The sequence below is a fragment of the Nothobranchius furzeri genome, chromosome 18 (genome assembly GCF_043380555.1).
Source record: "Nothobranchius furzeri strain GRZ-AD chromosome 18, NfurGRZ-RIMD1, whole genome shotgun sequence".
Taxonomy (NCBI): domain Eukaryota; kingdom Metazoa; phylum Chordata; class Actinopteri; order Cyprinodontiformes; family Nothobranchiidae; genus Nothobranchius; species Nothobranchius furzeri.
The window spans coordinates 30645132-30789310 of record NC_091758.1 but is presented as its reverse complement, the minus strand read 5'-3'; the positions used below and the strand labels follow the sequence as shown (position 1 = coordinate 30789310).

The 144179-nt window shown below is 41.5% G+C and overlaps 3 protein-coding genes across 3 annotated transcripts; 2 read left to right on the top strand and 1 right to left on the bottom strand.

The window, feature by feature from the left end:
* Positions 1-43528: 43528 nt before the first annotated feature.
* Positions 43529-109904, top strand: ltk (leukocyte receptor tyrosine kinase). Its single transcript, XM_015969994.3, has 29 exons — positions 43529-43805; positions 65975-66064; positions 66759-66908; positions 67056-67272; positions 69237-69376; positions 69510-69653; positions 72070-72219; positions 72467-72567; positions 74572-74732; positions 76301-76395; positions 77158-77226; positions 77296-77470; positions 78143-78293; positions 78379-78507; positions 78623-78779; positions 82326-82511; positions 83163-83261; positions 94775-94936; positions 95024-95134; positions 99113-99299; positions 99407-99497; positions 99875-99939; positions 101949-102078; positions 102168-102265; positions 102599-102691; positions 102880-102981; positions 103208-103342; positions 103556-103646; positions 105256-109904. Exons 1-29 carry the CDS (start codon positions 43757-43759, stop codon positions 106231-106233), a joined length of 4506 nt encoding a protein of 1501 aa, XP_015825480.3. The 5' UTR covers positions 43529-43756; the 3' UTR covers positions 106234-109904.
* Positions 109905-113313: 3409 nt separating this feature from the next.
* itpka (inositol-trisphosphate 3-kinase A) lies at positions 113314-128774 on the bottom strand. Its single transcript, XM_015969993.3, has 7 exons — positions 128138-128774; positions 124236-124326; positions 122092-122305; positions 120566-120770; positions 115797-115898; positions 115316-115387; positions 113314-113565 (listed from the first exon to the last, which is right to left on the bottom strand). Exons 1-7 carry the CDS (start codon positions 128498-128500, stop codon positions 113314-113316), a joined length of 1299 nt encoding a protein of 432 aa, XP_015825479.1. The 5' UTR covers positions 128501-128774.
* A 1253-nt stretch (positions 128775-130027) lies between these two features.
* ivd (isovaleryl-CoA dehydrogenase) lies at positions 130028-139028 on the top strand. Its single transcript, XM_015969992.3, has 12 exons — positions 130028-130278; positions 133364-133453; positions 133578-133629; positions 133735-133904; positions 133992-134085; positions 136643-136773; positions 136854-136950; positions 137024-137117; positions 137788-137869; positions 137986-138090; positions 138212-138284; positions 138417-139028. The coding sequence occupies exons 1-12, from the start codon at positions 130147-130149 to the stop codon at positions 138548-138550; spliced, it is 1254 nt and encodes a 417-aa protein (XP_015825478.3). The 5' UTR covers positions 130028-130146; the 3' UTR covers positions 138551-139028.
* The last annotated feature ends 5151 nt before the right edge of the window (positions 139029-144179 follow it).

Genomic DNA, 144179 nt, shown 5'->3' with positions numbered 1-144179 from the left:
CATGTTACCAGGCAACCAGAGGAAACTCCAGGGAGTCCTGCCTCAAAATAGTTTCTGGGCATTTGTCCTCACCGGTGTGTCACGTTAAACTGTCCCAGATCAATATTTGTCTCATTAAAAAAAACAACTTTAATCTAAGTAACCAAACTAATATTCCCACATTGAAATGAAAGTACTGGGTAACCAGCTTGATCAATAACACATTCCTGCGAACACGTCATCCTCTGATTCAATCAAACTTCAGATCATGAAGATCACTTCCTCCTGCCTGATTAAAAAATGAAATTGTGCAGTAAATTGCTTCTGTGGGCTGATGCAAACGAGGTGTGTGTGATGTGGTAATCTCGGGGGTTTTGAGAGACTCATCAACAGGCTGTCATCATTTTGTTGCAGACACCTCCTCCCACTTTAGTGTTCACTTCATCACAGAGGGAGTAAATCCCAGGGAACGTGTGTGTGTGTGTGTGTGTGTGTAGTAGCTGATTGATCTGACAGGATCAAACATGCAAAACAAAGTATAAGGAAACTCATGTCTGAAAGATGATTTTTGTCCAAACGAAACAAAAAGAAATCTCCTTATTGGCTTAAAAACGCGGCATGTTAAGAGAGTCTTTGTCTTTATTTGTGGCTCTGATAGTAAATCTGCAGCTGGTGATTTGATGGCTGGAGCAGCTCCCCTCCACTGGGGATCATTTTCTCTGAGAAGACGAATGAAATCTTTCTTTTTGGCTAAACCAATCTGAGAACGGTGAAATGTGATACGTAGATATTATCGCTGAGAAAAGTCGAGGTTTTGGACATCATTTTGAAGGTTGTCACCTGTTCATTTGTAAGCTGTTCAGTATCTAATCACATCCTGAGATGACCTCTGTAATAATAAACGTTTCCCATTTGGACAACAAATCTCTAATACTAAAATATACGAGTTGTCTTTTTCTCAACAAAGAGAATGAGCAGAACAGAAACCTAAATCTAATCCATGTCTGTTGCTATCTTCAAATATCCTTCAAGTCTTCCATTTGTACAGAACCTCACCAGGGCTGGTTCCAAACATCTGGAAGAACTAACCACAGCTGGATAGTTCTGGCTCAGATCCGTTTCTCGCTTCATGTAATCTCAGAGACACTCGTTGAGGTCAGACCTCCATGCAAGCTAAGCCATCACTTCCAGAACTTGTATTTTTATTTCATTTTTCTTATTCTGAAGATGGCTGTTAGAGAGATTCAGGCAGAAAAACCACTGGATTACACTTATGAATGAATCTGATTCTGTTAAACATTTTTGACTTTCCTGACTCGATCTCAAATTCTTGACAGTAAAACGATATTTATTTTTTTCTAAGCGCTGAACAAACACAGCTGAGAATAGCTATCGTTACTGTGGGCTGTTTCCTTTTTCAACGCTTATTTTCAGTGGGAGCAGGAGTGTTTTTCACAAAGCAATGATCAAAAACCTAGCAAAGGCAGTAATTTTCATTTCATTTCATTTATTTATAAAGCCCCTTCTGCGACCAATGCAGACACCCAAGGTGCTGAACACAACACAATAAAAACATAAAACCATCAGAATAAAATATAACAATCGTAAAACCAGCATAAAATCAATTAAAAGAGGAGAGTTAAAGCAAAAACTAAAATCCAGAAAAAGATTAAGAGGCCGGGGCATCGTAACCGGGTAAAATTTGCTAAACCTGAAAAGCCTTGACAAAAAAATGGGTCTTCAGGCGAGTCTTAAAAACCCCCAATGAGGGTGACTGACGCACCACCAAAGGCAACTGGTTCCAAAGTGCAGGTGCCAACACAGAGAATGCACGGTCCCCCCGTGACCTGCACTTAGTGCGTGGAACGATCAATAGCTCCCTGCCGGCTGAGCGAAGTGCCCGCGAGGGGGCATCCTATGCAAAAGGTTTCCATGATATGCTGGAGCAGTTCCGTGTAAGGCCCTGTATGCCAGTACCAAGACCTTGAATTTTGCCCTGTATTGTACAGGCAGCCAATGAAGGGATGCCAACACAGGGGTGATATGCTCCCTGCGCCTAGTGCCTGTCACGAACCTAGCGGCTGAGTTTTCAACTAACTGCAAGCGTGCTACCGCACCCTGACTAAGGCCGGCATACAGTGCATTGCAGTAGTCGAGCCTTGAAAGAACAAAAGCGTGTGTGACAGTCTCTAAATGTACTCTGGACAGCAGGGGCTTATTCTGGTTAGTCGGCGTAGGTTAAAAAAACACGATCGCACAACCTGGTTGATTTTCGCCTCGAATTTTAGGTCTGAGTCCAGTTGCACTCCCAAATTTCTGATGGTGGTCTTCATGTTGGATGCAAAAGGGCCCAGATTCACAGCATCGCATGGGCGTGTAGACATGCCAGGGCTAAGTACAATTACTTCAGTCTTAGCGTCATTCAAATGTAAAAAGTTTGTAGCCATCCAGGAGCGCACAGTTTTAGAATGTTATGCAAAGATAATCATTGTTTTGTGTGTATTTGCATGTACAAGAAAACTCCACACATTGAATAGAATGCTGATCGGTATTATTGAAACAATGTTTGGTTTGAATCTTTGACCCAATGAAATAATCTTTACTCCTGGTGACATCGGGGTGGTTAAGATGCCGGTGACATGAAAATTCTGCTTGTACTGGTCACACACGTTACTGCTGTTCTCCAGTGTGGATCCTCTGGTGACATTTCAGATCCCGTGACCGAGTAAAACGTTTCCCACAGTGGTCACAGGAAAATGTTTTTTCTCTGGTGTGGATCCTCTTCTGAATATTTAAAGCTGATGAAGAAACAAAGCTCTTGTCACGTGAGTCACAGGGATGCAGCTTCTTCGCTTTCTTGGTAGGTCCAGCCAACGGTCCGACACTCGGTTCCTCCTCCACTTTCTCCTCGTCTTTGCCGGTCGGATTCTTTCAAATAAAGAAAAGGAAAACAAAAGAACTATTAATCCAATTATTTCCAGAAACGTTCTCTCAGAAACATGTTTACATTTGGAAAAATATAAGCAGATTAACTAAGTTCGATCATTGACATAAGGGTTTCATAACTGTAACGGAGAAATTTATTCTTCTATTCATTTTTGCAAAACTATTTTACAGTGAGACCATTTGTGGGCCCAGAGAAGTTAGATTTTATAGCAGTCATTAATGTTTTTCTGTTCAGCTACAGTTTGCACAGACACCATACTTATAAGTAGGACATTGTATGACAGATTGGGATTTTTTCAAATACACCAGATGTTACCTAGCAACCAGATTTTATGTTTCTGCATTTGGTAAACTCATTTATCCAAACTTTTGACCCAAATCTCAAATCCACAAGATAAAATAACCAACGTCTTCTAGTGACGACATTCTCTGTCCTTTCTCCAGGATTCACCTCTGGAATATTCTAAAGAACACAACACATCTGAGGAAATGTTGTAGAAAATAGCAATTAAAATATGTAGCCACGTCTAACTAAATCTGGTAAAGATAAGATGGGTAGCTATGCACACAGTACAATCTTACCAAAAGGTGCAGAAAGCATTATTTTTCTTACCGTCTGTGAAAATGTTGATCTATCCTCTGCAGGTTGAAAGTGTCTCCTCATAAGTGATTGGTTCTTGGTTGTCATCCAAGAACAAATACCAAAGATATGCATGACTGTCTTTGCTGGTTAATGGTTAAGCAAAGACTATCTGCTAATATTTTATTGTTTTTTTAAAGGATTATTGATACATGAACACCAATAAGTTTTTATAACCACATAATTTTTCATTCTAATGTGCATTCCATATTTACTAGAGGGGCAAAGAACCAACGGATTAATTTGCCACAACCGAAGACTAATTATATGAAGAGAACTGTTCTGTTTGGAGCAATTTCACTGTGGAATAATCTTCCACTTGAGGGTAGTAAAAGTAAGGATAAGTACAATTTCAAAAAGAGACTAAGATCGTACCTGTCTGCATAACTGTAACAATATCCTGATAAGTTAATTGAGGGGTTGTGTCATAATATAAGCGTGCAGTCTTACTTGCTGTTTGTTTTATGTTTATACGATTTATTTTATTTTTTGTTTTAATATTTGACAAAGTTTTTGTAACATAATGTGTGTAAGTGTTTTAAATGTGTTATTTGGACCCCATGAAGACTAGCTGTCGAGTAGTTGTCAGCTAATGGGGATCTTTTATGAATGAATGAATGAATGAGTAAATAAATAAATCACAGAATCAGAATGGTTTTAAAAGTGCAACATCATTTTCATGGTAGCCAATGGTAGCACCAGATGAACAATTCCAGAACACAATAAACAAATCAATAATGCAATTAGAAATTTTCAGTTTGGGTTTGCTTCAGAAAAAATAAAATAAAAATGACATGTTGGAGTTGTTGTGTTTTTGTAAACACCCAGAAAGATAATAGTGATTGGAAAACACCGAAGTGCCCATTAACAGTTTGAAATCGTGTCTCTCATTGTTAACAAAGTTAACTAATCAGTATAATTATTTGCTACACATAAAAAAGTTACAAATAGCACATTGTGATATGTTTTTAACTAATAAACCATAAAATATGTTTATTATTGTATTCAATATTTACTCAATGTGTGTGTGTGTGTGTGTGTGTGTGTGTGTGTGTGTGTGTGTGTGTAATTTTTATACTGTTCAGCTTATCCTGATCACTCTTTTTGCTTGTTTGGTCATCCAGAGAGCATCAGCCTCTCTAATATTAACTTTTATACGATTACTATCCCAGCTTTTGTCGACTCTCTCCATGTAATCACCTACATAACAGCACTCACTTTGTTTGTAGCACAACTTATCTCAAAGTTTTATTCATAAAAAAACATCCAGAAAATCAAATCTGTGTTCTTCAACTCAGCCATTGTTATGGAGTACAATTTACCAAAAAAAAAAAAAAAAAAAAAATATATATATATATATATATATATAACATTTTTTAGACATTTGTCTGTCTTTGTGGCCTATTTTCTTCTCTGTGAGAAGTCCCGATTTAGTTTTCCAGCTTAAAAACAATCATGGATGCTTTTTATCAGAGTTTGAATGTATTTATGAAACTTTGCACGATGAAATCTTCAGCTTTTCTGAAGAAGCCTTAATGGTCAAGCTGTGGCTAAAAAGTAGCACAAATGTTCGTAACTCCAAAGGCATAAACTTTAGGCTGAGTGTGACATTAAAACTTGGATTAAACTCATGTATTGCTGGATAGTGGGAAGGGGTGGGATTAAATAAGAGGAAGTTTCTCACTACTCCTTTTGAACATGTATTCAAATAACTTTTATGATTGAATATTACTAGTGGTGTTATTATTTCTATTATTGTTATAATGAGAAAGATTGGTGCTATTACTTTTTTATATGTTGGGCTAGCGTTAGCAGTAGCTTGGGCCAGCCTTGTTCTGCAGTTAGCATTGTCGCCACCAACGTTTATATATTGCTGACATTAAAGGGTAAGTCACTTCCTGGATGGAGACTTACTTCACCCACACTTCCTGTTAGAAAAGTGTGCCTAAAGGAGGCTTCACCTGGCAGATGAGAGGGCGGCACTGAGGCAGTGATTGATAGCACCCCACCTAAACCCACCCTGTGCCCTCTCGTATTTTCTCAGTCAAAAATATGAGTTGTTAACAAGCGCGTACACACAGCAGACACACCACTCAGTAGAACCAACTTGAAGAAGAAATGGTGGAGGATGTTTTTTAAGGAGGTGATTGACTCGGAGCTGAATCATTTCATATCAGCTCGTGAGCTGGAGTTGCAGCTGAGATGCAGCTGGAAAATATCACAGACAATATCATGTTATAGGGCTTAGCCGTCAGCTGCGGCTGATTCTAAATCAACGTAGAACAGAGTTTAAACCTGAGGAGGGAGAAATAATTACGTTTTTTGGATGAATTTTTCAATTATTTATTTATTTTTATTTATATAGCGCCAAATCATGGCAAGAGTCATCTCAAGGCACTTCACATAATAAACATTCCAATTCAGGTCAGTTCATTAAGCCAATCAGAAAAAATGTTTCCTATACTGTATAAGAAATGATAAATGATAAATGACCCGCACTTGTATAGTGCCTCTCAGAGTAAGGACTCCAAAGCGCTTTACACTACAGTGTATCATTCATCCATTCACACACACATTCACACACTGATGGTGATGAGCTACGATGTAGCCACAGCTGCCCTGGGGCGCACTGACAGAGGTGAGGCTGCTGAGCACAGGCGCCACCGGTCCCTCCGACCACCACCAGCGGGCAAGGTGGGTTAAGTGTCTTGCCCAAGGACACAACAGCAGAATTCTCTGTCCGGAGCCGGGATCGAACCTGCAACCTTCCGATTACTGGACAACCCGCTCAACCTGTTGAGCGACTGCGTGCAAACTCAAATGGTTCCCTAAAAGCTAGGTGGAACAACAGAAAATGTGTGTTTTAGCGTGGTTTTGTGCTACAATAACTCAGAGGTATCCTAGTACAGAGAAATTAAATCCGTTTTAGCAAGCCACAAACACCAAACAGCTACACGTAGTGCAACACTGAAAACAGGAAACAGGAAACGCCTTACCGCCAGGCACTGAAATGCCAAAATAACGATTACACATGTCTATTAGACACTAGTTTATCAGCTCTTTAAAGTGAGTTTCTAGGAACCTTTAAAATCTTACACCCATCTGCTTATCCTGGAACCCTAAAATGTTCCCTGGCCAGTCTTGCTTTTGGTCTTCCTCCGGTTGGACGTGCCTGGAAAACCTCACCCGGGAAGCGTCCAGGAGACATCCTAACCAGATGCCTGAGCCACCTCAACTAGCTTGTGTCAATGTGGAGTAGCAGCGGATCTACTCTGAGTCCCTCCCAGATGACCGAGCTTCTCACCCTATCTCTAAGGGAGAGCCCAGACACCCTGCGGAGAAAATTTATTTAGGCCGCTTGTATCAGCGATCTCGTTCTTTCGGTCACTACCCAAAGCTCGTGACCATATAGGTGGGGGTTGGAACGTAGATCGACCGGGAAATCGAGACCTTTGCCTTCCGCCTCAGCTCTCTCTTCACCATGACAGATTGGTACAACACCCCATCACTGCAGACGTACCAATCCGTCCATCAAACTCACGCTCCAGCTTTCCCTCACGCCAGAACAAGACCCCGAGATACTTAAACTCTTCCACTTGGGGCAGGACCTCATCCCTGACCTGGAGAAGGCATTCTACCCTTTTCCGAATCAAGACCATGATCTCCGATTTAGAAAATCTTACAATATAACAAAAAGAATGTAGCTCTCAAGTTCCAACTGATTTTGATGGACATGAGCCGCTTTTTTTCTGGGAAACCTGCGAACCCTGGGTAAGGACGGGAATCTCAAGGGGATCTGCACAAATGGAATTTCAAAATAGCTCTATGAACGAACACACACACACACACACACACACACACACACACACACACACACACACACACACACACACACACACACACACACACACACACACACACACACACACACTAACACACACACACACGTCACCAGAACAAATGTGGCTTAACCTGCCAGCTGGATGTGAACAAGTACAATGGGAGGCAGAGCAACAGCAGCAGGAGATATCCCACCGCTGTTCCTTCTGTCTCCAACATCCAGGAGTCTGGAATACTGCACAACTGTCAAAGTGATCCCGAGTGAAACCACAATGAATTCTTAAGAGGGACCACTTTAATCCTCATGAGTAGCTGGATCAGGGAGGAACGAAGCTGCATTCCAGGTTCCTCTGCGGTCTAAGCTGGTTCAAGGACAAAGTGTTCTGAGTAAAATTTACTGTCATTCTCACAGAGAAGAGATGCTTAGAAGCACAACATAAACCACATAAATGCTGCATTGATTCCACTATAAACACAAGTTCTGTTCATTCAACTGATTATTCTCAAGCTTGCTAAACCTTCACCCCCCAAAAATAAAAACATAGCATATGATTTTTATCAGTTTTATGATTAGCAGAGCACATTCTTGCAGCATGTTGGCTTGCCATCATTTAATTGTTTAATTGCATTTTTTTATTTATTATTTAAGAATTGACAGCAGGCTTTTAATTTTATTTAGATGACTCCTAAAAACATCTTACCTCTAGTGAAGCTAGGCCAGGAGTTTACAGTAGGCAGCATAAATCCTAAACTTGTCGCAGACGCAGAGATTATAAATTTATCTTGACAGAATTCTGATCAATCAAAACCTTGTGTGGAAAACTTATTTCAATGAGAAATAAATTATCTGTTTCTTGAAAGGTTGACTGGGAGATTTTATTCCAGGTGACACATGAGTGGAATATTTTGCAGTTAAAGGAGCCTTGATTGCAGGACGATGCTAGATCTGAAGGGTGGAAAGTTGAGAAATGATGCATTTGTAACTGTTTTGGTCACATCTTGAAAATGCACACTCGAGCAAAATCTCTCAGATTCTTACTCTCAGCTATAGCTCATCAGTTTTTTGTGAAAGGCACTAATTTATACCAATTTTTATGTTTTCAATCGATTTTTTGGGCCATTTTGAATCACATTGATTCCAGAGTGAATCATTTATAAATTAATCAAACTCATCTAGTAGTTCTTGAGACTCAGATGGAAGCCACTCGCGCCAGACCTGTGTGTGTTTCAGGTTGTCCAATCACAGCAGGACTTTGGGAAACACTGATCATTCAGAACACATCCTAAAATACACTGGTCCCATCCTTCCATCCTTAAGGGTAAAAACGTGTCCGAGTCTGACTGAGTGACATTAAAATCAACATCCCGTCTCGCTGCCGGCTAGACGCACAGATAAAAACAAATGGAGAGTGACTGCAAAGCCTCTGTGTTTAATCAAGTCCCAGACTTGGAGATGATTGTTGGTAATGACTTGGCGGCTGTCCCCTGAGTCATGCATGAGCGTAAAGGTCCACCTGAACACCCAGACAAGCTGCAACGGGAAAACAGCCACATTCTTTGACTACACTGTAGGGCTGGTTGAGTTTTAGACATTAAAACATCTCAAAGTTGTCTGATTCAGTTTTCATGTTGTGACAAAAGTCTGGAGAAAATGGCTTTTCCAACTAAAATTCAACTTTTTATCCACTTATTATTTAAATCTTCTATTTTACATCCAGCCTTTTCAAAATAAAAGATTTTGACACAAAGAATAACAGATAAACAAGTCTTATTGAGGTAAAACTATCAAAAACAACAAAACCTAATGTAATAATAAAATATAGTTTTTTTCGTAAAAATTGTTTTACTTTAATAAAAGAATTTAAAGAAAATCTCATGAAACTCTACAGTCATCTGTCAGATGGCTCCAGTCCAGCTGGGATGTGACTACTCAATAAATCCAAAGTGTGTGTTCATCGCTTTGGGCTTAAAAATGAGTGTTAACAGCCCTCTGTTAATTGAATGTGTCACACACACACACACACACACACACACACACACACTGAACAGGACAAATGTTTATTGACAGTGTGTGTGGGCGCAGCATTTATCGGACAGTCTTTCTTTAGCAGATGACCCATATAATGATCCCGCCATGCCATAGATGTGTGTGTGTGTGTGTGTGTGTGTGTGTCTGTCTGTGTGTGTGTGTGTGTGTGTGTGTGTGTGTGTGTATGCATGAGATAATGATGAATATAAAGCTGCTGTTCCTATGGGATCACTTCGGTATTGATGTTTTAATGGGTTTATAAGGAGTACACACACACACACACACACACACACACACACACACACACACACACACGCACAGCAGTCTAATTAAGTGTGTGTAGTGACTCATTCCATCCAACCTCCTGTTTTACACAGATATTCCATCCTCATTGAAGGTTAATGGCTGTAATGGAAAGCTTAATTCCGTTTAGGTGGAGGCTGATGTGTTTCAGCTCTCTAACGAGGTTCACTGTCTGGATGTTTGACACCCAAACTCAAAGTTTTCTTGTTTAAAACAATCAAAGCGAGTCCCAGAGAGTTTTTTTCATCAGTGACACAGATAAGTATCACAAAAGTTATTATCAGTCTAACGAGCTGAGACTGATCAAAACACATTTTGATTTCTTGAACTAATATTTGATTAAAAATAAACTAAGCAGCTGAAAAACGTATTTAAATCTGTCTAGATTTTACCTGCTTGAAAAGCGTTTGTTTCCTTCTTTTATTGTTTTTCCACATTTCGATTTCCTAAAAAAATACTAATGAAATGTCATGATTTGATCAAACTGTAGAAACAATGGTAACACTTCACAATAATGGTCCCTTCATTAACATTACTTAAACTATTAAAAAAGGGATTCACTGCTTAATAAAACATTAATAAAGAAATCCTTTGTTTATTAAAGCTTAATAACGCCATAAGGTTATTAAAGGGACCTTTATTGCAAAGTGTTACAGAAAAAATGTTCATCTCACTGGATTTGGAACAAAATCCTTTGATTTTTTTAAACAAACTTTTAACAAAGACATCACCCAACAACCAGAGCCAGTTTGTTCACATATTTAAATGCTGATGTTATAAACTTTTACTAATAGAGTAATATTGACCCATATTAGCTCTTATATGGCGTTAGCGTCCATTATTGCTTTGAATGAGCAAGTATTGACAAATGACAACTTCTAACTTCCAAATTCTGGTGGGAAAAATTGACAAAAAATATGGATTTTCATTCTTTAACGGGATGCATTGCAACTTTTTCATGTTTAAATAATTTTCTTGAGCCAGTTTGTGCTCAAATGACCCTTTACATGGTTAGCGAAAGGCCACTCAGACCCCTACCGCCCTCTGTGGCCAGAATATCGCATTTGCAATTTCTGAGTGCCAAGCCGGCACCTGAGGACTTGAGCTGACATACCTGGCACTGTAGTCTGGTTGCAGCATGTTTCCTGATTTGTTTGATTTAGTGATGCACCGCTCCTGTAGTAAAAACGAATGAAGACTGAGGAGACATTTCAGCTTTTAGATGAAGTTATTAAAAAGACAGTAAGTTTCACTTTTGCTTTGACCACAGTTAAAAAAAAGAGTGGGTGCTAAAAGCAAGCAAAACAGTATCTCTTTAACAAAAAGCGATGGATGCCACATAAACTACTACGTGGGTAGTACGTCACTTATATTTTTTACTTAATAAACATATACACAATTAAGGCTTGTTATATATTCATATTAACTAATACGTATAAAATATAACTTTATCTCCCGTGTCACGTGACGTTACGTGACCTCCGTGGAAGCCGAGGTCACGTGATGCAAGTCTGTTCCATTAAACCGTTTTCTTTGACCAAGGATGGACAGTGTCCTCGTAAGCAAGGTGCCTGGTCCCGCAAGACATCGCCTCGCAAGGCCAGGCGCCTTGACATTGAGAAACACCCCTACTTTCTCCTCCAGCAGACTTCTCCGTGATGATACAGACGCTTCTGGGCTTTCTTTCCCCCGAGTACGACTTACAAGGCATTGATTCCTATTAGAGACCACTGCAAATGTAGTGATTAGACAAGTGTTCAACACCCCTAAGACAAATGAAGGTTCAAATGCGAGGCTCCACTTCACCGACTGATGTCTTCATCTGCATTCTTAAAGCTTCGGAGCCGTGTAAAAATCACAGCACAGAAAATGAACTAATTAGAAATTTCAACTGTGATTTTTACCTTTGAGTATCTGGATCTGAAGGGAATTTTCAAACGAGCTGAGGAACCATAAGAAAAGTAAAAACTAAAACTGTAAATATGACCCATCTGTAGTTGACTAAAGCTGGTATAGAACAAAAAATCATTAAATGTTTATGAAGTTTGGTGAAAACAAATGCTTTAGAGTTTGCCTGGTTTTTATTACAGGTTCAGTTTCCATATTTTTGTGAAAGTTATTTTTCTGTTGTGTTACTGACCAATGGGTCCTGCCAGCAGCTGTTTCTGAGTAGAGCTTAGTGCTTTCAAAATTAGAATAAAGCAAAACATCCTGCGGTTAGAAAAGTCACCGAAAGTCGTACATCATTGTAAAAAGGGTAACTGTCAGGTCATCTGAGCTTCTCTTTGAGAAAAATGAAAACAGAAGGAAAAATTCTGCTGAAATCAAAACTAACAAGGGACATCCACAGTCTGAGCTGCAGGAAACCGATGGCGATGCATGAATTTTGCAGCATTTTTCTGTCTCGCTTGGTAGTACTATTGCAGTAATTGTCTTATAAACGGAGATTGTGCCTTGGTGCAACAGAGGGAGGTGTCATGATCGCATGGGGAGTTAATGCTGAGCTCCTGCTGGCAACTGTATTGAAAATGAAAGTAAAACCAGGCTTTAAGTTTTGCTTTTGTAAACAGAATCAGCTGAGATGGTAATCTGGAGCGATGCAGCCCTCCTGAAGCTTCTCTCTGTTAGAGATGAAGCTCAGACCACCAGAGATGGCACGGGGACTGTGGAGGACAGACACCTTTAGGAGCAGCTTGTTAAAAAAAACTTAATGAGCACAGCTTTGATCGCGATAAAAAGCAAGTTATGTACAAGGTAAACAGCAAGGAGACTGCCCCCATAACCCCTTTATGCCGCCATCACATAATCTTTTGTGAACAGGACCACTTATAAACGACCTATGACTCCCTGATGCCGCTTCAGCAATGACAGCATTAATTTTATAAATGCCTTTTGCCACTTAAGAAGAAGAAGTAGAAGAAGAAAAGATCTTTTCTATAGCGCCTCTCAAGATAAAAATCATGAGGCGCTTCACAAAAACAAAAAATGTAAAAATATAAAAAAGAATTTAGAAAAAGGTTAAAATATATTTAAAATAAGCAAAAAATAGACAGTTCTGATTAAAAATGTAAATAAAGAGAGAGAGAGAGTGAATAGGAAAGAGGGAAATCAGTGGATCCTGAGGAAGGTGGAATAGGTAGGGAGAGCAGAACAAGGAGAGGGTGATGAAGGTCACACAAAAGCCAGCTTGAACAAGTGAATTTTCAGCTGCTTTTTAAAGGAGACTGCTGAGTCCTTTGGTCTTTAGCCTGGTGCGCTGCACAACCAGTAGGCTTTGATCACTGGACCTCAGGGACCTGCTGGGGGTGTAGGGACTAAGAAGATCACCAATGTAAGATGGTGCTTGTCCATGCAAGGCCCTATAGACCAGAACCAGGATTTTGAAATGAACCCTGAAGTTGACTGGCAGTGAGTGAAGCTGGAGGAGAAGCGGGGTGATGTGGGTGTGTTTGGAGGACTTGGTCAGAAGCCGAGCACAGGCATTCTGAACCTCCTGTAGAGGGTTCAGGGAGTTTCTGCTCAGACACGTGAAAAGAGAGTTACAGTAGTCTACGCGTGAGGAGATGAAGGTGTGGAGAACAGTCTCAAGTTCAGAGTGAGACAGAATGGGACTCAGTTTAGCAATGTTCCTGAGATGGAAGAAGGAAGAGCGAACAAGAGAACTGACATGAGAGTCCAGGGTGAGAGCTGGGCCAAAGGTCACACCAAGATTCCTGATGGAAGGTTTGGTGTGAGAAGCAAGCTGACCAAGAGAGTCTCTGACTTTGGGAACCAGCTTGTCTGGGGCACAGATGAGGATTTCAGTCTTATCTTCATTCAGCTGTAGAAAGCTCCCAGCCATCCAGGTTTTGATAGTCTAAGCAGGAGTGTAACAGCTGCAGCTTAGACATCTCATGGGGCTTAAAGTAGATGTACAGTTGGATGTCATCTGTGTAAAAATGGTAGGAGATTCCTTTGAAGGAGCTCAGGATGTGCTGAAGAGGAAGCAGATAGAGGAGGAAGAGCAGAGGCCCCAGCACAGAACCTTGTGGGACACCATGGGTAAGAGAGGTGGTGGAGGACATTCATGGACTCACCCATCTTGACTCACGACGGGGATAGCTGTTTTTCCTCAGCATCCAGAAAACAGCAGAGAAAGTCTCGGCTAGCAGAATCTAACCGTTAGCATTAGCAACTCCGCAACACAGCAGAACTACTTCAGGCTTGTGTTATTTGTTTTCCAAACATCAGTAATTAAGAGTCCAAATCCTGTCGTCAGAAGGTCTGATCTGGTTCCTCAAACAGGCGCACCGGAGCTTTTTCCCCCCTGAGTACAACTTACAAGGCATTCATTCCTACTAGAGACCACTGAAAATGTATTAATTGCCACTTTCACCTAATATTCAGGACAGACATTAAAGTGTCTATATTTTCTTTATTTCTAAAAATTTAACAATTTGGGAAAAGTAATTTTTAATACATTTTGTTAGTGTGGACTTGATTCAGACCAAGGAAAAAAATCATATTCTATTCATAACAGACAACTTGGAAAGATTCACATTTAAATAATAGCTGTAGGGCATTTTGGAACTAGTAAATAATACATTTATTCAGCTTGTTCCCATTAGATTTGCTGAATCGATGTAAAACATTAAAGATAACAGACTGACAGATGGGATTTCTTCTGAAACCTTGTAATATGACCCTATCTTTCTTATTTTCCACCCTTTTTTTCCTTACATTATTTTCCATTACTGCTAATTTGAAGAAAATATGGTTTTTTGGGTTGGTGTTTTTGTGAACAGGGATGTGACGTCATGTGAGATGAGTATGTCGTTGTCTTCTATTGTAATCTCCTTTAGTTCTTTTGCCAGTTCTATGCTATTTTTGCAGTGTTGATCTGTGTTTCCTAATAACGGGCTGATGATTTTGCTGATATCTCTTGCCATGTTGTATGTTGGTTCATCTATGCTGTCAACTATTGGTCTAAGTGGGGTGTTTGTGTATTTTTGGCGTTCCATATATTCTTGGTGTTATGTTTGCTGTAGGAATCCAGTGTTTGTACATTTTTTATGTTATTTTGCCTTTTTCTTTTAGTGGCTTCAGTAATTTTTTCATGTTTTTCTTAATGGTTTCTGTTGGGTCTTTTTAAAGTATTTTGTATGTATTTTTGTCTTCTAACATCTGTTTCATCTGTTGTTTATATTTTTCTCTTTCCATAAGTACTGTAGTTCTTCCTTTGTCTGCCGGCAGAATAATTATCTGTTCATTTTTGGATAAAGCTGTCATGGCTGGTTGTTCTCCTTTTGTATATCCTCTGCTGCCCGTGGATAAACGGAGAAGGAAGTGACGCCACTATCAGCCTGAGGAAGTTCGCAGCCGCAAACGAAACATAGCAGGAAAACAGGTAACAAAACTGTTTTGTGTTTTAAAAAAGAACTACAGCATGGAATTAGAAATATGACACAGCAAGAACACACCTAAGAAGATCTAACAATACTAACACTGTGAACTCCCCGTTGTCTGCAGCCATCATGATGTCACTGGAAACTTTAAGCAAAGCTGTTTCTGTTGAATGCTTTTTACGAAGACCAGACTGGAATTTATCAAAACTGTTGCGTAGTTCCAGAAAAGTAATCAGTTGATCTGCCACCACCTTTTCCAATATTTTACAGATAAAGGGTGTAACGATGGGTAGTTTACATCTTACTTATAAACCATAAAAGGTGAGATTCCATAGAAATTTTAAATATCAATCTGATGGATCTTTGAATATTTTAACCAGAAGATCAGAACCTTTTATTGCAGGGATTACTTGACACTTCGTATTAACCCCGAAGAAAGTGAAAGAGTCGGGTTTATAATAGTTAAGAAATTTATTTCTACACAATTTAAACAAGACTAACTTTAAACACTCTGTGCACTGATGAACTAGATGAAATGAGACGTGAGATGAATGACGTATATGTGTGTAATGTTGCTATCAGAACCTCGTATCCGGAGAAGCATTTAGTTCTGAGTAGGAGTGAATGTTTCGCTCTAAACTTTAGTTGGAGATTTATAACACACACGAAACGCCATCTGTTGGTCTACGTACCCAGGGGAAGCCTCTGTTTAGATCCAGAATGTCGAGGTCCGTGGACCCTCCTTGGTACCGAAGCCGGTACAAACAGCAGCGGTGCCGACCAGTCTAGTCTCGGAATGCTCCCAGGTCACAACAGGTTATTATTGGCATCAGCAAGACCCTGAAGGGGTCGTGAGGTTCAGCTTTTATTCTGAAGGAACCGTTGCGGTCAGGTATAACGTGCAACAGATTTTATCCAGCTTGTCAAGCAAGGTTCTTTTGGCTGAAGAGGTGTTCGGATGGCCTGTCCGAACTTCTCTAGAACGCTTTGAACTGAACTAAAGGTGGCATGGAATAGTTTTTATAATTGTCATATTTTGGTTTACTGACGAATCAGAATTTGACATGCAAAAGAGGGCTTACATAATTACCACAGAAAACCACGCCTCGTATCAGAAACGAAGGTTCTGATTGGATCAGACAAAAGGAAATGTGTCATGTGACTTTAGCATTACTCTGTGTCATCACGTGTCTAGTGCAGCTGTCCAACATTATAATTACTTGTGAAATACTACTGATCACAGAATTACAATATCAAGTAATAACATTGTCATTTCCCAGGTTGCTTGAACATTGGGCTCACATTATAATTGGCAATAACAAACGTTGTTTGATTATGTATTTATCAAGAGAGTTCTCCGTCTTGTCTTGAGCTGTAAAGAGGTGAAGCAGTTCAGATGAGCAGAGGCATGAAAGGCCTTGGCCAGTATCTCATGTAAAGCATGAGATACTGGCCAAGGCCTTTCCAGAGAAAGGCCTTTAGGTCAAAAACAGGACGCTACAAGGGTAATTTAGAAATGGGTCTGTAATTTTTAGGCTGAGATGAGTCCAAACTTGGTTTTTTAAGGATAGGTTCAATAACTGCATGCTTGAAAACAGATGGTACAGAGCCAGATTGTAGGGATAAATTAATAAAATCTACAATGCATGGGCCAATTTGGTCAAACATCCTGATGAACAAGGTGGTAGGAATGAAATCAGCAGGGCATGAGGTTGGTTTCATGTGTCTCTGAATGAGGCAAATGTCCTGGAAATCTACAGGAGTAAAGACAGACCATGATTGAGAGGGAGGGGGTTAGATGGGGAGGTAGGAAGTAGATGGGGGTGAAAAACTTGCCCTGATATTTCTGATTTTATTCTCAAAGAATGCTAGAAAGTTGTTACAGTTAGATCTTGAGTAAACTGGCATAAGAGGGGCGTGAGGTGAAACAATCTGGTTTATTGTGTCAAACAGGACTTAAACAAAGTGCTGCTGCATTTAGCAGTACAAGCTCTAACCCAGAACGAAGAATGATTTATGATTTTCGTCCATGTCGGGCCACTTTTGTGGAAAAATGTCAAATATGCTCAAGTCATCATCAAGTCACCATATGTTAGTCGATTCAAGTCGCAAGTCGTTGGCGTTCAAATCCGAGTCAAGTCGTAAGTCTATATATATTTTATCAAGTTAAGTCAGAAGTCATTAAAATAATGACTCGAGTCCAAGTCATGTGACTCGAGTCCACACCTCTGGAATTTAGTTGTTGGTTTTTCTGCTTCTGTCTAGATATTTGAGCTTAATTCTCAACTTCCAGCAACACAAAGACGGGCATGCAGTTGTTTCACATGTAAATGAGGTATTCAATTAAATCCAATTCAATTCAAAATACTTTATTAATCCCAGAGGGAAGTTGATTGCTGTAGTAGCTCAGAATAATAATAATCAAGTGATCAAAGAGTTGTATATTACAATGGCTGTTGGCAGGAAGGATCTCCAGTAGCGGTCAGTGTTGCAGCGAAACTGAAGAAGCCTCTGACTGAAGACACTCTTCTGCTGTGGGACAGTCTTGTGAAGAGAATGCTCAGGGTTGTCCATAATTCTCTTGATTCTCTGGAGAATCCTTCTTTGCATTATCTCCTCTAGTGGTTCCACAGTCGTCCCCAGAACAGAACCAGCCTTTTTTATTAGGCTATTGAGCCTTTTCAGGTCCCTGCTTCTGATGCTACTATCCCAACAGACGATGGCTGAAGAGATTACACTCTCAACAACAGACTTGTAGAAGATCTGCAGCATCTTGCTACAGACATTGAAGGACCTAAGCGTCCTCAAGAAGTGCAGTCTGCTGTGCCCCTTCTTGTAAACGGCTTCGCTGTTCTTTCTCCAGTCCAGTCTGTTGTCCAGGTGAACTCCAAGGTATTTGTACTCCTCAACCACCTCCACTTCTTCTCCCATGATAGAAACAGTGTTTGACTTCACCCTGTTTCTTCTGAAGTCTAAAATCATCTCCTTTGTTTTGTTCACATTCAAGGTCAGATGATTGTTTCCACACCATGTCACAATGCTCTCTACCAGCTCTCTGTAGTCAGCTTCCTGTCCATCTCTGATACACCCGACAACTGCAGAGTCATCTGAGTATTTCTGTAGATGACAGGTCTCTGATTTCTACTGGAAGTCTGAGGTGTACAGGGTGAAACGGAATAGTGAGAGTACAGTCCCCTGTGGTGCTCCAATGTTACAGATCGCCTGGTTTGATGTGCAGTTCTTCAGCCTCACAAACTGTGGTCTGTTTGTCAGGTAGTCTTTAATCCAGGCGATAGTTGAGGCCCCCACCTGTGTCTTCTGGAGTTTCTGGCAAAGTACATCAGGCTGAATTGTGTTAAATGCACTGGAGAAATCAAAGAACATGACCCTGACAGTGCTGCCTGCTTTGTCCAGATGACAGTGGATTGGTTGAAGCAGCTGGATGATGGCATCTTCAACTCCAACTCCGTGGCGATAAGCTAACTGCAGCGGGTCCTGATATGTTCTAGTTTGCTTATTCAGGTGGACCAACAGGAGTCTCTCCAGGACCTTCATGATGTGGGATGTCAGGGCAACCGGTCTGTAGTCGTCATTGACTGATGGGCAAGTTTTCTTTGGAACTGGAACAAGGCAGGATGTCTTCCACAGGACGGGAACCTTCTCCTGGGCCAGGCTGAGGTTGAAGAGGTGCTGCAGAATCCCACAGAGCTGCTCTGCACAGGCCTTCAGTACCCTGGGGCTGACACCATCTGGACCTGCAGCCTTGTTCCTGTTCAGTCTCTCCAGCTGCCTCTTCACCTGACTTCTAGAGACAGATAGGTGGGAGGGGGAGGTAAATGGGGCAGCAGCATCTCCTGACTTGGTTGAAGACAGATTTATAGAACCAGAAGAGTCCATGACTGCATTAGAGGACAAAAGAGCTGGCGTGTGACAGGAAAATGTTGGATCAGAGGAGGATGGGATGTCTGATTGGCTGGGGACAGGCAAGGAGGATGCTAGGTTTGTTCCTGAACTGAACCTATTGAAGAACTTGTTCAGTTCATTGGCTGTGTCCAGGCTGCCTTCTGTGCAATCCTTCCTCTGCTTGAAGTCTGTGATCTTCTTCATCCCTGACCAGACATCTCTGATATTGTTCCTCTGTAGTTTGTTCTCCAGCTTCTTCCTGTATGCCTCCTTGCTGTCTCTTAACCTTGATCTTCAGTTGCTTCTGTATACTCCTTAATAATTCCCTGTCTCCCTCCTTGAAGGCTCTTTTTTTCTCATTTAGCAGATTCTTCAGTTCACTGGTGATCCAGGGTTTGTTATAAACGAAGCATCTCACTGTTCTGGTGGGTATGATATTGTCCACACAGAAGTTTATATAGTCAGTGACACATCCAGTCATGACATTGATGTCCTCTTCATATCCTTGGCAGAGAGTCATCCAATCTGTGGTCTCAAAACAACTCTGCAGGGCTTCTTCAGCATCCTGTGACCATTTTCTCACAGTTCTTCTTGTCACAGGTTGCCTCTGAACAAGTGGTTTGTATTCTGAGCATAGAAAAACAAGATTGTGATCTGATTGTCCTAGAGGAGGTCTTGTTTTGGAAATGTATGCATTCTTTACATTTGCATAACACAAATCCAATGTCTTGTTTTCTCTGGTGGAGCAGCTGACAAACTGTTGAAATGTTGGAAGTGTAGCAGAGAGCGAGGCATGGTTAAAATCAGCAGATATAGCCACAAATGCATTGGGGTGCTGGGTTTGTAGCCATTGGGGGGCTGGGTTTGTAGCATAGTGACAACGGAACTGATGGCATCACATGCATTTTCAGCAATGGCTGAAGGTGAAATATAAACGGTTGCCAAGACAACACTGGTGAACTCTCTTGGCAAATAATATGGGCGACAACTTACTGCCAAGAGTTCAACATCTGGGCTGCAGAGATGACATTTCACTGAAACATGACCTGGATGGCATCATCTGTTGTTGACAAACACGGCCACTCCACCTCCTTTTCTTTTCCCGCTCCTCTTCAGATCTCTGTCTGCTCGTACAGTCAGGGATCCTGGCAGAGAGACGCTGGAATCGGGGACATGGTCCTGCAGCCACGTCTCACTGAAACACATAACACTACACTGCCGATACTCTGGCTGAGTCCTTGAAAGGGCTTGGAGTTCATCCATCTTGTTGGCTAGTGATCTCACATTGCCCATTATGATCGATGGAAGAGATGGTTTGAATTTCCTCTTTCTCTGGCTCCGTTTTGCTCCCGCTCTGCACCCACGCTTCTTGCGTTTTAGCTCATTTGGGATTTGTGGCTTCAGTTGAGGTATCATTTCAGCCTTCCCAATGTTATTATATTATCAGTACATTTAAAGGCATATTCACATATGTTTATGTACTCTAATCAACTGATGAGTTGCACCACCGCTCTCACACATACATTTCTGCTGTGGCTAAAATGTCTGATTTAGAAATAGCTGTGATGTTTACAACATGCACTCAGCATGAAATGTCTTTATTTTTTCAGAAAAGAGATGGAGCAGCAGCTTCTGCTGGACCGATAAAGAAACTTCTTTAGTCGTATTCCTCTTTAGCATCTGCTGCTAGAGTAACTGTGATCAGACATCAAAGTTACCTTCTGGTGGGGCAAATTTCTCAAACTGGGTGAACTTAATAGGCATGTTTGCTACAACATATAATTTGTGCTTTTGAATCTGAACAGGAACAACTAGCAGGAGCAAATAAGGTGCAGCTAGAAGATGCACGTTGCTTGTGCATCTTCCTTTGTGTAGACAGGCTTCTGTTAGCAAAGCACCTAAAATACAAAGATGTAGACATGACACTGATTCCTTTATTAAATGGAGAGTCCTTTCTGCCTGAAGAATTCATAAATCAGACATCAAGACATGGTTTGACACTTCTGAACAAAAATTAATTATTTTCTCACTGCAACACACACACACACACACACACACACACACACACACACATCTCTTAGGAGACTGTGTTGACTCCGGAGGATCTGCAGCAGAATCTCCTTTGATCACTTAAGTGAGATTTCTGCTGATTCGCTGTTCAAATCCTGGATGAGATCCTGGAGATGAGTGAGAGGTTGATGAGGTGAAGGACAGTCAGGTTCCTTCTGCAGCCTGCATGCTTTCATTACTATTCCCATCACTCTGCCGGATAAACAGACATGTTGCTCTGCTGCACTTCCTGTTGCTGAGAACTGGTGTCCAGTAGAGCAGCTCATTAGCTTGCAAACACATTTCAAATGAGCATAACATTTTTGTTTTATGAGCTTGTTATGAGATTTTTTGCTGCAAAGCCAGAGCCCTAAAACACATGCCGACTTCTCCATCGACATTTAAACAATACATTTTTGATTAAGCGTCCCGACCCCCAAAGCTTTCTGACCCCTTTTCATTATCTAACCTTCCATAAAAAACATAATATAGTTCACATTTGTTAACAGAAATATGCACTACGGGAATTGAAAATGTGTGTATCCAATCTTGCATCAATAAAGACCATTGGAGTGACAATCATCACCATTCATAAAGTAGTTTCTGTAAATATGTTCTCTGGAGGGTTACATAATGTGTTTAATGAAAGCGTATCTGTAGCAGAATTGTATTAAATTACATAGCCTGAGCCTCACTGCTGTGCTTGAATGGACCCACTGTGAAGTGCCTCCGTGGAGTCCGATTGACATATTAATGGAGCTGTTTGTTGTTTAATGCATGGGCTCAAGCAGGTCAGGGGGTTGATTTGACCTGCTTTTAATTAGAGCAATTATGTCTGTGCTAAAGCGGCTGCTGCACTGACCAGGAGGTGAGTTGTTGATGATAAACAAGTCTGCAGCCAATCAGAGGGCAGCAAAGAAAACCCTGAAAAACAACTTTTTATTTTTAAATCTGTCTTTGAGTTCACATATGTGTAATGATGTTATGTCACTGATCTATTCAGCTGTAATGTCTTGTGTGTTCAGACATGAAACCTTGTCATTATGTTCCTGACACACACACACACCCCAGCGAGCATTGATCTGTGTGATTTAGAGGACACACGGCGTCTACATGTGCTACTGCTCTATAAAAGGAAACCTCACACTGGTTTATGATGAATGAAACGTCCAGTTAAATGCCTGAAATGAATGGCTTGATTTTATTTTTAACCTAGATTTAAGGGAAGAAGAAAATATTCACAGCAGATAAACGATTAATATCTTGAGGGAAGTTAGCTTAAAAAACCAAAACATATTCCAATTTATTACATTTTGACTTGAAAATTACAATAATTCATTGCTTGAGGCGTTTGGGATTTTCCTTTTTTCTTCTTCTTATAAATAAAGAGATGACTCAGTGATGCTGTGAGCAAAGAGTTCTTTCCTGTCTCACACTCCACTGGAATTTTTTTTTTAAATCTACTTAAGACTGAGATGATGACAGATTTGATGTGAGAGAAAAATAGGATAAAACCTAAAAACTTTTAACACGGGGTCCGTAAATGTGCATAATTAGTAGCATACTTTTATTGATAAAGTGCACATTAGCTCGGTGAGCACATTAATTACAAAAAGCTAGATTTTATGTGGAATAATACATGTTTATAAAGTGTTCTTTGTAAAATAAAACACCGTAGTAAAACCAAATACGCATAAAATGAATAAACTGATGATTAAACATTAGCTTTTAGGCTTTTTAGATGTAATTTATTCAGGTATAAAGCTATTTTCTTTTTTGTTTTGTCCTTTATCTTTTTCGTGTATTAATATTCTGTGTGTTTGATTGAAGAACTGAATTTCTCATAATCGCATTAAATATATAAATGGTAAGTTACATTTGTAAAGGTGTGATAGAGTACTGATAATTACAGAAATGTTATTCTGCCCTGAAACACACCAATTAACTTATGTTTAAATCAAAAAGACCAAAATAAGCAAAGGATTTAGCAAAGCTCTTAAATTGTTGCACGTCAAAACTCACATGTTTACTACTGTTTTGGAGCTGCTCTTCGATCTAGCTGTGACTGAATCAACGTTTACTGGTTTATCTGAGGATATTGCCAACATTCAAGAGACTCTCCGTTGGGCCCTTCAGCGAGTATTAACAGAATCCTCAAGTTCCGCCTTCGTCATCCCGTCTCTTATTATTTTTTACAACCTGTTGCCTGATGTCTGCCAGGCCACTTTGAGTGTCGTTGTTGTGAAGAGGCAACAGCCTTAAAGAGGAAACTTGGTCTGAGATCAGAAAAGCTGGTGGTTTAGGCTGCGGAGAGTCCCTGCCAAGGACCCTCAGATCAGTGACACTCAGCCCAAACAACTTTAAAGCCCGTGTCACGACTCTGTCCTTCCGTGCCTCAGAAACTCTCAAATGAAGGACTATATATGAAGTGACACCATAAATCCTCTCTAGTAAGTCAGTTAAATCTTTTTTATTTTTGCTAACACATGTGGTTGTCATATTGTGTAAAATACTAATTAAGTAAAGGCCTGTTGTTCCTTAGAGGAATAAACATCACGCAACTTCCTATCAGTCAAGCACATTGCATGGTTTTACCGCATGCGGTCAAAGGTCAGATGTTTTTCTTCAAGATTTTCTTGTGGAGGGCAGAAATAGTTTTTCCACCAATTACAGCAAATGGTCCAATTAGACCCAGAACTTCACACCACCTCCACCAGATGTAACCTGAAGTTTTACAAAGTTCCACTTTTGTCTGCTGGACTGACTTGTGTTCTTTTTTATCCTTCCAGCCTTTTCTTTATATTTAGGTCATGACCTATGACTTCAACTAGGCGAGCCTGAATTCTGTTGTTGAGTTTCATTCAAACGGGACAGTGTGTTGCTTTTTGACATCTTTTAGCCAACTTTATGAAGGGAACTGATTTCTTAATTCTTAGGTCTAGGTGTGGCTATTGGAACTGAACTCAGTTTCAAAAAATATTTACCAACCGTATTCTCCTCTGTACACTCCACCTCTCTCTACTCCCCCCACATGCCCAGATCTGGGCTAACATCAGATTTCAACCATAGACCCTACCAAATAAAAATGTTTTAAGCCTAGTCTTAAAAGTAGACAAGGTGTCTGCTTCACAGACTAAAGCTGGGAGCTGGTTCCACAGGAGAGGAGCCTGATAGCTAAAAGATCTGCTTCCCATCTTGTTTTTAGATATTGTGGGAACCACCAGTAAACTTGCAGTCTGAGAGCGAAGTGCTCTGTTAGGAACATATGGAACACTGATGTATGATGGAGCTTGATAATTATGTGTGAGGAGGAGGATCTTAAAATCTATTCTAAATTTAACAAGCAGCCAATGTAGGGAAGCTAAAAAAGGATAAATACTTTTTTCTGTGACCTTTGCAAAAAATAGAGGTTGAAGAAAAGTTTCACATGCAGCAGGTGAAACAGAAGCCTGATTTATACTTCTCCATCTGCGTTGGTGCGGAGACATGCAACGGTTGGCGCAAGGGATCTCCAAGGGGCCCACAGAGGGTGACAGAGACAAGTCCAAATTTTCATACATCCGTCGAAAGTGACGAGGACTTAAGTTTGTGATTGTTCAGGGCGCCGTTTCGTGTAAATTTGTCAACAGCACCACCATTACCCTGTTAAAAAGTAAAAAGATATTTTGCGGCAGACATGGAGAGGATTGAAGAACACATCGCGTACAAGTCTGAAAATATCAACGTTTATTCACCCATTACTGAAGGAGTACAAAATACGAAACAAACATTTTATTCTTGGATGGAAATGTTAGGAAATGTGGGTTTAAAGCATGGTTTAGAGGTGGAGGAGAATGAAGGACAAATTTATCTGTGGTATAAAGTCTCTGAAAACACATTTGTAAATACACTATTGTGGACTGGATACATGAGTGTAATAGTGGCAATATACCACAGAAGAGAGTTATGCCCTCTGTTGTCCTGGCGGGGAATCAATTGCATTAAAAAAAAGTATTACACGGTTTCTCAGTGAACCAAACCTTTATTATACAAATCCATGAACTGCATTTTGTATTTACTTGGGTTATCTTTGTTTGATACCAGTGGCAGCTGGTGAAATTATTTTTTGGTGGGGTGCATTTTTGCAAGTCAGTTTTCAGATGCGCTCTAACCTTATATCCCCACAAGGGTCTGCCAAAGTACTATTCCTAATCATCATACTATTTAAAAGACAGAAATTAAAGTAAAAACACAGTGTGTTTTCAGTTATAGTTTAAATCTGGGATACCTGTCTGAATCCAGGCTTGATCGGTGCCAGGCAGTTGAAAGAGGAGGCAGGTGAAACACAACAAAGCACCGGTGTTAGCAAAGCCCGCTAACCAGACACCTTCTATCTTGGAAATATGTGGACTGTGGAGAGCTTCCGGTTGAATGTCCTTTACTTCCTGAAGTTCCATCTTAGCTATCTGTAGCTTGAAGCAAACTGAATAAGAAATTGTGAATTTAAACAAACAAACAAACAAACAAAAAATAAACATCAAGAGGTCTGGAAAAGAGAAATCACTCCTTCACAAATCCATCTCGCTGTTGATGCTCTTCACCTTGTAGTCAAGGGTACCAATTGAAACAGGGGCCATCGAGACGAGACAATCACGGTGTTTCACTTTGATTCTTAAGCTGCAATAAAGTTCTCAAAAACAAAGAGATTGAAACTGAAGCACAAGTTTCAGTGGTAAAACACATGAAAAAAACATAAAGTCTACTTTTACAACACAACTTTTCTACCCCTGAAGGACATATTGTTTCTTTTTATTTTCACCCTCTTTTTGGCTTGAAACCTTGAAAAAGTAGATTTTATTTCTGGAAGTACAAATGGGCAAAGTGACCTGGCAAAGCAACCCGTGATCGACCGTGGAAACAATTTTAATCAACATTTCATCAAACATTTAATCAATTTCCCTCTGGGATTAATAAAGTATTTTTGAATTGAATTGAATTGAATTATTTACAGTGAATCAGAAGAAAAACCATCAAGTCAAACAAAACCAAGACAAGGAAGATGGTTCTGAGGACTTTGGTATGATATAAAAATCTCAACGTGTAATTTGCTGTGACTGACAGAACTAATACCATCAACTTTTGTGTATTTTTCCATAGTTAATTTGGCACCTCATGTGCAGAGCGCAGCGAAGAAAAACAGTTTATTTCCTCCAGCTGTTCTCCACTTTCAGCCGTGAAGTTTTTTTCAATACACCATCCAGTGGCTCAAAAAACCACACATCTTCTGTGGCCTTTATATCACCCTCTGTTGGAGTGCAGAGAAAGCTGTCATTTCTCCACACATCACACAGAAGAGATGCAGAGATCAATGGCTGCTGCCATGGGAACCGCTACAAGATCCCCAGGTGAGCCGTTCGTACGGGTTATGACGTCGATCACCAGCTTTTAATAGTTGTTGCTACTCTTTAACTTTATAGCTTGCCGGGAAAAAAAAAACAGAAACTGATGAGAAAGAGACTAATACTTGTTTTTTATTTAGTGCTTATTAAAAAGGTTTAATTGAGGATGTGCTAACCACCGTGTGTCATTATCAAATGTTCCACACACGTAATGCCTCTGGACTAGGTTTCATTAAAGTGTGGCTCTCTAAAAGACAACACTAGCTGTTTACATATATAAAAAAAGTAAATAAAGAACATTCATTTATATGAACACAATGTGTATAAAGTGTGTTTTTGCCACACCAAGAAAAGCTCAGTCTGCAAAGAGCAGTGCTTTCTGAGATAATAATGGTAATAATGAAGCTCAGTAATGTGAAATCCATCAGGGGTGGATTTTATTTTCACACAGCTCCAATCGCTGACAGAATGTATTTATCCAATATCTAAAACGGACGAATGAGCTGCGAGTAACATTTGGCAGGACAGCAAAGTAAAACGGCTGAAATGGTTCAACATCGAATGTTTGCCAACGCAAAAAAAGTTATCCGCCATCTATCAGCAAATTCCTCCAAGGAATTTAGAAATTTAAACTCCTGCAATAATTAAGCAAGAGCATTTTTGCTGAGGTCAAATGAACAGAATGACAGTGGTTGGTGTGATTAGCAGCACAGCAGAGCCAACAGCCAGAGGTAACACAGCAGAGGCCTGCTTGGGTCCAGGACCATAATAAACCATTGAGTGTGCTTAAAACAATCTTTTGGAGCTACAGTAGAAAGATTAAGTTGTTTAAAAGGTTAGTACAACAGCTGGGAAGCTTAACAAAATAGGAGCTTAGCTAAAGCTTGTTTTAAACTTCAATGTTTATATAAGACATGGCTTTACCCAAAACAGGTAAAAAAAAAAAAAAGTGGGCAAACCATGCAATATATGGTCTTTTAAAGAAATATTCTTCTTGCACTTTATATTTTATGTTGAAACCGAATTGCAAACTGTTTCATGCTGTAGTGAAACCAGTTTGTCCAGTGGGATTGTGTGAGTACCGTAATTTCCGGACTATATAGTGCACCTCAACATAAGCTGCACCAACAAAAAAAGGTTTTCTACACACACACGCCGCACTCAAATACAAGCCGCTGCGCAGCAGCCACATGCAGGTCTCCGGCGCACAGCGCATGCTTGGCCATAACATAAGATAATTAGACAGAAAGACGCTACACGGAGGTTTTTCGTTGTTGTTTTAATTCAACAAAACAAATTTTAAATACAGGTGAACGTGCCTGCAAGTTTAGAAAAGAAAACAGCACTGATAGCATTCATATGTCTGGATGGTTATAAAAGAAAAACAGAACTGACACGTTATTACTGGTCATTTGCATGCATGTTTAGAAGAAAAGAACAGCTCTGACACAGCATTAATAAGCCCTGGATGATTAGAAAATAAAAACTGCACACAAAACATGCCTGGTTAGTAAATAAAACACACCTGCCTACCAGAAAAAGTCATTCGCTCTCATCTTCCTCTTGCGCACTAAAGCCATTAAAGTCCTCTTCTTCAGTGTCGGAGTTGAACAGCCTCAGAAGAGCTTCGTCACGTACCTTTTCTGTGGTGATGTCAGTGTTGCTGTCATCATCCCCGGGTGAAGCTGGCTTGAATGAGTTCTTCCTGCTGCCGTCTCCAGCGCCGAACCATGGATTCATTCATGCTGAGCTTATGTGCGGCAGCACTGTTTCCCTCCTTTACTGCCAGATCGATGGCCTTCAACTTAAATGTGGCATCATATGAACTCATACGTGTAGTTTCCATGATGAGGGGGTATGGATATGAAACAAATTCTTCGTTGTGCCGGCTGCTTGCATGTGCTAAATTAAAATGAGCACTTTCTTCGATTTCCACTTTTGACTTCCACCTGTTTCACTTTCTGCTAAAACGCCCCCTGGCAGGTGAAGGAAAATCTTCAGTAAAGCAGCACCTCATTATAAGCTGCATGGTTCAAAGCGTGGGAAAAAAAGTAGTGGCTTATAGTCTGGAAAATATGGTAAGCTAAGTGACTTCCACCAAAGAAAACTCGCCCATCAGTCAATGACGACTACAGACCGGCTGCCCTGACATCTCACATCATGAAGGTCCTGGAGAGACTGTTGCTGGTCCACCTGAATAAGCAAACTAGAACATATCAGGACCCGTTGCAGTTTGCTTATTGCCATGGAGTTGGAGTTGAAGATGCCATCATCCAGCTGCTTCAACCAATCCACTATCATCTGGACAAAACAGGCAGCACTGTCAGGGTCATGTTCTTTGATTTCTCCAGTGCATTTAACACAATTCAGCCTGATGTACTTCGCCAGAAACTCCAGAAGACACAGGTGGGGGCCTCATCTATTGCCTGGATTAAAGACTACCTTACAAACAGAACACAGTTTGTGAGACTGAAGAACTGCACATCAAACCAGGCGATCAGTAACATTGGAGCACCACAGGGGACAGTACTCTCACTATTCCTTTTCACCATGTACACCTCAGACTTCCAGTACAAATCAGATACCAGTCATCTACAGAAATACTCAGATGACTCTGCAGTTGTCGGGTGTATCAGAGATGGACAGGAAGCTGAGTACAGAGAGCTGGTGGAGTGCTTTGTGGCAGGGTGTGGAAACAATCATCTGACCTTGAATGTGAACAAAACAAAGGAGATGATTTTAGAATTCAGAAGAAACAGGTTGGAGTCAAACACTGTTTCCATCATGGGAGAAGAAGTGGAGGTGGTTGAGGAATACAAATACCTTGGAGTTCACTGGACATCAGACTGGACTGGAGAAAGAACAGTGAAGCCGTTTACAAGAAGGGACACAGCAGACTGCACTTCTTGAGGACGCTTAGGTCCTTCAGTGTCTGTAGCAAGATGCTGCAGATCTTCTACAAGTCTGTTGTTGAGAGTGTAATCTCTTCAGCCATCGTCTGTTGGGGCAGTAACATCAGAAGCAGGGACCTGAAAAGGCTCAACAGCCTAATAACAAAGGCTGGTTCTGTTCTGGGGACGACTGTGGAACGTCTAGAGGAGATAATGCAAAGAAGGATTCTCCAGAGAATCAAGAGAATTATGGACAACCCTGAGCATTCTCTTCACAAGACTGTCCGACAATGGAAGAGTGTCTTCAGTCAGAGGCTTCTTCAGTTTGGCTGCAACACTGACCGCTACTGGAGATCCTTCCTCCCAACAGCCATTGTAATATACAATAACTCTATGATGACTTGACCATCATTATTATTCTGAGCTACTACAGCAATCAATTTCCCTCTGGGATTAATAAAGTATTTTTGAATTTGAATTTGAATTGAATTCACTTTAACTTCCTGTCATTGTCTTCTTTTTAAATAAAGTTTAGATGTTAAAAACTACGTAAAGATTAGGAAAAAAGCACGTTGTTGGGATGAGAGGAGTAAGCATTTAGGATTGTCAGGTGAGCCCTATGTTGGAATATATATGGGCAAACAGTAAGAGCCCCAAAAAGCTTTGTCCGCAGTTTCCATGATTTCCACTTGAGCCACCTTCACATCTAGCCTGGTCCGGTCTGGAATGGGTGATGTCGGTCTAGGTCCCGCATGGGTAGATTTTGTTCACACACTTTTCAAGAACAGGGAAATCTCTGAGCATATGGGCGGGGCAAAAGATGTGTTAAACAGTCTGTGGTGTCTCCCTAAGTTAAACAAAAGCGGCCGTAAGCAGTGTTGCTTTTGGAGGCTCTGACTCTGATATTGCATCTAGACTGATCTGTCTGTCCATGCGCGGGGCAACTCAAGCTCAGGTTCAAGCAGTGCTGTGTGTGTGTGTGTGTGTGTGTGTGTGTGTGTGTGTGTGTGTGTGTGTGTGTGTGTGTGTGTGTGTGTGTGTGTGCTCCCCAGAAGCCATTTTTTAACAAAACAATGCCACCAATTTACTTCAACAGTGAAGTGGCATCAGGGAGCCTCAGGTCGAATGGGAGTACGGGGGTGGTTTGTGCTGCCGTGGACTTCCATTTATCTTGGATATAAGTTGCTTTTCATGCCGCGATCATTAAGCCGCTTCTAAAGGTGTCTGTCCTCCACAGTCCCAGTGCAGTCTCTGGTGATCTCAAGCTCTTACGGAGAAATGCTCCAGGAGCTCTGGATTGTGTCAAATTATCATCTCAGCTGATTCGGTTTACAAAAGCAAAACATACAGCCCATTTTTACTTTCATTTTCAATAATGTTACCGGCTGGAGCTCGGCATTAACTCCCCACACCTCTATTGCGCCAAGGCACAATCGCTGTTTATAAGGCAGACAATTACTGCAATATTACTACCAAGCAAGGTGGAATGAATGCGGCAAAATTTGCGCATCACCATGCCGGCATGGCGCATTTATACGACACACTGTTGTGGTAATATTACGCTGATTTGCCGGCACGGTGTGTCTAGTAAGAAGGGCTAAAGAGAGAGAGAGCTGGCTTCAGTCACAGGAGATGTTTCCTCCTCAGTAACCAGATTGATAATAAATCGCTCATGCGGGAAGCCCCCACTAGCAGATTCTGCCAGCCAAATGGAGAATCCCCCTAATGGTAGGTGTGAATTTGTGCCGGCTAATCAGCTGGCAGCAGGTGAGTTGGGTCAGTTCACACTGCCTTGGGAAGAGGGCTAAAAAATGGCTGTTTGAGCACGGAAAAAACCAGGCTACCTAGATGTGAACAATATACCATACCTAGGCGGGACCGAGTCGGCCCCGATGTGAAAGTGGGAATAGATTTTAACGGGCCCATGAATGAGTCAAACCATTCGGGTCTCCATGGAAACCAACAACACCTACGGTGCCCATAATGTTTGTCCATATTTTCCATACAGGGCCCACCTATGTATGCTGGCTGAACAAGGTTAATGCAGAAGAACTTTCTTCACCAGCCAATCCCAAATATTGAATTTTATTGTGGAAACCATAATAAACCTTCGCAAGGGTTTTTGTGCGCATACTCACCCAGAATGCAATGAAAAATATAACCATATGAAGCAAAATAAATCAGGGAATTTAAAATTAAATTCAGCAAACTCAGAATGTTTAAACGGTAAATAAAAAAATCTATTCATGCACCTTTTCTTTAGCCTTTTAGCGTGGCTCTTAGATTTCCTCGCCTCAGACTTTATCTTCAACCTGTTTAGATTTTAACATTATTGAGTCCTTGAGTCCTTAGTTGATTGTAAATGGTGTGTGTGTGTGTGTGTGTGTGTGTGTGTGTGTGTGTGTGTGTGTGTGTGTGTGTGTGTGTGTGTGTGTGTGTGTGTGTGTGTGTGTGATTACTGAATTATCCTTGAAACCTCTAAACACTTTGAATATTTTATTAACCAAGATGCTTTGCATTCAATCTTATCAACCTTATAAAACACATTTTCCCTCTTTTACTGCATATAAAATATTTGCAAATGAGTGTTTAAACATGAAAGTGTCTGAATATCATAATGTGTCTACATGATGCATTTACAAGTGTTGACTGTTTAGAATGGCATTTGCAGTAAAGGAAGTAGGATGTGACAGTAACACACGTGACAATCCTATAATTTAACTCAAAATAAAATGAAATGATTTAAACAGGAATAAACGTCCTTCAGGGCGAACTTGTTAAAACCCAAAAAGACTTGTCGTACTTCCCGTCAATTCTCTGATTTAGATGACAGATAAAAATACGTCAACACAAAATGTCTCTTTATGTTCATGTACTGTCTTCTCTTCGTGTTCTCCTCAATGCCATCACTTTAGTGGTTTTGGGGGATTCCCCATCTTATTTCCTCACTTTATTGTACACTTTCCTGCAGTCTTCACACTATCGTTTGTTTCAGTTTGAGTGAACATCGTATCATCATTTCTCCTTCCTCATAACCCTTCCCATTGCTTTCAGCTATTAAAAAAAGATATTGTCTGAGGATTTTTGACACTTTGCCAAGGAAATGAAATCCTGAGGTGGTTTCATCTCTGAAACAGATATCTCCTGCTCGCCCACAGCAAAACAAACTACTATTTGAAATGTCAAGTCACTCATAGAAAATTGTCTTTGTTTTATAGAATCTGCCAAAAGCTCTCGGGCTTAGCTATAACAACTTCCTCATCCCTAAAGGAGTATGAATCAGCTGGCTTGGGGCTACAGTTCACAGAATGAACCAAAAAAAAAAAAAAAAAAAGAGAGATCAGTAATAATTTACATGATGAAGATGAGAAGAACAGATCCTTAAGATCCCCCAAATCACATCATATTTAACTTTCATGAGCTCGGACATGAAATCATTTCTGTCTGCTTGGGAGGTAAACATGACTGCATCTGTTGAAACTTCTGTCTGTTCAGCATTTTAAGTGACTGACCGATGCTACGTTTTAAAGTAATATCAGTAAAGCAAGCAAATAAAGTTAAAATCCCATAGTCATCATCACACACTGGTGAAATTCATCTCTGCATTTGACCCATCCCTGTGGGGAGCTGTGAGCTGCAGCTGTGGCTGTGCTCAGGGACTATTTGATGGTTTAACCCCCATTCCAAGCCCTTAAAGCTGAGTGTTAGGCAGAGAGTAGTCCATTTTTAAGGTCTTTGGTATGACCGACCAGTTTTGAACCTTGATCTCCCAGTCCCAATGTGGTCACTACTACACAAAATAGGACACAAACAATTACAAATCACATATTTGTTTAAAACAAGAGGTTCTTCCTTTTGATCTTTGAAGATCAAAATGTTTCCAGACTCTTTAAAACATGTTGAACAAAAACATAAATAGCATCTTAAGTTTATGATAAATAAATGACTATTTTAACTTTTGCACTTTGTGAAAATAATTCAGTTTGAGAAATTTATTTAAAAAAATTCACAAAAGAAAAATGTTGAGAAAGTCTAATCAGATGTACTGTGGAAGTATTTGACTTGGGTGGCTGCCCTGCATCCAAATCCTCCAGAAGGCCGTGCATGAAGCAGAACTCTGACCAGTCCAACTGAAAAAAAAAATAAATAAATAAAAAAAAACTGAAATGGGAAAAGAAACCAAAACAACTTGTGAAAATGCCAAAACTGTCAGTTTCACTGAAAAAAAAGTCCTGATTCTATCATTTTTAAATTTTATTAGCTTACTTTGAGCAGCCAGAAGGTTAATTAGGCCCGAGCAGCGAAAGCGCTGCGAAGGCCTCTTGTAATGATCTTATATTTCTATGGATTTTCTCCAAACTACATCAAATAACATGACAAGAAAAAGCAAACACCAGTCCTTGGGCCAATTAGAAACCACATGCTTGACTTGACTAATGCAGTGTTTGTCTTCGATGAGCAGTTGAAAAATATCCCATTCAGAAATACCCTTCTGATTCCATTGTGCTGCAATCATGTTATAGATTAAAGCCATGAACTCAGAGTTGTAGATGAGCCAACACGGCGGCTGTCCAGTCAGCAATAAAGATGTCTGGACGGGTCAACGAGTCGAACATCAGAACCAGCTGTGGTTTGTCTGTCAGACTGAGTCGTGAGCAGAAAAACTTTTGCTGATGAGAGATTAATCAAAGTTTATGAGGAAGGAGAAAGAAGAATCACACAAAGACAGTCTGTGAGAGTTCACCAGGAAGCCATATGACCACAAACCGGAATGGAAATCCACTTTATCTCCATATTTTGGAAAGTTTATCTAATAGGCGGAACATGCGGCATTCTTGTGGGAGCTTAGTGTGTTTATTTTCCATAATTCAGCTGCATATCTCAGTCATCAGTCACAAGTTAATAGTTGCTTGATCATCAATATTCTCTTTTGTTTTACTGCAAACTTATCATCAGTTTGTTTTCTCCTTCTACCGTTGCTACACAGTTTGTTTTTAGCATCTTCTGAATTTTTTTCACATGGTCTTTAACAGCAAATTGGTCTGAGATTAATTTTCATTATTTAGCTAAAGAAAGAGTCAAAAGAGGTCTAAATAAGTATAGCTTCCAAAATAACATCAAGATTTCAGCTTAAGGAATAAAAAGATGCCTAGTTTAACTCATACAGTAAATAAATAATAAAATTAATTTGTATTAAAAATTACGTTTAGCATTGGAAAGTGGCATGAACATTGTGTTTTATTTACAAAACAAATAGTAAACCTTAGTTTTGATAGAATGTTAACTGTTTCTATCATCAGCACAGTTATACACAAAGTCTAGGTTTATTTATGGCTTTCCATTTATGGCCTGTATTTATATAGCACCTTCTTAGGGTCCTAAAAGCCCTCAAGGCACTCTACAACACAAACAGTGATCCACCTATTGCTGGTTTCTTGCCCAAGTACACAACAGCAACATTCTCTGGTCAAGGTCAATTTTATTTGTGTAGCACATTTTAAACAGCTGTTGCTGACCAAAGGGCTTCACAGCATGAGAAAACAGATCACAAAACAAAAACAAAAATAAAATACTTAAATATAAAAATAGTTGTACAAATGCCAGTTCCCAAGAATTTTTCAATAAAGACAATCCAAAATGATTAAAAAAAACAAAGCAAAAAGAGGTAGAAAATACCTAATTAAAATAATACTAATACTAATTAAAAGCCAGCTCATAAAAATGTGTCAAAGTTAAAAGTTATTCAGAGTCTGAGCAGCCCTAATATTGACAGAGAGTCTATTCCACATTCTGGGGCCTGCCACAGAAAAAGCCTGATCACCACAGGACTTCAGCTTAGTTCTAGAGACCACCAGAAAATTCTGAGTACCAGATCTCAAGGCTCGTAGAGGCACGAATGGTTAAAAGCTCAGATATATAAGAAGGAGCAGAACCATTCAGTGACTTAAAAACAAACAACAAACGTTTAAACTGGATCCTATAAAATACAGGAAGCCAGTGCAAAGTCTCCAGCACTGGAGGGATGTGCTCCCTTTGCCCTTTGTGTGTTAATATGTGAGCAGCCGCATTCTGGACCAATTGAAAATGGTGATTGAATGTCTGCTTAAGGCCACAGTACAAGGAGTTGCAGTAATCCAGTCTACAGGAAATGAAAAGGTGGATCACCTGTTCAAACATATTCAGAGGGAGATAAGGTTTCACCTTAGCGAGCTGCCTCAGATGGAAGAAACAGGACTCAACCACTGCACTGACTTGCCTTGTTAATTTAAATGAGATGCCATGTTTATGAGAAACTCAGCGTTGCGGTGAGTGTGTGATGTACGCTGCTCAACGCTGATTGATTCGGTTAGAATTCTCAAGGGGTGGGGTTATTTGAATAGCATTGGGTCTGGAATTAATAAACCCAATGGGTTTGGGTAAAGCATTGGGTCTGGTCTGGATACCAGACTCAATGCTTTCCATAAGGAAGCATGGGGCTGGCTGGTCAGGCTACTGATTAACATAATTCAAGCAATTAGTCAATAAAGCAAGAAGGTCAGCTCCTACTTTTAATGGCAGATACATTTGCAGATCATCTGCAAAACAATGAAAAGCAATATTATGCTTCTTGAAAATGGAACCCAGAGGCAACAAGTAAAGTGCAAAGAGAGTCGGTCCAAGAATTGAACCCTGGGGCACACCACAGCTGAGAAGGGAATTGTCAAAGCTAAAAGAAACAACTTCCACACAATATGACCTAGCAGATAGATATCACCAGAACCATTGTTGGACCGTGCCTTTGAAACCAATGTAAGTGGGAGATGGGATGAAACCTACAACCTGCAGATTACTGGACTACTTGCTCTACCTCCTGAGCTACTGCTGCCCTTAAATAGATTCCAGTTTATTTATAACGTCTTCTAAAAATGGCAAATGGTGATGTCATCCCTGTACATAAAAACCAAGATAGGGACAAAAATGGGCAAAGGATAAAAGCACAAAGGAAGTAAAATAAATGACAGTAAATTTAAGATGAGGTCATTGTCAGTGTCTCACTCTAGGTTGCAGGCCAGAGAGTAAAGATGAGTTTTTAAAAGGGATTCAAATGTCTACCATGCAGAGGGCAAGCATTCCAGAGTTTAGGACCTTTACATTGGAGGAACATAACAGGACAACACAGAGGAGCTAATGTTTCAGGCCAAAACTAGGTAGTCCATCTACACCTCAAGGACAATGGTCACTTGTTTAAAGACAACATTTTGGACATGGAATTCAGGTGGTTTGAGAGGGGGGCAAAAGAAGCCATCTATGTGAAACATGAAAAACCAACTTTCAAAAGAAAGGGTAGCCTTAGGTGTTATCTTTCCACCACCTACAGAGCAGCCTTGACTCGTCTCCCAAAGCAGATAAACCGAACCTCACTTTGAGTCATGTGACCACAACAGTGCACAAGTGGGCTTTGATGGGGATTTGTTAGGATCGACTATAGTCTAGAAATCTATACGGACAGTAGCAGAATCAACATGATTTTGATCTGCACGCCATTAAAACCTCCGCAGCCCTGTCTAGTGGCCGACCAACCACAGTGGGAAGTTACTGAGCGAAATGAAGCTGGAAAAGGTTTGAAATGCCTTTGGCATCAACTTTGGACTATTTAGACTCTGGCTTTTCTTTTATTCAAGAGCCGATAGAGGTACTCAGGTCCTTTATTTAGAAAAAGGGTGTATTTGCATCTTCTTCAACAGTGTTTGGTGGACTACCCCATTGGCTGACATCCGTAACCATAAGTACGGGAGAGTATAAAGAACCACCTTTCATCAAATTTTTTGACAGGTCTATTGTTCTTTGATCTTCGTGCCCCCCCCCCCATGAAGGGGAGGGGCTGTGGGAACTGTGGGGTTAACATAAAACAGTTATCAAGCGTAACTAAAGTGATTCAGATCAAAGCAGATCATCAATATACATCTTCACAAAAGGAGACTTAATACGTCATTACACAACAGTCATCAATTCATTTCTTGACATATAGGGTCATTAAAGATCATATCACAAAAGGGGACTACTAACAATACACCTGTCAGGTTTGATTTATGGTCAGTTGGGGAAAGGGCATAAAGGTCAATGAACAATAGACCTGTCAAAAAAATTGACGAAAGATGGTTCGTTATACTCTCTAGTACTTCATGTTGTTTGTTGTCCAATAGCATGTGAAGACAGTTTGAAAGACAACCGTAGATCCCATCTCACCACTGAGATCTGTCAATGGGTAGTGGCCAGACTATATATTCACATATAGGATGGCTTGCCAGGCTAAGGATCGTCAGCACCAACGACACAAACAGGAAGCTGAATAGAGGGAGGGGCAAAGGACTCGTGACCTTGATTATTTCATCAGTAACATTAATGGCTCCATCAGCAACACCTATTGCCCAAGAAGCAACTTTCTGTGTGACTGATGGATTTTTTGAAAAAGATTTGGATGCATCACAGATTCTTGTTCAAAATTCTCCACTTTACGTAATGCCACCGCTGTGGTGAAAGGCTGAATGAATGCTTGGGGGAAAAAAAAAAAAAAAAAAAAACGATGCTTAAAACCACAACTGACATTTTAGGAGAGATTAATTTAAGTAGCCACTAAATAAAGTAGTGCACCCTACTCTTAGAGTATGATTACCCTAAAATAATTATGCTACGATCCGAATGCTGAATGCCAATGTTTCCACTAATTATTCATCTAAACAAAATCAGTTTGACATTTTGCTGACATTCAGTAGTTATTAAGTCATCAACTCATCAGAAATGTGTTTTCTTTCAAAATCCACAAAGACCACTTAAAGGCTGATGCTCACTGCCTCACTCATAACACAAGCTGTTCAAATCCCTGACTCAAACACCATTCAACAAAAGGCAGAAAATGAATAATTAATGACTACGCTGGGATTCTCTACGCTGCCAGCATGAGAGCATTCCTCTCGGGGTTTTCAGCAATAAATGAAAGACTCATAAAAATAAAAACTTTGCATTTCCTGTGAGCAACACAAAACAAGGTAGAATTGAAGATTTGAAATAAAGATATGAGAAGGATTTAACTGACAAGCAGTCAGGCAGACTTAGAACAAAACAAAAATTGTTTTGAAGCACAGACATCATTGAAACAAAATAAAAGAAACTGGTCAGATCTGTTCATTGCAACTCAGAACCACTAATTGGAAAACCTCGGCCCCTCCACCCACCTGCCACATTAAGCCCAAATCCCACATCTCCTGTGGGATTTCAGAGGGAAATATTTAGCAAAGCTTCACTCAAAACGTTGTCATGGTCCGTGGCGAGCTACCTGCCAGGAATCATCTTTGCCCTCTGAGGCCTAGTCCACACGTAGCCGGTTTTTTTTTAAAAACGAATATCCGCCCCTCCAAAAACTTGCATCCACACCACCTCATTTAAAACAAAAACTCTGTCCACACGTACCCGGATAAACACGTTGTTAAGGACATGCCAGACCTGTAGGCGGCAGTACTTCCCCGTTCTTAACCTCGTCCTTCGTCTGTGGTCTTCCACAAGGAGCAGTAATTCCGCTTGCAAAAACAAACAAGCAAAAAGCGCTTGGACAATTGATAAAGCGAGCGCAGCTCTGAGGGCATCCATGCTGTCGGCTAGTGTAAACACAGGTCGCACACGTGATGTCAGCATTTTTTTTGTCGCGGAAAGTGACGTTGCAGACCTTAAAACTCCGGTTTTGTCTGTCCACACGCAGGCACCCAAAACGGAGAAAACGCAGATCTTCACTTTGGCCGGAGTTTTTAAAATGATCCGTTTTTATGTGAAAAAACTCCGTTTTTGTGTGGATGACAGGCCAAAACGTAGACAAATATGTACGTTTTGGCAAATCCCCGGCTACGTGTGGACAGGGCCCGAGTCTTGTCAGCAGGTGGGCGTGTCTGAGAGCAACCAGCTGTAGCTGATCCTGTCATCAAGGCCCAGGGGCACAACACCATGCTGGCTTGTAGGAAATATGTGGGTAGTAGGATATTGTTGGTTGAAAAATTAAAAGTTAAAGGATATAAGGAATTTGAGCTGGGTATTCTGTTAAATGGGGGACTAGTGGTATATAAGTTTGTCATAGACTTTTTAAGGGACAGTGGATTACTTGATAGAATTTAGTTTTTTTTTTTAAAGGATACTCCCCACTTCGACTCACACTCCCATTCAGTGGGTGGCGGAAATGCTCCTGAAAGTTGGTTGCCACCCGCCATTCACCAACAGAAGAAGAAGAACACCATGCTGGATGATTACTCTGTTTTGGGTAGCTCTAGCCATTTAACCTGCCTAGACGTTTGTGTCTAGTTAGAAAACCTGTCCCCTGAAAGTTCAAGACAATTCTTCCCTGTTCTCCTCCAGGTTTCCCACTCCATGTTCCCTCGTCTCCATAACCAGCCTGGACTCCTGCACTCCAGCTCACACTGCCGTTCCCCTGGCCGCCCGCTCTCAGCCACTCATCTGCCTTCACCAGCATCTGCACCAACCTCACCTCTGGACAAACTTTTTGTCGCTCTCTGGACCCCTTCAGCCCTCTTCAGCCCTCCCGTACCCGACCAAGCTCCCTCTGTGCCTCCTACCGCTACTGGAAAACAGTAAGCTCCCATCTAAGCCAGTATCTCCATAAATCCCTCTGGAAACTCACTCTGTCTCCCTCCTCAGAACCCCACCCTGGAATCCTGCTACCAGTACACAGCATCTTCAGTTCCCGTTACTACTCTTTTAGATCCTCATTTAAAATAAATCCTTTTTTACACTTACAAGTTTCCCGTGTGTGATTCTTCATGTCGTGGGTCAAGAAACTGCCTCCCAACATGACAAATGTGGAAAAGAGTCCATCCATCTGCTGTATGTCCATTCTGTGTATTTTGTCAACTTGCCTTACTTAGTTCTTTAAAAACACACAAAATAAGTTATTTACCTTGTTGTGCTAACATTTTGGCTAATTACTACAACCATCTTCAGAGCTGTGGCGACGTTGCTGGCGTTACTTCCTTCACCGTTTATCTGCGGGCTGCCTGCGCTCTCCTTTTCAATGACACGGTCCCGTGCATGATCTAACATGTAGACTCTATCGTCTCTGTTCATGGTTCCGTGTCCACGTCTCCTTATTTCTATGGCTTCTTTAATCCATCTTTAATATTTTTGTTGTTCTGTGTTTGTGATCTTTGTTTAGTCCCAGTCCATTATATGGTTTTTCCTTGTACAGCGGTCAGTCACAGCTGATTATTGTACTTTCTGCTTCTTGTTTCGCTGCTCTTGTTGTGTCTTTGGTTTGTTTCTTTCTCGCGCACTCTTTGGTGTTCTATTGTTTGTGTATTGAGTTGGCGTCCTGTTTCTCCTATGTATGTTTTATTGCAAAGTTTAAATGGTATTTTGCAAATGACTCCACATTTTTATCCTGCTGATATCTTGTCTTTTGGGTGTTCTAGTCTTATTCTAACTGTTTATGGTTTTGTTTGTGTTTTTTCATTGTTATTATTTTTACTGTAATGTCTTTGATGTAGAGAAGTTATCACTGGTTTTAGTTCTTGTTTTTCTAGAGTTCTCTATTTGTTTTGGTTGTTCTTTTCTTTCTGTTGTTTCCCTTTATTGCCCATGTTGGGTATCTGCAGGTTTTTAAAACATTTAAATATGTTTGTCCTCTAGTTTTTGGTACCATTTTCTTTTATATTTGCTCTGTAGTTAACGTTCTGACCACTGATATTATATGTATACTTGGGTGTTCTGATGTACATAATAAATATTGGTCTGTGTGAGAAACAGAGAAAAATGGCTTCAGTCATAAACCCGTTAACTCCTCAGTATCCAGAATGATAATGAATCGCACCTGGGGGAAGTCCCCATGGTAAGTCCCTGCGGGTTGATTCTATCTGCCAATCGGTGGCTCCCCCTAATGGTAGGCGTTAATTTGAGCCGGCCAATCAGTCAGCAGTGGGTGTGTTGGACCAGTTCGTCTCAAAGCAGACCGCCTCGGGGAGAGGGCTGAAAAGACGTCCGGTTGTGCGTGGAAAAATCCAAGGCTACTTAAATGAGAACACCCCAAACCCAGTCCAGGCGGAGTGGAGACGATGCTAGTGTGTAAACGCTAATTGAGACAGGACTGTTGTTGTTGTTGTTGTTTTTGTTGTTGTTGTTGTTGGTGGTGGTGGTGGTGGTAGTGTGTGTGTGTGTGTGTGTGTGTGTGTGTGTGTGTGTGTGTGTGTGTGTGTGTGTGTGTGTGTGTGTGTGTGTGTGTGTGTGTGTGTGTGTGTGTGTGTGTGTGTGTGTGTGAACGGTGATGTACATCTCTAATGTGCATTGAAATTGGGGGAAATTTACTGTTTAATGAGAGACAGCTGGTGAAAATAATGTGTTCATAATTCAGATTGCATATAGACACACATAGTTAAGCAAAACTGACACATTTATAGTGATTATGTGTATAAATATTAGATTTCTCTACTTTAAAAAAATTGTTTTCCCTTTACGTCCACTGCCTCAGAGACTTTTCTTTCTATCTCAGTCAGTTCTACATACGTACCCAGTTCTGATGCTACGTGAAACCAGCCAATAAGGCCAAACTCGAGATCGTTTGGGAGATTTACACCAACATTTACAGCCCTGGTGAGACACTGAGGTTTGTTGTACCTCTCAGAGCATGTGATGTTGACTGTTATTTCACCTAAACAACATCCATGAGAAGAACTTTTGACGTGCTCTTCTCTTCAACAGTGGCAGTAAAGGTGAGAACTAGTCTCAAGGAAGCTTTTATGGATAGGTTATGGTGGTTTGGTGCAGATGGGGTGACGGGGAAGTGCTTCCCTTGTAATTGGATGGTTGCAAGTTCAAAGCCTGCTCAGTCTGTAAATGTTGCTGTGTCCTTTCCCTGCACCAACACATCAGATTTTATACAGAGAGTCATTTAATTCAACCACTGAATCAGGTGTGTTGAAGCAGGGAAACAACTAAAACATGCTGGATAATTGCATCCGAGGACTGCCATCCCCTGGGGTGTTTCATGGCTAGAAATTAAACTTGACATTTTTTTCTTTCACAATTACGTTTGATCGTCTGTTTCCCTGAAATAAATCCTGACTGTTAGCTTCTGAAAAGGAAACAATTCATTTGGGACCTTATTGTCCATAACAAGGATAGAGGAGACAGATGATAGTTAGAAGTAACCTAAATCAGAAAATCCAAGATAAACAAACGAGACCAGACAGAAGGGGGGCGTAGAACGGCTGAATGAAACACAGAGACGAAAATCTGTTCTGATGTAGGTGAGTGACGAAAATAAATCAACTTTAAAAACTTCTACTCTCTTAACCAGGTCAGGATGCAGGTTTGGTGTTTGGTAATTCTCTCACTAACTTGCAAAACTTCACTTCGCTCTGATGTGTCCTTTGTGGATTAGAGCAGTGATTGTGATTCTTACCCTGCAGTCAAGGTCGCCTTCTTTTCAGTTTTCATCCCTTGTTGATAATGTGATCTACACTTTTTCAACCCATTCATGTAAAACATTCATCAACATCATTGAGGCATCACTATTAGACTTGGAGATATATAAAAAACAACCAAAACACTATTTCAAAATTCCTTTTAAAAGTTTTATTCGTAAGTCCAGAAAATCTGTGCTCTTCACCTCAGCCATAGTTACAATTGACTAAATTAAAAACCAAAATAAATAAACATGTTTTGATCCATTTTTCTGTCTTTTTGTGGCTCATTTTCCTCCTTGTGAGAAATGCTGATGTAATTTTCCAGCTTAGAAACAATCATGGATGCTTTTTTCTAGGAGTTTGAATACATTTCTGAAGCTTTGCAGTATGAATCTTCAACTGTCACGAACCTTAATAGTCAAGCTGTGGTAAAAAAGTTGCAGTAATGCATAAACTTCAAAGGTTTTCTATTTTTAAACTCGTTTGGAGCCATAACAGTAATGAAAACGACGCTTTTTTATTATTAAAGATTCAGTTGTCAAATGTTTTTATTATGCCATATATCGCTAATTATATCCCTCAGCTATTGTTATAAATAATAGGCCTGTAAATAAATTTCTTGGATTGGCTGAAGCTGCGTCCTGATGTCAGCAACTGGAGCACATCGTTTTGAGACCCGCTGCAGGACGCACATCCTGTCTCCAGGACCAAGGGAGCCCGTTATGAGCGTGACTAACTCACGCCGAGGCAGGAGGAGGGGGTGATGGGGGGTTGCTGTCGTCACTGGGAGCTGCAGCAGCATCAGCATCACTAGTATGAGTAACAGTGCGCAACTTGGAGACATAACTACACTGTCCGGAGCAGCGCGTGTGTGCGTCTGGTTGTGCGCGCAACGCGTTTCCACGAAGGCGTAAATGAGCCACAACTCCGCCGTCGCCGTGGAGCCGCAGAGAGAGAGCGAGAGAGGGAAAGATAACCATGGATTTAATAAAAACACGCACTTATGTCTCCATCATCGTTTTCATGAGTAAGTAGTCGCCTCTGACTTTTATCTGAGGTTTAACTCTTAAATGCGCAAAAGTTCTGCGCTTTTCCCCCTAATGTTTTGTTTCTGTGGTAGCAAAATGACTTAACGCACACTTTATTTTCCATTTGTAACTGGTGCTACCCCAGCATGGTCCTGTGTTTTACTCCGAGCTTGTTGCAGCTTGCTTTCATCCCTTTGAGAGGCAAGGACCATGCACTCATCACTCACATTTCCGCGCACAAGCGCAGACGTTTTCGCCTCCACTCAGGAGAAAAGTGAACTACAAAAGCTCGACACCATTAGAGTTGTCACTTTCTCTTGAGGCATTCTTGAGGGAATTTGATTTACATCCATTCTGCAGCAGGGGCTGGACAAGACTTGGCACGAGGCGCGCCATGGAGCTGCTCCCCGAACAGCAGCAGAAATACATAAAACACGCTGCTTGTTTGTTTTAACCGAAGAGAGAAAACCCGCTTTATTATTGAGGAGAGGCCATTAAATCATGTTTTATTCGTTTCTGTCAGAGTGAAAAGGCGTAAAAGAGCAATTCTGGGAAATAAAAATGCTTTAGATAACTCTAGATCTATTTAAGCCAATTTGATGTTTGGATGGGTTTGATATGATGGGATTATTATAATCAGCCTTTAAAACAATTTCAATTGTATCTTCTCGTGAACACATTTCCATGTTTTTAAATTATTTTTTCATGTTTCTGCTTTATACCTGTATAAATCCAGACTTTTTGATCCATCTGAGAGCCCAAAGTGGGCAATAGGAAGTCTTACCCTCTCCTCCTCTGAAGTTGCAGCTGGACCACTAAGTGGTTCTTGCTGCAGTCCATCTCAGAGACTTAAAAGTGCCCAGGGTGAGCTTTGCCAAATTTCGCAGCATTAAGTGAGACCTCCCTCTCTGGCGCTAAGAAGGCAAATCCAGAATGCAGGACTTCTTCCCACAAACTGGCTTGTTGAGAATTATTTTTTATTAGCTATTATCGTTTTGTGCTCAAAATGCAGAATGAGAACTATCAATGGGAATGTTTGTGTGAACAGGCTGCATTTTTGCCAGAAGTAGCAAGCAGGTTGTTGCTGTTATTTTTCCATCATCCCCAGTTCATGAGTGTCATTCTGATAGAACAAAGGTCTTCCTGGCTTTCATAACTTAATGGTGCAGAGCACAGCGTGTAATCAGCATGCAGCCTTGGCTTAAAGCCAAACTATTTCTACTATTTGCTCTCTGACAGAAATCATTTCACCTCCTTCAAAGGAGGCGTAGCAGCTAAATGTGTTCATAGTTTCTGCAGAAGGAAAGTAAAACACTCAATGTCAGAGTTTCATCAATTTCCTCTACATCCGTTTATCCCGCACTTGTGAGCACAGTGAATTGCCAAAGACAGGATTTCTTCTAATTTGATGCAGACTTTTCCTCTGAGTCAGGAATGATCTGACGGGGTCAAGGTTACTTCACAAAAGCTGGTTTAACTTCATGCACTGATTTTCACCTGCAAGATCTTTTACACTCTAAAGGTCAGAGGTTAAACTGATACCTTGCTTGAGCATTTTCATCGTTGTTCAGAGCTTTTTCACGGCAGCCAACAAGAACCAGTCAGTTCCTAATTAGCAAAATCAATACATTTGTTTAACTGGAAGTTTTCAGGTTTTCACCTAAATTCATATCAGGAGAAATCATTTCAAGAGAAATTCTGTTCAGTTGTCTCAAAACATCTGAGTGACACCTATTGTTGGTTAAAGGTATTCCTGCTCTGAATCTGTGTTTCATGATGACTCACTTCTGAATCCCAAACACATGTGTGTTGTGGTGTTTAGTCAGAGACTGTAAGGATATTTCTCCCTTAAAATTTGAAACAATGATAATGACAAACTTTTGTTTTGAAAACAGAACTATTTATTGGCCAATAACAACATGTTTTATATCATTAACATAACAACTCTTCTCTACTTTTACAGCAACAAAGTATGTCTTCTTCAAGTGAGTTATCGAGCTTAACATTCAACTGAGAAAGTCCTTGTTTTAAATTGCCTCATTTATTTTTAAAGACACCTAAATTTATTTTAAATGTGACAAAAGTAAGTTTTAACTCATAATTTATTCTCTCAGAAGTTTTAATAACCACTTAACTGCTCCACTTTGCCACCTCTTAATGTAAATTGGCACTTGCAGTCTCTTTAAAATGTGATCTCAGGACAAGGTTTCCCAATTCAATGAGATATCATGTTAAAGCAGAAATCTAGAGTCTTTTCTCAGAAGCTCCATCTAGAGGCAGAAACAATGATTTCCCCTTTAAGCCAATCTCCCTATCAAAGATTGCAGCTGAAGCAACGTCTCTCATTTGTGAATGCACACCTCTAGCCATCCAACAGAGGTAAAACACATTATTTTACTATTTTTATTCTCACGTTATGCTGTTCATTCATTTATCTATCTATCTATCTATCTATCTATCTATCTATCTATCTATCTATCTATCTATCTATCTATCTATCATCTATCTATCTATCTATCTATCTATCTATCTATCTATCTATCTATCTATCTATCTATCTATCTATCTATCTATCTATCTATCTATCTATCTATCTATCTATCTATCTATCTATCTATCTATCTATCTATCTATCTATCTATCTATCTATCCATCTATCTATCTATCTATCTATCTATCTATCTATCTATCTCTCTCTCTCTCTCTCTCTCTCTCTCTATACATACACACACACACATATATATATAGATAGATAGATAGATAGATAGATAGATAGATAGATAGATAGATAGATAGATGGATGGATGGATGGATGGATAGATAGATAGATAGATAGATAGATAGATAGATAGATAGATAGATAGATAGATAGATAGATAGATAGATAGATAGATAGATAGATAGATGGATGGATGGATGGATGGATGGATGGATGGATGGATGGATGGATGGATGGATGGATGGATGGATGGATGGATGGATAGATAGATAGATAGATAGATAGATAGATAGATAGATAGATAGATAGATAGATAGATAGATAGATAGATAGATAGATAGATAGATAGATAGATAGATAGATAGATAGATAGATAGATAGATATATCTGTATGATGTATGTATATGTAGAAAGCAAGCAGGCAGAACTTTAACCATTTGAACTTTATTACAGCAGGAGGGACAAGTATACATGCAGCATTCATCTTAATCCTCAGCAGAACTTCCCCTGAACGCTACACTACACCTCTCTACATATATTAGCAGTGTTCTGCTGCCATCTAGTGTTCAGTTCAGTGCACAACATTTAAAATGTTCCATTTCCATTTACACTTCATCAATAACACAAATTCCTCTATTTACACTTCCCAACAAATCCCACAATGGTTACCTTTATAATGAGACCATGTCACTCAAACATACCATGTTGCTACAGAAATATACTCATTAAAGTGTGGGGATGTCATCTGTACCTCACTAACAATATTTTTAATAAAGAAAAAATTGCTTTGGGGCAAACTGCCTTGAACAATTAAAATGTGATTAATCAAGATTAATTAATCACTAAGTATCTGATTAATTAGATTAATTTTTTATAGAGTCCAACCCCTAATCAATCAATCAGTCTGTCTGTTATGTAACTGCTTCAGTCAGGGTACTTCCACAAACACGTGCACACTTTGTGATTAACATCTGTAGGTAAACAGATGTGGAATGCTAATGGCTAAATCTGAGTGGTGATCATGCTGCTAATAAGTTTAACATTTGTGAAACTCCTTTACAAATGAAAAATTCATTTTTAAAACATCAGGGGAGTGGGACAGTTTTGAGGCATTGAAACTAGTGTATAAAAAACTTTCCATCATATCCTTCACTCATTTTTTTATTTTTTATTTTTGTCTGTTTCATTTAAGGGTGAACTTCATACCGTAAGCATGTATTCATGCTTTTATTCTCTGAATTGACCTGCTTTTTCCTGGATGTACTAAGAGTTTGCTATTCATGCATTTCCCTGTAAAACATAGTAATACTTAATTACTGATCTTACATTCTTTGGATCCAGTCTCTTCTTTTTCTACTTCCTGCTCACCTTCTGAACCAGCAACAGTTTGTAACACCAAGAGACAGAAGGGAGCATTTCCTCTGCTGTTCATTTAGTAAAGATGCCCGATGGGAGGGGTAGGGGTGCTGCTCAGGTGTAATTAGTGTGTTACGATGTTTCCACATCCGGCTATAAGAGAGAAGGATGGAAGGTCAAAGCTGAGCCTGAGGGGCGTCACTTTTTCTGGCTGGAGCAGAGGCAGATTATCAGCCAGCTGTTCACTTTCTCAAGGACGATTGTGGGTCAAGATTGACTTCAAGACGTCTTTTTGTAATTACAAATAATTCTAAAAAAGAGGTACAGTTACAGAGAAACATCATCAAGCAAATTTTTGGCAGGAACTCCCTGTTGAGTGATGCTGTAGAGCGAACATGGTGTATTCTGTTTTATGTTAAGATAAAGGACTTGAAAAGGTCTGAAAGCTGTCCTAGCCCTGTAACCACATATTTACTTCACTGAAAAACAAAACAGATCATCTCATTTCCTAAAGCCTTATAGATATACTGTATATTTTTTTCAAAGTCTTCCAAAAAACCCAAAAGGATTTTATTCATTATCACGTAACTGCGTGAAAATGCAACAACCTGCAGGTGGCTCATATATCACTAAAACATATCCATGTGTGTGTGTGTGTGTGTGTGTGTGTGTGTGTGTGTGTGTGTGTGTTCTCATCACGTCATCTAGATGTTCACCAGTCACCAAATCTAACATCACAGGCACACAAACATCCTCTGGGTCCTGATTTATAAATGCTGCAGAGTTTTTTTTTAATTGCGTCTTTGGCACTTTCACACTGTCTGTTGTCATCCTGAGCACAACGCGTCCCGTCCCGTCCCCTGGTAGTTATCTGAGCAGACAGACAGAACTCCTAAATATGACCAGAACGGAAGAAGCCCTGCTTTAAAGGCTCCCCAGTGGAATATGTAAATTTACGTTGGTTCTGTCAGATCCTCCAAGCTGGAATTCATCTTGAAAATTGAAACAAGCTCTGCAAGAACCTAAATGCTAGGTGGCCCTGTGATTTTGAAGATGAGGTCAGAATTTGGTGTTTCTGGTGGGGTGTCCTTAAAGTTGTTGAAGTTTAAATGAAGCATCAGAATTTAGGGAGGATTAAGTGATTTTGTTTTGTTAAAGACTTTTTGATCTACCAATGTTTTGACCCATAATCATCTCTGGTGTTTATAAATGATCCAGAAATGAGAAAATGTCCACTTAGCAGCAGTTGTGTCAGAGGAGAAAGGGTAGACGTTTAGAACAGCGGTTCCCAAACTTATTTAGCTGCACACCCCCTTCTATGTCCCGACCATGTCGACGCACTCGACAGACAGGGTTAAAAAAATATGATCGACCTTTTTCCCCATCACTTTCATTTTTTAAATAGTAATTAATAAGCATTTGATACCATTACAATTTCCTTTGATTTAATTTTAAATCAATATTTAGAGTGCCCAGGTAGCACATAAAAAATGCAATTTAACAGTTTTCTTAAAGTAGGAACGTTTAACCTGTGCAGCCAGAGCTCTCTCCTTCCTTCTGCTCTGCGTAAACCTGAACTGGTCACCTACTTGTGCGTACTCAAATGTCTATAGGGTAAAAGATGGAAAAGCTATAGCCATGAGGTTCACTTTTGCCTCAGACAGACTTATTGCTGTTTTATGGTGTGGCTGAATCTGCGATCCGCTGCCACGCGGACTGGAATAACAAATGCTGCAATAACATGAGTTGTGGTCAGGTTCATGAGGAGTCACTGGCTGGAGCGGACTCAACTTTAATACGTCATCCCAAAATAGAAGCTAGAATATGGCCTTGAATGAAAAATGTTGTTATAAAACCTCTTGAAAGTTTTTATCACGGAGGAGGCAGCGCTCATTTCTGCCTTCAGTCTGACGGCTCGCCGGAGTATGCACAGCGTGCGCGCTTATTGAATCTGTGTGTGTGTGTGTGTGTGTGTGTGTGTGTGTGTGTGTGTGTGTGTGTGTGTGTGTGTGTGTGTGTGCGGTACAGCTCCATGAGCCGCTCCAGTCACTGTGTCTCGTTATTGGCGCTATTTAAACCAATGTTGTAAAATTACTTCTGCCCAGCCCAGATGTGCTCACTTGTGCACCCGTGAGCCGTGGTTCTGCTGGAACGCGTCTGACCTCTGACAGACGCACTCTGAACTTCAGATCTTCAGCGCGTTGTTAATAGCCTGACACGTTTAGAATGCTGTCCCACAGTCAGTGTGCTAATATAATAATATAATAATGCTAAAATGCTCAGATGGGAATCATTTCTTGATTTATTTTGTTACATCCACAATGTTCTGTGTGTGAGGTTTACAATGTCAGAACACCTACATGAGACAGGGTGTTAATTACAATCTGCCAGAATGACTCACCACCTTCAGATTTCTCCAACATTGTTAAAAATGATCAAATACGGAACATATCGGCATGCGCAGGACAGAGTGCTGAAGCTCGGCGCGCATTGTTATTACGAAGCTAGGGCACATGCGGAGGACACACACATGCGCGCGCGCAAAAATATACTTGTTTTCAATTACATTTATTGGGCCCACTTACTTTTTCTTTGGCCCACGGTCCACCCACAAATGAGTTTCTGGCTATGCTAATGGTGACATATGACAGACTTCTCTGAGCTCTGCAGCCATTACACTTTTCACCTCGCGCACCCCCTAGCGGCAGCTCGCCACAGTTAGGGAATCCCTGGTTTAGAAGATAGAAAGACTTAAACGGCACAGGATATCACTCCTGGTCTGGCCTGGTTCACAAGGGAGGTCAATCCTGCCAGTATTTCACTTCATGCCCCTCTTCCTACAATCTTAAGGAGTGCTAAATTAGCGTAATGGTTCCAAAGACAATCTTATAAGATATTCCTGTCATATGTGGAGTGCTGAGAGTTCTCTAGACTGTTCTTAATTCTGTTGGGACTGATTGGATCATGAATCTGTGTGTTTGATTGTCTTGGTCTGATTTTTGAGGACAAACAATGCTCCATTTCTTTGTTCTTTTTTTTACACAGTTGAGTAAAAAATAGTTTTTTACCTGACATGTTTTGACTAATGTCTCTAGTCATCATCAGAGTGTTGGTGGCCTCACTTCCACTCATCCGCGGGCAGTAGAGGACGATGTCACCCTCTACTGCCCGCGTCAGATTTGTCGGGTAAAAAAGAACAAAGAAGTGCATTACGAAGATAAACTCAGAACGAACGTACAAAAGAGTTACAAACAATGCTGCAGCCAGTTGAATGCAACGCATAGCCAATCAGAAAGCGAGGTGACAGAAGCACGCTGCCCAGTCCTTCCATACCAACTTTGTTCACTTCAACGTTTTGTTTGATTTCAAGAGGTTTTGCAACAAGACTGGAAAAATGCTTCCTGCTTTAACTGAGCCACCTTTAAACCCCACAGCCTAACTAAGGAGTGTTGTTGCTGACTAGGACCGCGGTGGATCTGTTTACTGATGGCTACTTTCAGCAGGATGAAGCCCCGTGTCACAAAGCTAACTGGTTTCTAGAACATGACCATGAGTTCACTGGACTCCATCGTCTTCCACAGTCACCAGATCTCAGTCCACTCCAGAACCTTTGAGATGTGGTGGAACGTCACAAACAAACAAGGCAGCTCTGAAAGCAAAAGGGGGTCCAGATGTCATAATAATATTAGATATTTTGTCAGTAATCATCTGCAGCCTTGAGTTTTAATGTCATCATAATGCAGGAAGTTTCTCTTTAGCTTGCCGCCAAACAATTCAGTTTGAAGCCACTGGACAGCAGAGCAAAGCAGTGAGTCACCCAGGAGACGAGGCTGCATCTCTGCTGGTCACAAAACTGGGCAAATGTTAGCGTTAGTGCGGAGCTAAAAGCGGCGGAGGCTGCTGTTTGATCTCCGTAAAGATCCGACTGAGTGGGAGGTTGTGGATGAAAAGGGCTGCTTCAGTTGTCGTCCAGGCTGGTGTCAGAGCCGAGAGCAGCCATCACCTGGGTCGGTCACTGCAGAAGTTCAGACGAAGACACATGATAGTTTTTGTCATTTTTTTGTCTTTTATGAACATTTTCTCTTCAGAGAGCAGGAGCAGTGGCTTTGTCAAATAAAGAGCTTTGGTAAAAAAAAAAAAAAAGGGCCGTTACTGCAAATCGCTGACAATTAACTAGAAAAATGAAGCTCAGCTGCAACCGATTAAATGATAAATTAGGTTAAGGGGCCTAACTGCTAAATGCCAAAAGCCTGATGGGCCGCACATGGACGGGTCCTCAGGTGTATCTGGGTACTTTCATTTGGACATCACGTTGGAGATATCTGGGGTTATGTGTGCATTAATGAAAACAAAATGATTTTTTGCAAGTTGTGATTGCTTATTTGCTCTAACGTAAAAATTTTCAGTAGTTTTAACTATTTTCATCAGAAATCTGCTTTTATTCTTAGTGTTTGAACGGAAACGATTGTGTTATTTCCCACCTAAGGTTCAGTTCTCCTCATTCCGCCGGGCTCATAAACATATATGAGAGAATAATTAGATTTAACCACAAAAGCTGTATTTGAACCCTGCTAATAGGTTTTTATTCTGCAACAGTGCCAACATTTTTTGGCTGAAAACAGGAAGTGTTTAAGAACAACTTATGTAGAGAAAAATCCTGAATGAAGTGTTTTTCCATCTTGGCTGTATTTATTACCCTTTTATAAGAGCAGAGTAAGAACATTTAACCAAAACACTGAAGTTTTTATTTATCTTGATTTTGTTGTAAATGTAAGCTCACAAAACAAGGTCGAAAAGCTTTTCTACCCATCATAAAACACTTGTGTACTAATTAATCCCAATGGGAATAAAATGTAATAGATCTGTAGGAAATTAGAAGAAAAAAAATGAACAGAAACCATAAATCTCATGTTGGCTAAATAATCCCCATGCTGCAGAAATGTTTATATTTAAATGCAGATAGTTCAAGTTTGTGATTTTTTTCAGTTTTCACTAAAAAGTTCTCTTTTAATTTAGGAAAACAGTTGCTGAATACTTTAAATTTGTTGTTTGGGCGTCTTTTTGTGCTATAAGCTTCAGTTTAGCTTTAACGAAAGTTAAAAAGTTCTAACCAGCTGATTTTGGCGCAGTAATAATGCAAAGGAGAATTACTGTATTTCAAATCCTCTGATCGAGCAGCCAGAGCACGCGTTGGCAGCTGCTCCCGATTAAACTTGTTTTTCCCTGATAAAAATAGTGAAAGTATGTTTTGGTTGGGGAGGTTAGAGCAGGTCCGTATGCATCTTGGAGGAGATCTGCAGATGTAAATCATGACATAAAAGGCTTTGGTTTTAGAGTCTGGTTGTTGTGAACGCCACCTTGTTAGTCAGAACCAGATGTGGCTCCAATTTGAGCAGAATTATGAAAACAAGAACAAATTAATCTGGATGATAGGGAATCCAAATATTGCAAACTGAATTCCTGATGCCACACAATGAATTCTGCATTAGTCGTGAGCCATAATGGAGCTGAAGGTCTTTATTTATAGCTTAAATTGTAGCAACAGTCTGCTGTAGGGGGTCTGATGGTGATGAAAAGTAAACAAGACACGTTTTAAACACCAAGCTCCAGAAGTGGTCAGTAATTGTTACCAAGCCGTTTGAATGGTTGTCTTATTAGTGCACATTATTACAGCTCTGATTTCATTGGGACTTTTTCGTCTGCCTCTGGATGTTTAACACCAGCTTTGCAGCCGATTGACCCAAAACTAGAGGATGAGGTAAGATTGTGGTTTAGGATTGTGCTGGAATGCATGGAGACTGTTCCTATGTGTGCGTTTGGAGGACAGGAATCGCTGCAGAGACGAGACGTTTAACGCAGTTTAATGGAGATGAAGAATGAAGCTGGGAAGGCAGAAACAATGAACAGGAATTATTACGCCAACATATGAGATGCAGCTGAAGATTCCTCACACATAAAGCTGTTTTCTTCCTCTTCATTAGCAAAGATAACCTGAAGAGATCGCTCATAAAAGCTATAAAAATGGATTATTAGCACTTAAATAGAGGTGGTTGTGATGGAACTCATCATGCAAAATAAAGACAAGCTGTTATTTAGTCAAGGAGGTAAAAACACATGGTTTTAATGAAAGCCTTTCAAAATAAAGGCTCTTATTGCTTCTGCTTTTCGGTACATTAATCTCGGTAACTGAGTTTAATGTCATATAGTGTAGAGCTCTTTTTTGTTAGTTTGATTTTGAATTTCACTCAATCATTGGAGATTATGCATCAGATTCAGGCCTAGTCCACACGTAGCCGGGGTTTTTTAAAAACGAATATCCGCCCCTCCAAAAACTTGCATCCACACCACCTCGTTTAAAAAAAAAAACTCTGTCCACACGTACCCGTATAAATACGTTGTTAAGGACATGCCAGACCTGTAGGCGGCAGTACTTCCCCCGTTCTTAACCTCGTCCTTCGTCTGTGGTCTTCCGCAAGGAGCAGTAATTCCGCTTGCAAAAACAAACAAGCAAAAAGCGCTTGGACAATTGATAAAGCGAGCGCAGCTCTGAGGGCATCCATGCTGTCGGCTAGTGTAAACACAGGTCACACACACGTGATGTCAGCATATTTTTTGTCGCGGAAAGTGACGTTGCGGACCTTAAAACTCCGGTTTTGTCTGTCCACATGCAGACACCCAAAACGGAGAAAATGCAGCTCTTCACTTTGGCCGGAGTTTTCAAAAAGGTTTTCGTGTGAAAAAACTCCGTTTTCGTGTGGATGACAGGCCAAAACATAGAAAAATATCTACGTTTTGGCAGATCCCCGGCTACGTGTGGACAGGGCCTCAGTTCCAGACAGGTGCATTAATCTTTATCATTGTCAGGAATCTTTTTTTAAAATAATTAAACAATGGAGAAATATGTTATGAGGTCCCAAAATAGTTTTTTTTTACTTAAAAATGTTAAATGTAATAATAATTTTTTTTGTATTTAGAGGAGCAATTTGTTATTTTTATTAAATACAGAAGATGATTGGGGCCACTGAAAAGAAAAAAAAAAGAAAAGAAAGATAACCTAGACTATTTTTCTCAGAATTCTGACCTTAATCTTAAGAATAATTTTTCCTCAGAATTATTAAAGTCAGAATAATCAGAATAATGTTAGAATTCTGAAAGAATGTCAATAGTTTATTTATTTTTGGCGGTACCAATCCTCTTCCATAATAACACCATTTATTGATGCTAAAAACATTGAACCAGAATTGTCTAGATTTACTTGACTTTATCTTAAACTCTGAGGAAAACAAAACAAAACAAAAAAAACTATATTTAATTTCTAGATATGGGATTAAGGTGTTTTAAAATATTGTTTTCATAAATCTTTTGATTACACAAAATACAATCAAAAGTAAAATAGATCAATTCATCATTAAATGTTCAATCAAGCCTGAATCATATTTAGAAATGTTTGTCTGTGTTTTTAACAAGTAGGGAAAGTGGAAATAGTCTATTCAGTTATAACTCAGATTATAAATTGTGAAAATGGATGGAAATGAAAGCTTTCTGTTGTTTTCATGCTTATTTTTTTAAAAGGTTTGAATGAAGTAAGAATGACATCTTGTGGTCAAATTGCGGTAATGCAGTCCAATTTTATAAACAAAAAGTGACTTTCTCACTGTCGTTCTGTGAGTTTCATGGCTGTTGCCAGTTACGGATCAGCATCAGAAGATTCTAGATGTATTTGATATAGCACCTTCTATATATATATATATATATATATATATATATATATATATATATATATATATATAGCACTGTAATATCCAGTTGTTGGTAATTGAAAAGGTAGCTTGAGATATTTGTAGAGCTATTTGCTTTTAGTTGACCGTTAGCATCACCTCTAGCCTTCTTTACCCAATATTAAAGCAAAAAGATGCCGTGGCTTTTTACGGGTAGAAGAAATAACTTGTGGGTTGCTCCTGTTTACTGGCTTCGGTTCGGTGTCAAATTACAAATGCTAGCGCTGTAGCGCTAGCCCGCATAGACGCAGCAACTGTGGACTCACATATTGTAAAGAAAATCTGTCCCTCTTTGGCCTTTTTAAAAGGAGACAACCTGACTACCCTCCAGCCGGCTGAGACTGAACTCTGTATCAGTGTAACCTTCCTTCCAACATGAGTTAATTTCACATGTTGTATTTATTCTGGTCAAACTTGAGTTTTCTTTTGCAAACCTTCTTTTTATCATTGAAGTTGCTTTTTGATTCTTATTGACTCTGCGTCTGCAGTTATCATCTCGTGTTGGTTTTCGTCTGAAACTGTCAACAGAAGAGGCAATTTGTGCAAAAATCCGGTTATTTCCCCTAAAAATTGAAATGTTCTACAATATTATATTTCTTCTCTGAAAGCACACTTACTGGACTGTTGTGAGCCACAAACAGATGAAGGCAGGTTGCATGCGTGAACAATGAAGCTTTTATGAGGAACAGTTTGCAAACTTGATTGTATTTTTTCATGTTTGCAACTTTCTGACAAAATATCACAAAATAAAAGAAACAACAACTTTATTTGATATAAATCGTCTTGCTTTTCCTGGATTTTCTTTCTAACATGCATGTTTTACATGAAATATCAATGCAACTACTAATGTGAAGGTAGAATTGTGAATGGCTTTTATACAATAAGAACATTTAGAATGTTTAGTCAAACTTCCTTTTCATTATGTTCAGTAAATCGGTATCAGCTCTCCTTTTCATAAAAATATCCAATTAAAATTTCTGCTTGTGTTTCTAACCATCAAGGTGACATCACAGTGTTAGTATTGTTAGATCTTTCTGCAGCTTTTGACACTGTTGATCACAGCAACTTAATTAACCGACTTGGTGACTCGGTAGGGATCTCTGGAACTGTTCTAGACTGGTTTATATTGTACCTTTCTAACAGAAGTTACAGTGTCTGTATAAACCAAATCATGTCAAATTCTACTGATCTGTTCTGTGGAGTACCCCAAGGCTCTGTTTTGGGGCCACTGTTGTTTCTGCTGTACATACACCCTCTTGGACAGATACTTGATTCTTTTCATAATTTCTCTTATCACCTATATGCAGATGATATTCAGCTGTACTGCTCCTTTAAGGATTCTGAGTTCTACAAACTGTCTGAATTACTAGAGTGTCTATCAGCTATCGCCAGCTGGCTAGAAGATAACTTCCTTCAGTTAAACTCTGAAAACACTGAATGTCTGATCATGGTTCCCCTGATTAGTCTAAAACTTGGTCATTTATCCTCTGCCGTCAAGACAAACTTGAGGAAATTGGGTGTTATTTTTGACCAATCAATGTCTCTTGAAGGTCACTCAAAAGCATTGGTCCGAAACTGTTTTTATCACGTAAGAAATATCTCCAAACTGCGAATGTTGGTGTCAAAACATGAACTTGAAATGGTTCTCCATGCCTTTATCTCCTCCTGTCTAGATTACTGTAACACACTCTTCACATGTTTTAACAAAAAAGCCCTTGACCGCCTTCAGTTGGTCCAGAACTCTGCAGCGAGGCTCCTAACTGGAGCAAACAGAAGAGCACACGGATGTCTCTGCACTGTTTACCCGTTACCTTTACATTTATTTTAGAATCCTGACTATAACTTTCATTGTTCTACATGGTCAAGCTCCTCCCTATATTACTGAACTGTTAAAGCCTTATGCTCCAACCCGAGCCCTCAGGTCCACACACCAGAACCTTCTAGAAGTTCCAAAGACCAGATACAAAAGTCAAGGTGATTGCTCCTTCCAGACTGTTGCACCCCAACTTTGGAATGATTTTCCTTTATCCTTACGCAGCATTGGCAGTCTGGACATCTTTAAAAAACAGCTAAAGACCCTTTTATTTTAAGCTGCTTTTACCTAAATCTTTAGTTTTCTTATTTTTAACTCAAATTTGTCATCTTTCATCTGTTTATGAAATTTTATAATTTTGTGACTTTATTTTTTTCTGACGTTAATCTGATTCTGTTTCGAGAGGATTTAGATTTTATGATGTTAATCTGTTTATGATTTTATGACTTTGTTTTGATCAATGTGAAGCACTTTGTGATTCTATGTCTGTGATGAGTGCTATATAAATAAAATGTACTTACTTGCTTACTTACATTACCTTTTCCACGCCACTTCTTTGTTTTGATGTAAACAGTTTTCATTGTTCCAAACACAACTGTGATTATGGTTGTTTCATTTCTGATTGTTCTGAGGGTTTGAACCCACGTCAAAAAGAAAAGTGAGTCATAATTAGCGCTCCTGTTATTGCTCAGCTGTACATTACGCTCCACACATTTGTTTTCTTTACACACAATAAAATAACGATCAGTCCACCTCCTGTGAGGAACTATTTATAAAAGCATTATTTAAACTAGAACCTTTAAGCATCTTTCTAGTTTCTGTCACATCACTGCACATGACTCACGTCTGAGGTCATCCTTTGATCGCGCCAAACTCAACCTAAAAGCGTCGATCCAAACCTTTCAAAGGGAGGTCAGGCCACGATGGCCCTCAACTGTTGCATCAATTTCAAAGCCTCAAAAACACTCAGTGTTCATGGTAACAAGAACATTAGTGGATTAATCTCAGTAAAAGCAAATACTCATTTCCAAATTATCTGCTACATTAAGTGAATTTTCTTTGTGCGTGCTTCCTTGCTCCTCCTCTTAGCTGCCATCTGTTCTTACTCTTGTGATTAAGGGAAATTGTCCTTGTTTTGGCTGTCATGTTTTCCTGTGGTGGGAATGGTTTAGGGATGGGAGCGGACTGCAGGGGCTGGGAAAAAAGGACAAAGAGCGACTGGTAGAACTGTGGGTACTTTATTCCCACACCTCAGAGTTGGAAACACTGACTTGTTCTTGTTGGTATGTGAGTGTCTTGTGCTTTCCCGCAGCTGTTTGTATAGAGACTCTAGGAAACACAAAGCAAAATGAGAGATTATTCATCAGTTAATCATAAAAAAAATGTTTTTATTGGTTCCGTTGTTTACCAAATATCAGACAGAGATTGTTTTGTTGTTATTCCGTTTGTGCCGATGCACTTCTGAATGAAATTACACACAGGGCCCAAGACAAAAATCACAATAAAGTAAAGACACAAGTTAGAAAATAAACTACTAGAATGTATAAAAAATGCCAACGAGGAAAAATGTACTGACCATTGTACTACCTATGAAGATGTAGATGGTGTTCATCTGAGTGGGAAATAGCAATATAACTATAAAATTAGCTAAATAAACTGTAACAATAGTTAATTAGACTGGTGTAAAATAGCAATAACTAAATAAACTGTCAAAGTTGCTAATTCAAAATGAAATAGCCAGATATGCTATTAAAATAGGTAATTACTGTATACTTTGTGAAAAAGCTACAGAAGCTATAAAAATTGCTAGATTGTGTAAAATTTCTAAATAAACCGTGAAACTGTAAATTATACTGTGGGGAAGAAGACTTTCAAATAGCTAATTAAACTTTTTAAAAATAACTAAATACTCTGTAAAACAACTGTAAAAACCTGACTTAAAATAGCAGAAAACTGTAATATCCACCTGCAATGGAGCAAACATTCAGGAAGTATGGTCCCTGAACAAAAGTGTGAGTTCAGGATCAAACGAGATGTAGCTAACAATCTCCTCTTTGATCGTGTACTCTAATGAAAACATATGGCCACTTTTATTTTGAAATGTAGTCCATTGAAAATTAGGGGGCTGGGTGGCCTTTCATTAACCCTGTAAAGGGTAATTTTAGCACATATTGGCTCAAGAAAATGGTTTAAAAACATGAAAAAGTTGCTAAGTATCCCTTTAATAACACAAACTGGTATTTTATTATTATGTTGTAAAACCTGACTGGTCGCCTTGCCTATGAGCTAAACTTGTATTTTCTAGAAGGTGTTTATGTTCCTTGCAAAATTCTGATCTGTTGATTCCAATAAAGTGGAGCTCATTTGTTCTTAAGAAGTAAAGATGGCAGTACAAAAAAACTTGGCACGTTTTATTTTTTAAAGATACTCAACAAAGGCATTTAAAGAATATTCAATTAAAGCACTAATTTATTTTTCCCTTGCGCTTCAGCAGCCTTTATTTTTTAAACAATGTGCAGAATAAAAACTTTTAATAAAGCCTGCAGGAGTGTCGCCTGTTGGGGTGTCTTAACACGAAAAATTATTTTTGCACATTTGAGTTTTTGAAGAACAATTCCCCCTAAAATACAGTATTTCACTAATAATGCGTAATTTAAATCTCTTTTAATCAGAAACCATTTCTGCAATGCAGCTGTTATTTCAGCACAAGGTTACATCATGCATCAATTAAAATGATTATCTAACATCATATTTTCTGAGTGGGAACACAGCCACCCGCACCCAGAGAGAACGAAGGTGAAGAGGCTTTTTATTTATTTATTTTTGCTAAAGCAAAACAATCGTTTATACACACTAGTGAATACACGCACAAGTGGTGGACGAAAAAGAACTAATTTACACTCTGGTGCTATGAAAAATGTTTGATCTGTCTCAGTTTTTTATACGAAGAGTTAGTTTGTTGCAGAGTTATTTAATTGAGCTACATTGGTAGTTTTTCCAAGTCTGTTTAAGGTCAAAGGTCAGACATTCTCGTTTAGGATTTTCTGCCAGAGAGCAGAACCATCGACATGTACATAAGCAGAACTCATGGTTACATCAGTTACAGCAACTAGCTCCAGCAGCAGCAAAGAAGTCCCATACCACCCCACTACCACCACCATGATTCACTGTTGTTTGATGTTCTTAAATGCCTTGGGAATTTTTGTTTGATAAATGTGAGATTTAGTTCTTTTTTTATCCCTTGGAGGCTGGTTTTAAAGAGCAAGTTCACTGAGGAACAGTTTTTTATGTGCTTGTGTGCATATGATCAGTCACTCTGAGTTTAACATGCAGGTTGAATGTGAAACTAGTCTTCTACCACCATTTTCTACATCCGCCGCTAAAAGAAAATAGACGAGGAAACATTCAGGTCATAAAAGCCACACAGATCTACATCAGACTGTAAATTTACATTCAAAGGCTCACTCATCTTGGCTAACAACGCAGAATGCCGTAGATTTTTTCATCCGAGAGGGTAGAGCACGTCTCGGCTAGAACAAGCTAATGTTAGCATTAGCAACTGCGAAACATGGCAGAACTCCTCCAGGCTTGTGTTATTTGTGGAGAAAAAGCATCAATATTGCAGAAGAAATGGAGGCAGTGGAAGACTTGCATTGCTGTTAGCCAATCAGAGGCAAGATGTTCGATTATCATTAATAATTAAACTCCAAATCCTGCCAATTTCCTCACCCCATTCCTCAGGCTAACTTCTACTTCCTGAAACAGGAGCGCCAGAGCTTTTCTTCCACAGAGAATGGCTCACATGCATTCCTACTGAAAACCACTGCAGATGTTTTCAATAAAATAAGTGAATGAAAGCTTTAATACAGTTGAATTTGGTGACACTTTACTAAAGTTTACTTACCTATAATAATATTACCATTATTGTTAACTATTAAGTGTCCTTAAGGTTAAAACAAAGGGCCAGGGGGGTTGTCCGCTTAGTAATGCGTCACATAATATGGTTAAGCAGCTGTTTATTATACTTTATTAATAGCTTAACTAATAGTTTATTAATGCTTAATAATGCACTAAGTAACAATAATAAAGGGACCTTTATTTGAAAACAATAGTTTTTATCTATAAGGATTTTTTGGCCTGATACAGAAATTAGTTTGCTGACCTGAGTCGTAAGGCAACAAAAGGACTGAACGGGTTTTCATTTAGTAATTTCACATTTGAGATGTCTGTGATGTTGTCTGAGAAAACAAGCAACATGAACTGAATTTTCACTTTTCTTATTCCATCCGTGGAAACTGACCTGTTGAGAACATTCGTGCTTTCTATCAGAAGTGTGAAATGATGAAATATGACATTTTTTGAGCTTGGAAGAAGTGGATGATGATTATTCTGCCAGAGAAACACCAAAAGATGAGAAAATATGGGCGGCAGTGGCAGAGGGGTCAAGTGCCTGCCCCGTAACCAAAGGGCAGCTGTGGCACTACCTGTGTGTCAATCTGTGAATGACTTGGGGGGTTGTAAAACTCCAGGGGCTATGTCAAATACAGGCTATTTACCATTCTCCATCATTATAACAGCAACATGATAGTCAGACTTTATTATTTTAGTAAAAGAGGAACATTTTCTTCAAAATATACATAAAAAGAAGAAAAGTTTGGGACTTTTTTAGCAGAATTATGTATTTTCCTGTAAAGCAGATGTGATTAATTAAAATTGGAAACTGATGCACAAAAACCTCCTGGCGAAACGCTAAGGTGCAGATAGTTGCATGAATTTCCAGAAAGCGTTATAAACACACCAAGCTGTCTCTCCTGAAGCCTCTGAAAGGTCGGCGAGAGACGAGAAAGTGGGACAACAGCTGAGAAAACCACCAGCCTAAATTTAAACTAGAACCAGTAGCAGCTTTCAGCCTCCACAGTTGGAAGTGTCTGTCCTCAAAGATGAGCCAAAGACTTCCTTTAGCTCTCAGCAGAGCTCCGTTTGAAAAGCCTGTGGAGGACAGTGACAGACTCTCTGGATCAAAGACACCGGCGGTGCTGTTGATGAGTCTTTCCATAAAAGAGAATACATGAGTTCTTTCTGATCTTTTCTGCCCTTTCTGCTTGTATTAAACCCAAACTGGACATGTCCAAAGAGAAAGAAGTTAGAGGAAGTTTGACATCTAAATTTCTCCCAAACTATTATCCTGATACTAATAACCTGCTGACGTTTCTTTCTGCAGGCTATATTCCCTTATTTTTTTTTAGACTTTTAAAATTTATCCGGTTTCCGGCACCAATCTGTCCAAGGAGGCCTTTATTCCATAATTTTCAACAAGATGCTTGACTGCCATTTGGCCTCGGGACCTGTCACCTCCTTATCGTTAGCATCACTAACTGATATTGATAAACAGTCTTTTTAATAACTCATTTTGTCCTGCTTGACCTGGTTGACCCTGCCCTGCAGGCACAAGGAAACAGTGAAGCTTCTGTTGGGAGACTAAGATGGCTCCTCTCTCTCCCTCTGTTTACTGGTCATGCTAGTTAGCATGTTGAATGTCACGTGTAAAGCCCCCACTCTTCTTAGTATGTTGCGTACATCTGGCAATTTTTTTGAAGTTGCTTATTTTGGACTCATTATTTAGATTTTTGGGTTTTTAAAGGACAAAAAATATCCAAATAAAAGTCCAAAAAGGCTGCGATAGAGACGGGTATCTTGTTTAGTGTTTTTCTTCATACTTCTTTTCAACAACAGGAGCAACATAAAAAAAAGCTGCATCAACAGAATCTACCTGATTCATTCGACTCCCCTCCCTCCCCATCGATCCAGAAATTCAGCGGCGTTTCCGGTAACAATGCTGTAATTTAAAGAGACAATGTGTAGTTTTTACCGTCAATCGCTACAAACATCCAGCTAAATGTTGTTGAAAATAAATTAATTATGCCCAGTTGTTAATATATTGGAGCTTCATAACATATAACCACAAAAAAAAATGGGAGCATGTATAAGTCTCTGGGCGACGCCATATTAGATGCCATGTTTTCTTCTACGGGAGCCCATGAGGACCAAATGAATTTACTGATTTGTAACAAGCAGTTACAAAACTTTCACCGTTCAGAAACGTTGTTGTACCTCTTCACTCGTTGTCAGTGAGGAAAGGGAATAGGATGTGCTTGTCATTTAGCTGGAAGTTGCTCCCAGGGATTTTTGACCCTAATGGCCATCCGTTGGTAAGGTCTTAAGCCTAGTTTATGCTTCTGCATCAGTACGGAGACACGCAACGCCATTATCTGTCCTTGCTAGCCTGTTGGTGAGCCCTCACAAGGACGGATGGAGTCGAACCCACTTTTGTCATGTTCTGTGTCCTTGCAGTCAGTCAAAAAAACTTTAACCAAAAGGAAAGTCAACGAAAGAACAAACAGAGCAAGAGCGACAAGCTAATACACTTTTTCAGGGAACGCCTTGGGATTCCCCTGGAAGAGCTGGCCCAAGTGGCTGGGGAGAGGGAAGTCTGGGCCTCTCGACTTACGCCGGTTTCTCACTGGAAGCCTCAGCAGTGCAAAACGGCAGCGGAACAGTTTACTCGAGAACTTCAAAGTGGTCCTTTTCACACTGGAATAGTCTTGGCAGCGGCACGGCTTCCTCGTTGTGCTCTTCACTTTGTGATCACACTATCCCTCGAGACTTCAGGTCACGGTTTATGCATTCCGCCATTAAACTAAAAAGGAAGAAATCATGTTTGATATTGCTGTTTCATGTCATATATGATCTTGCTCCTCCCCACTGCCAGGGTTAAAGCCATGAAAAAAAAACGCTGCACTTCTGGAGCAATCCTGTGAGTAAATAAGCCATTGGGTCACACGTAAATCTCATAGATATGAAACTGCATCGCTGCAGTAATTGTTATTTTTCTATTTACCGTGATTTTACACTGAAACCGTGTGTAGTTTCCTGTCTAGCCCTATGTTTACTGCGGAAATTGAAGCATCCCAAAAGCAGCACGTGGCAAGAATAGAACCCGATCCAATCTAGCTGCGTGGCGCGGCGTGCCGCTTCTGGGATGTGCCTGGAAATTGCTGCATCACTGCTGGTTTGAAACGGTCCATGGACAAAAAAGGAATCCAACTGAAGCAGTGACGTTCAGCGCTGCTGATGCTTCCAGTGTGACACCGGGGTTAGGCTGCTGCCCTCGCGACCCGACTCCGAATAAGCGGAAGAAAATGGATCAATGGATAACACTGTTTAAAAAAGCACCAAGTATTTAAATTGGATGAAATACACAGAATGAACACACAAAAGATTTTTACATCCAGTTTTTTACTTTTTTTTTTTCTCGCATAAAATCCATTTCAGTGGCCCTTGGGGACATTTTATTTTGGGCCCCTGTCTTTCCCTGTTTTCCACTCATGGTTAAATCTTTGTGTGTTTTCCAGAGGTGTGGACTCGAGTCCCATGACTTGGTCTCGAGTGATTATTTTAATGACTTCTGACTTGACGTGATAAAGACTTACGACTTGACTCGGACTTGAACGCCAATGACTTGCGACTTGAATCGACTTGCATCTGTTGACTTGATGATGACTTGAGCACATTTGATATTTTAGCACAAAAGTGGCACGACATGGACAAAAATCGTGAATCATTCTTGGTTCTGGGTTTGATCTTGTACTGCTACAAGCAGCACTTTGTTTATAATCAGTTTCAGTTGCACTTTCTGCATGTTTGAGCAAATAAATTAAGCTTTATTTCTGGAATTTATTTATTATCATTGTCATTAAATTGAAGTTGGACAGATGACTTGATTAGGACTTGAAAATTCAAAGTTAAGGACTTGGACTTGACTTGGACTTCCACTAGCCTGGCCTGCCAGAATCGTCCTCTGTTTAATTCTGCACAGAGAACGAGTCTGGTAACTCACAGGCAGAGAGGCACTTAAGGGGCGAGACTAGGCAGCTCAAAAATGACCAATCAGAAAAAAGACGGAAATCCCGACTGTACCGCACGACGCGGTAGATTTCTAGTCGTAGTAAAAAAAATTGCGTCTGGCAACGGCGCAATCTTTTATTTTTTTAGAAGAAATGCTTTTAGTGCTTCTACTTGTGGTTTTAAAGACATTTGAGTCATTTAGAACAGAGGAAAGAGTCGCAGCGAACTCCACTTCAGTCACCATGTTAATGACAAACTCGGCGTTGTGGTGTGTGATGAACAATACGCTGATTGGCTCGGTTAGAATTCTCACAGGGTGCGGTTGTTTGAATAGGAGAGTTCCCAGACCCTTTCTCTGTGCAGAATTAAACAGAGGAGAAGTCTGGCAGGCCAGGCTAGACTTCCACATCACTGACTCTGAACTCGACTTGGACTTGGTTGTCTTTGACTTGGACTTAACTCGAGACTTGACTGGAAAGATTTGTGACTTGCAAAACAGTGACTTGGTCACATCTCTGGTGTTTCGTGCATCATTCATGTTGTGTAACTGAAATTAAATCAAACCTTAAGAAGAATTTTGTGTCTTTCTGTTTTCAGTGAGCAACGCCTGGCAAACGCTTTCTGACAGAATCCAGGAGGAAAACTTCACAGCCCTGCTCCTGTCCCACCTGGAAGACACCAGCCAGAGTAAGAGTTTTGTCATCTATTACATGGAAATCTTTTCCATCCACTAAGAGAGATTGTGAACCCTGAAGCAGCGCTGACACCGCAGAAACCGTTTGGCAGAGAAAACAAGTTTTTTTTATCAAACAAAAGTTATTTTTAGATGTTTTAAACTAATGAAAGTGGGTTTCGATGACATAACTGCCTCTTATCTCAAGTTTATACCCAGCGGGTTTCCTCTGGAGCAATGCCACCTCGGCTCCTCTTCAGTAATCAGAAAATGACTCGAATGCTTCTCTTCTCATCCTCTTAATAACCCCCCCATTTGCAAGCCTGTGTGAGTGAAATATTAATACGTTCAAATAACAAAGCATCCGCTCACACCTTCATAAGGATAAACACAGAACGAGACCACTTTGTTTTGAGTTTTTCATAAGTAAAACTAAAACTGTCATTTAGCTAAACTTTTATGGATTTTTTATGTAAGGTAAGACATTTTTAAAGTTTAATCTATTAGAAAATCTCACCATGTGTCTTGTTTCAGTGCCTAATCTCTCTTATTTTGGCAAAAATGCACTAAAATCCCCCCTGTGGGATTTCAGTGCATTAGTGTGGCCCCAGAGCCACAGGTTGTAGACCTCTGAGCTAACTTTTGCGTTTAAAATGGATTTCCTGTGATTTGAAGAAGAAAGTTCACTTTTTATGTTATATGTTCCAGTTATCTCTTGTGATTTTGAGTTGCCGTGCCATTGGACTCTATCACATAATGACTCCCAGAGCGAGTGGTCAGTGGCGTCTCCACAGGACTCCAAGGACACGAAGGCTGGAGCAATGCCGGTGACTGACCATTCTGTGGGAAGACCTGAAGGTGTGAACTAATGGTAGTTTATGCTTGAGCTAGCATCGGTCTCAACACGTCGTTTAAATAAAAATACATTTCAGATTTTTATTCATGCATGAAAAAGCAGCAATCATCATGTGGGTGTGTTATAGTATCTCTGTTTCTTACCCTCAGGCCACTTTCTTCTCCTGAACCCATCACCTGCTGGGAAATGTGAGCACCAAATAATCAGCCCAGTCTTGCCCAGAAGCAACAGGGAGTGCACCTTGCAGGTGGCTCTGTATGAGGCCGGTCCAACAGCGGGAGACCTCACGGTTCAGATCAAGCCAGTTATGTCAGAGTTAGCTTTCCACTCTGAGGTTCCTACCCGCAGGAATCAAGATGACCACAGGTCAGAAAACACCTTCTTATGGACCTGTTCTGCAATATTTTTATTTATACATATTTGATTTGTCACTTATTAGGAAGCAAAAGTCAGAAGGATTCCGGTGTCATAAATAAAATTTCTACCTGTTTAGCTGCTTTGGAGTCGAGCTGGGGTTTACTTTTGAAGTTGGAGGTGCAGTTGATCTTAAAACCATTTTAAATATGCAACTTTTTCATGTTTTTAAATCTTTTTCTTGAGCCAGTATGTGCTAAAATGACCCTTTACAGGGTTAATGAAATGTCACTCAGTCCCCTACCACACTTTGTGACCAGAATATTGCACTTGCAACTTCAGAATGTCCGGCTGCCCACTGTGAACTTCCTGCATGTTTTCTGCATGTTTTAGATCATGAACACAGCTGATTTGTTTCATTTAGTGATCAATCACTCCTGTAGACACTAATGAAGGCTGGGGAGACATTCCAGCTGTTAGATTAAGGTGTCAAAAAGACGAACGCACAGCAAGGTGATAGGTTTCACTTTATTTGTGATAAAGTGATAGGTTTAAACACAGAGAACTAATACCAGACACTAGGGGGTGCTAAAGTGTGCCTCTCAGTTTCAACCTTTTTTCCTCAGGCTCTTGTCCTACAGGCACAGAATCTGCTCATTGTAAAACACGAACAGCAGCTACTGTCATTCTTTACCTGCTTTAGCACCTTTTCTGCCATATTCCTAATGTAACGCACCAACATAACCGAATAACAATTTAGTATGCTAGCTAATGTATCATCGATTGTGGTAAAAAACAAGATGGTCTTTAGCATCCTTGGTTTATTCTTCACTTCAAAATGAACTCCTAAGCATTTCCCAACAAGAATAGAACCAGATTCTAAAAAGAACATAAAACAACTCCTTAAATGTGTTTATCAAACAGAACGGAACGTTCCACCCATTACACTAGGCAGCCCAGCTCTGGCTTTGCTTCCTGTTCAGCTGCTCCAAGCTGAGATCATGTGATTCATGCACAAAGAGGGAGGTGGGACAGTCAGAGGGCAGTTTGATGGATCAGGATCAGGATCCAATGGAACATTAAAAAAGATTGATGAGGTTTTTCAAGGATTTTACATTTTAGAGACGATTAAATGATTAAATTTTTAAAACAAAACATTTAATTTATTTTAATGCCATCGGAATTTTGAAGACGATTTCAAGCTATATGGCAAAAAAAAAGAACCTTTAAATACTAAAAAGGAAAGTCAACAAAAGAACAGACAGAGCAAGGGCGAAAAGCGAACACATTTTTTTAGTTTCACAGTAAAATAAAGATGGGAATTGTGGGCAGAAATTTTCTATTGATCCAATGCTGAAGTCCAGCCATCTTTAGAAAAGCTAAAAGCATTTTAGGCTGCAGATGTAAGCCGGAGATTTGTTTAAATGTAATTGGTGAGGACAGCGGAGGGATGGATGGGAATGTGCAGTCAGTTGCTTTGTTAGCATCAGTCCAGTAATGGCTCCTGCAATTTCATTAGGAGGCACACACACACACACACACACACACACACACACACACACACACACACACACACACACACACACACACACAAAGCAGGGTTTCCATTTATTAAGCCTACCATTCATACAACCTGGGGACGTGACTTCCAGATACACTCCTGTATGACGAAGCCGGTAGTGCAGCGCTGCGTGTGTCATCTCGTCGCAGTTCCGGGATCAGTTTTATTGTAGACCAGGGGCTAAACGGGCTGAGAGCTGTCATGGGAAGGGGACACGTGAAAACATCCACTTCTGCAGGCATGATGAAATTAAATCCAACACACTTTAAGCTGTAAGTCATACAAAATAATATAAAAATATGAAACTAGAGGCAAGAAGAAGGACAAAAACACCAATAATAACCATAAGGTTTCTTATTGAATTAAAGGTCAAACGTAACCTAAAGAAACTTTTTGCTGCCATTTGTTGGTCCAGGGTGGAGTGGGAGGTTCTGAACGCTGTGATTGGTCAGATGGAGGAACCGTTTCAGGTGATCCTGCTCTACACTTCCTGTTTGGGTCAAGGTGAAGGCATCGTGGCTTTAGACTCTCTGGACTTCATTGACTGTAAAGCAGGTGAGACAGACTTGGGTCACTGGTTATTTATTTATTGAGACTTTCATTGCTTCACCTTTCCAATTCGCCATGTCACATCAAACAAATCCCTTTAGAATAGTTAAACTTAACGTTTATCCTTGTGTGGCCGCAGAGGCCGACGATGGCGCCGTTGACCAGGACGTTGAGTGTGATAAATTGTTCCGCTGTGAAAGCACGAATGACTGCATCGATCAGAACCGAGTGTGTGACTTCCACACGGACTGTCCTTTTGGAGAGGACGAAGGCCTAATCTGTGGTAAAATCCTATTTTTGTTTAGTTATAGGAAATTCTGTGATTCTAAATCATTCTGAGTTCGGATGAATGAGTCACATATTGTTTTTGTTTATACTGACTTGTTCAAGAGGATGTTTAAACTCTAAAACCTTCCTAAATTTTGTTGTTCTGCTGAAGCATCTTTGTGTGATTAGGAACTGGACCCCAACCACTCAAATCTAAAATGGTGTTTCAATCAAAGCCTTTCACTCCCGCTCTCTACTTCACGCTCTGAAATATACAACAAGTCTTCTTTATGAAAACATCAATCATCCTGTGCTATAAAACACTTCAGCACACCAAGAATCAAAAGGCATTCCTTCGGGAGGCAATGAAGTCAATGTAGTCTGAGATATTTAAGCCCCCTTCAGACAGGCCATGAAAAACGGAAATGTTCCGGAATCTGTCCGTAAGACCTTTCTGTCTGAATACAAACATCCGGATAACGTGCTCCGGAATTTATCCGGACGAAGCCCCTAGTAACAGGTCCGGACTTGTTACGGACAGGGTGGCTGCTTCAGACTGGGGAGGTAAAGTTCCGGACAAGAGGGGGGGGAGGAGGAGGGGACCGGGGGACGCTATGCGCACCTAGATAGCCCGCTGCTGTAGCATGCGGCGAACCACGGCAGCTCGCCTCCTACGGTACCGTCTGGACGCGCGACGGAGCGCTTCACACCGCTTCACACCGCTTCAGTGATTCCTTTAACCATTGAGCTTCATCATCCAGGTCTCTTATGTGTCTTCGTGTGCGCAGAATTATGCTTAAGCGCCTCGTGATTTTTATCTTGAGAGGCGCTATAGAAATTATATTTTCTTCTTCTTCTTCTTAACATAAGTCCGATTCCCCCCCACCCCACCCCACCCCCCGCCGCCGTCAGACATCTGGAACTCTTCCCTGCTGTGTGAACGCAGCCAAAAGGACAAGTTCCGGTACAAAAGTGGTGTGTCTGAAAACACAGTTCCGGTTAAAAACCGGATTGAATTGTCCACAAATGTTCCAGAATGTCTGTCTGAAAAGGGCTTTAGAGTCCTTTGTCCTGAGGGGGGAGGAGCTTGGCCTCCATGGTGAAGAAATGTTTTAAGAGGCCCTACAAATTCAATGCTCGTCATGGGAGACCTCATTAAAACTCAGTTTGGTATGCTGGTGTTACCTTTTGTTACCTTTTATCTACCCACATAAATGCTCATTTGGTCTCAATTACTGCAGAACAGGGACCCTCTGCAAATCAGCTATTTGGTCCCCCACACCTAAATTAGAGTACAGGTGTGGAAAGTTTAGATTTGATAGATTTTTTTGCAAATGCACACACAACATCTTGCAGCAGCTTCTTGAAGAGACTCAAACCTGGAAAAGGATTATTAAAAAGTATTTTAGACTTTGATGCTTTGATCAACCTCTGATAGAAAGATCCAGCAACCAAATTTCCTCTTTGTGCAAAATGTACAAGGAGTTACATTTAGGAAAACAGCAGAAATAGCCACAGTTGACATATATATATAGCAATTTTTTATTTTGGTTTTAATGGTTGCCAATCTTAAATTTACCTGAGTTCTAAAAATGATATATTTCCCCCCATAATTATAACCATTACAAAGGGATAAAATTACTAAACCATTTGTCATGGCTGCTTTAGTTTACATTATATTCCTATTTAATTTGTTTATAGTGACATTTGTATTCACCAGTTGGTGATAATTGGGATTGCACGTTTTTCTAACAGCTTGTTTTGTGGCTCTGAAGCTGAAAGGTTTAGCCTACCTGTTGGGATTTAATATTTTTAATTACTTTTATGTAATTATGTTTATATTTTAACTATCATGCCATACCACACGTCTGATTTTGTGACAAAACATAAAAATTGTGTTTTTAACATAGCACATGTCATACACAGGCACTTCGATTCAAGTAAACACGTTCCTCAGCAGACATGAATGCACTGGTGGCGAACAGAGACACATCCAAGATGGCGACTGGCCACTATGGTAGCTACAATAAGCAGTGCCAGTCCATGGGGTATCCACATGATATCTGTGTGAACTGCTGTTAACGCTAACGTGAGCTAATGCAAGCTTGAGCTACTGCTAACATCCTTGCTGGACGACAGGAAAACAACAAAGAACAGTGTTGGCGCACCACTCACGTTCTAGGATGTACTGGGAATATCCAGATTTCAATGGATGCCAGATGGATTCAAACCTTCCCGTCCTTTTCTTTGTTCATCTGCAAATAACGTAGGACTTTATTTTGGGGTTGTGTTTGGAAATTTATCAGGGCTCCTTGGCCATTTTGAGCCTTAACTAAATCTCTATTAATTAGTTTAGAGTTCTGGAGCGAATCAGCCATGTAGAAGTTGGATTTCTTGTACCTGTGGCCTATAACAGCCGTCTTCCCTCCCAGACGCTCTTCCTTTTGGCTCATACTGCTCCTTTGAGTTGGATTCATGTGGCTGGTCTGGATCCAAGCTGCACTCGGGCTGGAGGAGAGTCGCTGGGGACCAGCTCCTGGAGAAAGACGACAATCAGGGCATAACTCTTCAGCACACACCAGGTTGGTGTGTTTGTGTGATTTACTGATTGGTTTAATGTTCGGTTTCCTTTCCTCACTGCAGTTCAGAAATATCGCAAAATAATAATAAACCCAAATTTATTGTTGGAAATGGGGAAAGATGTCATGGACTGAATACATTTTAATATAAAACAGTTTGTGAGAAAACAGTTCGGTCTTTTATTCTTTTTGTTTGTTGGAATTTTGTGTTTCATTCCTTTGGATTGTTGTGTTTGTTGTGCATCCCTAGGGCACTTTTTGTTCCTGCAAGTTAGAGAATCTAATTCACTCCAGGAGGCCTCCATTCAGAGCTCATCTTTCCCTCCTCCAGTCTCTACCACTGCTTGTCAGGTTGGTTAATTTCAGTAGTTAATAAATGAATTCAGATTAATTATTTTGTCATTCAGGAGCATTTAAGAGAAAATGTGAGCTAACATTAACCGTTCGTCAGTTTTTTGTCCGAGCTTTGAGGCTATTCATTCTTGTCTGAGGGAAGAAGGGTGAATAACCTTGATGGGTGGATTTGGGAGTTCCACCGTTATCTTCTTGTTTCTGGTTCTGCATCTGCTTTACAGCATCAAGGCTGCTACGCAAGCTTGGCTTGCAGGGTCAGGGTAATCAACAGGTGAGGAAGGATCTCTCTAGATCTGCTAGGGGCCAGTGGCTTTGGCTGAAGAGAAGAACACTAGCTGGGCCCAAGGGTTGACTGGGACCAAAATTCGACCCTGGGATCTCCACAACTTCAGCTCGCTGTGCACATATGCGCTGACAGCGAGCTGCGCTGAGCAGTGTCCAGCTCAGATGTTCAGATGGAAATCTTTTCTTGGGTGATTTAGCTACATCTGCGATGTGCGTAGAATAAAATGTCAGTTCGTCTGCATGCGTCGGGGTAATTCTTTCTATTCTTTCTCCGTCAAAATAAACAGTCAAATATGGGAACTATCCAGTCAACACAAGCCCTGCTTTTGACTGTTCTGTTTTCTTGTGAAAATTGTTGGAAAGAGATCAAATTTAACTTGATTAACACCAGAGCCAGTGCGCCGTCATCTCCGTGACAGTAAATGAGGGGAAAACAAATTGATCGGATCTGGCACGTCTTTTAACACATTGGTCAGGATTGACGCACTTTGTTTTCATTTAGTTGGTTAAAAAAAAGTCGGGCTCGGGTCGGGCCAGAGAATCCTGAAAACCTTTTCGGGCCGGGTCGGGCTGGGGCTCCACCCCCCTCGGGCCGGGCCGGACACGGGCTCAGATTTTAGGCCCGTGCAAGGCTCTAATCTAGTCCTTCGAAACACACTGGTAAAGTGAGACTGCATATCTGACCACACTTAGCAGAGCCCTCTTGTCGCCAAAGAAGTTGCCGAACCAGACCTCCAGTAAAATGGATGTTTTCACAGAGAACAGCTTTTGTCAGCCTCCTCATGAAACAAAAGACTTTAATTGAAGCTGTCTGTGTTCATAGCCTATGTGAGGTCAGAGGTCAAATACTGTTGTTACTACATCTCCCCAACGACTTTAACCCTCCCACTGTCTTTATGGGTGACCCCGCAAGGAAAGTTGACCATTGAGCAGGATTGATGGTTTATCCCTTGAGGTCCACGTGGCAGGGGTGAGGTGGTGCTCACTCCTCACCCCTGCCACATGGACCCAAGGGATAAACCATCAACTCTGCTCAATGGTCAACTTTCCTCGCGGGGTCACACCCATTAGGACAGTGGGAGGGTTAATGGTAAAGATGGGAAAGGTGTAGGTGCCCATTCACTTTTGTCTTCATCACATTGGTGCTTTGGTTATTTGCCTGACACCAATCAACAAATTTCCCAACCTCACTGCTGCACAAATACTCATTATTGTTGGACATCAAATCGACAACAGCAGTGTCATCTGCAAACTTCACCATGATTTCCAGAACATGTTGAAGACAGGCCCTTTGTAGGACTGCATGGTTAGGGGTGCTAAGCATCCAGAGAACAACATAAATTTCAATGTGAACCTGATTTCCGTGGGGGGAGGGGGGGGGGGAGGGGGGGGGGAGGGGGGGGGGTCCTCTGATCATTTTTAGGGGTACTGGTATTCAGTTCAGGGATTTTTCTGAACCCACAACAATGGGCTAGAAATGCATAGGGTCAGAGAACAATGCACCCTGGGTCTTTACAAGTCTATAGGAGTCCTATGTAAAGACATATAGGACAGTGTCCTGTCCCCAGCCTTGCCTTTTATGGTCATACCTGATAATTACAAAATCACATTAAAAGGTAGCTTTCACTGGTCCAATGCTTCTTGTTTCAGCTTTGCTAGAAATTTAGCAGAAATGTCCAAATCAAATTCTTACTTCTTGACTTTGTCTTTGTCCAGATGCGTTTCTCTCTCTACTTACATGGATTTTTTAATGGCTCCCTGCAAGTTGCCATAGACGAAAATGGAACCAAGGCGGCTCCATTGGTGTGGGAGAGACAAGGTCAATGGATGGACGACTGGGAGGAAGTCGTACTTGATCTGTCCAGCCTTCATCACGGGTATTTAAGAAGAAGTATAAATAAATGTTTTTTATAAAGGTAGGATCTGATTTCCTGAAAAAGCCATTTCAGCAAGTTGTTTTTACCATAGAAATGCCACACTGCACAAGCTAGAATACTAAATTGTTATTTGTTACATAGGAGAGTTACGTTAGGAATAAGGGCAGAAAAGGTGCTAACAATGGGTCAAACGTAAAGCTGAACCCTCAGCAATAAGCATTATGTGTTCCAGTATTCAACTGTGTATATTTACAAAGTGAGGCAATAGAGCAGCTCAGCCACCAAACACCTGGGAAAATCCCCACAGGTCAAAACCTCCTGAACCCTACCCCAAACCTCCTCCACTCCCTCTCCCCTCAAATTCCCACTCGCATGTGCACCCATGCATTGCCAAGGCAGTTAACTGACCGACAGCTCTGCCAGCCGACAGAGGGCAAAATGTTTGTAAACAAGAACAGAATCAGACTCTAAAAAGAACTAATCCTTAAATGAAAGGAACATTCCTTCCATTATTGTCATGACTCAAGGTAAGTGTCTAACCCAAGACATGCAGAATTAAACTCGACGAGCTGGTTGACTAAAAGAAAAGTTCTTTATTCAAAAACAGGAACAGTTTTTGGGAGCAGTACAGCTCTTGTCCATATAGCGCTCGGGGTGAACGAGGGAGGCGGGAAAGCCGAGTTGAGTGCTGGGCAGAAGGTGAGTGATCCGGGATGGGTGAGGTAGCAGAGAGGGACCAGACAAGAACAACGGAGGAGGATGAGATGTGGTGCATGTAGTAATCCAGAGTCCAAACAGCGAGGGTGAGGCAGGTTGTGTGAGGATCCTGAGGGAAGGCAAACAGACACCAGACATAAGGGGTAATCCAAAAACCTAATCCACAAATCAGTTTGAGTTCAAAATCTAAGTTTTCCAAAGTGAGGCAAAGCGAATAAATAAGTACAAGTACAAGTACAAGTAGCTGGGGCTACCTTAACTGGTGCAATCATCCGGCGTAGTGAGGTGTCTCCATCCTCCTTTTTATACCCGAGTTCTTGATTGGGAATCTTCTGCAGCTGCAGCCCCCTCCGCTCCTCACCTGTGGGAAATCAGCTCAATAACAGTTAGATTGGAGATGGTGTCACTCACCTCGGCTCGGGAACATGACAATTATTCTAGGGAGCCTAGCTCTGACTTTGCTTCCTGTTCAAAAGCTCCAAGCTGAGAACATATCATTCGTGCACATACAGGGGTGTGTGTAGAGTGGAGAGAGACGATCAGAGGCCAGTTCAATGGATGGATCATGATCCAGTCATTAAGAATGGGAGGTTCACCATGATTGGAAGAGGTTTTTCACGGATTGTACGTTTCAGACGATTATGATTATTCATTTTTCTTTTACGCAAGATGCTTATTATTGGTAGCCATGGGCTTATGAAGAGTGCTTCAAGCAACATTCCAAAAAATGGTCCAGAAAATCATCTACTGCACCTTCAAGTATAATAAAGAGTCTGGTTTTACTTTAAAGTTCTGAAACTTGGTCAATTCTAACAACATGATGGTTGAATAATATCATGTTATCGCTCCAGGTTTCATGTTACCGTGAAAGCTGCATGGGGAAGAGGCTCCAGAGCTGATCTTGCTCTCGATAACATTGCAGTTGGAGCTGCTTGCTTCAACACAGGTAACACTCATTAGATTAACCTTTTGATCACATAAAGCCAAAATAAATAAAGTACTCGGATCCTCCACTTGTTCTGTCAGTAGTTCCATGCCTTGTTTTTACGATTGATTCAGACTTCAGGCTAACCGCTGCTAAATGACCATCTGCGAGTCCTGCGCCGCAGTATGACAATACTGTCTGTGTGCGCCAGCATTCCTGTGTTTGTGTTGTTTCACTTTGGGTTTTAATTCTCACAGAACAGCAAGGAGCCCTTCACCGGCCCTCTTTAACAGTTGATGAACAGATGTGAGCGATCTGTTTTTGTCTGAGCATGATTTATTCGGGGTGCAGTTAAAAGCTTCCAGGGCGACACAGCAGTATTTGGCTGTGGGTTGGCGTCTCTTTGGAAAGACTGGAATGTTTTTTCAACTGAAACCGGGAATTTATTTAGGATCCCTAAATCATCTTCACCAACAAATATCTCATCCTTGACGTGTCATGACCTAAACGAAAGTCTTCACTTTCTTTTGGGACCTGACTCTGTCCTGGCATCTGGAGCTTGTCATAACGAAGAAACAAGCTAAGACCAAACTGGTTTGAGGGAATGTTTGACAGAAAGCATCACACAAACGGACACATTCCTGTGTTAGCATGCAGATTCAAGGACAGGAAGAGACGTTTTTCTGTTTGCTTCCTTAAAATCACATAAAGATGGAGAATTTTAACAGTATTTTTTGTTGTTGTTTTGTTTTGTTTTTACTCTACATTCCTGCATTTCCTAAGATCTGAATTCTCTGCAACAAATGGACAATCTGGATTTCTTGAGCCCCCTTCCAGAGCCTTCAATCACAGGTTGTGACTCCCCAGACACATTCATCAGGTCTTCAAAAAGCATTGTTTAACATGCCTGCTAATTTCTAGAGGTTTCGCTGATGACGTGGTGGTTTAACTCGTGTGGCGCGAGTGGTCCCCGTGGTCCAACCCAGGCCCAGTGTGACAGTACCTACAGGAACAAAAATGTCAGCGTTACCGTGGAGATGGAAGGCCCCTTCAAAGGAGCCCAGATATGGGTAGTGCCTGCCACCAATCGATACCTGTAAGTAAATGATAAATGACCCGCACTTGTATAGCACCTTTCAGATTCAGAGGACTCGAAAGCTCTTTACACCACAGCATATCATTCATCCATTCACACACACATTCACTCACTGATTGTGATGAGCTACATTGTAGCCACAGCTGCCTTGGGGTGCACTGGCAGAGGCGAAGAAGAGATTTAAGATGGAAATGTTTAATTATTATTTATTGCATTGTTGGAAAACTTTGTTTATCCAGTGAAACCAAAGACCCTCGTTTCTGTAACCAAGTTTGTGAATCACTTGTAGATTTAGCCAGAAAAGTAATAAAACCACATATCTGGCCTCGTAATTCACCTCTATTGTGTTTTGGGTAATGCTTTGAAAAGTTAAGTAATTATTAAAGAGTAAATAAAATAATACATTTTAGAAGATGTAAAGAATTTGGAAATAACTGAAATGTTGTCTAATACTCAACAGGTTTAAAGGGAGACTAGGCAGTTCTGGCTTGCTTTTAGCACCCTCTAGTGTTCGTTTTGTAGAACCGAAAGCAAAATCTCCAAAATACTTCTCAGAACGTGTTGAAGACTGACTTTTACAATTTGCTCAGGTGACATAAAATGTCCTGTGCAGCTTTAGTCAATTTCTCTTAACAAAGCTTAACTTCCTCCTGTTGTGATTTTGTGTTCCAGGATCTCAGCATATGGAGCAGCAGGAGGAAAAGGAGCCAAAAACCACAACAAACGCAACCACGGGGTGTTTATATCAGCCATATTTCCTCTGGAAAAACAAGAAAAACTTTACATCTTGGTTGGTCATCAGGGAGAGGATGCGTGCCCTGGGGTGAGTAGGCCAAGCGTGAGTCCAGACCCGAGGAATGTCCCATGAGGGTGTTGTTGTGATAAGTTGTTTGTTTTTTCTGCACCAGAGGAATCCGCTTACCCAGAAAATATGCCTGGGAGAGTCATCAGTGATAGAAGACAGCCCCAGGAGTGAGACCAGTGCAGAGTGGGCAGGTGGTGGAGGCGGCGGAGGAGGCGCCACTTACATCTTCAAGGTGGCAGAAGACAATCTATCTAGATTATTACAAATTTATTGAATACACAGAAAATGTATTCAATGATAATGCTTATTTTTCTGTGCACAGTTTAATATTTGTTTTATTTTGTCAGATGAAGGATGGCGACCTGGTTCCTTTGCTGATTGCAGCTGGTGGAGGAGGAAATGCCTACCTGGAGGATCCAGAGTCCAGTCTGGACCACATGCCTCTGGAGCAGTTTGAAAACAGTACTACAGCTCCTGGTACCAACGGTCAAACTGGTGCTGCAGGTACTGTAACATCAATAGTTTTCCAAAATGGGTACCAACAAAAATGGCTGCTCTCTCTTACGAAGTTATCCAAAAACAAGGTCAAGATAGAGGGCTTGGAGAAATCAGGAGTAACAAGACCAGGTGAACATCACAGAAGACCTCTGAAGCTTTCAAAATGCTTGCTGACTTTCAGGACTTCCGCTCTGGAGTCAAAACTTCGGTTGGCCTAGAAATCTGTGCAGCAGTTGAGGGCACAAAAAGTTAAGCCGCTGTAACACAATTATATAATTTCTGCATGGTTTGATTGGCTCGTCCTCACACAAACCTGACTCCAGTCTGAATTTACTTCCTGAGAAACCACAACCCTTCTGATATGCTGCTGTTACAAAAAGCAACTAAAAATATATTCCATATAAGGAAAACAAAGTTAGAGTTTGGTTTTTACATCTGATAAAGTCACTGATGTCGTTGATGATATGTCTGAGTTTCAGATTGCTGGGTAAATAACCAGTCGGATGTGGGAAACTTCAAGAGCATCATTAATTAAATAAGTCTGCTTTGTATTTTCTTGAAACCTTTAGTTCCAATTAGACCCAGCTGACCTGCAGCTCGTTGGTACAGTCCACAATTTAAAATTTGAAGCCTGGATGTGACATTGTGATCTGAGTTGGTGTCTCTATGATAAAGCTGGGATTTTTTATGTTTGTAGCCTATAAACAGACACATTTTCCTCTGTTTATCTGCAGTTTGATTTGTGTCTTTTTCTGTTGGAAGCTCTTCTGTGGAGTCAGTCTCAGGGACACAGAGATCCCTCTTTAGGAAATCCTGCCTTTCAGGACTTCAGTATGCCCTAATAAAATGAGTGGAAGCTGATATTTCCAGATTGGCAGACTAACTTGACGAGAATCACTCTTTCACTGATTGCTGCCCAATCAGAGTCCCCAGCTGGGACTGACCAGGAGCACCAGCAGAGCCAGACAAACGGTGAACTTCAGCAGTGTTCTGGCTATCTGACTCTTCACTCTTTGTCCAGGTCACTTAGAATCTTTAAAAGAAAATAACTAAAATAAAAATAAATGAATTAGAATTAATTTGGTAAAAACCAGGGATGTTTGATGTACAGTCTGTGCATGACATGTAAAAGGTGTGTCATGAAAGCAGAAATTCAGTTTTTCTCTCAGAGGTGTCAGAAGCTCCACCTAGCAGTGGAAAAATGTATTGCACCTTTAAGCTCCACCCCCTGCTTCTGTGATACAGCTAGAAGCAACGTCTCTCAAACATTCGGTTCATGAGCTTTTCTTTACTTTTGTCTGTCTTTGAATAGAAGCAGGCAGTGGTGGAATCTGTACTTTTTGTTGCTGTGAAGCCAGTTGGAGCTGCTCTGTCTTTGTAGCTTTCCATCCATTTTCTGAACCCGCTTTGTCCACGCAGGGTCGCAGGGGGGCTGGTGCCCATCTCCAGCAGTCAAAGGGCAAGTGGGCGGGGTACACCCTGGACAGAGAGCCAGTCCATCACAGGGCATCTTTGCAGCTTTGCTATTAGCTAATGCTGAGTGGTAGTTAATTTAAACTGCACAGGGTTCTTTTGGTTGGGGGTGGGCTTATCAAAATAAAACTGACATATTTCCTACATTATATCACAAAACAGCGTCAGACTGTCATCTTTGCAGATTTTTACAGAATTGTTCCAGTTCAGCAATTTTCTTGGGATGTCTGGAGTGAATTGCTTTCTTGAGGTTATGCCACAGCATCTCAATCGCGCACAGGTCAGGAGTCTAACTGGGTTAGAGTTAACCTAAGTAGTCCTTCAGAATGACTTGATAAACTTGGGAATTCAGTTTTCCTTTGATGATAGCAATCTGTCCAGGCCCTGATGAAGCAAAGCAGCCCCAAACCATGATGTGCCTACCACCATACTTCACAGTAAGGATGAGGTTTTGATGTTGGTGTGCTGTGCCTCTTTTTCTCCACATAAAGTGTTATGTGGTTCTTCCAAACAACTCAACTTGGGTTAAATCTGTCCACAGAATATTTAGCCATTGCATCAGTGGAACAGGTGCTCTTGTGCAAACTTTAAACATGCAGCAATGTTTTTCTTTTTGACAGCTGTGGCTCCTTCCGTGGTATCCTCCCATGAACTCCATTTTTGTTTAGCATTTTACGTAGCGTAGCTTCGCCAACAGGAATGTTAGCATGTGCCAGAGATTTCTTAAGTTTTTAGCTGACACTCTAGGATTATTCTTCACTTCACTGAGCATTTAGCCAGTTTTATTGCAACTGTATGTGAATACATAGTCTGGCCACAACTCATAGACAGAGCTTAGTTGTGGGGCGGGATCTACGGTTGTCTTTCAAACTGTCTCCACGTGCTATTGGACGACAAACAATGTGACATACTCACTGGCCACTAGGGGCTGCATGACTTAATTTTTTTAAAGTCGACAGTCAAGTAATGAAAATCTAGTCGACTTTGACTAATCATTGATGACGTCATACACCTGAAGCAGCTAAAACTGATGATGGGTGACCAAGCGTTTTTTTCCGACGCAAGTCGGGAGGCGACTCTCTGGCACAGCGAGACGCTTTTTGACGCCCACGGTAAAACGGAGATTTTACTTAATTGTGACCTTTAAACTCTTGCTATTTAACCTTCGCCTCACCCCCACCCTACCCTTTACCCAGTATGTCGGTCTAAATTTTCCGTTAAGCGTGTTTGAGAGGAAAGATGAAACACGAAACAATGCTTTGCATGCGCAAGCTGGTTAAGGTTAGGATGGGGGTGAGGGGAAGATTAAATTACAAGAGGGTAAAGGTCACAATTCGGTCAAATGTCCGTTTTACAGCGAGCGTCAGATACCGACGCTCTGGCACAGCGCGTCGCCTCCCGACGCGCAGGGGCTCATCACCTGCTGTCTTTTCCGAGGACTCCATCTTGTCGGTCATTATCACGTGACATTGACTAGTCTATGAAAGGCATAAAAATTCAGTACAGAGCAGTGAAGTCGACCAGCTGACTAGTCGACTAGTTGATACAACCCCTACTGGCTTCAGATGTCAGTCATTGGGGAATCCCGCTATACACTGTCGAAGAAGATGTAAATAAACCCGTTTTCTAAATAACGGGCTTATGTACCTCTAACTGCTTTTGACTCAAAAAAAGCCCAACTGTAAATAGCCCAAAGTTGATGTCAAAGCCAATTTAAACACGCCACCGCCATCTTTGTTGTTCTGCTTTGTTGCATTATTCCACCCACCAAATTGATAGAGCACTGTGATTAGCTGACCAAACCAATAGAGTGCTGATTGGCCCACCATACTAATAAAGCACTGTGATTGGCAAGGCACAAGACTGGTCAGGCCTGTTTATGTTCAAATGGAGCGTGGTTAGATCGCCATGCAGAGCAAAATCCTTTTGCTTGGGCTCCAGTCTGTCAAGTTCTGCTTTAAAAAAAGAGTAAAACCTGATAGCGATAATTTGCTACGGGACAATTCATTGCAAAAGCCAGCCACTAATATCAGACAAACATCTACGAGCTGATTTTTAATCCTACTAAACTGTTTTCAGGTGGCGGTGGTGGATGGAAGGACAGTCCCAGTTCTCACCTGAGTGCTGGCAGATCTCTGATGGAAGGTGCAGTGGGAGGGTCTTCATGCTCTCTGGCACTGTCTAAGCTCAGCTGGTCCACCTTTGGGGGGTTTGGAGGTGGAGGTGGCGCCTGCACAGCGGGAGGAGGTGGAGGAGGGTACAGAGGTGAGAAAATAATTATAATAATATTTTATTATAAAAGAAAATCCGTTGTTTGAGTTTCAGGTGCTTCTGTCTTCTGCAATTGTTTTTATTATTACTGTTGTTACAATTGCTTTAAAGATTTTACAGTTCTTGCCTTAATCTCAGGAGCGATTTAGTGTTATTATTCTCACCAACATGAACAGACTCCTGTTCAATTAAATTATGATGCCTGCCGCATTTATTCATAATTGCCTGCAGTTTGTTGAATGTAATAATGAGCAGCAGCATCACAAACAGAAAAATCATTGAAGATCAAATTAAGACACTTTTGGAGTTTGAATAAAATATTCAGATGGTTGAGATGCAGAGCAGAACGGTGACGAGTAGGAGATGAAAGATGGATGGTTGCAGGATGAGCTGAAAGGCAGAGTAGAACTACAATGAAATCTAAAGGCTAAAGGCTGATTAACGCATCGATTAAATCAGGTGAAATGATACTGAGTCGATGCAAATCTTTTTGACAGCATGAAGAGAAGATTAAACTGGAAATTCATGAATATATTAAAATAAAATAAGAATTGTCTTCATCTTAGGCTTCATTTATGGGCTATCTTTTGTTGTTTATCTGACCAAAAAAAACATCTTTGTGGATTTTATTATTTTTATGAACAGGAGGTGATGCAGTGCTGATGGATGAGATCACAGCCGACGGGCAAAACGGTGTTTCTTTCATCCATCCAATGGGAGAAATTTTCTTACAGCCTCTCGCAGGTGAGGCTTACACTTTTGGATATTTAGTCAGCTCAAAATTCCCCTGGAGTGTTTCAATACATCAATTATATGGTCATAGGTCCAAAATGCAAAAATCAATCGAATAACTAATCATCAACACTCTTTAGTTTGAAAGTTTTTTTATTTTGAAATTCTGCTGACATGCTGTTTTGTGGTGAGCAGTGAGAAAAGTCAGGAGAGAACTTGTCCCTCTGCTGAGTAATGATTGTGTTCAGTCACTTGTTTCATATCGAATAGGGATGTAAGAAAATATCGATATGGCAATATATCGTGATATTTTTCTAGCAATATTATATCGATATTCAAAAGCAGTGTATCGGAAATATCGATATGGCAATATATCGTGATATTTTTCCTGCGATTATTACATCGATATTCAAAAGCCGTGTATGTAATTCTTGAAAGAATTTACATGCAAACTTTTGTGTATTTTCTTTTCGTTTTGTGCAATTCAATCGCCACCCGCTAGTTGGTAGCAGTGTGAAACGGGTTTTGTTTCCACCATTGAAATGTAAATCCCTCCATCATGGTTCAGATACCTCATGTTAAACATGTTACGTATCAGTTTGGACTGTTTATTGAACATTCTTACAATAAATTCAGCAAAAAAAAAATTGCTTGTAACGTCTGAATGAATGTATCGCAATATACCGTGATATATCGTATCGTCTCCCCTGTATCGTGATATGTATCGTATCGCCAGAATTTCAAAAATACACATCCCTGATATCGAATGGAGGGTCCTACAGTATATCGAATCAAATCAAAATGGTGATCACCGTTTGCTGTATTGATATTATCGTATTGTGACCAAACACCCCTACCCTAGAGTAAACCCCTCTACCAATCAAGTCTGTGGCAGAAATATAAGAAAACATAGAAAAGACCGTCATCTGCAAATAAAGACATTCTAGATACAATGGATGAAAGCTCCTTAGGTAAACATTGCAAAGTCAACTGTTAACATACGTCCATCTTGGGGTGGATTTAAGTGGCCTCACTGCAAAAACATAAATCCATATCTATATCTCGCCAATTCCCTTTCCTACCCTCACCTATGGCCACGCTTTGGGTAGCGACCGAATGAATGAGATTGCGGGTACAAGCAGCCGAAATGAGTTTTCACCGCAGTGTGTCTGAGCGCTCCTTTAGAGATAAATCTGCTGCTTGTCCACATCGAGATGAGCCAGTTGAGGTGGTTCAGGCATCTCGTTAGGATGCCCCCTGGATGCTTCCCTGGTGAGGTTTTCCAGAACATCTAACCAAGAGGAAGACCCAGGACTATGTCTGATGGACTATGTCTCTCAGCTGGCCAGGGAACACCTTGAGATTTTCCTGAAGGACCTGGTCCAAGAGGCTGGAGAGAGGGAAGTCTGGACCTCTGCTTAGGCTGCTGCCCCCACGACCTGACCCCGCATAAGTGGACAACAATGGATGGATGGATGGATGGATGGATGGACCCATGAATTCATACAGCTAATAAATCATTAAACGGTAAAGAGTGATAGCGTAGCAAAAATGTTACATGAAGACAACCAACAGCAAGAATGACACGGAAATGGAAAATGTTTCTAACAGTTGAATAATCCAACATCTACTACCCATGCGGCATGGACAGATGTCAACAGAGAGAACTTCGAACATTTAGATTTTGTGAGAGAGGTGTAAAACTTTTATTACTGCAAACACTCATAATTGCTCTCATGGTGCCAGTTTTTATGATATAAAATTAGTGCTTGATTTGACCTGAACAAGTCTGAAGCTCTGACTAATTACAAATATTCTGACACAAAATGATGCACAGATGTATAAAGCATGTGGACTTAAGTTAATGTACCTTTAATTTGAGGGTGTAAAATGGAAGTACTCATGGATTGTTGCTCTTTAATGTGAAAAACGTGTGTTTTTAGGTACTTTGGCATTGATTCAGAAGCACTTCCATGACTTTTTGGGATATTTTGCAGTCATTTGAGTTGTTGTTAAGCTGAAGGCCTGAATGGCTTCTGTAGACTGTCTGGCAACATTCAGCTGTGAAAATCCACATGCATAATAAATATGTCCTAGAAAACAGATAAAAAGAGTGACAATTCCTCATAAAATTCAACAGCGAAAAAGCTAATAACGTCTTTAAAAGCAAATTATTTCGGCTTTCAAGTATTCCTGCACCTGTGTGAACACTCAGGCGCACAAATGAGTGCAGAAATCCTGTTTTGTTTTTGTTTTTTTGTATTTTTTTGAGTGAGAGCATCTGATTCTCATTACTCCAGAAACAGAAAGGCTTCTGGCTAAATCCACAGCCTCGTGCAGCTTGTTGCCCCTGGCGCCGACGGACAGACGTCCCTTTATTTTTTATTTTTTCTAAAAGGCGTCGTTGTTTCACTCTGAGCTGCTCAGTCATCATTCTCAAAAACAATGAATGGATCTGAAACCTAAAACACGTTCAAATATTCTTCTGGAGAGGAAGAAGAAGGGACATTATGCTGATAATTTAATTTATAAGACCCAACGTGTTCATCTGTCATGTGGTCAAATTGACTTCTTGTTTTTAAGTTAGGGAGGAGGTTAATGGAGTGGCACAAGCTTCCTTTTATTCTTTCAGAAGATAAAATTGTGGCATTATTTTTGTCCATATTTGGTTCAGCTGGTTTTGATTTTCCAAAACTCCAAAGAGAGAGAGAGAGAGAAGGAGATGAGTGTAATCAGGTTTGTGTGTTCATGCTGCTTTACCCCCTGATCATAACTAAAAGTAATTTTACCTTTTTAAGAAAATTGGTCCAAAAGGGAATAAATTAGAATTAGCATTGCTAAATGATGTTGGGCAAGCAGCTAAATCAGCAGTTTTACTTGCCTCATTAATGCCTGACATGTTAAATAAAATCAGAAAGATCACATTTTTAAATCCTGAACTGTTTCTTTGCAATGATTAATATAGTGTCCAAATAAATGTGGTTTAATTGTATAAAACGACACAACAATGTGCTTAGATACTTCATCAGAAAGCAGAAGACATGACATTTGTCAAAGTATGTTTATTTTTATTTATTTTTAAGGAAAGCAAAAATCCTGTTGAAGAGGTAGAGGGCTTAAAGAAGCGGTGCTGCTGCTGTTGTTGGACCTATCTGCAGTATCTGATACAGCAGATCATGAAACACTGTTATCTAGGCTTGAACGGTGGGATCCCATGGGTTGACCTGGAATGGGTGTGGTCTTATCTAATCTGGGACAGCTTCTCTGTAGGGACTGGCAATTCTTCATTGCATTCTTCTAGTCTTTCCAAGGGAGTACCACAGGGATTAATCCTGGGCCCCCTTTTGTTTTCCCTTCACCTGTTGGCTCTGGGGGTGATATTCCGGTAGCACAAACTCATCTTGTGCGTGCACACTGATGACTGTCACATCTATTGTCCCTATGAAACAGGGTACAACTGGCACTGTAAAGACCCTCCTAAGCATGTATGGAGGAAGGAAAAGTAGAGCTAGCTATTAGCTTCTTAAATCTTAATGTAGAAAAAAGGGGAGCCATTGTTTTTTCTCCCAATGATGGAGGTGTTACCAAACTGGTTGCTGGTCTTGAGATTCTGCCACCATTTGAAATATACCTGATCGTCAATTTAGGAGTTAAACAAAATTCAGTAGTCACATAAACTGTTTTGTGCTATGATATTTTTCCACATTTGCCTATTCGACTGACCTTTTGGTTGAAAACACTTCCTCCTGTGAGCTGCAATCACATCATCTAGACCTGATCTTAATTTTACGGAACATATGTGGCCCAAAATAGGGTCGAGCTTCCCTAACCCTAACCCTGTCTCTGTTAGATGTGTACCAACATTGTCCGTTTTTAAGAACCAACTTAAAACACACAACTACACCATGGCCTTTGCAGAGACCTGATGATTGTACTTTTAACACTTTTTATGAAGGTATTTTGTGGCTCATGCTATGGCTTCTTTTAACAATTGTTTTTACTGGGTGTGTTTTATTTCTCAAAATAATTGTAAATTGTTCCTTTTTAAGGTTGTGTTCAGTGCCTTGGGTGCCTTTTTTGGCTGCTGAAGGTACTATATATAAAGATGATTCTAAATGTTCTTTAGTTTGGGGCAAAGATGTAAAAATCCACATGATTTTTTTCCTTTGAGGTCATAATTCCTAATATTAGTAAGTAATTAAGTAAATTTTATTTGTATAGCACTTATCACAGACATAAAATCACAAAGTGTTTCACATAGATCAAAACAAAATAAAACAAAGTCATAAAATCATAAATAGATTAACATCATAAAATCAAAATGATCTCAAAACAGAACTAGATTAACATCAGAAAAAATAAAGTCATAAAATTATAAAATTTCATAAACAGATGAAAGATGACAAATTTGAGTTAAAAATAAGAAAATAAAAGGTTTAGGTAAAAGCAGCTTTAAATAAAAGGGTCTTTAGCTGTTTTTTAAAAGTGTCCAGACTGTCAATGCTGCGTAAGGATAAAGGAAGATCATTCCAGAGTCAGGGTGCAGCAGTCTGGAAGGAGCGATCACCTCGACTTTTATATCTGGTCTTTGGAACATCTAGAAGGTTCTGGTGTGTGGACCTGAAGGCTCGGGTTGGAGCATAAGGCTTTAACAGTTCAGTAATATAGGGAGGAGCTTGACCATGTAGAGCATTGAAAGTTATAATCAGGATTCTAAAATGAACTCTAAAGTTAACGGGTAACCAGTGCAGAGACAATAGAACTGGAGTGATGTGTGCTCTTCTGTTTGCTCCAGTTAGGAGCCTTGCTGCAGAGTTCTGGACCAACTGAAGGCAGTCAAGGGCTTTTTTGTTGAAACATGTGAAGAGTGTGTTACAGTAATCTAGACGGGAGGAGGTAAAGGCATGGAGAACCATTTAAAGTTCATGTTTTGACACCAACCTTCGCAGTTTGGAGATATTTCTTACGTGATAAAAACAGTTTAGGACCAGTGGTTTTGAGTGACCTTCAGGAGACATTGATTGGTCAAAAATAACACCCAAATTCCTTAAGTTTGTCTTGACGGCAGAGGACAAATGACCAAGTTTTAGACTAATAAGTGAACCATGCTCTCAGGGGCAATGATCAGGCATTCAGTCTTTTCAGAGTTTAACTGAAGGAAGTTATCTTCTAGCCAGCTGGCGATAGCTGATAGACACTCTAGTAATTCAGACAGTTTGTAGAACTCAGAATCCTTAAAGGAGCAGTACAGCTGAATATCATCTGCATATAGGTGATAAGAGACATTATGAAAAGAATCAAGTATCTGTCCAAGAGGGTGTATGTACAGCAGAAACAACAGTGGACCCAAAACAGATCCTTGGGGTACTCCACAGAACAGATCAGTAGAATCTGATATGATTTGGTTTCTACAGACACTGTAACTTCTGTTGGACAGGTACAATCTAAGCCAGTCTAGAACAGTTCCAGATATCCCCACCGAGTCACCAAGTCTGTTAATTAAGGTGTTGTGATCAACAGAGTCAAAAGCTGCAGAAAGATCTAACAATACTAACACTGTGAACTCCCCGTTGTCTGCAGCCATCATGATGTCACTGGAAACTTTAAGCAAAGCTGTTTTTGTTTGAATGCTTTTTACGAAAACCAGACTGGAATTTATCTAAACTGTTGTGTAGTTCCAGAAAAGTAATCAGTTGATCTGCCACAACCTTTTCCAATATTTTAAAGATAAAGTGTAATTTAGAAATGGGTCTGTAATTTTTAGGCTGAGATGAGTCCAAACTTGGTTTTTTAAGGATAAGTTCAATAACTGCATTGAAAACAGATGGTACAGAACCAGATTGTAGGGATAAATTAATAAAATCTACAATGCATGGGCCAGTTTGGTCAAACATCCTGATGAACAAGGTAGTAGGAATGAAATCAGCAGGGCATGAGGTTGGTTTCATGTGTTTCTGAATGAGGCAAATGCCCTGGAAATCTACAGGAGTAAAGACAGACCATGATTGAGAGGGAAGGGGTTGGATTGGGGGGGGTAGGAAGTAGATGGGGGTGAAAAACTTGCCCTGATATTTCTGATTTTATTCTCAAAGAATGCTAGAAAGTTGTTACAGTCAGACCTTGAGTAAAACTGGCATCCTGAGACCAGATACTATCAAAGCACAAAGAGGACTCAAATGCAGAGCTCACACAGTTTTAATCAGCAGAAGGGATTCCTGGCAGTACAGCACAACTGAACAACTCCAAAACTAACTAAATACACTTTCACAAAGTGTTACTGAGAGCAGGTTCACAGTACTCAACTGAAGAAGACAAACTGGCAAAGGAAACTGTTGCAAAGATGCTTAAATAGAGAAGCCAGGACCCAGGTGCAAGACATGAGGCAGATTAGTGAGGAGCCTCATGTCGTGAAGCTGCCTGTAATGAGACAGGAAGTGAATGCACAAAATAAAACCAGAATACAAATACAATAAAACCAGAAACAAGACTGCAAAGCACTCAACCTGCAGAATCACCCATGACATCACCCCACGCCCCACGCACGGCGCCCGACGGGCCGGGAACATCCGGGTGCCGGTCATAAAAGTCCCGAATCAGGGAGGGATCCAAAACATCGCTCGCCGGAACCCAAGACCTCTCCTCAGGGCCGTAACCCTCCCAGTCAACGAGGAACTGATGACCCCGACGCCGCACAGCCAACAGCCACCGCACAGAATAGACCGGGCCCCCCGCAACCATCCGGGGGGGAGGAGGGGGCCGGGAGGCAGGAACCAGCGCACTCTCCCTGGCCGGCTTAATCCGGCTAACATGAAACGTCGGGTGGCACTTCATGGACCTGGGGAGCTTGAGTCTAACAGCCACAGGGTTAACAACCTTTGACACAGGAAATGGCCCAATAAATCAAGGGGACAACTTACGAGAGTCCGTACGGAGGGCAAGGTCCCGAGTAGACAGCCACACCCTCTGTCCCACCCTGTAAGCCGGAGCAGGGACCCTGAGATGATCAGCAGCCAACTTGTAGGACGTAGATTGTCTCAGGAGGGTGCGACGCGCCCTAACCCAGGTCCTACGACAACGCCGAACAAGGGCATGGGCAGACGGGACGCTGACCTCCCCTTCTAGAGCAGGAAACAGAGGCGGTTGATAACCATACACACAGTGAAATGGGGAAAGACCTGTAGAAGCGGTTGGCAAGGTGTTGTGGGCAAACTCCACCCACACTAGGTGCTTACACCACGTCGAGGGGCACTCAGCGGCAAGGATGCGTAGACCGGTTCCCAGCTCCTGATTTAGCCTCTCAACCTGCCCGTTACGCTGGGGATGGTAACCTGAAGAGAGACTGACAGAAGACCCCAACAGGGAACAAAAGGCCTTCCAAAAACGGAAAATGAATTGAGGGCCACGGTCCGAAACAATGTCAACCGGGAAACCATGGATCCTAAAAACCTGAGACAACAACACCTCTGCGGTCGTCTTGGCCGTGGGTAACTTAGAAAGGGGAATGAAGTGCACCATCTTACAAAACCTGTCGACTACAGTGAGAATAGTGGTATTACCTTCAGAAACAGGTAGCCCGGAAACAAAATCCAGAGAGATGTGTGACCAGGGCCGAGTGGGAACGGGGAGAGGGAGAAGTAGGCCCGAAGGACGTGTGTGGGAGGTCTTGTGTCGAGCACATACTGGACAGGCTGCCACATACTCAGCAACATCATGTCTCATAGATGGCCACCAGAACCGTTGCTGAATTACAAACATTGTTCTCTTGACCCCCGGATGGCACGAAAAACGGGAAGCATGGGCCCAGTGAATAACCTGAGACCTCTGGGTAGGGGGAACAAAAAGCCGGTTTGCAGGACAACCATCAGGGGCCTGAACCGAAGCAGCTGCCTGCTTCACCTGCTCCTCCACAGACCAGGTCACTGCTCCAGCCACACAAGACAAGGGGAGGACTGGTGCTGGGACCTCAGGAACAGAGGAAACTGTGTTAGGCAGGCGGGACAGAGCATCAGGCTTCACATTCTTCGAACCGGGTCGATAAGACACAGTGAAGTTAAAACGTGTAAAAAACAAGGCCCACCTGGCTTGACGAGGATTCAACCTCTTGGCCCGTCTCAGGTACTCTAAATTTTTGTGGTCGGTCCACACGATGAATGGCAGCTTGGACCCCTCGAGCCAGTGGCGCCACTCCTCCAAGGCCACTTTAATGGCCAATAGCTCACGATCCCCAATGTCGTAGTTACTCTCAGCGGCAGACAGCTTGCGTGACAGGAATGCACAGGGATGAACGCGGTGATCCACCTCGGAGCGCTGAGAGAGAACAGCCCCCACTCCCCCCTCGGAGGCATCCACCTCAACAATGAACTGGAACCGGGCATCAGGCATTACCAGAATCGGAGCAGAAGTGAAACTGTCCTTAAGACTCAGAAAAGCCTTGTCTGCCTGAGAGGACCACTGAAACCTGACTTTTGGGGAGGTCAGAGCGTGCAAAGGGGCGGCAACGCTACTGAAACCCCTAATAAACCGCCGGTAAAAGTTTGCGAAACCTAAAAACCTCTGCACCTCTCTCCTCGAGGTAGGGACCGGCCAGTTCTTGACCGCCTCCACCTTTGTCGGATCCATCTGGATCTCCCCCTCTCACAACATGCCCAAGAAAATGAACAGACGACTCGTGGAAGGCACACTTCTCCGCCTTCACATAGAGCTGGTGTTGGAGAAGGCGTTGAAGAACCCTCCGCACATGCTGGATATGGGACTGCATATCAGGGGAGAAAATCAGAATATCATCTAGGTACACAAAAACAAAATCATTGAGCATGTCCCGAAGTACATCATTAATCAGAGCCTGAAAAACCGCGGGAGCATTAGAGAGACCAAAAGGCATCATGAGGTACTCATAATGCCCACTGGGCGTATTAAAGGCAGTCTTCCATTCATCCCCCTCCCTCACTCTCACAAGGTGATAAGCATTCCTCAAATCCAACTTAGTAAAAACTGTAGCACCTTGTAAGAGTTCAAAAGCCGAGGAGACCAGAGGGAGGGGGTACCTGTTCTTGATGTTGATGTCATTGAGACCCCGGTAATCGATACACGGACGTAAAGTGTTGTCCTTCTTGGTCACAAAGAAAAAACCTGCCCCAGCAGGGGACGAAGATTCACGGATTATGCCTGCCCGGAGCGCTGTGTCAATGTAATCCCTCATAACCTGCCTTTCAGGTAAGGACAACGGGTACAGGTGACCCTTAGGGGGCGTGGTTCCCGGTAGCAAGTCAATGGCACAGTCATACGGACGATGCGGGGGCAAAGAGGCAGCCCGTGACTTGCTAAAAACCTCCTTAAGGTCATGGTAACAAGAGGGAACCCGAGACAGATCAGGGAAATCAGAATCACAGCCTGGTAGAACCCCTACAACCTGAGAAGGAGGGGTACTACCAGGAGTAGACTGTAAACAATCGCAGTTCCAAGATAAAATTGAACCAGAGGACCAATCTATGTTAGGGTTATGCCGAACAAGCCAGGGATGACCCAAAATGACCGGGTGTCGAGGAAAACCAGACAGGAAAAACGTAATCATTACAGAATGGTTATCAGCGAAAGTCACTTTAACAGGTGGGGTTCGACTAGACACAGAGCACAACGGATGTCCATTCAAGGCGACAGCCTGCAGGGGCCTTTCAAGAGGCAAAAACTCTTAAGTTCAATTGTCTTGCAAATTGAGCATCCATCAAGTTAACATCTGCACCAGAGTCAATGAGCACCACCAGCTCAACAGTCTTTTCAGGAGTGGAGAGCTGGACAGTGGGGCTTGCACGTTGGATGTCATTAGAAAAGGAGGTGCAACTCACCAACGAAAACCTTCTTAGAGGTCCCTTCTTGTTTACTGGACAGTCGCTGACTTGGTGACCCGGCTGGCCACAATACAGGCAGAGACCCTCCCGAAAGCGGCGTTGACGTTCCTCAGGTGAAAGGTGGGCTCTGCCAATCACCATGGGCTCCTCTGATGAAGCTGTTGAAGCTGAGGACACGTTGAGAGAAGAGTCAGGGGCTGACGCACGCCAACTGGAGCCACCATTAGCAGCGTCCCGCCTCCACCGGTCCGGAGGAGAAGGGAAGTCGAAACCTCTCTCTCGTTGTCGGTCTGTGAGCCTCTTGTCAATCTTGATCGCCAGAGCGATGAGAGAGTCCAAATCCTCCGGCAGATCCAGAGGGGCTAACAGATCCTTGAGTTCACTGGAAAGACCACTCAAAAAGGCATCAAAAAGTGCTGATTGATTCCAGTCACATGCAGCAGCCAAAGTACGAAATTCAATAGCATAATCAGCGACACGTCTCCTCTTCTGCTGCAGCTGACATAGAGCTCTGGCAGCCTCCCTCCCAGGCCTGGTGTGCTGAAAAATTTGAGTGAAACGCTTAGTAAAAAGATCAAATGACTTACAAATGCTCGTGGCCCAAGCCTCGGCCCTGCCCGAAAGGTGGGAGATGAGAAAAGCAATCTTGGCTCTCTCCGTGGGGAAAGAGAAGGGCTGCAGTTCAAAGTGGAGGCTACACTGTGTCAAAAATGCTTGACAATCACCAGAGTCCCCAGAAAACCTCTCAGGACAAGCAAGATGAACAGATAGGCCAGGGGATGCAGAGAATATTCCAGGAGTCACCTCCACCTCGTTACTCTGGGGCTGCGGCATGTGGTTCTTCTCTGGAGGCTGGGTTGAAGAGGTCTGGAGCTGCTGCACCTTCTCCACCAGGTAACTGAGATGATCACTGACAGAGGTAGCAAACTGATCATGTCGAGCATTGAGTTGCCCCATCTCCTGGTGCAGTAGGCTCATCTGTTGTTCCTGTTGGAGGAGCCTCTTCCCCTGAGCCCCCAAGGCCCCCAAAACTGAGACAGAGTCTGCTGAGTCCATTTTTGGCCAGTTTGTACTATCAAAGCACAAAGAGGACTCAAATGCAGAGCTCACACAGTTTTAATCAGCAGAAGGGATTCCTGGCAGTACAGCACAACTGAACAACTCCAAAACTAACTAAATACACTTTCACAAAGTGTTACTGAGAGCAGGTTCACAGTACTCAACTGAAGAAGACAAACTGGCAAAGGAAACTGTTGCAAAGATGCTTAAATAGAGAAGCCAGGACCCAGGTGCAAGACATGAGGCAGATTAGTGAGGAGCCTCATGTCGTGAAGCTGCCTGTAATGAGACAGGAAGTGAATGCACAAAATAAAACCAGAATACAAATACAATAAAACCAGAAACAAGACTGCAAAGCACTCAACCTGCAGAATCACCCATGACAGATACAGACCAGATGGAAACTTTTTATTGCGTGCTGCTTAAAATAGTTTAATTTCTACGTAGTGAAACATTAGAATAGTAATATCAGAGTTTTTCTTGTGGAAAAAAGCTGGTCCCTTCCGCCATGTGGACTTCATTTTTAGCTTTTTATTTATTATTTTTTTTGCACATCTGGGTTCAAGAATGTGAGTTTTTTTTTTTTTCATTTTGATCTGTTATTCATTTTTGACCTTGCAGCCATGGAGGGTCACGGTGAGTGTGAGATCAAGGTGCAGCTGAACTGCAGCCACTGTCAGACTCAGAGCTGCAGGCGAGAGGAAGACACTCACTTCATCCTCTGCCTCTGTGACGTGGATGAATTCCTCGCCAGTGACAACATCACATGTGTCGGTACTGTAGGTACGTTTCACCAGCACCACCTCCTTAGTCAACTTTAATATTTTTTCCCCAAACCTGCTCACTTCTCCTCTCCGTTCTTCCATTCAGCCCCACAGACCCCACCACCCCAGAACCAGCTGCCGACGCAGCTCATCCTGGCCGTCGCCGTCTCCGCGGTTGCGAGCAGCATCGCTCTGATTTGTGCTGGCGTCGTCCTCAGTAAGAGACTCCTCCAGTTGTGTGTGCAGTCTGTGCCCTCCACATTCCACCGGCTGTGAGCGCAGCTGGGTGTGCACGTGCTTCCAGATGTTACTAGCAACCGAACAAGAACCACTTTGATGAGCATCTGTGTGTTGGCTGTGAGCCGGTGTTAAAGGGAGGAAATTATAGGTTGCTGACAGGGAGCACAACATGAACACTTTATTACAGCGTTTTGTCTGGCGACAATGCTCTCTCCTTTGTATATTAGCTGCATGCAAAGACAGTGCAGGTGGATGAAAAGCAGGGCTAATATGAGCTACCTGAAGATGAGCGAGGCGATTATTTAATCTCACACTGTTTATGAGCCTTATTTAGTGGCTGTAGTATAACGATCGCTCTCTAAAACACAACTTGCTGCAAACATCTCGCTCTGTAACCATAAAAAGCTCAAGCAGAAAGCTTTGACATTTAACTACAAACTGAAAATTATCGGGATTATATAGCAGTAAATGTCAGCCTTTAAATAAAGGAAACAGTCGCGATCATATGGACACAAAGATGGCTGTATCCGTAAAACTGTGGGGCATTCTGGAGGGGATGTAAGTGTTGCTTCTCTGTTGTGTGCTCAACATATTACATTTAAGTGCTATTTGCACTCTTTAATATAGAGTTTATTAGAGTAAATTCATGTTTCAGAATCAAGAAATTATGTTATTTTCTCTTTTAGTTGTAAAGAGGAATAAAATATGGATCAAAAGAGGATTCATTTGTTTGTAAAAGGCTTTTTTCATTGAATCAGATTGGTTGGTGATAAATTAGACTATTGCTATGCAGAATTGATCAATATGTGCCTTTATTTTGTAGTAAAACGGGACATGAGGGATTATCTGGGTCATCATAACTATTTTTATCTATAAATGAGAAGGGAATCCTGACATTTTACCCTTGCAGTCCTTTCGTAGAGAAGTTTTAAATTGTGTGACTAGCAGGTTCTCATTTTTTTGTAGCTTTATTCTGAACTCTGATGGGAATGATTCCTGTTTTCATTTATCCTGGTGAATCTAAACTTGTTTACAAGCTTTTTGACCAATCTGATTTCTGCAGCTGATCACGTTTGTTTTGGGTTTTTTAAGTAAAATCAACCACTATATAGAAATTGAACAGAACTAATGAATTCAATAGACCCCTGGGTGGCATGTTATGGTGCTAGGATTGGCACAATATTACACATGTAACTCATGAATTACATATGTAACTTGTACCAACATTTTGTAACTTGTAACATGTTTTGTAACTGTAACTTAAATTTTGTAGCATGTAATTCACATTTTGTAACACATAACTTTTGTTTTGTAGCATGAAATTCTTGTTTTGTAACATGCAACTTTTATTTTGTAACTTGCAAAAAAAATGTATGTACAAGTTTCAAATCACAACTCTCAAAACACACATCCATGTCTACATGTACAAACATTTTGTCCCAATTCTAGCTTCCTTCGCAAAGAACCAATGATAGGCTTTGTCTTATCAGCCAATCATGTGTTTCAGATATGAAATCCTGCTCTAATTCAAAATGTAGTTCTTTACATACTTCAGTTTAAAATGTCTTAAATTACTGCCACCTACTGGCAAAGAGTGAGAATGTAAGCACGTTTGGTTGTGAGCAGTTCAACAGACCTCTGCCCTGTTGTCATGATCGGACAGGGTTCCAAGACTCATGATTGGCTGGTCAGAGCCTGTCATTGGTTCTTTGAAAAAGGCAGCTGGAATTGGGACAAAATGCTTTGTAACGCATAGATTTAAGACAGCGCCATGGCTGTCCTTAGTCACCAATTCTGTTCATAACTTTTATGGACAAGATTTCTAGGTGCAGCCAAGGTGTTGAGGGCATCCGTTTTGGTGGATTGAGTCTCTGCTTTTTGCAGATGATGTGGTCCTGTTGGCTTCATCAGAAAGTTTTTTTCCAGCTCTCACTGGAGCGGTTTGCAGTGTGAAGCAGCTGGGATGAGAATCAGCTCCTCTAAATCTGAGACCATGGTCTTGAATCGGGAAAGGGTAGAATGCCTTTTTCGGGTCAGGGATGAGGTCCTGCTTCAAGTGGAGTAGTTTAAGTATCTCTGGGGCTTGTTCACGATTGAGTGAAAGACGGAACGCAAGATTGACGGGTGGATCGGTGCTGCGTCTGCAGTGATGTGGGCGTTGTTCCGATCTGTCAAGTTGAAGAGAGAGCTGAGCCAGAAGGCAAAGCTCTTGATTTACCAGTTGACCTACATTCCAACCCACACCTATGGTCATGAGCTTTGGGTAGTGACCAAAATAACGAGATCGCGGCTGAAATGAGTTTTCTCTGCAGTGTGGCTGGGCTCTCCCTCCCCGCTTAGGCTACAGCCCCGCGACCCGGCCTCAGATAAGCGGCCGAAAATGTATGGATAGATGGATGGGCTTGACTTTTGTAACTGTGACTGAGATGTTTGTTTTGAGAGTTTTGATTTGAAACTTATACAATGATTTATTTTTCTGCAAGTTACAAAATGAAAATTTCATGTTACATACCGAAAGATACATGTTACAAAATCTGAATTGCATGTTACAAATTGAAAGTTACATTTACAAAACACATTACAAGTTACATGCAATACTGTCCCAATCAAAGCTTAATAGCATTTGATGATGTGTTTGGTTCTTTTTATCATCAGAAATCCTTTTTCATCTGTTTTCACTTGTTTCTGTATAAAGAGGTAACCTGTTTGACGTCTTGTAGACGTCTGGTTGTAGAACCGATTTTTCTTTGACAAAATTGGCAATGTTCATTTAGAGTTTCTTGGTTTCTTACTTTGAATTTCTTCCCTTTTTTAAATAATAAATTAAATCCCCAGACTTCCCTCTCACCGCTGCTTTGGATGTGCAGATAAATTCTAGCCAACATAGTTTGATCCTGTGAAGAAAACCCAAAGCAAACACAAGTTTGTGCCTATTGGATGTGGTTCCTGGAAAATGAACAATTTACACAGATTTATTATCATCAGGTAACAAGAAACAATATTTTGTTTACAATAAATAAGAATTGTCTTCCTTTCGCTGCCAAATGCAGCAAATAAAGAGCGATGTTGTTTTTATAAGTTGTGCGTTCAGCTGAAGATCTGGGTCAGACAAGTGGGAGGACAGTCGTCAGAAAAGTGGACGTAGAAAACAGAACAATGGTTTTCTGTCCTGACGCTCTGGAGGAAACACTAAAACACAAAAAAAATATTGAGGAAACTTGCAGATTCAGAGCAAATGAATGAAAATACATTTTGTTTTAATGTGACTTCTTCTCAACAGTTTGTGAAGAAATGTTTGCCTTTTTGCAGTAAATAAATTAGTTTTTTGCATTCGTAAAATCAGACCACTTTCTCGCTCACAAACCTTCTAGCTTAATGGTGTCTTTTCACCTGAGCTCTCCCCCATGCAGGGAGGTAGTCTGTGCCCTGGGCGCCCCCCTCCCATCTCCTCTCCCTCCTTCCCCTTCCCCTTCCTCCCATCGTTTCCCACCCTTCCTCCTAAAGTCCCTAGCATCTGCACCGGGCGATGGCTCGACGGCACCTCCTCCTCCTCCCTGCACGCCACTCCCCCTCCCTGGCAGACTACCAACCTGCATCGGGGATGTGGGCTGCCTCCATGGCGGGTGAGTCCAAACTCACTGGGACATGGTAGTTTAGGAGCAGTAACCAAGGAGGGGCCATCCCACCAGCATAAACACAGGGTTCCTGTGTGTTTTCAAAAAGGAGCCCCTCTGATTTGGTTTGAAAACAGAAAAAATGTCATTAAATCTTTTTTATTTGAATAGAATTCCTGGTTCTATCCCTCCTTGCGTTAGCGCTCCTATGCTTTGCGGTAGGGAAGCTGCCTCTGCATCTCTGCAGGTGTGGGTTCCTGGTCACAGTTAAGGTTTGGGACTTTTCTAAAGGCTCTGAAGTAAAACCGGCCTCTTTGTTCTGTCACCACCCTTGTTTGTAGTGTGGTACCGCAGGAAGAATGACCTGCACGCCGTGAGGGGACGTCTGCAGAGTCCAGAGTACAAGTTGAGCAAGATCCGCTCCTCCACCATCATGACCGACTACAACCCCAACTACTGCTTCGCTGGCAAGGCTGCATCCCTCAGCGATCTGAAGGAGGTACCACGAAAGAACATCACTCTTCTCAGGTACTGTTTGATCCACGAGGGAACAATGTCAAAATGTACCAGATTTTCAATTTCATTAAAAACATATTTTTGTTGGTATTTTATTTTATTTTTATTTATTTTTTTAGGGCTCTTGGACACGGAGCATTTGGTGAAGTCTATGAAGGACAAGTTCTGGGGATGAGTGCTGATGGTGGCTCCATGCAGGTGGCCATAAAGGTCAGCCCACACTCTGCACAAGACAAGTTGCAGTGACACAGACAAAAAGCACACATAATTCACCCAGCAGCATCCAGCACAGACGTTTTTACTTCTCAGTCCAGAAGAATTTAATGAATTTATTTTTCAAAGTAGTTTATTGTTTTAATATTTTAGAAGATATAAGTGTGACAGTTGAAGAAAAGTTAAAATCACCCACAAACTGGAGCAAATGCGTTCAACCGTTGGCTTCACGTATGCAAAAAAAGTAAAGAAAAGCTGATCTCTGTAGGGTGTAGCCTGCTTTTCAGTGCTCTGCTGATTAGGTCTGGTAATAAAGTTCCCCTTGACAAAGGCACACACTTCAACCAGCTTCTCTGATTCTGTCTGCTCCACAGACTCTTCCAGAAATCTGCTCCGAGCAGGATGAAATGGATTTCCTGATGGAGGCGCTGATTATGAGGTGCGACTAGCCGAGTCTGCCAGTTCAGCTTTATTATACAAGCAACGGAGACCAGGTTGTTGTTGCACATTTCTTCCTCTTTCTCTGTGTGGAAAAATCAGATGAAATGAAAGGTCCATTTGTAAAACGAGGTAAAAAAGCACAATTAGTTTATACATTTACACATCACTGCATCTTTTAGAGACATGGTTTTGGAAGCAAACAAAAATATGGCAACTTTAATTGTACTACACTGCTATTACCAGGTTTGACCACTTTTTGTCCTTACACCCAAAGTTTTCACTGAAATATTGTTATTCATATTCTCTAACCATGTGGGTCTCTGATGCCTCGTTAAGCAATCTCAACATTTTCAGTCAGTGTTTGGTTTTAGGAATCATGTGCTTAAAACAAGCCATTTCAAAAAGTCCTTGTTTGTGATGTCACAAATGGGGAAATTAGCATATAAACACCTCTCACATGTAAGAGAGAGCTGCTGCTAAAGGAGCAGCAGCTCTAACTCAAGCCCTAAGAGCTTTTCAGCTTATAGCAGCCTGAGTGAGGGGTGGGTGGGCGTGGCCAGCTCATTTTTTTCTTTAAAGTGACAGAGCCCTTGAAACAGCTCATTCTGGAAGGTACTGAAAATGCCAAGAGTAAAACTGCTGGGATCCCTTTATGTTAGAGGGATTCTGAGCAAAGGAATTCACAGATATTGTTTTGTATCGACCATAAAACTCTTATAACTTGGGAAAAAAGTCACAGTATGTCCCCTTTAACGAGGTATCTCCATCCACACAACTTGACCTTTCCTTGTAAATCCTAAACATGTTTGTTGGTGAAGACCACAACAGATCACTAGTTTCTTAAATACTTGGGCCATGTACACAAAGCTGGGTTTTTGTAAAACAGCATATCCTCCCCTACCTATCTTGGGAAAAAAATGGGTTCACACACCACTTCATATTCAGCTCAAAAGTGTAGTGCATTAAGAGGCACATTCATGGCAAACCTATACGTGGCAGTGGTTCCCAAAATCATCAGTGTCTTTGCTGAAAATGTGGGCCATCTGGCTACATGTGCCTGTCTCTACCAAAAAACATTCAATTAAATGCTTGATTTGAACTTCAGATCATCTGCGTGCGTCTTTATCCCTAAATGCATCGAATTGCTATTGAACAAGTGAAGTGCACCTAATAAAGTGGCCAGGGAGAGCAAATCTATTACTTTTACAAAACGCAATCAGCACAAGGAGCAAAACATGAAATCTCAATTTGTATTTTCCTTTTTTACATTTGCTGAAATCCTCTAGAACATTGAACCTCAACTTGTGGCCCGCAGGCCACATCCGGCCTGCCAGACCTTTAGAAAACTACAATCAAAACTGATTAGATGGAAAACAAAGCCCTCTGGAAGACTGCAGAGTAGATTTAGATGATTTTGAGTTATTATGAGGGTACAAGGCCAGGTGCAACACTGATAAATTCATGTGATGGTTTGGAGATAGAAGAGGAACCCAGCTGCAGATCAGGGTCATGAGCAGGTGAATTCAAGACCATTCGTTGAGTAGAAGAAATGAAAAGGAAACAGACCGGGCTTTAAGTACAAAACAACGGGAATACTTCCAGGGTGAGACAGTCAAAGGAACGATTAGAACTGAGCACTGTTTATTTACATGCACACTAATGACAAACACGGGACGAGCGCTCTGACTGACAAATGAGAACCAGGTGAAAATAAAAGCACAAACCATGACTGAGAGAAACAAATCCGGCATCCAAACTGAAGGAACACAGGGAAAAACTAAACCAAGATGACAAGAACAAACCCACAAAACATGAAGAGATGATCAAACCCACAACCCAAACATGTTTCTGCTTTTCTCATTGTCAAATTTCATTAAATTTCTACTTTGTTTAAAAAAAGAGATTAAATATGCTTATGCCGTTTCCCAGATGTTTAAATTAGTTTTTATGAGATTTGAATCAAACTTTTGGTTAAAATTTTCCTTTATTTGGCTTTTGATCCTGCAGCAAATTCAGCCATGAGAACATCGTCCGCTGCGTGGGAGTCAGCCTGAGCATCTTGCCACGCTTCATCCTGCTGGAACTGATGACCGGAGGAGACATGAAATCCTTCCTGAGACAGAACCGGCCTCGAGCGGTACGTGTGCTCTGCAGCTTTGTGATTACACGCTGGCATGATGTCTGCGTGTTCCGTTCTGATCTGAGTCGTGCCATTTTTAAAAACAGAACCAGACATCCTCGCTCACCATGCTGGATCTGCTGCAGATGGCCAGAGACATCGCTTTTGGCTGTCGGTACCTGGAGGAGAACCAGTTCATACACAGGTGTGTTCTCGCATCTGGTGAAATCTGAGCCCTGCTGCAGAAAACGGGACGTGTCATCAGGGTGGCGCTGCAGTCTGAGCAGAGTGATGCATTTAAAAGGGTTCAGCAGACCTGCTGTTACTCTGCCTGCAACAAGCATCACAAACTTATCCCTTTCTAGAATAAATTTTTAACTATTATTATTTTGTTTGTTTGTAATTGAGGACGCCCGATGGTATCGGCCAATATTTGCATTAAAGTATAAAATCAGAAACGACTGGTATTGGTTTTTACTCTTTTAATGACACAACCTTTACATACCAAGCATTATAATGGATTAATTGTTTATTTTAGAGACATTGCTGCCAGAAATTGCCTCCTGACCTGCTCTGGACCAGATCGAGTGGCTAAGATCGGAGATTTTGGGATGGCTCGAGACATTTACAGGTCTGTGTGCTGAATCCTCAGAAATCACACTGAACACAAAAATAATGCCTCTCAAAGGAAGATGAATTTGATCTAATTCTCATTCAAGAAGAGACATTTAAAATGTACTTTGAGTTCATGGTAAGGTTTTACCCTTGAGATGTAAACAGAAGAAAAACAGAAAAATCTGGTTTTGTTTTCCTTTCCAGAGCCAGTTATTATAGGAAAGGTGGTCGGGCCATGCTGCCAGTAAAATGGATGCCTCCGGAGGCCTTCATGGAGGGAATCTTCACCTGCAAAACGGATACCTGGTATGAAAATCTGTAAAAACAACTAATGTGAAAGGCACGTTTTTTAAAATAGCACAAATGTTGAAAGAATTTGGACAATAAACAAATCATTTACCTGACTACGATTCTTTAGTGCATGCTTTGTGACTGATGCTGGTGTTTATTTTAGTTTTTATATGTCTAATATTTCCACTTTGACATACACCCCCCCATCATCCCGTTTGATGATCTGTGTCTCCTCCTGCAGGTCGTTCGGAGTGCTGCTCTGGGAGATCCTTTCTTTAGGTTACATGCCGTATCCATGTAAAACCAACCAGGAAGTTCTGGAGTTTGTCACCAGCGGAGGCAGGATGGATCCTCCTAAGAGCTGTCCTGGGCCCGTGTGAGTTGAAACCTGAGCCAAGTGCAAGTCTGACATGTTTTTAAGGAGTGATTCTTGTTTCTTTGCAGGTTTTCTGAATCTGAGTTACACCAAATCTACTCTGTTGTCTCCATGTGTTGTGGTTTTATTGGTTTTATTTTTCAAGTGACAAAAAGAACAGACATCAACACTTTTTCATCACATTTAATTAGTTTTGTGTCTGTCTGGCTTTAGTTATCGTCTTATGACCCAGTGTTGGCAGCACTGTCCAGATCACCGACCCAACTTCTCAACCATCTTGGAGAGAATCAGCTATTGCACTCAGGTAAACTTCATCTTTAAAGTTTGCCTGGAATTTAAAATCAAATTGACCTTGTTTTTGTTAGGCATAGACAGCTTTAGGTGTTTATTATACCTAACCTAAAGTCTGTGCTGTCACTGACTGCTTTCTTATGTAAATTGGAGAAACGCTATTCTGAGAAATGCAGGTTTTCCTCATCATAAGCTTAGACACACCGCCTTAAATCTGTATGCTCCAACCCACTTCAACAATGGTAATATATAACACATTCTCACTCCCAGCGCGTCAAAAACAAACGCTTGGTCAGCCACCCTCTTCGTCAGACCCCTGACGCCAAAAGTGCCCTTTTTCATCACTTATGTGCGAAAAGGGATTTTTCCCTTTTCTGACTGCAGATCCCAATGCAGCGTTAAACTGACGCGTTGGGATGTCCACAGCCAGGGCACCAAACAAGCTCATTGTACCTCACCCTAACCTTATCCTCTTGTTATTTAGCCTTTCCCTCACCCCTATCCTAACCTTAACCATCTTGCTAGCGAACACGTTAGTGATCGGTCGCTCTAAAAGCTGGCTCTATGAAATGAACGGAAGGAGCCGCCTCGTCATTGATTGGGTTTGGACCGAGGCAACGCGAGGGGGGGTTTCAACTACCAAGGTGGACGTTAAAAGTAGAGGGTATTTGTAACCTCCCCCTCGCCAGATGGTATGTTGTAACTTTCCCCTTGGGCAGCAAATACGAAAATTTACAGTCAGAATACATTGGAAACAAATGCTTGATTACAGTGAGAGTAACATTTTAGGTAGCAAGTGGGTTAAGGTTAGGAAGAGGGTGAGGGGAAGGTTATAAATAGTAAAACGTTAAGGTTTAGGTGCGGATATATGAGCTGGTTTGGTGCAGCATCAGCGGACATCCCATCGCGTCAGTTTTACGCTGCATTGGGATCTGCAGTCAGAAAAGGGAAAAACCCCTTTTCGCACATAAGTGACGAAAAAGGGCACTTTTGGTGTCAGGGGTCTGACGCGGAGAGTGACTGACCAAGTGTTTGTTTTTGACGCGCTGGGAGTGAGAATGTGTTGTGTATAAATGTTGGTTGTAGTAATGCTAACCATAGAATAACACTAGCTACTGCTAACACTAGCCTGAACTACAGCTAATGCTTTCCCAACCTACGGCCAGCGCTAGCCTGAGCTATCGCTAATGCTAACCTGAACTACAGCTAATGCTAGCCAAAGCTACTGCTAACATTCTTGTTGAATGAGAGGAAAATAAAAAAGAAAACTGAAGCACCCCACAACACACACACACACACACACACACACACACACACTTGCACAATACAGAGCTGCTAGCTTCAGGCAGTGTCACAGAGCCAACAATGTGAAACGACCAATCAGCACGCTGCTTATTTAATGTTCATGTGCTGTCTCAGTGGGCTCCTGCCATTTTGAGCCCCAACAAAGCTATGTAGAGGCTCAAAGAACCAAATGTTTCCAAATGTAAAAAAACCTCTGTCTAGCACCTCTTTAAATTATAAATGAAACAGTTATTTTTTAACCTATTTTTTTTATTAGTGGTTTGCTGTGCTGTACCATCATAATAATGGTTTCTGTCTGTATTCAAACTCCTAACAAGGACCCCGATGTGATTAACACACCCCTTCCAATGGAGTACAGTCCAAACACAGAGGACGATGGAGGCACAGTATTGCGTCCTGCTGTCCCATCCTCCACCAGCCTAAATCCACTGCTGGTCTCCCGTCCTATTTGCCACGACTCATCTTCCCAGCTTGGTTTCACCGCCAAAGGCTTCAGTCCTCCGGTTCTTCCCCCACAACCCACCCAACCCTGTCTTCTCCTACAAAGAATACAACCTGTCCACCATGAGGTGATATCATGTTGCCAGGTCATCGAGCCATCTTGGGCTGAGACTGTTCCTGCTCCTGGTCTGTCAGCAGGAAACTGCCTCCACCCTGAGCCTCCTCATCACCAACCGTGCTCCAGAAACAGCTCCTCCTCAGGGAGCCAGAGGCTGAAGAACAAGACTAAGAACCTTTGGAATCCAACATACGGCTCCTGGGTCTTGGAAAGCTTCAGGGGGAAGAAATCTCTGGCTCACACTCAGTCCGTGCCGCTCTCAAGCAACAGCTCACCGTCCTACAGATCGACTCCAGAGAACAACGAAGCTTGTTGTATCAACCCCACCAGCGCCTACCTCAGCCCCTCTTCTTCTGCCTCCCGCCAGGTTCAAACTGCCCAATCGGTGACCTCCCAGAAAATCCCAGCTGGTGGGGCCTCCAAACCCGGCATGAACCTGGCAAAGCTCCAGAGTTTCCCTTGTGGGAATGTCAACTATGCTTACGATGAGAAGAGCTGCGAGGCAGAGAGCCTTCCCTCGGTCATGTCCAAACCCTCTGAAGCCATCACAAACACCAGCTTCGCCCTGACTCTTGGGCTCCAGAGCTCCTCCTCATGTATGCCCAAACTCCTGCTCAAACGCCACGCCAGCTACGGACACGAGGACGTGAGGAGACACACGAAAACCGAGAAGCCCATGCGCGACCGGGACTCTGGCTTTTCTTTGTCTGAAGACCTCAGCGTTGGCCACGTCTAGAAGAGAGCTGATTTAACGCCAACTAGTGTCCAAACCTAAAAAAGACCAGATTTTATAAACAACACCATGATGAGAGCTCTGAAATGGTTCAGAGAGCCACCAGATGAAACCATTACAGCTCCTGGAATGCTGGAACACACATTTAGACTCATAATAAAGACATTTATGTATTTTGATACTCAGACCTGAGCTGTTTCTGGTAGCGAGACACTGATGTCCTCTGAATGTCCTCCATGGTGGTGAAACTATTGCTGCAGATGGACTCTTTCTATATTTGTTTTATGAAAGCTTTGGTAGTAATATATTTGACTTAATAGTATTTAGTGAAATCATGAGGTATCGATTTGTTTAAAAATACACGTGCAAGAAGATTTAAGGAACTGTGCAGCAATCACACATAAGTGAGCTACAAAAGTGTTAAATGTGGAAAAAAGGAGCAAATTGGCATCACCTAAAAGACGTTCTATAAAAAAAAACAATTCAAAAATGTTTTTGTCTTTAGAATTTTTCTATATATTTATATACATATTTAGTCTGATTATTCTAAATTATAAATCCACTACCACCGACTCCTCCAGTTCATTTATCCTTGGTTGATTTCCTTGTAGCAAGTAAAGCCATAACATACCAGTTGCAGGAGCTGTGATGTTAAATCTTAACGGGTTTGTGCTAAAAGTATGTTTATATTTGAAAATGGTGCAACAAGGTAACACCGGGTAAAAAAGACCTGAGGTGTAGTTGTACGTTAATTTTTATCAGGGGTGTCCAAAGTGAGGCCTGTGGGCCATTTATGCCCCTCGGGTTCAAAAAAACAAATCACTTTTTTTGCCTAAAGAGCTGATTCTATTCTGAGATTTGCCGTGATACATCAAGCATTTTTAAAGAAAGCAAAACCAGTTTTCTGTTTTGTTGTTGGGATAAAAACAAGTATTTTCTTAAGACTGAGAAAACAAACAAAAACAAAAAATAGCAATTGGTCCCACAAATCTATGTGAATACATAAAACCCTTGGTAACACTTTACAGTAAGGGTCACTATATTAACGTTAATTAGTGCATTACTAAGCATTTAATAAACAAAGGGTCCCTTTATTAATGTTCCCGACATTTTTAAATATTAAGTGTCCTTAAGGTCCAGATGGTGTGTGTGTGTGTGTGTGTGTGTGTGTAATGTTTTGTAATGTATTAAGATTAAGCAGTTGTTAATACTTTATTTAATAGTTTATTAATGCTTAATAATTAACATTAATAAATAACCCTTATTGGAAAGTGTTACAGATAATATTGTTTTAATTCCTCTAAGATATTCATTTTTATTTTTTTGGACATTTTAATAAAAAAACACATTTTGTAGACATTTCTAGTCAATGATTTTGGCAAAAAGTCAGGATAGCAATGGTTTACATGGAGGGGGCGGGAGTTTAAACTCTGCTGCCAGCCACTAGGGGGTGTTTGTGCGGCTATACAAGTCAATGCTGTGAACAAGACTCTTCGATTTTTTTGGTAGGAATGATCATTTGCTGTGGAAAGAAAAATGTTAACATTTAATTTAAGGGTAAGATGTGAGTCCACCTGGATAATGTGAACACCACTCCTCCCAAATCACTGCAATAACATGTGTAGATTTCTGGCATGTAACATGTTTTGTTTAACTACAAAATCAATTTTTTACAACTTTAACATTCTTGACAAAAAACTATTTAAGAAAAGCTTGTGCCAAAGCTGCATGGATCTGGGTTTTTGTTCCGTACATTAGTGCCTCCCGTCACTATCTGTGTGACTTAATTTACCTTTAACATGAAACAAGAGTCATTCACCTTTTAGGGAAGCAGTTTGAATGAAATCTATTCCCGTCCCGATGTTTACTTGGCCTGGTGGTTATATAAATGAGTAAATAGACCTTTCATCTGTGATAATATTTGCTTCAAGTACCTCCTTTCTCCGCACGGGAGTAAGTTTTTTGTTTTTATTTTTTATTTTTAATGTGAACTTGTAGTCAATCACTGCCATTAGAAATGTAAAGCTATAAGACTTGTAAGCTTTCAACCGATGGAGATGTTCATCTTAAACTCAACGAGCGCTGCAGGTAACTCATTATTTATGTTTAAAGGCTTTGTTTTTATTTAGTCAGCAGATTATCTGTATACTTGATGACATTGTGTTTTATTATAAATCTAATGAGATGTAATTTTTATGTTATTTTTTCTCAGACCTGCTGCATTTAAACCAAACTGTTTTTCTCAAAGCTACTGTAGATCATTTTACAGTATATATATACGTACAGACTTATACCTGAAAAGCCTGCTGAGGCTGTAAAATTAACCCTTTCAAGCATCAAAGTAACAATTTTGTTTTTAACGAGCCAAAAATATTCCCTCATAAAGTTTTTACCTTACACCAGAAGATAGTAGAGATGTGTAACTTCAATCTGAGCAACACTTTTGGGTGTTTCTATTAAAAGTTTCAGAGTTTAAAGTTTGAAAACTGCCTCCTTCGGGGGTGGGGGGCTCCCGACTGAGGAGTCAAGACGGGAGGAGCTCACAGAGGATGAATATTATTACATATTAGAAGAGAAACTTACAATGCCGACAGGCCCGTTTACTGTTGATAAAAGCTTTTTGTCAGGTAGTGACTGATTCTGAAGTGTAATATTCATCCTCTGATGAAGATATTCACTCGTCCAGTGAGAAGGTAAGAGAGGCTGCAGCTGCAACTCGTGATCCAAAGTTTATCTCACCGAGTTCAGGACATGGTGGGTGTAGAAAGGATGGTAAAAACACCGCTAATAGTGACAAATGTAGTGGGAATGTAAAAGAAGAAGAAGAAAAAAGCCAGGCAGACACCGTCAATGTGAAACTCAAAGTAAAAAGAGCATCACGTAAGTGATATGAATATTCCAGCGATTGTAATAAAACAGCATTACTAAAAGGGGAAAAACTTTGCTTTTGAAACCAATATGAATGTACTATTTTTATGAAGCAAGATGAGGGCGGAGCAAGATGACGGTCTGTTTCAGCTCCGTTGTTTCTGTGATTTTGTTTTTTCGGCCAGAAACCGAAAATACACTTTTGGGTCATTTTCGGCCAGAAATTTTTTAGAGGCTGAATTCAGCCCTATCCTTTAGCTTTACTACTAAAAATAAAGATGCTAAATTATAGTATTGTATTCTAGTATTTTCTTGGCCAGTAGGCAGTCTTATAAGTGCTTTTGTGGACTCTTACCCTTCTTGGGAAAATACTTATTTTTATACATCCTGGTTTACACCTGACTAACCCATTGCATTTGTATTTTTAAAAAGATGTAGTTGTTTATTGTTTATGTTCAATCACTGCCGTGAATTATTTCTGCCCTGCTGTGTTGTTGTCGGCAGTTCCTGTGTTCATCCAGTAGGGGGAGATGTTCAGTTTTAACTTCATTAAAACTTACATGTAAAATGTGGTCATCCTTGTTTATTTGTGCTTATTTTTATTTAGTTAAGTATTTAGAATAGTTTTAAACTTTGAGTTTTTGAAAAGAATCTATGTAACAACAAATATAAGGAAAAACCTTTAATTTGATACACTTGTGCCTCCGTATGATCAGTTTTATCCACATAATTTCTTCCTATTTCTCTGAAGTCTTATATAAACAAAGATAGTGTTTTACTCATTAAACATACTATTTCCATTTGAATTTCTTGTATAAGTCCATTCATTTCACATACACTTCATAATAATTACATTCTGATAGAGTAAATTACGAGTTCGCTCATCAGGGGAATGACCAGTCTGGTCTTGGCCAGGATGGGAACAGGATCAGAAGAAGGGGTGGAATAAGTGAATTGCCGAGAGAGGGCATTGGCTTTGGTATTTTTGGAACCGGGGCGGTAGGAGATGGTGAAGTTGTAAGACTCGAAGAACAGAGCCCATCTGGCCTGGCGAGGGTTGAGTTGTTTGACTGATTGTAAGTGGATGAGATTTTGGTGATCGGTCCAGATATTGAAGGGTTCGGTGGTTCCCAGTAACCATTGTCTCCACTCCTCAAGGGCCCTTTTGATGGCGAGAAGCTCCCGGTCCCCCACGTTGTATCGTTGTTGTGTAGGTGAGAACTTTCGGGAGAAAAACCCCACAGGGGTGGAGCTGCTGGTCTGGACCCCTTTGGGAGAGTACGGCGCCGGCCCCTATGTCGGAGGCGTCCACCTCCATGATAAAAGGCTTGGAAGTGTCGGGATGGATCAGAACAGGAGCGGCGGTGAAACGTTGGGCCAGCTCCCGAAAGGCGTGGGTGGCCTCAGTGGTCAGGCGGAAGGGTGACAACTGGGAGGATGGTTTGGTAAGTTCAGTGAGGGGAGATGCCAGGGTGCTGAAATTATGGATGAATCGCCTGTAAAAATGGGCAAACCCTAGGAAGCTCTGTAGTTGCTTGAGGCTGGTGGGTACGGGCCAATGGGTTACGGTGTACTGTTTTTGGGGCTCCATGGCCAGACCCTCCAAGGTGATCGTGAAGCCCAGGAAGGACATGGATGTTTGGTGAAAGGTGCACTTCTCTGGTTTGCAGTACAGTCTGGTGAGGACGGCCCGTACATGCTGTACATGGTCTGCCTCGATCTAGGAGTAGATAAGGATGTCGTCGAGATAAGTGAATACCCAGCGACCCAGCATATCTCGGAAAACCTTATTGATGAGCCTCTGGAAGACCGCAGGGCTGTTACACAAACTGAAGGGCATCACAAGGTATTCCCAGTGACCAGTAGGTGTGAAGAAAGCAGTCTTCCACTCATCTCCCTCTAATCCTCACCAGATTGTAGGCACTACTCAGGTCCAGCTTGGTGAAAAAGCATGCCTGGGAGATGGAGTCAAGTGCTGTGGACATAAGAGGCAGAGGGTGGTGATCCCGGATGGTGATGCGGTTTAGCCCTCGGTAATCTATGCAGGGCCTCAGACCACCGTCTCTCTTCTTTACAAAGAAGCCGGCAGCGCCGGGGGAGGTGGATGGGCAGATGAAGCCCTGGGCGAGGGCCTCGGCCACATAGTCCTTCATGGCTCGTGTCTCTGAGGGGGCCAAGGAGAACAGACGACCCCTCGGGGGAGTGGTGCCAGGTTGCAGCCGAATCTCCATATCATAGGGACGATGAGGGAGCAGGACGGCAGCCCGGCTCTTGTCGAACACGTGGAGTAGATCCCGATAGTGGGTAGGGATGTCCTTGGTTTCGGGAGGTGCGGTGTCTGGGGGGGTTGAGACCGTCTCAGGGGCATGATGTCTATGGTTGTTACACTGTGGGCCCCAATGCAGGAGGCAGCCGGTTGACTAGGATACGTCGGGGTCATGCTGTCGGAACCAAGAATGTCCGAGGATGAGAGGTGAGGAGGGGGCGGAGATGACTAGGAGGCGGATGGTCTCATGGTGTTCTTCCACACTCATACGGAGGAGTTTGGTCTGGCGTCAAATGGGGTATGGATGGAGTGGGCGACCGTCCACAGATGTGACCGAGATGGTGTGTTCCAGTTCGGTGGTGGGAAGTCGGAGATAGTCGGCGAGTTCCTGGTCGATGAAGTTGTCGGCTGCTCCGGTGTCGTGGAGGGCGTTGAGGACAACCGGCTTTGGTTCCAGGAGAAGAGTGACACTCAGAAGTTGGCGAGTGATGGGGGCTGAGGGTGTGGAGCCGAGTAAAGCTTCTTCGACCTTTACTTGGCTTGATCTTTTGCCGGTCGCTCGGGGCAGACAGCTCGATGGTGATCCGGTGAGCCACAGTAGGCGCACCTGCCCTCTCTCCAGCGCCGCTCTCGTTCCTCGGGAGACAGACGACCTATCTGCATGGGCTCCTCCCTTGCAGATGGTCGTGGGTCCAGACTGGAGGGAGCTGGGCCGGGGAGAGGACCCTGGGGTCTCACGGGCTGGGTGGCATAGGAGGACAAGCGTGGTTGCATGAGGACACATTGGTCAATTTGCAGCACGAGGTCCACCATGGCGTTTAAGTCCTCAGGGGATTCACGTCCTACTAGCTCGTTGCGGGTGTAGGGTGCCAGGCCCTCAGTGAACACCGCCTTAAGGGCCTCATCCCCCCACTGGAGCTTGGTGGCCACTGTGCGAAACTCGGAGACATACTGGCACACGGAATTCCTCCCCTGGTGGAGTTTCAGCAGTTGTGTCTCGGCTCCGAGCTCACTTGTGGGAGGAGCGAAGGTCTTTCCAAGCTCCGCCACGAAGGCTACATAGTCGTTACAGGCTGGAGACCTCTTGTTATAGAGGGCCGCTGCCCACTTCTGGGCACGGCCTGCGAGCAGGGAGGTCAGGAGGGCCACCCGGGATCGAGCAGAGGTGTAACGAGATGGCTGACACTCGAACATCATGTCCAATGTGGCGAGTAAGCCATCGGGGGGAGCCTTTGGAGCCATCCCATCGCTCGGGGAGGCCGATCTGGGGTTCCTCCAGCGAGGGGGCGGGCTGTTGCTGGAGAGTGTTGATGGTGGCGAATAGCTGGATAGTCAGATCGGCCAAGGAGTCAATCTTGGAGCTCTGTCAATCCACCATAGCTCGAAGCTGAATAACCTTGGCTTTTAGACACTCAAACTCTGCGGGGTCAATACGAGACTCAGTCATCCTGTTATGATAGGCGGGTGAACTGAGAGACCAGGGAGTAATCTCATGAGTCGGGTCGTTGAAACGATGACTGAGTAGAGGCGAGAGGGCGAGACTTCCGTATATAGGCTGGGAGTGATGATGTAGGTGGTGAGAGGGATGCTGGGAGTTGTAGTTAGGAGGAGGGATCCCGGTTGGAGGAGTGATGTGGGGCTGGAGTCGTGACAGAAACCTTTTCACACTTATTGTCCCAAACCGAAAGCAGGATCACTGCACTTTCACTTCTCCTCATGATGTAGGAAGTTGATTTAGTGTCTGTGTGTTTCTCAGCCGTAAACACACTGGTGAGAAGTTTCCAGCTCCTTTTTGTTCCACCGTGTCTTTTATGTCAGCATTAAATATTTAGATGGGAAAAGTCAGAGTCTTCATGTGCTGTTGGTGCTCCGTTCTTAACTTCTCTATCACTTCAAAATGTTTTGAAGAAGCATTTTTTTGTTTTGATTTAAGTGCCATTTACGGTTATTTACAGAATACGTGTTTCTGTAGTTTGGCTGCATGTGTCTTCTTTAGTCCCTTCGTTGCTTATCGACTCCAGCAGTTGATAAAGGTTTTCCAGCCCCAGTAGGTATCCATCTTCCCGGTTGCCTTCCTTCCAGGGAATGTCATGACTTAAAGTCTTACCCTCTGGTAATGCTGTGGTCCTTCCAAAGTCAATAATCCAGACCTGGGCCTTTCCAGTGTGGTCGTGGATGAAGAGGAGAGAGCTGCCAATGACCTGAGCAGAACAACAAAAAGTGTTTATTCACACTTTGTCAATCATCTTTGTTACGTTCGATCTGTGTTGATTTTCTGATTCAATTTTTATCTGTTCTTTTCTAGAAGTAGAGCTTGTTTTTAACCTTCTTATTGACAGTTTCGGCTACTCCAGAGCATCGCCGATGGTGCAGAGACGAAAGCGACACCGCCAACTTCAGCGACGCTCTGACAAAGGTGACAGGAGTAGCCAAAACTGTCAGCAAGAAGGTAAAAACAAGCTCTCTGTTTATAGAAAAGAACCAATAAAAAAAGTCATCAATCAATATAAATATAGGAGTCACCCCAGAGAAGAACAAACAGAAACACAATCAGTATCAGTATGCAACAACGAACACATCTTCGTGAGATTATAAATTAAACATATGTGGACACACGCTACATTTTCCTTTTAGTCTAAAAGATGGAGATGGATTGTGACATTTGTTGCTGCTCTAATATTAGTTTCCCTTCATTGTTCTATAGGTATAGAATAGAAGATCAGAATGAGATTTAATAAATTATGTATAAATTATGATGTTGTGAACTACTTGGATCATTATACAAGCAAGATTATTATAGTTATATAAGTTTCAGAAGTTTTTAAAGGTAGAAAAATGTTCCGGCAGGAGATGTATAGTCGGAACATGATATAGCACACGTGAATGATCTAGGGTTGGGGTTGCATCATATTACATCAATGTAGAAGGGTAATAAGTGCAAATATTGTGAGAAAATGTCAGCTTTAAGTACAAGGATGCGTGTTTAGAATTATTTTTCAAAATTACATTTAAAATAAATTAATTGATCAATGAGGATCCTCGGGAAGTTTTATTATTCGCAGATGATTTGCTTGGTATCAGGTTTTATTGAAGCAAAATCTAATGCTTGTTTTGCAAACATCAAGGAAAGTTTGCAGCAGCTAAACCACATATCTATATTTACTGGCTCTTTATTCGTCAAGATGTTTCAGTTGTGTAGATACGCAAACTTGTGTCTTTAACTATGTACAAAATGAAAACAAGTGGCCCTAAAACAGCGCCCTGGAGGACCTCGCGGGAATTTTTAGCTTGTTCCTAATTTTATTGACAAAGTTTTAAATAATTTACTTTGCTCAATCTGCTGGCTCTTAATGCATATGATGAGAATTCATCTCAATACGCTTTAACTCGTTATTCATGCAAAATGAGTTACGAACATTTGCTGTTAGCTAACGTCCATTAGCTGTGGTCACCATCTTCAGTGAGGTTGTCTGTTAGTGGTGATGAGTATACTTCCACACAGAATGGTTAAGGATGTACAATACTAATGAAAATAAAAATAAATAGTATTACTTTTAAAACTTGAATAGTTTAGTACTTAGGCTAAATATGAAACATTAGTTTTAACCCTCTCAGGCTCAAAATAAGTTTTGATAAAAGGACAAACAACTACCAGTAAGTCCTTCAGGGGTACTTCTGAGTTTAAAAATGCTCATGAAATACATATGTGGAGTAACCAGGTAGGTAGGTTTTAACGTTGCAAATCTGCAACGCCTGCCTCCAGAGGGTTAACCAGTTCTGTAGCCATTTTCCAAGAATCGCTCCTGAACATTTGACAGTTTATTTATATAAAATTTTCACTACTGATTTTGTCACATGATTCAAAATCAAAAGAATAATATTCAATCTCATACAAAGCTCTTACTTTCCTCTTTTCTTTAATAAAATGATGCCAGCACCACCAGACTTTACCTCGTGTTTCTTGAAGAACTCTGATGTGTTCAGAGCTTGCCGGATATCTTTCAGTCTCAGCAAATAGGACTTCTGTGTTTTGAGGAAAAACAGACAAACTTAGCCCTGTAAATGTGTCCTGAATAGATCATTTAGACAGCTGTGGCTACATAAGAAGTAAACTGTGACTACCCAACTAGCCGTGCAGTGTTAATATTGACTTTCTGCCCTGCTGATCAGATTATTCTGCTTTTACAATTCAAACACTTGAAGATAATTTTATTATTATTTATGATCAAACCTGGGCTGAGTTTTCAAACGTAAGCACAAAGACAACAAAAAAACTTGCACTGTTCAAACAGGGAACACGGATGTGAAAGCTTATACAGCTAATGTGATTGTAGTCAGTGAAGTGTTTCAGGTAACGCCTGGAGTCGTGTGTATTTAGCGTATAAGCATCATAAAAGTAAATAAATGGATATGCTGACTGAATGCCACGTACTATAATGCTGACGTCTCCACCGACAAAGTCCTTAAACAGCTGGATTATTTGCTGCTCCAATCTGATTTTCTTGAAGTCAGTTTGACATGTACCATCTTGTTTCTAAAGGGAACAAATAAAAGCAAAAGTTATATAATAAAAATCACATCTGATGCACTCATATTGTTATAAAAAGGCAGAAATCCATATTTTGTTATGTTTATAGATAATGCAACACAACAAAAGCCGGTTGTGTCCTCAGGCAAAGAATGATCACCTTACTTGTAGAAGAAGGCTGCTGGTAGTTCTCACATTCATCTCTATGCTGATGACACCTTTCCATGCTCAGTTGGCCCTTCTCCCAGCTCTAGCTTCTACTCATGAACTCAGCATTACCTCTGTTGCAAACTCCATCCCTATTTTAATATCAAGACAAGCAAACCTGCTGTGTGATGACTGGGATTTGGATTATATCAAATCCAACAATTACTCAGGGGTCACGCTGGATTTATCTTGATGTTGCACAACAATCAGCAGACCGGCATTCCTTTTCTCTTGCAATGCCAAGCACATCTTCTTTAAGACAACACTTTGTACGGTGACGTCATAAACATAAGGACATCATGCACCGCCCTTAGATGATGGACATTCTTTATCCAGCAGTCATCCACTTTGCCACACCTGTTCACATTCGACACTTTAATCTGTATAATATAGTGTACTGGCACACCCTTCATACCAGAAACTCCACCACTGGTTTCTTTTTGACAATAAGACACCGCCATCATCTCGTCTACATCATTTGCATTTCCTTTTTATCTTTTATCTGTGTTCGACATGTTTATATAACGCCTGTTTAATTAACCAACATTTTTAGTGTACAGCGCCTTGTTTGGTTGTAATGCCTTGTGAATGCGCTTTATAAATAAAATTGGATTGGATTGGATTGGATTCTAGGTCTAGTGAATACATCAAGCTCTTTATCACACCCTTGATCACCTTGTTCATAGCAGCATACGAAAGGAATCTTTTACAAGCCCTTCGCTTTTTTCTCTCTACCTGTTGCTTCTTGAACATCTGCTTCATAAGCCTAACCCTTTCTTTCCAACAGACGTGAACGCAGCATGTAGCATAGCTGCGTTTCACCAGCACGCTCCCTTCCAATTGGGAGCAAATCAGATGTGAAACATACCGCTGGTCCCAAAAAGTCACAAAATCACAGGAGAATTGCAACACGAGGGGCGATTTCAGAAGTCCACACAATAACAAGCAATAAAGAAAGCTGCCTGTATCTTAAAGGTCTGTGGTTTATTTTCTATGTTTACATCGTCCACAATGGTTTAACAGGAAATGACGTACGTTTATCTGCATGTGAGTCTTTTTTTGAAAGTTTCCAGATATTTTATACTTCTTCCGTGTTTGACGTTGTCACGATCTGCCCCTGCCTTCCCGACTGTGTTCCTCTCCTGCCCTGATTAGTTGTTTATTGGTTTCACCTGCCCTTGTTAACATGCCCATGTGTTCCTGATTTTCCCCAGTGTATATATACCTCCCGTCTCGTATGTCCTGTGTCGGATCATTGTTGTATGTGCATGTATCGTTTTGTCCTGTCGCTCCTGTTGTTATTAAACCCATTTTTACTTTATCCGTGCGTGCTCTTCTGCCTCCTGAACCCTCCACCACGCTTGGTCCACCATCTCCACCCTCACAGCATGACAGAATGATCCGACCAAACCTGGACCTGTGGTGAGCCTGCCTTTCTGTTCTGGAGGATTATTTTTTCTTTTTATCCTTTTCAGCGGAGGGAGATTCCGGCCTGGAGTTGTGTTTCTCGGCGCATCCTACCTGTTCTCGGGGTGGTCGAGCCCTCTGGGTGATCCTGGCGCATTCTATCAGTTTCCGGGGTGGCCAAGGTCTTTTCTCCTCTCCTGCTTTTCTGCCCCATCCTGTTTTTTACGGAAGCTGCCATTTCCTGGAGTTCTCTGATGGAAGTAAAAACCCCTACGCATGCCATCATTCTCTGGGGTGGTAGGGCTGGTCTTCCTGCTCCGTGGTCTGCTTCCTTTCACCCGAGCCTGCCTGTGGATCCCGTCGAGTCACGGTGTGCACCTGCTCCGAACTGTGGTCGAGTACCTGCTACCGCTCCTGGTTCCCTCACGTCGCTCCTGCTGTTTCGTCCCACTTCCTGGTCCACGCCTGCAGGGTCTATGCCTGCAGATCCTTCACGCGGCAGTTCCTGCTGGGTCCCACGCCTGCTGCTGCAGTTCCTGCTGGGTTCCACGCCTGCTGCTGCAGTTACTACAGGGTACCGTCCCGGCTGCTGCGGTTTGTCTTCATGTTCCAGTCAAGTCTTTGTGTTCCAGTCAAGTGTTTCCAGTCAAGTCAAGTCAAGTCTTCGAGTCCTGTCCCCGCCAAGTCGTGTTTCCAGTCAAGTCAAGTCTTCGAGTCCTGTCCCCGCCAAGTCAAGTGTTTCCAGTCAAGTCAAGTCTTCGAGTCCTGTCCCCACCAAGTCAAGTGTTTCCAGTCGAGTCTTCCGAGTCGAGTGTTTCCAGTTGAGTCGAGTGTTTCCGGTCTCCTGTGTTGTGTGGCCTTGTGGGCGTCTGGTATCCGCCCCTTAAGGGGGGGTACTGTCACGATCTGCCCCTGCCTTCCCGACTGTGTTCCTCTCCTGCCCTGATTAGTTGTTTATTGGTTTCACCTGCCCTTGTTAACATGCCCATGTGTTCCTTATTTTCCCCAGTGTATTTATACCTCCCGTCTCGTATGTCCTGTGTCGGATCATTGTTGTATGTGCATGTATCGTTTTGTCCTGTCGCTCCCGTTGTTATTAAACCCATTTTTACTTTATCCGTGCCTGCTCTTCTGCCTCCTGAACCCTCCACCACACTTGGTCCACCATCTCCACCTTCACAACATGACAGACATCCTGTCTGGTCTGATCTTAACGGCGGCCTTTGACGTGTTTTTTAAGCGTTGTGCGTAAAACAAACTTGAAATGTAATGATAGCATCCCTTCGCTTCCAAAATGTTACACTTTGCTGCCGGTGGAAAGGAACCTGTCCAGCTAAGTCCCGTGTGGTACGTTGCGCAGCTGTTTTGTAACGCTTTCATGTCCAGTGAAAAGAAGGGTTTAGATGAAATTTCATCTTTATGCAGATGACTGCCAGATGTACTTTCCTCTGAGGAGAGTTACTGTAGGCTTGATGAAGCCACCTCTTTGGAGGATGTTAAAGCCTGGATGACGTTCAATTTATTAAATGTGAGTGATATGAATACTGAGGATATCAACCTCAGGCCACATCACTGACCTGACTTCCTTGGCACCTTATAAAAAATTTGTTGTCTCCAACTTGGGGGTCAACTTAGATGTTGCCCTGAAGTTTGAGGACCATATCAATGGGGCGGTACATTCTTGTATCTTTCATCTCTTACATCTAGGTACCAAGGCACATTTGGAGATGGTTGTTCACCCATTTGTCACTCCCATCGACATATATATACGGTCACTCCCGACTTGGTCTGCTGTAATTCCCTTTATTCTGGAATTAGTCGTATGGCTACTTCTAGATTTTCCTAATGGGTACAAAGAAACATAATTATGTTAAGCCGTGTTTGGCAGCCTTGCACTAGCATGACTGGCTTTAGCTTCAAATTAAAAGTTTTGATGCTTGTTTTTAAGTCTGTGAAAAGTTCTCCCTCTTATCGACGTAATCTCAGTACCTGCTACACTCTAGCATGCAATCTTAGGTCAGTAGCGCAGAACCTGCTGGTGGTTCCACGAGTGAAATGTACGACAAGAAGGGCTCGGCGTTCTCAGTACTGCCCCATATCTTCGGGATGAGCTCCCTCTTCAGGCCAAACAGTTTCTGTCGTCGCAATTGTTTACTCCCTTACATTTTTGCATGTTTATTTACTTTTATGTTATTCTTTGCACGTTTTAAAAGTTTCCCTAAATTTGACTTTCTATCAGCGTTCCTTATCTGATTTCATTTCTCTGCTTCTTCACTATACACAGAGTAAACTGGCCTTTAATGTTTTACGTTTTTACTGTCGATGTGTTGTTGAGCGCTTTGTTTGACCTTTGGATGTTTTAAACCGCTTCATGAACAAAGATGAATTAGAAACTAGACACGGTAAGAACATACCAAAGATATAAACAAAGATGATGTTGAGGAAAAAACCCACAAACTGTACTTGAAATACAATTCTTCTGAACACAACATTTCTCCCCTTTCTCCTTTTACTGCAAACAGTTTTAATTCTCCAACTCCGGCTGTTTTTGTTGGTGGAGAGAAACGCGTAAAAGAGAAAAGGTTTCTTAGAACACTCAGATCTCAGGGAGGGACAAAGGTTCACTTCAACTTGAACAACCCTTTCCAGGAAAAATGTCTGGAACCTAGAAGCCAAAGGTGTGGCAGGCATCAATCATCGTTCTCCAGATGCCATGTGGCTAGCTAAAGCTGCTTTGATTCAAAGCCATGAGGGATTTTCTATTTCAGCGTGTAACACCACATGATCGGGGTTTGCTGTTTGTGCATTTCTCTTTACTGATCACCAGCTGATACCAATTCCTCCATCAGCAGATTGAATCATCAACTGTCAGCAGAAACAAGAGTTTCTCTGCAGCTTCCCCTTTTCATGAAGTCGTCTCAACGTCTACATAAATAAAAATAATTTCTGTGCACAAATTAAACTGGTGTTGATTTTTCTTTCACCACTGAGCTAAGTTAGCGTGTGTTTTATTCTCACACTACAATAAGCATGTGTAAGGGTTACAACTGCATCACTACCTTGATCCCCTCTATCCTGAAGCCCAGTGTCATGGTTGAGCTCATTGCCTCCCTCCACTTCATGTAGCGATATTTGGTGACGGCCTTTAGGGAATGCTCCTCAGGAGTTGGGCCTCGATCGTTCACCTCCACCATCTTATTGTAGAGATCTTCCCTCGGCCTGGGTCGCTCCTTTGCTTGCACAATGTCCTCCTCCAGGTACGTCCTTTTAAAAGAAGGCCAAATGATGACAGTGGTTATTATGAATCTGTTTTTTATACTATGTTGTTTATGCTGTACGGCTGGCATTCCCTCCTACAGAAATGATTGTAGTAAACGTGTTAATCTACTCAGAGATAAACAATCACGCTGCACTCTTTTTCACATTGTGTGTGAACTGATTCACACTCACTGCTGCCATATTCATAACTAATAGTTATGTGCAAACAGATGTCATTGTCAGTTTCAGTTTGTCGACTTCACTTCCTCTGTGCTGAAGAGGGAAGCTGTGAGGAGACTCCTGTGTGCAGCTCTTAACCGTGTAAAAGCCCAAGTGTGTGTGTGTGTGTGTGTGTTTGTGCAACTTAGTGGTTTTGCAGCTCTGTGGCTGAGAGCCTTTTTTAACAAAGGGGAGTCTCCAGGGACACCCTGAGGGAGCAAAATGTGTTTTGTGTTCATGAACAACCTCAAATAATAAACAGACAGGCAGGGTGTTAACAAAAGAAGCTGTCTCTGTGTGTGTGTGTGTGTGTGTGTGTGTGTGTGTGTGTGTGTGTGTGTGTGTGTGTGTGTGTGTGTGTGTGTGTGTGTGTGTGTGTGTGAGAGAGAGAGAGAGAGAGAGAGAGAGAGAGAGAGAGAGAGAGAGAGAGAGACGTTTATTGCAATTTAGTATGAAAGCATTTATTGGTTGAATCAGTCGCATAAAGTTGTGTGTTCATCTCTGCATGTTTGTGCATGCAAAAAAATGTGTGCATGTATGAACTCATCAATGCAGTCATGCATGCGCGCGCGTGTGTGTGTGTGTGTGTGTGTGTGTGTGTGTGTGTGTGTGTGTGTGTGTGTGTGCGTGTGCGTGTGTGCGTGCACGCAGACAGTGAGGCCCTCCGCCCGCTGTGGCAGGAAGCCAAACATACAGCCTGCAGTTACAGCAGGTGTTCCCTTGTAGAGCCAAACCGTGTCAGGCTGCCTGCACCGACACTCGTCTGCACTTTCATTTCATTACTTTGTTTTCACAGAACTTAAACATTGATTATCAACCAATAAAACAGAGATTTGAATGAGAAAAAAATTCAAGACTTGGCAGAGAATTACATTTGACTTCATATTTTACCCCCAAAAATTAACATGATGAAGAATTGAATGCCACAGTCACGAATTGAGGTAATTGAAAGTGGAGAAATGCAAAATGTCAGATAATCTCACATAATCTTGTACGATCTATTAAATATGTGCTGCGAACAACTCAAAAGTTACTGAGTGGTGGTAACTTTCTTAATTCTTACCAAGATTTACCATGGGAAATAAAGAAACAAAGAGAGCATCCTCACCTAAATCCCATCTTGCAATCCATCACGTTGGCATTTTCAAAGTTTGCCAGCAGGTCGTCCAGCTGCAGGAAGGACTCTCCGTCTTTCTCCACCACGCCGTGGTAAGCAGGCACGAACGGCACCAGCACGTCGCCACTCAGCTTCTCAAAACACTGCTTCTCATTTTCTGAGAACCTTTTTAGAATGCGGCCTTTGTCTGCTGCTTTGAAGTTACCTGATAAGAATATATGAAAAACGTTTTCATGCATGCCCAACCGTCACACCTTTTTTCATGTTGTGACTTGGAAAATAGTGTGATATTGTGTTTCTTTGGAATTATGATGAATGGGAATTCCTGAGACATGCTGGTGATGAAGTCCCAACCTAGAAAAAGGTTTTTAACTTCAGACTCCAGATCTGTTTCATCTCTTTCAGCTCATATTTGATAAAAAAAAAAGTTTAAATCCCAACATAAAAAAGAAGCATTTTAAAGTTTTTAAATAAAAAATTTGCAACAGTGGAGTAACTGATCATTTGTGTACTTGTACACGGGAGAGGGAGGTTTTGTCAGGTCATGCATGGCTGACTTTACTCAAATGAGATTTGTTTTCAAAACTCGGCTCAGACTCTGAGTTTGAGCTTGGTGGACAAAGTCAAAGACAACTCTTTGGTCAACGGCGTTGTTTTTATGGCTGATTTCATGTAAACATTCATGAGCACATACAGGAAATACTACCAGCTTTTTAATAAAGCTTTTCTTTCTCCAATTTAATCTGAAAGCAGGGGCAGATCTGCAAGGAGGCAAAGGGGGTAATTGCCCTGCTGCTGTAGAGCCTTGCCCCCTCAGCTGCCCCCCTACTTTTATGTTTCTTTCTTCTGAACAGTTTCTAAACCTTTAAAGGCTTATGCTCCAACCCGAGCCCTCAGGTCCACAAACCAGAACCTTCTAGAAGTTCCAAAAAGCAGATAAAAAGTCGAGGTGATCGCTCCTTCCAGACTGTTGCACCCCGACTTTAGAAAGATCTTCCTTTATCCTTATTGACTGTCTGGACACTTAAAAACAACAGCATTTAACAAAATATTTTAATTTCTTATTTTTTAACTCAAATTTATAATCATCTTCCATTTGTTTTATGTTATTTTATAATTTTATGACTTAATTTTTTTATTTGATTCTATTTCAATTTTAAGATAATTACGATTTAATGACTTTATTATTTGTTTTGTTTTGTGAAGCACTTAGTGATTTTTGTGTTTGTGATGAGTGCTATATAAATAAAATGTACGTACTTTCTTAAAATATGACTTAAGTTCTCCTATATTCTCAGCAAATCCTGAAATCAGTGTCGTGCATTAATTTTAAGTCGTTTTTTCTGAATTAGTCTTCTGTATTTATTCATTTCTGTATTTATTTAGTGGAACATTTGATTTATACTGAAAACTTTTTATTTTCTTAAACATCCTCTTTATTTACCATGTAAAACCTTCTAGCTTCGCCACTGGCTAAAACACAAAGAAACTATATTTAAGCTAAAGAAAATGATCCTTTATAGATTCAACAAAATATAAATATTTAATTGTCAGCATGTGCCATGTTGTGTTATTAGAAAATTTAAAGTAATAAATCATGAAAAGTATTTGAAGATTGTGGTAGACATAGGAGATAAAAGAAGGTGGTTAATATGATGAAAAATGTTCGATATTATCGTCCGATTTTGCCATTACTATATTATTTGCAGTTATCTGTATCAGTTTTAACAATTTTAATGAGCAAAACTTTTACATGCCATGCTCAAATGATACATCTAACTCTTCAGCTACGTCTCCTCTAACTCAGAATGTTAAAATAAGGCAGATCTGAGGTTTCGTTTGTGAGATATTGTTCTTTGTTTGGCCCAACTGGCCAGTATTTTGCACAGATGTTTATAGTTTACGTATGCGTGGTAAAACATGTGTGATTTAGCTTTTCTTTTTTATGGGGGAGGACCCCACCATTGGTCTATATCATATCAGAAATTAAGAGTTAGACTATATCGGTATAAGAATATCCGTAAAAACAAGTTGATACCAAAAATCTCTAATAAAAATTAATCCTTATATTTGATAAACGTTCTGATATATTTTATTTATTTGTTTTTTTCATTTCAGCACAAATAAAGTTGCACCTTTATGTCCAGCTAGCTGAACCCAGTTCTTTCTCTGGGAGGCGTTGAAGGGCCATCGGACGTACGTCTTCAGCTTCCACCAAGACCTGCTCTGTTAAAGACAAACAATAAAACTCAAACAATTAAAATAAAACTAAACATGAACACAGAAGTTATGCTTGGACAGTGTTTTTGTCTAAAGGTTGATTTCTAATCACAGGAAAGCGTGGGAGAAGCTGGCTTTAGTCTTTAGAAATGCTATCACACGGACCATTCTGGCCAGAAAATCTGACGTCAGACTGTTGGTTTTCCACCGTGTGATCTGGGCCACTTAAATGCTATTTCTGTAGAAACTCCTATCTGCAGTCGACATCTTCAGCTCAACAGGTTTCAGAAGGTTTTAGAAAACCTTCTACTGATCAGGTAATGTCTGTATTTCATTTGTTCACACATGTAGGAAGGGATTTGTTACCTTTTGAGCAACCCTGCACATGAAAGTGTTCTTCTGACCTAAACCTAGATGTGTGCTGGGCTGGAGGGCCTCACACGGAAGAGTTGGTGTCTCATCATCAATACTGATGGCAGAAATCGGCAGAAGGACTCTTAAATGTCAGCCGATTTTCTTTGTTTACTAATGAGATGTAAAAAGTGTGGGAGTCGTTTTATCGCTGCCATTTTTAGCATTTAAGAACTGGTGAAGTAAACTAACAGGCTCTTTCTAATGTTTTGGTGCTTTTTAATCTCTTTTCTGTGGGTTTTACTTTAAACCCAGCTGATTAACACAGACAAGAGGGATGAAGACAAAACGAGTGTTGATCTTAAAACAATCCTGCACATTTTAGGACTACATGAAGCGCCTGAAGAAGCTCTGCTTTGTCATTTGGAGGAAGCCGAGGTGACAGAAGAAAGCTGCACTTGACTGATCCTCATCAGAGCAAACTGGATAAAATGGTTTCAGGCTGCCAAAGGGCCAGCTGCAGCAGTTATAACCAACCCTACTGAATACTTACTTTTGATACAAATCACATTTTTTACTGAGCTCCATCAGCTGTCATTATGAGTCGGTTTAATTATAGACCCAGCAGCAATATGAGATAATAGTGAGTAAAAAAATCTGAATACAGATGCAAATGGAAAAATGGGTTTGGGTTAAAAATCTGGAAAAAAGCACATGGGCCACTGAGAGCATGTTCTTCTGATTAGTCAAAAACTTGGTCATTTATCTTCTACCGTCAAAACAAACTTGAGGAAATTGGGTTTTGTTTTTGAACAACCAATGTCTCCTGAAGGCCAGTCTAAAACGCTGCTCCGAAAAGTTTTTATCACGTAAGAAATATCTCCAAACTGCGAAGGTTGGCGTCAAAACATGAACTTGAAATGGTTCTCCATGCCTTTACCTCCTCCCGTCTAGATTACTGTAACACACTCTTCACATGTTTCAACAAAAAAGCCCTTGACCGCCTTCAGTTGGTCCAGAACTCTGCAGCGAGGCTCCTAACTGGAGCAAACAGAAGAGCACACATCACTCCTATTCTAATGTCTCTGCACTGGTTACCCGTTAACTTTACATTTCATTTTAGAATCCTGACTATAACTTTCAATGCTCTACATGGTCAAGCTCCTCCCTATATTACTGAACTGTTAAAGCCTTATGCTCCAACCCAGCCCTCAGGTCCACACACCAGAACCTTCTAGAAGTTCCAAAGAACAGATATAAAAGTTGAGGTGATCTCTCCTTCCAGACTGTTGCACCCCGACTCTGGAATGATCTTCCTTTATCCTTACGCAGCATTGACAGTCTGGACACTTTTTAAAAACAGCTAAAGACCCTTTTATTTAAAGCTGCTTTAATATAAATCTTTTGTTTTCTAATTTTTTTAACTCAAATTTGTCATCTTTCATCTGTTTATGAAATTTTGTAATTTTATGACTTGACTTTTTCTGATGTTAATCTATTTCTGTTTTGAGATCATTATGATTTTATAACTTTATGTTTTGTTTTGATCTATGTGAAGCACGATTCTGTCTGTGATGAGTGCTATATAAATAAAATGTAAATTGTGAAGAAAATCCCTCCAGAATGTTTATTATTATTTGAACTTGAAGCTAATGTTAAATATATGTTTTCATTAAATCTGCTGAAAGATTATCACCACAAACATTCCTGGTAACAAATTAAAGTTTTTCCTTGACGTTCCTGATGTGTGCGGCTGGCTTAATGACCGCAGGCCTCAAACTGAAAACAAAAAACATAAATTTAAGCTTCGCCATCTTGTTTCGCTAACCATGAGAAGCTTGTTTTGTAGCTTTTTTCAGCACCACTCCCTTTTATCTTTTACTCCATCAGGCGCACCTTTACTTTGAAACTCGAGGCCTGCTGTGACTCAACAGCTCTGAAGCAGGTCGTCCATGGCGACTGTTTACAAACACGACAGAAATCCTACTTTCAAGTTCAGCAGGTCGGCATTGGCCATTGAGGTTTTTCTGTGAAGTTCATTTCTGGACATAAATTCCTTGCAGCATTCCAAGATGATCCCTGTCGTGACTACAACCGGTTTCTCTGTGTTCTCGAGTGTCCCGAGTCTGTTCTTTTCCATCAATAACTCGGTAATCTGCCGCCTTGAGCAGCATCTTCTGCATTAGTCTAAACTGTTAGACTCACAAGGGTGTTTGACTTCCTGAAGTGTGTCTTTGCTAAATGTCAAAGACTAAAATTGGACATCGACCACGAAACAAAACAAGAAAATGACAGCAGGTACCGTGCTGCTCTACTTGTGGGTTTTTGTTTTTAAACGTGTGGTTATTTTCACCTGACTGGCAAATTTTCATGTCAACTTAAAATGTCTTCTTCAGCCCAGAAAGGAACAAACACCCCAATTTTTGTTTTAACTTTAATTCTGCAAAAGATTTGGCGATCTCGATGGTTTAACAGTTCTCAGCATGTTTTAATGGCCAATGGCAGCTATGAACTTTGTCTGGAGACCCCAGTGAGAAGTGGTCAAATCATAACACACACACACACACACACACACACACACACACACACACACACACACACACACACACACACACACACACACAGCTAGAACCTATCGCAGTGACAGCACAGACAAAAAGCAGATGATGTTGTTTGGAGAGGAGACTCATGCAGGTGACTCACTCACTGCCATCACACTGAACTTCCCCACAGCTCACACAGAGAGGACCCTCCAGCTCCTCGGCTGCAGAAACACAAGTTGTTCTGCTCCAAACTGCATCTGCACGACTCCTGAGCAGCACCGAGCCTCGCCTAATAAACATTTATCCACCGAGAATGTCAAAAGCAAACACACTTCCACCCTTAGTGTCAATTCAGCTCAAGGTTGGTCCTTAATGTTGGGTTCTGTGAGCAAAGGGAGGGAAACATGAAGTCTGATGACACGCTCAACTCTGTTTTAACATGCACCTGGGTCCACGTGTGCACAGAGACTGGCGCATGTTCTCGTGAGGATAAAATAACAGTGAACAAGTTGATAGATGGCATCGCCACATCATGGCCTGAGTGGCCTTTTAAACTTTCCAAGGAGGAGTGACCATCCTGCAGATTTCAAAACATTTCCACTCATCTTTTAGGGAAACTGTGACACTCCCGTGACAGGAGTGAAGTCTTCCAGAGTTTGCATCGCCTAAAAAGAACAAATCCAGAAATAACTTGTTCTGACTTGACTCGTTTCCCGGGTGAAGCTCTTACTGAAGGATTGTTTATGAGGGAATGACACCTCAAAGGTCAGCTACGTGATTTGAAGAAAATCTGTTCCTGAATGATTCCTAGGGGTCTTCCTGAGCCAACATCTCCCTTCCTGTTATGGTGTCATAACATCTTTATTGATATGAGATTAATTTAAATTATGTCGAATTAGGATTGATGAGGATTTGGGGCTCACCTCTCCAGGGTCCAGGTGTTCCAAGGTGATGAGGCCTTTGCTTTTGCTCTCGTTGTCACTCAGAACGTCATCCTCAGAGTCCACATTTGAGGACCCCGTGGAGGAGATGGAGGAGTTGGACAGCTTCCTGCACAGCGACCTCTCCACCTCATCGTCCAAGTCCTCGGGTTGAATCTCCCTGGAAGAGCCGCCCCCCTCCGGGGTGATGGTGACCTGCGGCACCTGGGGCGCAGCCCTCACCTCCGCGGACCCCCCAGTAGGAGCCTGGCAGGTTTGGGGGCACCTCCGGGGCGCTCGTAGGTCCGGACGACCTCCATCGGTCCCGAGGTCCTCGGAGGACTTTCTCTTGCTCTCTTTGAGCATTTGAGATCGAGGCGGGAAGCAGGTTTGGGCTCAACTGTCAAATCTGGTCATTTCACTTCCAGAAAGCAGGAACGCAGCCAGCTGTGGTTCTGGTCGTCCACCTGGTCTGCACCTCGTACCGCTCCGGGGTTCGGGTCGGGCTTCAACCGCCTCCTGCTATGGTGCAGCTTCTGAGCGCCGTGCAGACTGTCGGTAAGGGGAACCCCTCTGCGCGGTTTTACGCACGACGCGACAGCTCGCTGTTCTAATCTTCCGCATTCTCTCTCTCTCTCTCTCTCTCTCTCTCTCTCTCTCTCTCTCTCTCTCTCTCTCTCTCTCTCTCTCTCTCTCTCTCGCTTCCTGGCTGAAAGCTTCAAACCAGCTGACGCGTCAAAAGTTTAACAGCTGCCGCTGCACACATGGGCCCACAGCTTGGCTCAAGAGATCATGTTACGTCACAAAAATGGAATCAAACACATCTAAAAAAGTCATACTTGAACAAACAAGGGCTAAACAAAGTTTAAATTTCACCTGTGTGGCTTTTATCTGTCTATCAGAGGATTTTCTGATTGTTTTCAGAACATTTTTCACATTTTGAATCAAGAAACATGACATTAAATCAAATTATTGTTCCAGACAATTGAGTTTTTCTTTCAGATAAACTGCAAGAATAAAGAAAAACAATCCACCAAGTGTTAAATTGTGTTTTAGAGTCTTTCACACTGGATGTTTTTATTGAAAGAGGCGTCTACATCAACAGAAGTCATGTTTGGAGTTTATAAGGTCAAAGGGTGAGAAGGTAAGATGCAGCATTCTGACCCTACCTCTATGACCAGGTCAGCTGTTGCAACAAGGTGTTTGGGGAAAAACAAGAACATGATGTAAACTCTTTCAAAATGCTGAAGAAACTTAGAAGACGTGCATACTTATGTGTTTTATTACTTTCTTACTCCAAATGTGCAATAATAGTGCAACTAAATTAATTAATTAAATGCAAGCTCAAAATGAAATTTGTTTTCCTAAATCTTCAAGCAAGCTTTTTAAACAAACTTTTGCTCAGATGATAGCTGTTAATCATTTACCCAATGTCAAAGATCTATAATAAACAAATGTCTAATGTTTAATTGTGCAAATTAGCATTACATAGTTTATGACATGCAGTTTTAACGACATGTTTTGTTTAGTCAATTTATAAAATACTTTCTGTTCTGATTTTATGTTAAATCCAATTGAATATTTCTGTATTATTGAAAGATTTTTTAACAATCACTTTCTTGGATTTGCAAATTGTGTTTAATAATCAGATGTTCTGTACCAGATATTAAAGTTAATTTTGTTGAAACTAAATATTTTATGTTGTGTTTAAGTAAAATATCTCATTTTAAAGCTAGTCATTAAGTTTATGATCATTAAACAAGAATTAGTGACTAAAACTGTTGCAGCTTTTGAAACACCCTTTAATTTGTTAGCGCTAATGCTGTTTTCCCTAATGTCCACTAGGTGGCGCTTTCGCTGATCAACTTCTTTGGTCCTAACGAGAAGAAGAGTCTGCGCGGATGACGTCTGTGGTGTTGTGAAAAAGTATCAGAGTGAGACCTCATAGTGACAATCTTTCCGTCCATCTCAATTTAAAGGTTATCGTTAGCTTTCTAGCTGCGAGCAGCACCATGTTGGCCGTCAGAAACGCTCTCCGTCTGGGGGCCAGGTTGTCCGTGCCTGTCGTAGTGAGGAGAGGATGTGCCGGAGCTTCCATCCCGGTGGACGACGTGGTGAACGGACTCTCAGAGGACCAGATACAGGTTAGTTAGCTAGTGCTAGCAAAACAGCGATCAGACAAACTACTGAAGGAATCTAAAAGTTTACAAAGTCACACAAAGACAGCATTTTAATAGGATGCAGAAATGTCTTAACTTTTAAGGACAAATAAATTTCTCTGGAGTCGTGGCACACCTGATGTTATAGGATTAGCTGACAGAATGTAGCATCTTTAAGAGCAAAATAAATGCTGGATTAAAGCTGTTTAAAATGACTGACGGTTAAACTATGTTATTGATCTGCCTCTTCACACACGTAATGTTAAATCCTGGTTTATTCTTGTGAGAAAATGTATGAATAGGTTGCGGAATGTTTTCCAGGTATTAGTTTTTATACCTGGAATATCATTGTGGAGAAATCAGGGGTGGAGTTCATACACAGCCTCTGATTGGATGATGGTTTGTCACGTGATCCTGCATCTTCATGAAGTTTATATGTGACCCTTGTGAGTGATAGTGAACATCAAAGCACATCTACCAGCCAGTTTATTGTTTTTAAGAACATCTAAAGCGTGATTTGATATTGTAATATAAGTTTCAGTGGGCAGAATATCTTTCCCTCCAGTCAGAACCCCAAAAACAGCACCAGTAGGCAGCAACTTATCCAAAATATCCTTTATTACTACAACTAACAATAAAACACTACGGCCGAGTTCCTTCACAATAAATTCAGCTGAACAGCATAAATAAAATCAAGCAGTGGGTACTTAGCTGGCCCAGTCGATTCAACCCCCTCCCCGGGGTCTGAGCTTCCGACACCGTCCAACGCCCCGGGGCTCAGCTTGCAAGGACGGCGGGTAAGTCCACGGCTCAGGTCCGGCTGCCAGTCTGCGGCGGCAGATGTTGGCGTGGTCTTGGCACCCAACTACTCACAGCCCTCACTACCTAAAGAAGGCGTCAAGCCTCCCCTCCTAGCGCTGGAACACTGCCCACCTACTCGGCTATCTTCAAATCACAAAGTAAAGTACACTACCACATTGTAGTAAAGAATTCAATCTAAACTATACATAAAAACTATCAAAACCTGGATGGCTGGGAGCTTTCTACAGCTGAATGAAGATAAGACTGAGATCCTCATCTGTGTCCCAGACAAGCTGGTTCCCAAAGTCAGAGACTCTCTTGGTCAGCTTGCTTCTCACACCAAACCTTCTGTCAGGAATCTTGGCGTGACCTTTGACCCAGCTCTTACCCTGGATTCTCATGTCAGTTCTCTTGTTCGCTCTTCCTTCTTCCATCTCAGGAACATTGCTAAGCTGAGTCCCATTCTGTCTCGCTCTGAACTTGAGACAGTTCTCCACACCTTCATCTCCTCACGCTTAGACTACTGTAACTCTCTTTTCACGTGTCTGAGCAGAACCTCCCTGAACTGTCTGCAGGTGGTTCAGAATGCCTTTGCTCGGCTTCTGACCAAGTCCTCCAAACACACCCACATCACCCCGCTTCTCCTCCAGCTTCACTGGCTGCCAGTCAACTTCAGGGTTCATTTCATGATCCTGGTTCTGGTCTATAGGGACTTACATGGACAAGCACCATCTTACATTGGTGATCTTCTTAGTCCCTACACCACCAGCAGGTCCCTGAGGTCCAGTGATCAAAGCCGACTGGTTGTGCAGCACCAGGCTAAAGACCAAAGGTGACAGATCATTTGCTGCTGTGGCCCCCAGACTCTGGAACTCTCTCCCCCTGAGATCGGTGGTCTCCTTTAAAAAGCAGCTGAAAACTTAACTGTTCATGCTGCTGCTTCTTCTTTCGTCTTCTTCGTCTTCTTGGTAAAATTTTGTCTTTTAAGTGAGAAAAAGGATTTTGTAATAATAATAATAATAATACATTTTATTTCAAAGCGCCTTTCAGGACACCCAAGGTCACTTTACACAAAACACGTAATAAAATACAATAGAACAATAATAAAACCCAAAGAAGAAAAAACAGAGAGAAACATTTCAATAAAATCAGAGGTTGTAGGCAGATTTAAACATATGTGTTTTGAGTTTTGATTGGAAAAGGGTAAAACTGTCGATGTTCCTGATGTCTGGGGGAAGTGAGTTCCAGAGTCGAGGAGCAGAGCGGCTGAAAGCTCTGCTCCCCATGGTAGCGAGACGGGCAGAAGGAACCGCAAGATGGATGGAAGAAGAAGATCTGAGTGAACGGGACGGGGTGTGAATACTTATAAGGTCTGAGATATATGGAGGAGAGAGGTTGTGGATTGCTTTGAAGGTATGGAGGAGAATTTTGAAGATGGGCCTGAATTTAACTGGGAGCCAGTGGAGCTGCTGGAGAACCGGCGTGATGTGGTGAAAGGAAGGGGTTCTGGTGATAATACGGGCTGCTGAATTCTGGACCAGTTGCAGTTTATGAAGGAGTTTGTTGGGGAGACCATAAAGAAGTGAATATTTGTAGCCAACAAGTACAGTTGTTCTCCTGATCTAGAAGCAGTAAGTTTTGCTTTAGCTTAGCATAAAACAGCAAGTAAAAAAGGAAGGTTCTAGCGTAGAACTTTATTTATATAGCACCTACCACCACCTTATCTGAGGCCCAAGGTGCTGAACAGCCCATAAAAACAACATAGTAGATAAAAGAGCAAAATGGATCAAAAAATAAATAAAAAGTACAAATAATTTACAGTACAAAAGGTAAAATTACAAAAGCCAGGGTCAACGATGTTGGGGAAAAGCTAGTAGATAAAAGTGAGTTTTCAGGCTTGACTTCAACTCCTGTAGAGAAGGAATTGTTGGCTACAAAATCCACCTGATTTTTCTTCTTTTTTTTTTTTTTTTTTTGCGTTTAAAAAGATTTTTGGCCGATATAGAAAACATTGAATATATCATCCCGACATATTGGTCGGCCTCTATCCAAACTACGGAGAACTTGTCATAAAATAGATGATCAGCAGAAGGATGATCCATCACGCAGGTCCTGTTTTAGATCTTCGGGATATTCCTGTTTTAATTTAATTTCCTAAAGTTATGATACTTAGATTTAGATACAGATATTTTTTATAGTTTTTAACTTTTTGTCCTAATAATCACATTTATGAGTTAGCTAAGGAGGTATTTTTTTATCTTTTATGCAGTTAAGACAAACAGTTCGTAAATTCTTCGCGGAGAAGCTTGGACCGTTTGCCGATGAGATAGACAAAAACAACGAATTTCCAGGAATGCGGGTGAGTTGAGACGCAAAATCCTTGATTTTGTGACGGAGAATGTTTGAATGAACCTGGTTTATTCTACTTGAGTTGATCTAATCTGATTCATTGGATTTATGTTAAAGTATTTTTTTTTCCCCAGGATTTTTGGAAAGCTATGGGGGAGATGGGACTGCTTGGCATCACTGCTCCAGGTATCAGAACTGCATGAAGCATCAGGATCCGACTGAATTACTATTCCAGTTACAGCCTGAGCTGAAGGCTTCCATCTCAACATATGTTCTATTTTTTCTCCTCAGTGGAAGATGGAGGCACCGGTCTGGGCTACTTGGATCATGTCATTGTGATGGAGGAAATGTCACGGGTGTCAGCAGGCATCGCTCTCAGTTACGGCGCCCACTCTAATCTTTGTGTCAACCAGCTGGTGCGTCACGCCAATCCTCAACAGAAGGAGAAGTACATGCCCAAGGTCAGGCCAATTTTCCCCATCTTCTATTTAAAAGTGTTTATATATATCCAAACAGGGATCAGATTATTTCATAACTGTTTTTTCTAGTTATTAACAGGAGAGCATGTTGGAGCTTTGGCCATGAGCGAGCCTAATGCTGGTTCTGATGTCGTCTCCATGAGACTCAAAGCCACCAAAAAAGGTAGAACTTTCATCTTTATCACTTCTCTGAATTAGTTATACCTAATTTGGTGGTGATGGGACGTTTTTTCTTAGGACATTTTTTAGCTCTCAGGAAAACATTCAGACTGTCCTGAGACCTCAGGTCGTCCTAAAATATCTAAAACGTGGTACTGTTCGCTGTGCAGCTGCTTTAGTTTCCACGTAAATCATAATTTAGCTTTAAGGATTCATATTTGAAGTCAATGTGATTTAATGGCAGTTTCGCATGAGATAAAAACATTTAAGTTAACTAGTGATGCACCGATATGAAATGTTTGGGCCGATACCGAAATCCGATATTAAGATCACTGTTATGGCCAATAACTGATATTTGCCGATACCGATATACTGACACCAATGCTTCTAAAATCAGCAGATTTAGCATAGAATAAAAATTATTAAAGCTGAATTTACGTTATTGTGTGCACACATCACACACATTTACGCTTCTGAGATGACTACAATCACTGTGACATGACTAAACAAATGCACATCACCCCACCTCACCCTCTGAAACAGGCAAACAAATGGTGACAAGATGAAAAAAATATCGATTGTTAACTCATTCACTGCCAGCCGTTTCCTGATCGCTAACGGCCTTCGCTGCCAGCGTTTCTCACAGTTTTTACTGTTTTTTTAAGAGTCACAGAATGTTGCGCGCTAGGATGATGTCGATGCCAAAACAACCAAAACAAAGTTGAGACTCACCTCTTACATCGGGAAGAATCCGTGTGTTTCAAGCGTTATCCGTTCTTTCATAATCCGTTGTTGAATTGTGATCGGCAGACGCTTTTCCGGTTCGCGCCTCACTTTTTTTACAGGAACGGCCCAAAACGATCTCCTAATACATGGATGGTCTGCTTCCTGATCATGTGACGTGTGACGTATGCGGCTGAAGATCGGCTTCAGGGCTGAGATGTTTGTTCTCTCAGCGCGGGGGCTCGTTCTGATGCTCAAACGACGGTGGCACAGGAGTTAAGTGCTCGCCCCGTAATCGGAAGGTTGCAGGTTCGAGCCCCGCTCAGTCTGTCGCTTTCGTTGTTTCCTTGGGCAAGACACTTAACCCACGTTGCCTGCTGGTGGTGGTCGGAGGGACCGGTCGCGCCAGTGCTCGGCAGCCTCGCCTCTGTCAGTGCGCCCCAGGGCAGCTGTGGCTACATCGTAGCTCATCCCCACCAGTGTGTGAATGTGTGTGTGAATGGGTGAATGACTGATTGTGTTGTAAAGCGCCTTGGGGGGTTCCAGGACTCTAGAAGGCGCTATATCAAATACAGGCCATTTACCATTCAAACAGTAAAAAAATGCAAATAACGACTTTAGTCGTCATTGGCAGTGAATGAGTTAATATCGGCCTGTTACTTTTTTTTTTATCGGACCAATATGTTAAAAAATGACTAACATCGGCCGATACCGATATTGATGCCGATATATTGTCCATCCCCAAATTTAAAGGGACTTTACGGAGTTTTGAGTTTTTATGCTCGCGATTGCCCCCTCAGGCCAAAAGCGTAACGGCTCCTTCAACAGTTAATAGGTTTATGATGGGTCAGTCCTCCTGCATGCTCAGATCATTCCCTTCCCTTGCTTGAAAATTTGTTCCTAAATGAAAGTTGAACCCACATCTTTTTTATCTGTGAATTCAATGCCGTTTGTGAGTCTCAAATAAAAATGTGGGCATCTTACTGTAAAAAAAATACCATTAATGTAAAAAAGAAACTCTAAATGAACTATGTTCACATCCAGAATCAAACCCAGATCCTCTGCACGAAAGTCCGTCTTACTAGGCGAGCTAAAGCGCCAATGACGTCCTTTGCTTCTGTAAAATTTATATCCTTGATGACAGCTGAAACAACGTTCAAAGAACGGTTCGGAGGGCTATGCCTGAACGTGAACGCACATGAAGCAGCCTGCTCGACCCGAGCATCTCTCTTTTTCTGTGATTTTACAGAAAAACAGGCAATCACAGTAAAAATGCCAGGGCTCATTCTACAGGACCAGGGCACTGCAGGAGAATGTATGAAGAAGAAATTTATTATTTCTATACATGTTTTGGCTGTCAAACTTCCACAATGCCCCTTTAACATATTTAAATACATCATAATAAAAGCACCTGTAGTTTGTGCGTGCACATATTCTGACCTTCAGATGAAATGCCTGTCAGTCGAAGCTGAGGGTGAATTTAAGCAGCAGGAGTCGGGTGCAGCAGCTAGAAAAACCTCCTCACACGTAGCTGGTCTGTTAAATGTCAGTCGCGTTAGAACAACTAGATGTTTGACCTGGTGAACTGTTGTGTCCTTCCCATTTTTTCATGGTGAGATGAGATCACAGGATCTCTCGCTGATGTCACTTCCTCACCTTCCAGCTGTTCCAACACTCATACAATGGGTTCTTTGCTTTTCTCTACCATCTCCACCTGAGGTGTTTTTCCAGATGTTACGCTGACTTTGTTTCATGCTTTTTCGACTCTTTCATCGAAGCCGCCGTCGACTGATTTTTCTGCCCTTAATGCCCTTTTCTTGTGTCATTCCTTTCTTTAGGTGACTATTATGTTTTAAATGGCAACAAGTTCTGGATCACAAACGGACCAGACGCCGATGTCCTGATTGTGTACGCAAAGACGGATCCTGAGGCGCATCAGAAAGGAATCACAGCTTTCATTGTTGAGAAGGTAAGTTGAACTGATTGGAAGTTGGAGGACGAAAAGCTGAACCGTAAATAAAATGAGTTTTTGTTTTTGCTTTTCTTTAGGGAATGCCAGGATTCTCTACTGCACAGAAACTGGATAAACTCGGGATGAGAGGCTCAAACACCTCTGAGCTGATCTTTGAAGACTGCAAAGTTCCAAGTAACACTTCCTCTTTAATCCCCTTTAAAAAAAACAGAATATGTGTTTAATTTAATTGTCCTTTCTGTTACAGAGGAGAACGCGTTGGGCCCGCTGAATAAGGGCGTGTACGTGATGATGAGTGGTTTGGATCTGGAGAGGCTGGTGCTCGCTGCTGGACCTGTTGGGTAAGCATTAGCTAGCATGTAGGCTAATGGCAGCCTTTTAAAACCAACCAACGACAAAGAACTGACTTTGAGACACCCTCAGTCCACTGATGCCCCTTGCCGAGTATAATAGGAGCGCTCCACATCTAGAGGCCAATTAGGACGATTAGATGCTTCAGCTAAATGTGTCAGTCAGCCAAACGAGTTTAGGAAAAAGGAGCACATGATGTGTTCCCTCTGCTGTAATCTAATCCATCCCATCTGTTTTAAAGGTTGTGCATGCGGGCATGTCCACGCTCGATTCAAACAACAACAACAAAAGGTTTAGATAGAACTCAGAAAATTTAAATATGGTGCAAAAGTGAACTTATTACAGGTGAAACTAATACATGAGATAGACTTGTTACATGCAAAGCCTCTATTTGTTATAATTGCGGTGATTATGGCTTACAGCTCATGAAAACCCCACATTCAAAATCTCAGACAATTAGAATATTGTGAAAGCTCCAGTATTCTAGACTCTGTGAGGTCAGCGACACCTACTCCCCCCCGCCCGACACGCTCCTGGTGGGGAAACGGCGTGCTGCAGAGCCCCAACCACCAGAAGCAACATTCAAACTGTTATTTGCTGCCATGCAAGTTCATGAAGCTGTTTTCTGTGACTAACACAACTTAAGTCTGACTTTTGTAGCATCATGCAGGCGGTTCTGGATAATGCTATTCCCTACCTACACATGAGAGAAGCTTTTGGCCAGAAGATTGGACACTTTCAGGTTTGGACATCAGACATCTCTTTAAGACATTAAAATTCCAAACTTTAATGTTTATTTTTGGTCGTTAAACTTTAAAAGTGAAATTGAAGTTATTAATAATCTGATCTGCTTCCCAGCTGATGCAAGGAAAGATGGCCGACATGTACACCAGGCTGAGCTCCTGTAGGCAGTATCTTTATAACGTTGCCCGAGCTTGTGACAAAGGCCACTCCAGCTCCAAGGTGGGAATATTTCACATTTCCTATTTGATCTGCTCTTTTAGTAGCAATACTGGTTTGATGGATGCTTTAGGTCAGTCCTGGTTGGCGTTCCCATTTCAGCCTGATGCTTTGTGCTTTGCAGGACTGTGCTGGGGTGATCCTGTACTGTGCTGAGAACGCCACACAGGTCGCTCTGGATGGGATTCAGTGTTTAGGTACATTCCAAGATATATTAAAACCTGCTTCATCTGCTGTTTGAGGGAATAAAGATGGTCAGAAGTCTCCTTTTTGCATGGTAACACAGTTTATCCACTTTTACATAGCTGATCTGCGTTTCTCTCCACCAGGCGGGAACGGCTACATCAACGACTACCCAATGGGCCGATTCCTACGAGATGCAAAGCTGTATGAAATCGGAGCCGGCACGAGTGAAGTTCGACGGCTCATCATCGGAAGAGCCTTCAACTCCATGTTCAGATAGAGTGAAGAGTGAGCGGATCCCTTCACCCAGGACCTTACCGTCTGCCATTAAGATGATCCACTGGCGTGTAACATGATCCGTAATAAACGATGAATCAAGATCAAGTATCGATCAACGCCAGCTGGCCCTGAGATTAGCTGTAGTTTCATTTTCTGTTACATAATAATTGTTAATTACCAACATCATATTAACATTTATTAGACTGTATCAGAGCAGGATGCAGAATGTCGAACACTCCTCCCTGAGCTGAAAACAAAACAAAGCATTTATGAAGCAGGAATCTCGTGTTTTCTTTGTGAATTTCTCCAGTGAATCATTTTTCATCCTGTGGGATCATTTGTTGTATTTCAAAACTTAATCTTGATCATTTAAATGTAAACGGAACAGATCCAAACAGTGTTGATGCATTCTGTAACTGGTGTTAGACCATGTTTGTTCTTTTAGTAAATAGAATCAGTCGGTTTGCTGAAACTCCCAAGTTTGGCTCCTACACAGATTTATTATATGTTTGTGTGTGTGTGTGTGTGTGTGTGTGTGTGTATATATGTATATGTGTGCATATATATATATATATATATATATATATATATATATTGTAAAGAATGAGTCGTTTACATCTTACCTATGAACCATAAAATGTGAGATACCATAGAAATATGAAATATCAATCTGATGGATCTTTTGACTATTTTAACCAGAAGATCAGAACTTTTTATTGTAGGGATTAAGCGACACTTCGTATTTACTCCCAAGGAAAGAGAGAGAGTCGGGTTTAAAATTATTATGAAATTTATTTCTACACAATTTAAACAAGACTAACTTTAACACTCTGTGTACTGATGGGACTAAGGTGGAGTGAGACGTGAAGAATGATGGAGTGTGTGTGGGGGATGTTATTCAGAACCAGCGGATCTGGAGAAGCAGTTCTGAGTGGGAGTGAATGTTTCGCTCTAAACCTTAGTTGGAGATTTATAACACACATGAAACGCAATCTGTCGGTCTACGTGCCCAGGGGAAGCCTCCAATCAGATCCAGAATGCCGAGGTCCTCGTGGACCCTCTTTGTTACCGAAGCCAGTAGAAAAGCAGTGGTGCCGACCAAACTAGTCTTGGAATGCTTCCAGGTCACGACAGGTTATCACTGGCGTCTCCGAGGCCTTGAAGGGGTCGTGAGGTTCAGCTTTTATTCTGAAGGAACCTTTGCGGTCAGGTGTAACTTGCAACAGATTTTATCCAGCTTGTTAAGGTTCTTTTGGCTGAAGAGGAATCCGGATGGCCTGTCTGAGACTTCTCTAGAACGCTCGAACTAACGAAAAGGTGGCGTGGGATAGATTTTATAATTTTCATATTTTGGTTTACTGGCGAATCAGAATTTGACATGCAAAAGAGGCTTTATACAAACACCACAGATAACCACACCTAGCCAGAAACGAAGGTTCTGATTGGGTGAGACAAAAGGAAATGTCGTGTGACTTTTAACATTACGTGTCTAGTGCAAATGTCCAAGATTACAATAACTTGTAAAATACTACTGATCACAGGATTATAATATCAAGTAATAAACATTGACATTTCACAGATTGATTGAACATTGGGCTCACATTAATATTGGTAATTAACAAAGTTGTTGATTATGTATTTATCAGAATAGTTCTTGTCTTCACTTGGTAACAAAGGTGAAGCAGTTCAGATGAGCAGAGTGCATGAAAGACCTTGGCCACTATCATGTCGATTAGCCTGTGTCAGAGACTTTGTCTCTGCTCGAGCAGACGCAGCTGATCATAACCTTTAGGTCAAAAACAGGACATTCATGACACTACTATATATATATATATATATATATATATATATATATATATATATATATGTATGTATATATACAGTCGGTATATATCAGTCGGCCTCATGCCGTTTCATCTCTGCCTTATGTGACTGATTGATGTTTGGACTTTGGCACGACTCATCTGTGTGTGTGTGTGTGTGTGTGTGTGTGTGTGTGTGTGTGTGTGTGTGTGTGTGTGTGTGTGTGTGTGTGTGTGTGTGTGTGTGTGTGTGTGTGCGCGCGTGTGTGTGTGTCATACCCAGCCTTCTATGATGAAAACAAGCTGTGCTGAAAGATTATTCTCAGTTCTTTATTTTTTAACCCTTTCCTGGAAGTAGCGCCTGGCTGTGTTTGACATGCTGATGAATTTAGTTGTTTTATGGTAAAAATTAAAACAGGGAAGCGTTGTGAACATGTTACTTTGATGCTTCCATCTGAACATGCAGCGCCTTGTTTCCAGGAGGGGATGAAAAGCATCTGGGACAGGAGAGTTCAGACAATGATGGACCGATCCCAAAGCATTTGAATAATACATGGAGATCTATTTCAGGGTGGATTTTCCCTTTGCAGGAAATAAATCAGGTTGGTAAAACACTGGAATGAAAGGACGTAAGGGCTTTTTTTGTTTTATTTTTACAGTAGCTAGTGGACTTCTCTTAGCTCGTAGCATCAGATATTATCTTAGAATAACTAATGGTCCCCATGGCAACCGCACCAGCATCCTCAGCTAATGACAGGGTGTTGAGAAGTAAAGCTTGAGAGTACAAGCTTTAAACACAGCTTTAATGGAATAATTTACTTAAATTTAATTGCAAATGAAAAAATAATTATAATAAACAAGGCATTGATAAGACTTTCATTAATATTGCTGCTAATGAGTTGCTCATTATGCCTGCAGGACATGATGATTCCCTATAAGCTGCTGTCACTGCACCGCCCCTTCATGCATGTTATTTTTAGATATTTTTCTATTCTATTATTTAAAGGTAAAAAACTGCTCAAATAACCAAGATGACATTGTTATTATTGTTAACTTTTTTTTATTATTGTCTCACTGTTTAAGTGTTTTTATGTAAAATTTAACAATTTAATTACCAGTACACTTGTTTTTTCCATTTCTTTCTCTTGCTGCTTCCTCATTCACTGATCAATAATTTAATGCCTTCAGATCAGCTGAATGGGCTTAGGCTGATAAAGGATTTTTAATGAGGAGTTGATTCCACTCGAGATAAAAGGGATCTGTTTGCTTTGCTGTTAAAAAAACGAAACTGTCTAAACTAACACATGCCCCAGACAGAGATGGGTGTTTTTGTCCCTGCAGCTAAACAGCCACCATGAAGCAGGAAGGACTCCTCCCATCAGCTAAAGAGCTGCTAACTGGGACAAGTTGTTAACTTCTAAATGCAACCCAGAACTGCATAAACATTTTTTGATTATATTTTTGAGGGAAAATGCTTTTCAATTCTCGTGCAGCTCAGACCTGCAAATTTGGCTGATGGAAATAAGTTTTTATAGATCAACCAGATAAATTTGGGGGCAGCATTTAAAAAAATTGGATGCAACTTGGATTGATGAAAATGTTTCGGATCTGAGAGCAGTTCCATGTCAAAACCCCACCTATACCACCCGGTGGGGTTATTTTTTATTTGCTCCTTGAAAGCATGGATGTGCATGCATTCATGACTTTTATGTTTCTTGTAATTTCTATAATTGATTTTTTTGCAGGAACTTCACATCCTCCTTCTGTTTTGCAGAGGACTCTTTCTGGTTCATGTGCCTTGGATTGATGTGCAAGACAAAAGAAGCATGAAAAAGGCAACTGGACTTTTCTGGAGGAATGTTTTGGGATATCAGGTCATTCTGGGGCTGTTTAAGCCTGCATGTTGGGTTTTTGATGGGCACATTTTAGTTCTCTCAGATGGATCTCCAAATTATTTTATTACTTTTCTCTTAAGCTTTAGTTCTAGGTCGTGTAAAAACATGTTCATGAATTTCTTTGCACTAAACCCCTCTCACATAAAACACTTTCAGCAGTTTTATTGATATTTTCAGTACTTTTAATAATTAGCCATTCCAGGAATTTAAGTAAACAAATTTAGGCTGGCCACGCCCACCCACCCCCCTCTCAGGCTGCTATAAGCTGAGAAGCTCCGACATCCGGGTGGAACTTGAACACACACACACACACACACACACACTTTTCATGTTATTTTATGGCAAGTTCACAGGTTCGTTCCACTTCAACCTTACTATTACCTATGCCTACATGCCCCCAAAAAGAGTCCTTCAATAAAAAACTTTAATCCATCAATTTTTGTTTGCTTATCCGGAGTTGGGTCGTGGGGGCAGTAGCCTAAGCAGGGAGGCCCAGGCTACCCTCTCCCCAGCCACCTGGGCCAGCTCCTTCGGGGGAATCCTAAGGTGTTCCCTGGCCAGCCGAGAGACCTTGTCCCTCCAGTGTGTCCTGAGTCTTCCTTTAGGTCTTTTCCCAGTTGCACAGTCCCGGAAAATCTCACCAGGGAGGCGTTCAGGAGGCTTCCTAACTAGATGCCTGAGCCACCTCAACTGGCTTCTCTCACTGTGGAGGAACAGCAGGTCTACTCCAAGCTCCTCCCGGGTGACCGAGCATCTCACCATATCTCTAAGGGAGAGCCCAGCCACCCTGCAGAAAAAAACAGTTTTGGCTGCTTGTATCCACAATCTAATTTCTTTCTGTCACTACCCAAAGCTCATGACCACAGGTGAGGGTAGGAAAGTAGATTGACCTGTAAATTGAGAACTTTGCCTTCTGATCTGTACAACACCCGCATCACTGCAGACGCAGCACCAATCCACCTGTCGATCTCGCACTCCATCTTTCCCTTACTTGTCCCCGAGATACTTGGGGCAGGACCTCATCCTCCCTGACCCGGAGAAGGCATTCTACCCTTTTCTGACTCAAGACCATGGTCTTGGATTTAGAGGAGCTGATTTTCATCCCAGCTGCTTCACACTTGGCTGCAAATTACTCCAATGAGAGCCAGAGATCACATTCTCATGAAGCCAACAGGACCACATCATCTGCAAATAGCAGAGACTCAATCCTTAGGCCACCAAAACAGATCCCCTCAACACATTGGCTGCACCTAGAAATTCTGTCCATAAAAGTTATGAACAGAATCGTTGACAAAGGGCAGCCTTGGCGGAGTTCAATTCTCACCAGGAATGAGCCAGACTTACTGCCAACAATGCGGACCAAGCTCTGGCACCGGTCATACAGGGACAAAACAGCCCACATCAGAGGACCTGGTACCCCATACTCCCAAAGTACCCCCAAAAATCCTCCCGAGGGACACAGTTGAACGCCTTCTCCAAATTCACAAAACATGTGGCGATTGGTTGGGCAAACTCCCACGCACCCTCCAGGACACCTCTTAGGGTATAGAGCTGGACCAGTGTGCCAAGGCCAGGACGAAAACCACATTACTTCTCCTGAATCCAAGGTTCAACTTTCCATCGGACTTTCCTCTCCAGAACCCCTGAATAGACCTTACCAGGGAGGCTCAGAAGTGTGATCCCCCTGTAGTTGGAACACACTCTGCTCCCAGTCTGCCAATCCAGTGGAACTGCCCCCAATGTCTACGCGATATTGCAGAGCCGCATCAGCCAACATAACCCTACAACACCAAGAGCCTTAAGAACCTCTGGGCCGAACTCATCCACCCCCGGAGCCTTGCCACCAAGGTGCTTTTTAACCACTTCAGTGACCTCAGCACCAGAGGTTGCCGGTGGGATTGAGGAGAACTTCAAAGTACTCCGCCCACCAATC

Excerpts from the sequence above, each read along its gene's own strand:
- itpka (XM_015969993.3), bottom strand. The coding sequence starts at position 128,500 with ATGCTCAAAGAGAGCAAGAGAAAGTCCTCCGAGGACCTCGGGACCGAT. Across the intron at positions 122,306-124,235 it reads TCAGCTAGCTGGACATAAAG|GTAACTTCAAAGCAGCAGAC; the intron begins GTGCAACTTTAT and ends TATTCTTATCAG. Across the intron at positions 120,771-122,091 it reads GATTGCAAGATGGGATTTAG|GACGTACCTGGAGGAGGACA; the intron begins GTGAGGATGCTC and ends TTCTTTTAAAAG.
- ivd (XM_015969992.3), top strand. The coding sequence starts at position 130,147 with ATGTTGGCCGTCAGAAACGCTCTCCGTCTGGGGGCCAGGTTGTCCGTG. Across the intron at positions 134,086-136,642 it reads ACTCAAAGCCACCAAAAAAG|GTGACTATTATGTTTTAAAT; the intron begins GTAGAACTTTCA and ends TCCTTTCTTTAG. Across the intron at positions 138,285-138,416 it reads GGATGGGATTCAGTGTTTAG|GCGGGAACGGCTACATCAAC; the intron begins GTACATTCCAAG and ends TCTCTCCACCAG.
- ltk (XM_015969994.3), top strand. The coding sequence starts at position 43,757 with ATGGATTTAATAAAAACACGCACTTATGTCTCCATCATCGTTTTCATG. Across the intron at positions 43,806-65,974 it reads CTCCATCATCGTTTTCATGA|TGAGCAACGCCTGGCAAACG; the intron begins GTAAGTAGTCGC and ends TTCTGTTTTCAG. Across the intron at positions 103,343-103,555 it reads AAGAGCTGTCCTGGGCCCGT|TTATCGTCTTATGACCCAGT; the intron begins GTGAGTTGAAAC and ends GTCTGGCTTTAG.